Raw genomic sequence first — 140,848 nt, 5'->3', positions numbered from 1 at the left:
GTTTTGCACAGCACAGCAATGCTATGTCGTTTTATTAAGTTATCACTCACATTTTTAGTTTTGGCGAAGGTTTTACACCTATGACGTGATTTAAACCTAATAACCGTGCTTCGGTTTTGTATATGTCAAGCAAAACTTTGTTAATCAAAGTAAAGATGAAAAAGTTAACTTGACTTTTTGCCAAATACATGTTTTTTTAAATGCTCGTTGTCAGGTTGGCCGCCGCATGATCACGGGTTACTTAAGGTCAACTAGTAGGTATTACAAACACAGTTCAGACCTTTCTTTCGTCATAACATAGCGTTTTTTTGACAATCAATTTAGGAGTCAATACTCATGTATAAATTAGGTTAAACAGTATTGTTGAACACCAAGGACGGCGTGCTATTGAAAAGGTCAAACAGTCGTTTGGCGTGTGCATCCTGAGAGGTTACTACAGGTCAATGGTACTTGTTTTGCGAAACAAAGTTAAATGAAAAACAATTTGTTATGTATACACTTGTAGCAAATTGCTTTTTAATTTAAAGTGTCTGTAACACAACTGTTACAGCTTTCTAAAAAAAATTGTGTTCAAAATCTGACCTTGGGCGACAATATCTGGGTCAAAGCAAGAGATTAGATTAAAGTATTTGTTACGTTTTTGTAATTACATTACAATAATAGTGCAAAAAGAATAAGAACAATTTTTTTTTTGTTGGGTTAATGCTTTCTAAAAATTTGTCCTTAAAAATCTAAAAATCACCGCAACATTTGTTTACTGTAAATCTGCACAAACGCGCGTGTGGGGACCCATTTGTTTTTGTTTACAAAAACAATCATATGTGTAGATCAAATGATGTGTATAGTAAATTGGTAAATATCGTATAGAATATATAAAATGGAAGTATATCAGAAAGCCACTCTTCTAGTTTACAATTCAAAATCATATATCACTAAGTTAAAAATACCAAATTTAACCTTTGTGATACATTATTATGGGTCCCCTTCCCTGAAGGGGACACATATTGTTTTTGTCTGTATTTTTTTTTTCTTTTTTTCCGTCTAACGCGGATTTGTTCCCACGTTTTGGTCAAGAAAGAATGGTTCAAACTTTTTCAAATTTACACACATTACAGATATTGGTCTAAAGATGGTCCATGTGAATTTTGGCCCCGTTTGATCCCTCGGTTCACCCACAGCCCCCAAAAACGTGAAATTTTTAGCGCGGATTTGTTCCCACGTTTTGGTCAAGAAAGAATGGTTCAAACTTTTTCAAATTTACACAAATTACAGATATTGGTCTAAAGATGGTCCATGTGAATTTTGACCCCGTTTGATCCCTCGGTTCACCCACAGCCCCCCAAAACGTGAAATTTTTAAATCGGCTATACTTGCTAAAGCAGAAGCCCTATGGTGCAGAAATATTTGAACATTTTAACAATTGTTTAAGCAGGCTATTCGTTTAGTATTTAAAATTTTGCCAGTTACCTTTACAACCCATAATATGCGTATGCTATCAGTCAGATATAAGTCCCAAGGGAGGAATTCACTGGTTTACGATTAAGGTCGCAGAGCGGGAGTGCTCAGCTTGACGTCCGGACAGACGTGTTTTACGAGACAGTCATTTGGGTGATTAGAAATCAGCTGTTTTTGTGTGCAGCAATGCTGTGTCGTTTTATTGAGTTACTACGCGCATTTTCAGTTTTGGCGAAGGTTTTACACCTAAGACGTAATTTAATCTCAATAAACGTACTTCGGTTTCGTTTATGTCGGGCAAAACGTCGTTGATCAACATAAATATGAAAAAATAAACTTAACTTTTTAAAACGCCGCGATAAATGTTCTTTAAATTCTCTTTGTCAGCTTGGCCGTCGCATAACCACGGGTCACTAACGGTCAACTTGTAGGCATTACAACACAGTTACGAATTTTTCGTCATAACGTATCTTCTTTATTTTTGACAAATCAATTCAAGAATCAGTACTTAAGTCATGTATAAATTAGGCTAAACGGTATTGTTGAACACTGAGGACTGCATGCTGTTAAAAACAGTGTCAAAAGGTCATTAAACGGTCGTTTTTGCGAAACAAAGTTAAGTGAAAAACAAGGTGTTATGTATACCTTTGTAGCAAACGACTTTTTTTATATAGTGTCTAATATAACAGTTAAGGCTTTCTAGGAAAATTTATGTTTAAATACTGAACTTGAACGACAATATCAAGGTCAAAGCAAGAGATTAAATTGAAAGTATTTTTCCCGTTCTTTTTTCACCGTTTTTTTGTAACTATATGTCAATAATGATGCAAAAAGAATATGGACAAAAACTTTTAAAGTTAAGTTAATGCTTTTATCTACAAAATCTAAAAATAACCGCCACATATAGGTTTACTGTAAATCCGCATAAACGCGCGTGTGGGGACCCATTCGTTTTTGCTTGCAAAAACAATCATACATATAGATAAATTATGTATAGTGTAGTAAGTTGGTAAATGTCGTATAGAATATATAAAATGGAAGTATATCAGAAAGCCACTTTTCTAGTTATTATTATTGTGATGAAAAGGTGCAATGTTATTCTGATCTTCAAAGCGAAAAGTTAAAATCCGTTAAGTTTTTTGTGTCCACTATTGTTGTATAGCTTAGGGAAAAGGAACTTTTAAATTCATGGAGGCCAACCAACATTTTGTTGACACCTTTGTTGGCCGCATTGACTTTTTCAGATGCCTATAGGCCAGTGGTTTTCAAACCATTTAATTTACATAACAGACGTTTTGTAATCTTCCGCGGTCCACGATGAATTCAATGCTAAAACCAATTAAACAGCTTAAGCTGCCAAAAGTAATTTAAACTTTCACCAATACAGCTTTATGATTTATTTTACCTAAATATTATCAATTGGTTACGCATATCAATGATCTAAGAGCGGGTTGTGACATCACAGACAAAACATAGTTATGGAATTATGCGCAAACAATTGCTTTCTTTGTTGATTTTAAGCATTGTTGAACACGAAAGTAAGATTGTAAAGTCATGAGCTCTTGGAGGTCAACAAAAATAACGCCGTTATCCACTGAGGGACCATGAACTAGAACATTTTAACATGTAAGACTGCATGTGGCCCGCGGCGCCTAGAAAATTTGAAAATTGGCCCGGGACAACCGTTGAGTTGGAGACCCCTGTCCTAAATGAAGTACTTTAGCAAGTATAGCCGTTTTAAAAATTTCACGTTTTGGGGGGCTGTGGGTAAACCGAGGGATCAAACGGGTTCAAAATTCACATAGACCATCTTTAGACCAATATCTATAATGTGTGTAAATTTGAAAAAGTTTGAACCATTTTTTCTTGACCAAAACGTGGGAACAAATCTGCGTTAGAAAGAAGGAAAAAAATATCTAGACAAAAACAATATGTGTCCCCTTCCCGTTCTTATTTACTGTTTTTTGTAATTATATGACAATAATGATGCGAAAAGAATACGGACAAAACACTAAAGTTGGTTAGGTTTTTCCTTGAGAATCTAAAAATAACCAGGACGTTTGTTTACCGTAAATCTGCACAAACACACATGTGGGGACCCATTTGTTTTTGCTTGCAAAAACAATCATATGTGTATATCAGTGCTCTTCAACCTTTTTAGTAGCACGGAACCCTTAAAGTAATTTGTCAAACTTTGCGGAACCCCCTATGAAATAATTTTAATGAATGTAATACAAGAAGGCTACATCAAAGAAAAAAGACACATTTTTACTTCACATCCCAAGTACGTCATAAAGGTTGACGTCAATTAAACAATTCACTGAAACGCATTGCCATGTTATTTGGATCGATCGTTTCTGAACTTATCTTGCAATTTAGCTAGAGTGTATCAAAGTTGTATTTATTACATCACAATTGATCAATGGTGTAATAAGGCTTAACTAGAAGGTATAGGCAAGCATTGCTGTTCGAAACAATGATATTATGAAGTGTTTGAATTGCTACACAAAATCGCTGCAAACCCCCGTGCAACCCTTAAAGTTCACGGAACCCCTGAAAGGGTTGTACGGAACCCCGGTTGAAGAGCTCTGGTGTAGATCAACTGATGTGTATAGTAAATTGGTAAATATTGTATAGAATATCTAAAATGGAAGTACTGTATATCAGAAAGCCACCTTTCTAGTTTTACAGTTTTTTTTTTACTTTTCAGTTTTGATTACAAACATATTTTATGATGTACTGCATTTTAATCAGAAGAATTCCACCAAGGGCTTGTCAGTACCTGCCAATGCCAATATGATTGATTCAGTTTTCTGTCAACCTATGGATTTCATATCTGCAGTGTGTTTGTAGATGAGATTTTGCTAACATAAACAATGTGTTTTTAAATTTGTCACATTAATCACCACATAATCTAATAACTGTAGTGTACTTTACACCACATTGCTTATGCTTTCCCAAGTCTTATGGCTAACAACAAAGATGCTACTTGAATTGTTTTTTGTCTATCAAGCAATACCAAAACTAAATGTACCTTGTCTATGCTTCAGAAGAACATGGCTAAATGTTTAGGAAAAAGTTAAATCATTGTATGTGTTGTTTGCTTTAATCTGCTGCATATCAAGAAATATACAAATATACTGTACATAAAACTGACTCATTGTAATTTTGTTGGCCACAATATGACAAGTGTTTTAAGTTATAATCCATTTATTTGTCTGTGAATGAAAAACAATGTTACACTACATGGTAATGCCAACAAACAAAAGGTAATTGCTTATTTGTTCTTGCAAAACAAATTATACAGTGATTGTGTTCTTGTCTGGTAACATTAACAGTTTTATTACATAACTATATATAGTGGAGCAAAACAATCCTGTTTTTTGTTTGTTCCTTTACACAATTCGCCTAAAAATCTTAATAAATAATGAGAATATGGACATCAAAATGACGAAAAATTACATCTTGTGATGTTCGCTTTTCCTTTGAGCGCCAGAAAAATGAAAGTAGATGCTTGATTATCATGGTGCATTCCAACTGCCCTGTCCCAATAGGATTTACAGTGCAATCATCATTTGACTCAAGTAACAACATTCACTCAAGTATTTGGTTTTATTGCCAAATAACTTTTTGTGTAGGTTTTTACTTGAAACACCTGCTATCAAGCTTAACTACCTGCTGTCTGTCAAGTAACCCTTCATAGGTCAGAGATTACTTGAACATGAGACAGCAGGCAAATTATCCTCAGCATCCAGATTGCTCAATTGAACCGCCTGAACTCTTTGTAACATTGAGTGTTGTAAACATCTAAAATACATACAAACTTTCCACCACTTGTTACAGTTACAGCAAGTTAATACAGTTACAGCCTTGTCTATATGTTACAGTCTTGTCAGATGATTGTGGTGAATTGCCCATCTTAATCAGTAAACATTTTTTATTCAACTAAAAGGGTGGCACATTTTGCCATTGCATAAACAGTGTTCCTTATTTTGAAATATATTCCCTAAACTTAGTATAAAATGGGTCCCATGTTAACCACTGTCTTTTATAACCTTAGTTCAGGGGTGGCCAAACTGCGGCTCCCGAGCAGTTTACCTGATTATAAAACAATGCATTCTATCACATGTTACCAATAGACTGTTTGTCATAACCAATGTAGGCTACATTCCGAAAGCCGAAAAGAACATTATTGTACAGAAGCAAGCTAGTTTGTGCATTGTAGTTAAATATATTGTCAGATTGAAGCTCATTACAAAACTAGTAACTTGAAACGTCATTACTAAGCTAAAACAAAAACTTTCCCATCATATATCAGCCAAATTTTAAACACCTTGCAGCCTAGGTGGAGTCTCACAGTATCACCACACAATAATAAATTATTATTTGATAGTGTACACTTCATTGTGAATAAATAAACTTATTTTTGACTTTATGTGTTGCGGCACTTTTAGAACTTTTGTGATATGCGGCTCAAGCATATGTCTGCATTTTAACATATAACCATGATACTGTTTGGTGTTGTGAGGTAAAACACAGTGATCAGTACTGCACTTAAATATTCACGCTATTAAAAGTAACTATACAAATCTGATTGTATTCAGACATTGTGTGTGTATCCTATTTAAGGTTCTATTTCAAAGGAAAGGAGCGGTAAATAGTGGAAAAATAGAGTGGAACACAACAATCGACAACTATAAATAGCAAATTCTACATGCTGTCCAAATTTGGTTCAATTTGAACATTATTTAGAAACTTCACCCATTTTAGGGGGGTAGGGTGGTAACTAATTGGGTTTTACAACCAAACCTAGTAAAATATAAAACTGTAATGGCCCAATCAACTGCTGTTAAACTTTGTTGACCCCGACAAGGTTTAAAATTTTGACCACTAGAGGTCACTTTTGAGCCAGCGAAGGGTACCCATAATTAACATTAAACATGGATTTTGAATCTATTTTCAATCAAATGAATTATGCAATAAACCAGAACCATCTAAGTTCACTGTGTTGGCTCCGAATATTTAATCTGAGAGGACTTTGCATTAAGTCAGGGGTGGGGAACCTGCGGCCCGCGGGCCGCATGTGGCCCGCGTCACAATTTTGTTAAAGTATACAAAATAGGATCTAAAGAATAAAATTTTGATGTATAGATATATATATATTTGAGCTATTAACTCACTGTGCAAATCGTTGGATCCTTATATTGTTATTTAAAATTTAATCTTGGAAAAAAAGAAAGATCGATGGTGAAGCTAGTGTGTTCCAGAAAGAATGGACAAACTCCCTTTTTTATAGAAATGATGGATAAACCTGTAGGCCTATGCCCTGTTTGCTACAGATGTAGCAGCAAATAAAAATAAAATCAGGAGCGTTGAAATATAAAGCATCTTGAGTGCTCTGGGTATTTGATACGGAATTAAAAATATGGCCCGCCCCAAATGTTGTGCAATTCATGCGGCCCGCAGTGCTAAGTAGGTTCCCCACCCCTGCATTAAGTGCTCAGGATTCAAAACATCTACTCTACTGATAATAAAATGTCTTCGCACCTCAGCATTTGTTGGGTGAATTCCTATCGTTGCATCCAGTTGAGATTTTGTTAAACCACATTTCATTGCTGCTGCAAAACCCTGCATAACTTCTCCAGCATTTGGTCCCAGATAATGTAGTCCTGTGAAAACATTTGATGACTATTGTCCTTTTTTCTGAATAATGCTGGTTTGTTTCACTCGTTTCATTAAGCAAGGTGCTTAAAACTTTTTTAAATTAACACATCTGATAGTAAATTTTCTGGTTTGTCCTCCAAAAAATTTAATCACGAATGACCCAGCATCCACAAGCGCTCAAATGTGAAATTTTTAAACTGGTTTTCTTCAAAAGTGCATGACCTTTTTCAAGTATTTGGAATATTTAGTTGGATTTCATTTTTTTCACCCTTTTACCACAAAATAATGTTTTTTATGTTTGCAACCCAATTCCTAAAGTGTATGGATTTTAACAGATTTGACAGGGTGTTTACTGTTTGTACTTTAGGCCAACAGCCAAGTGATCCTCCCCGGTTATGCACTTAAATGCTTGCCTCAAGAGGCTTTTGCAACCTAACTTTATTAGTGACTATTCTTTATCCATTGTTACAGCAAGCAGAAACAAATAGGTCCACATGTGTGTTTTCGAATTAGTTAAGGTATTAATAGGGCACAATCATGTTTAGAATCTGATAGGCAATTTCATACAAACGATTGTTCATGCAAGTATGCAACTACAGATAGTGCTACAGACAGTAACTAGTTAAATCTGAAGCAACAGCTTAGTGAATTTTGCTTTGGTCGGGATATGAAAGCCAAAAGTTGGTTTCGAAACTGTTGGAACCTTTGTAATGTTGACCCAATGTAACCTCACACCATTCAAGGGTTGTGTCAACAACAACCATTCAATGACCTTTAAAAACAACAGTGGTGCAGTAGCAAGGTCATCTAAAAATAAAGTGTCTGCAGTGTAACTAATGCAAAGTTTAGTTGAATTTTAATAGCAAGATGTTGCCTCGTAGCAAGTGCTTTAATATGTAAAACAGTGGGATATCCAAAGTGACAATCACAAACTTATCCATCACTCTCTATTGCTGCATGTAGCCAAAAGCACTTCACACGTATTGGGGCTGTAAGTCAACTGGACGGATATTTTAAACAACACATAATGAGCATTGCATCTTTGATTGTTAAAAACTACAGCAGAAAAGGAGTTGTATTTCTGACTTATACAACCTGTAAACACAAAAACAAGTATTTGGGGCGGGGGAGTGAACAATGGGTAATTTAAATTGTAAGTTACAAATTACCTTCAAACCCTTTACAATGCACTGGGTCATGCACTTTAGCAAGTATAGCCATTTGAGGGGAACTGTGAGCGAACTCTTATGTCAATCAGGATCAAACATTGAGAGGATCAACTTTACATTGATAACTATTGTATGACACTGATGATGCTTTTTATAGCGAAATGCATTTGTTTTGATAAAACAAATAAAACATAGCGACAGATTTAGTGGTTTTTCACACTGAATTTTCTTCATCTGATTTTAATGACCCTGAATCGTCGCGGTCGTTTTACTTGAAAGGAGATTTCAATAATAAGAAAAGAATTACTACGTTATTGTATGTGTAAATTTGAAAAAGTCCAAACTGATGGTACGAACCAGTGGCAGACAGAAAAAAAACATGGGTCCCCTGAAAACTGTAAACTACATTTTCTACTTATATTTAGTATCTGTTTTATGTTCAAACCAAATCCATTGAACAGTATTTACACCAAAAACAACTAAGACAAATCAAATGGTGCCAATTGGTGCACCGAAAGTATGGAAGGTTATTGAAACAATATATATGACTTACCAACAACTTTCTCATTGTCCAGTTTGTTGGTGATTGCCTTGATATAACATGTGTTCGAGTCATATGCTGGAACTGTCCATTCTAAAGGCCACATTGCACTGTGGTACACCTGCATGATACATTTTACCTTGGTGAAAAATATGGCACAAAAGTGTACAATTATGTTGTTTACCTCCAAATTGTTTTCACCAAACTTTTCCTGTGCACTCTCTTCTGATAAACCACAACAACTGTATTCAAGTGGGGTGAAAACGGTTGTGGGCACTCCATTGTAGTCACACTGTAGTAATTGAAAAAGAGAAATAAATTTTAGGTTACATAATTTATATTTACATTGCAAATACACTAAGGCAGCATTTTTTAAAAGCTGAGCCGCAGTCTGTGTGTTGCAAAATATTTGTTTCTGCAAAAACGTCTATTATCACATGAAGCTCTGACAAAATGCTAATATGTGTGGCAATGCTAGAACCATTTCACATTATTTGTTAGAAAAAGCAAGGGCATCACATTAAAGTTGCAGATAAATATGTCTACAAATATATTAACAGTTCAAACTGCAAAAAATAGTGTATGTGCAATGGTAATATATGCTAAGACAACCTTTTAGTTTTAGCCTGTAAAGTGTGCCACAATCAAATTTTTTTTCATTGTTTTATGTCAAACCTAGTCAAACCTAAAAGAATGAAAAAAACATGTTTTTACTTTCGTAGTAGATCCACCAAACAGTCTATTTGAAAGCAATCTTCCAGCTTGAATTGCAACAGGAGTCAGTTCAGGTTTGTCTTCAGCATTGTCACCAATACAAAAAATATTTAACACATTTGTTTGATCAAACTCATTGACAGGTATTTTTCCATTTCTTAAACAAACATAATAATGTTGGCTATATAGTAATAAAAAGAAAATAAAGGCTATTTTCGAAATCATACTTTGCTGCTGCCACACCCGCATTTTCTAATCCAATAGTCTTTGTGACAGAATCTCGTCCAATAGCAAGAATAACCTGCATCACAGGAACATTTATATGTTTAAAATAGAACTGAAACTGATTTGTTCATGACATACAGTGTTGTACTCTTCAGTAATTTCACTTCCCGTTTCTGTGCTTTTTCCAGTTACTTTTAACGACCCTGGTTCACCTTCAGTTAGCTGTTCTATTTTCACAGGAACATATCTGCAATTGAGTGAATAAATCTGATATTGATGTAGCAATGTTCAGCACTTTATTGTTGGTTTAATCCATATCATATAATTTTTACAGAATACATAATTTTTGTGATCTGAGACCAGTGGTCAGGGTCTCACATAGAATAATCTTTATTATGAGAGTTTATTACATCACAAACAACATAACACTATGATAGCGTACAAACAACCGCCTTCTTCATTATCAGAGTTGGAAACAGGTTTTACTCCTCAGAGATTTGTATACCATGTAAAGTTACACTAGATTTACAAAATTAAAAGTACAAATAGAGTGCAATTTGGGAAGCGATTGCACAAGAGGTGTTAAAGCAAAAGTTTAAAGAAAAGCTTGTTACGGTTGCATTTAAATAGTATGGCCCATAGGCGCCAAGTAGGCGGTGGCAGGGTGGCACCGCCAGCTTGGGTTTGTAAAGCACGGCGGCCATCGTGGAAATTTTGGTTAGTTTATATCAATATCTTATGAAACATCTTAAAATCTGAAGAAAATTAGGAGCATTTTTGTTTTAACAAGCAAGAGTTTAACAAGAGTTTTCACATTTATGGATTGAGTTTAGCTTACAAATGCATATCTATCAAAATCATTGTAAATTTCCAAGCCTAAGCTTTCACACAGAGGACAACTTCTTTTTAATTCAAAAATTTGTGACGTGAAAAACTTTTTCAATTGGCATTTAAGAATTTTGGACACAACTTAAATATGTCAAAAGAATCTTTTAAACCAAGAGTTCAGTGTTTTGACCAAAGATGAAAATTTTTAGTTATAAATCAACAACTTTCACATATATATTATATTCACGTTTACAAATTGTTTTATCTTTGTACCATTTTACAATAAATTGTTAGGCGCAACAGACCGTTGTTAACCATGCTTAGCAATTACTTTGTTTTGACCTGCAGTATTCTACCAGCAGTTTGCCAGAAAGATTTAAAATAAGTACCATTTGACTTTAAGTAACAAGTTCTTTTCAATTCCAGATCATGGACAGTTACCAAATTGGTACTAGAAGTGCATCTTCTGGTTAGGACCAGTGCCAAAAAAATTCAAATATTTTACTTTGTTTATTCATTTTTGAAATCATGATATATATCTTTATGTCACAGGCACTAAAAGCTAAAACACCCACGACCTTGACATTAGTGCAATTTAATTTCTGTATTGCAACAATTATTTTGCTTTAACTATTTATCCCTTTCCTGATGAAAACCTTTTGCGAGTGCAATATAGTAATATAGTCACAACTTACAGGGTTTGGTTATGTGTAAAGCTCCTGTTTTGTATTAAACAGAGCTGGTTAACTAAACTGTCATATCCTCTCTGACCATGCCAGGCGTGATGTCACTGTTGGGTGAAACCAAACATACATTTAACTATTGTTAAGTGGCCTATTGGTAAATCACTACGGCAATAAAATCTGTCGCGTGTTAATTGAAAGACATTTACTGTATTCTTCCTTGACCAAAACATAAAAAGAGAGGTGTTCTTCTGTAGAAAAAACAAAGGAAAACAAGATGTGTCCCTTGATAGAAAGAAACAAAGTTGTTAGCAACAATTAGAAGCATGGGACTAACTTACTAAGTAATTTGGAAGACATCCATGCAAAAATAATAGCCTGCACTTCCTATTCAACAGTCTGGCCTGCCTTCCACAAAACTTTGTGTGTTGGGAATATTTGATTAGCAATAATAATGGTTTAGTTAGAAAAGTTTTGGAACAATAGCATTTCAGGGTAAAGCACAACAAACATACAAATTTCATGGGGCTGGTATTGGGATAACGGGACCATAGGGGAAAAATAAGGATCAAAACATCACAATTGCACATTCACTTTTTACTTATTTGGAACATAGCATAAGTGAAACACAATTATAAAACTTCGCTGTTGGTTAACAGTTTGAACCATTTTAGGGTGGTAGCGAAGAAAGTTTTTCAAAAATTTAATTGGAGAGGTTTCACTGCCAAACAAGTTTTGTAATCAATTAATGGCCTTTTACATAGTCCAACATTTTTTGTGTATGTGTTGGCACACTGTTTGGGGTAAACAGAGTAACCATGAAGGCTTTTGTGTAAACCAAAAAAGATCATACAACTATATGATCATATGTCCTAGCAGTTCAATTTCAAACACACCATTGAACATTTTATGACAAAAGTAAATGGACAAGCTGCAGAGGAATACAGAAAAGAAAAAAAGTGTACTAAAATATTTCACTTTAAGGAAGGGACTCAAAAGCTGTTTTTTTAAGATCTGAGTTACTCAATTAAGCAGATTAAGTAGGATTATTGTATTTACCTTCTTAAGAATTTTATTCCATCTTGCTCCATGTGGGCACCAATCTTTTCAGCAATTTGTTGGTCAAAGCCTAACAAAATAATCAAAATTAAAGATGGCCTGATTATATTGTATTGGCACCAGAAACTTGATAGTATTTGCGGTGTCTGGACCAAATACCAATACGTTTAGAAAAAGATAAAACATGTTGTATGCTGTCACTTGTACCAAAATATTTATAAAATGCTCTGCATGATTGTGATGAGCTGAATAAAAGTTAACTCTTATTGAATAAGAAAATATATTCTTTGCTTTACTATATCACAGTGGTTCTTAACCTTTTTTCCTTGCTGCACCCCTTTCAAATCACCAACCAATTTTCGCACCCCCTTTCAAATCACTAACCAATTTTCGCTCCCCCTTCTGTAATTGCTTGAATAGAATAGACCTAACCAACCTTAATAATTCAGCATCCCCGCACCCCCTAGGAACAGTTCTCGCACCCCTTGGGGGTGCGTGCACCCCAGGTTAAGAACCCCTGCTATATCAGGTAAAGGATTGAAAAATGGGTAACTCCAATTATATTCATTAAATAAATCAAACAAATTTTCATGTTGAATTACCTCTCAGAAAAATTGATCGAACCATCACAGTAACATCCAAGCCAATGCCACCAAGAAAACCAGCACATTCCAGAGCAACATAAGAAGCACCAATAACAAGAGTTTTACCCGGGCAATATGATAAGGAAAACAAATCATCACTAATGCAAGCAAAAAATGAGTATTTAAAAAAGACGGATTCATGTCAATGATAGTAAATCAATGCAGAAACCTTGTAATGCAGAATTCTTTTGCACCTGGAATATCAGGATATCGAGGGCGCTCACCTACAGCAATTATGAACTTGTCAGATGTTATTTGTTGCTCTTTCCCTCTTCGGTTAACAGCCTATCAAAATGTTGTTTTATTTTTAAACAGTTAATTATTTGGAGTCTATAGAGTAATTAATAGTGATGGGATGATACCAGGTTTTGAAGCGAGTACCGATACTGAGTACCAAGTACCACATGTATATACCTTTGATACCGAGTACAATTACTTAAGTGTAGTGTTGTACTTATCACTGGCTAATTTATCTGCCATGGTCGGGGTACAGGTGTGCACACGAACATGCCGAAAAATGTAATCTTCATGTGATAGCGAAAAAGATATATGTAAACTGGCGGAACTTTTTTCCAATTTTGTGCTGTCCGAAGCAAATTTTGGCATAAAGTTCCCAGTATTCTTATGGTGTGAATCGGCCTTCGGTACTCGCACGTTGAAAATTGAGACAAAATATTTCAATACAGAGAACGAGTATCGATACCACTGAAATCGTTCGATACCAAGTACCGAGTACCGGGTACTCATCCCATTACTAGTAATTAATTTGAAATCTATTACCTTTATTGTGTGATCATCTAAAAATGTCCCATATGAATTGATATAAGTAACATTTTTGCTTCTTAGTTGCACACGATAACCCCAGTTGAGTGATCCAATGTAATTTTGAACTGCTTCCACCATTTTTTCCCAAGACAATTTTACTGCAGAATTAGTATGAGAGTTTACAAGAAATGTCAAAAAAATTTCATGTAAGGGGCCAACTGAAAAACTAAGTTTGAATTAAAAGACAATGATTTTAAGCAAGTGGCATTTGACACATTTATAATAGATGTACATACATCATAAAGTTTCAAATGGGTCGCTATCTTTATCTAAAACTTAAGAGAATAATTGTTTCTGCAAAATGAATATAGGAATAAATTACGGTACATGTATTAATATGGTGCAACTATTTTCAAAGAAAAGGAACATTCAAAACAAATTGTAAAAAAGAACAAGAAAAGTGAATGCTCACAATCCCATGAAAAGTTAGTTTTTAGCTTTACATGGGCTATTCGTGTAAAACCTGGTTTGAAACAATTTGTACCTAAGTTTTTGTTTTTAATCATTACCAGTTTCTGCATCCACACCCCAACCAAATGCCTTGGCTTCTTTTACTGCTTTACCAAGTAAAGAGGCTTGGTGCATAAGTTTTTTTGGTATGCAGCCAACATTTACACATGTTCCCCCGAGGCCCCATGATGTTCCCTTTGGCGTGGGTTTAACAAAGTCCAAAACAGCAACCTGGATAATGAAATATTTGTGAAAAATTATTTTACATTTTAACTATAAACACTTTAAGAATACCTTTTTACCATATCCTGCAGCTTGTTTAGATGCTGCCAGTCCCCCTGATCCACCACCAATTACAACCAAATCATAGTCATATGTTTGAGTTGGCTGAGACTGGATCATAGGTAGCAATCGCCCTTCATTATGAGCCTAGAAAATGTAAATTATTTCATTAACCCAGAAAGATATTTTCCTCATAGCAATGGACTTCAAAAAAAATATTTTTAACTCTTACTTTCAAAGTTGCATCGCAGCCACCTATATGTTGTCCATTGACGTACACATTGGGAACAGTTTTTAAACCAGAAATTTTAAACAATTCTTCCTGTATTTCAGCTGTATTGGCTAAAAACAAAACATATTTGATTGCATGTAAATAGATAGATAACCTGAGCAATATCTTACCAACTTGATCAACTTCAAAGACTTGAAAAGGAACTTGCAAAGAACTAAACAAAGCCTTTACCTAAATATAAAATTGTAAACAATAATGGGATACAAAAAATTGGCACAAAATAGGTTTGCACTTGTAGTTTTGTTCAAAAACAATGTTTTCCTCAGTCGTACAAAATGGAAGAATGATGAGTTCTATTTTCTAAGGTAATAAATATAGATGTACCAAAATTTAAAATACCCCAGCTTACCATGGTTACCATGGTAGAGTAACTTTAATTAGAGCTATTAAGTATGAAATAACCTATTGGAGCACTATAAATTACTAACATAGCTTGATTTTAAAGAACAACCACACCGCCATGACGCAGCAGGGTTTCACTGCGCTAATATGGCATTTCTTAGGCAAGTCCTGTGTTGTATGGCATATTGGTTCAGGCCAACTAAGTGTTTTTTTAACACATATTGTTTAGGGTAAATAATGAGTCGATTGGGATTTTTTTAACATATTTTCTATTTTTTCATATTTTCACCAATAAAACTAAAAGTTATCCACCTCAAGAGGTTAAAAAGTTAAAATTATTTTAGCTAGTGATGTATGCTAGGAAGAGAAACCATTTTACACACAAATTTTTAAACTGTGATGTATGTTTGACAGTAAAACCAAACAGATAAAGTTATATAGACTAAATGTTTTTCTTTTATAATAAATCATCACATACACTATAGCTTTTTTGTATGAGCTGTTTTTCCATGATCCCTTTGGAAGAAATTTTTATACCAGACTTGCTAAAATTATTGAAAAAACAGTCAACTTAATGGGTTAAAACATTCTATATATAACTAGGAAGGTGACTTTCAGATATACTTCCATTTTATACATATATTTTATATTCTATATTCTATTTGTAAAGGTAACCATTTGGCCCGCTAGGCAAAATTTTAAATCAGGGGTCAGCAACCTTTCAGACATTGTTATTTCCATGTTTTAATGAGCTCAAGTGCCAACGTTTTTTCTATACAATAGTGGTTCGTGCCAGCAGATATCAATAATAAAAAGAAAGCAGAGCATTTTGTGCATGCAAGGTTGAATTGTAAGAAAATGACATGATAAAAACTAAAAACAAGCAATGTAACAGGTTAAATTGTTACTTCAATATAAACACACAAATCGTCGTGGTGCCATGAAAAACCACCTCACGTGTCAACCTTGGCATGCATGCCAGGGGTTGCCAATCCCTGTTTTAAGTACTAAACAAGCAACCTTCTGCAAAAAATTGTTTACAATTTTACCACATTAGGGCTTGTATTTCTGACCTAAAACTGAAACCGATTAATTTGGGGTTTAAGGGGTTGAAAATTTTACGTCTTGAGGTCCTGTGGATGAACGGCTGGGTCATTTGGGGTCAAACTTTAGGAGGATCAACATTGGATAAATAACTAACATCTGTGTAAATTTTAATAAATTTAAAGCACTCTTTCTTGACCAAACACATTTAAAAACCAGCGTTAGACAAAAAAAAGAACGAAAACAATGTGTGTCTCTACATGGAAGGGGACCCATAATAATACCTGTAATGGCACATTAAATTTACAAAACTGCATTCATTGGCGGAAAAAAATCTATATGGCAATGCTACAATACTCTTTAATGTGGTACTGTTCTCTAACAAATAAACAACAATCATTACCTTGGCACAAAAAGGGCATGTTGTCTTACTGAACACCATCACCACATTTTCTTTGATATAATTTTCCACCAACACAGCAGTGTTTTGGGTTGGTGGCATGTTCAGGTTGTGTTTGACACAATTAGATACACCGAACAAATAATCACACTAAAATTTCAAAAAAATAATAAAATAACGTATTATTGTTAATGTTTCTTAATGAGTAGTTGTAGTTGATAAGCATTACATTTGTTGGTTGTGTTTGTGAGAAGGCAGCAATTCAAGAAGATGCTTATCCCTATTATAGTAAATAATACAAAATAAACAACAAATTTCTAAACAAAAACAAAAAAACCTTGTTTGGTTATACATTCTCAACACCTGACATTGGTTACTGCACGAATAGTGTGTACTTTGGAATATTGCATTAACCTATCAAAGGGTGGCTGTCTGGATGACTATGGTTACCACAAGGCACAAGGTCTTTTGCTGCTGCGAAATTTATGTTTTAAAACTTGTTTCGTTTTTTCTTTGATATAATTGCGAACGTAGTACGTAGACTGGTAGACTTTTCCACAAAAACCAGACAATTGCCGAGTTCTTTTTTTCATTGTCACCCTGCAGTCGCACGTGACAAACTATGACAAAGCAAAATTAGTTGCTGCTTGCTAAATTCGTGATTTAGCAATTTTATTTGACTTAGTCATATTCGCACTTTAGGTCCTTGCTGTTGATAACGAATACGTTCCAGCACGATTGTATCTCTCTTTGGTGAAACTAACAATAAGTATATCTTTAATAAAACAGTACGTAGTGCCTCATTGATATAATACAAAATACTATTACCACGGTTTGATATTCGGGTTGTAGTTGTTTCTCGGTTAAAAACGCTCGTCCAAAAATAAACTATTTTGTTAATTTAAAATACATGGCAAAACTATTATGAATTATACAAAAGGTCACAACTTTAAGTGGAACAGCAAACTTGGTTTAGTTTAAAGCGCAAAAAAGTCACCATAGCAGATATTAAACTGCATGCAGTAGACGACTAGACGTGTACATGAAGTTTGAGTTACACCAAGCTTTGCAGAACCATCATAGTGTACGTTATTTTTAGACGAGTGAACAAAACATTACACAATAAAAAACAAAGTATTAAAAAAATAGCTTACATACATCTTTAAAAAGCTTTTATTTACTGCCCTTTATTTTGAAGCACTTGACAATAGGTGTTTAAAGTTTTGTATTGGTATCGCCACATCAACCAAAATAAGGTCAGGAGGTAGTTTTTCCAAACAGTGAGACATGTCCTTTTTTATGTTAACAACAACTTCATACACAAATTTTACATTTAGTTGTCAGCAATGTATCTGAAGGCTGTAAAATATTTACAAAAAGAGGTTTTTAGTAACAAATTGCCTAAATATAGTCTGCAAGGTCATGGTTAAGGCCCTATGTGTTTATGCTTGCTAGGACCTAATTTTATAATGCCCTAATAGTATTTGAAATAAAATGCGCATCATTGTGTAAGTAAAAAAGCAATACAAACAATACCATCCAAGTAATTTTGTGTTGTTTAAGTTATATAGCAACAGTTGTTGTAAACACACACATATATATACAATACATATTTTTAATTTATTGTTTTTACACCAGCTAAAACTGGAAACATGTCTTATGTTGTGTTATTGTGCATTTAAAGTAACTCTGTTTCAATAATACAAAAACTGCCAATGTCTTTAACCAGGCTAAATTGATATGTCTGAATTAAAAGGTGAAACTGGTGCCCATTGTGAATGTTTTTAAAAGTGTCACAAAACTTTACATTTTTTAGATATGCTGGTGGATATAGCTATTACTATTGGCTTGCTTGTGGGAAGTATTGTTGTATTGATCGTTTTTATTGCAATTCTTTGGTTTATTGCTTGGAAATTGTTTTTGAAGAGATTACGCTTTATACAAGAATTAACAGAGTCAAAGTCAGAAGAAAAACTAGAGTAGGCAAGTAACAACAAAATTGTTTTTACAAACTCTATTTATGCTAATGTGCATTTTTTCTATAATATTTTTATAATACAAACTGTTTCAACACACTATTGTAATTGCAAATAAAATAAAGTGTGACAAACCGAAAAAGCATGTTTAAATAGTTAAGTACGCAAAGTGGAATAGGATAAAAAGCTGGCTTTCTCAGCTAGGTTCATTTTCAAGCCTGTGTTGTAGGTACATTATACATTTTAAATAAAGCAAGTAAACTGTGCAATAACTTTTTCACTGTTGTTTTTGAGTCAGACATGCTGCTTAACAATGTTGGAGAGCATATTTACTTGCCAGGAGATGTTATCAACTCAAAAATACAAACAGTTTGTGATGGTGAAACAGTGCGGTTGGGCCCAGGACTCAGTAAACACAATACCGATGTAACTGTTTCCAAAGCAGGATCTTTATGTTTTGGGCCACCTAACACTTTTTGGATTGATTGCCACCAAAAAAGATACATTCCTTGCAAAGGTGAAAATGTAATTGGAGTGATAAGTGGCAAACAGGGTGATTATTACAAAGTTGACATTGGTTCCAGTGACCAGGTTTGTACTACTTTACAATTTTGCTGTATTTAATGTTTCTATCCATCAGCAAATATTTTGTGTGCATAGGCTCTTTTAAATTTTCTTTCATTTGAGGGAGCATCTAAAAGAAACCGACCCAACCTTTCTCCTGGAGATGTTGTCTTTGGAAAACTTGCTATTGCTAATAAACATATGGAACCAGAAATGACATGTGTGGATGTAAATGGAAAAGCTAATGGAATGGGCCTTGTCGATGACAAATATGGAATATTGTTTCAGACTTCATTGAATCTTGCAAGAAAATTATTGTCACCAGACTGTATACTTTTACCAGAGTTAGGTTCAAGACTGGCATTTGAAGTTATTGTTGGTTTGAATGGAAAGATTGCACTATTTTGCAAATCTTCAGCCCAGACAATTACACTTATGAAATTAATCAATGAGTCAGAGTATTTGTCAAATGAACAAATGTTGGATGTTTTGAAAGGAATGTTTTTGTAACCAACCTTATCTAACAAACAAAACATTATTGCCTTCTATTTTTAATGTTGAACAAGGGTTTATAACTTATGTAACGTGGTATGCCATTATACTTTGGTAAACCTCAACAACAACATGTTCTTGTACAGTTCTAGTGAATGCATATGTGAGGAAGTAAATGTCAGTTTTCATTTTCTTACCATGCACAACATTACATGTAGATTTTTTTTGTTAATGTTACACACTTAATAAAATTAAGGTCAGGTTTTGCTTGGTCAAAAAAACACCATCATGTCGGGTAATTTTGAGAGGAAGTCTGCCCAGCAAAAAAAGATGCAGTATGCAAAAACAATTTGTCTTTGCTTAGGATTTTTAGCTTTGGTATGTATATGCTGAACTGTAAAAAATAAGTCAACTTTTATAGTAATGTTTTGATCCAGGGAGTAGCTATTGCATTACCAGGACCAACATTGCCAACACTTGCCTACAACATGAATTACACTATCATGGGTATATCCTTTGTTCTTCCAGCAAGAGCAGTTGGTTATTTGTTTGGTTCCATCTTAAGTGGAATGGTTTTAAAGTAAGGAGATATTTTTTGTACCCGGCTATACTATGTAATAGTTAATAAATATGATAAACCAAAAAAAAGTAGCTCTAGTGACTTTGTTTATTGTCTGCAGTTGAGTTGATTGTGCTCATTTTATTTGTAATTCTTTGAGTCTTTATTTATGTTAAAAGAGAAACAATAATAATAGTAAGAATAATTAGCCTGAACATCACAAAATAAAACAGTACATGTTTGTTAATAAGTAATTAGATATATTTTACAGCAAATTGAATCAGCAATTAATGATTTTTTCTTCGCTTTTTGTGTCATCCATCGGTTTGGTTTTGGTTCCATGGGTGAAAGCAGTGTTACTTGGTGTTGTAATGTCATCAATTGGAGTATCAATGGGCTTCTTGGACACAGGTGAGTTACAACATACAGGCTCCTAAAGCAGAGAATTTCAAAAAACAGCTATATTTACTAAAATAGGTGATCCAGGTGTCTCATACTATGTTGGTTGTTTTTAGCCATTTGTAACTTTTAGTTAAAATCACCCCTAAAATTTGTTTTCAAGTTTACTGGTCCTTTGGGTTATAAACACAACTCCTAAAATGCTGAAATGTTAAATAGTTGTTCCTTAAAATTTTAGCCTGATCAGTCTAGTGATCACCTTTACAGTCGCAAAAATATGTATACACCGCAAAATATATGTGCTATATATTTAGAGTTTAGAATTTGCTGTATATAGTTGTCATTTGTTGTGTTTTACCATATAGTCCCACTGTTTACCCCTTCTTTGCTTTAAACTAGAATATAAAATAGGACAAATGTCAAACAATGTCTGAATTGAATTAGATTTGGATAGTTAGTACTTTGCATGTTTTTTTAACACTGTACTGATCACTGTTTTTGAACTAACAGTACCAAACTTTCTCATGGTGATTTCTTGAAATGCGTTATTTGCAACTTTGTATGTGAAGTGACTAGTAAGTTTTTGCCCACAGAAACAAACTAAGGTTTTAAAAACAGTTGCTAAAAGAGGACTGAATATAATATACTAGCATTTTAAAATAGGTCGTAGTGTTTGTGCAATGGCTAATGTGCTAAACCACCCTTCTACTTTAACTGTGTGGAGAACTGTTTATTAAAGTATTAGTAATTATGCAACATTAAATAATGAAAACGGAATACTGCATTTGAAGCAGTGTAATTAACTTATGGTTTGTTTGCAGGTGGAAATGTTATGTGCTTGAGAATTTGGGGTGAAAAAAAATCGGAACCTTTCATGCAGATGTTGCACTTTTCATTTGCATTGGGTGCAACAGCTGCTCCACTTATTGCACAACCATTCATACTTGACCTAAGCAATAGCTCACTTGCAAACAATGTGTCAACAACTAGTGAAACACAAATTTCAAATGTGTACTGGGCCTACACTATTGCAGCAGCATTGGCATGTCTTGTTTCTTTGTCTTTCCTCGTACTGTCATGCACAAAAGCAGCTAAAATGGTTTCAAACCAACAGAACACGATAAAAAAAGAAGGCAAAGCATTCAGGTTTTTTTCCAATTAAATATGCCTAATTTTTGTTTTGTCAAAAGATCTGTCTTGCAACTATAATTCTATCTTGTTCATCATTATTAATAGCAAACTAACTTTGTTAAACTTTTTCATTAAAGATGGACTATGCTTGGATTGCTGTTCATTTTTTTTATGGTTTATGTGGGGATGGAAGTGGCTTTTGGACTATACATTTTTACATTTGCAACTGCTGGTGCAACAAATTTTTCAAAAGATCAAGGAACCGCCCTCAATTCTGTTTTCTGGGGTTTCTTTGCATTTGGAAGATTTATTTCGATATTTGTTTCAAAAATTTTGTCCCCAAATGGTAAGTTTAAATGTAGTTTCTGTACATTTCCATTAATTATGGGTCCCCTTCTATGAAGGGGACATGTATTGTTTTTGTCCGTATTTTTTTTTCTTTTTTCTGTCTAACGCTGGTTTGTTAAACGCGTTTGGTCAAGAAAGAGTGCTCCAAATTTAATAAAATGTACACAAATGTTAGTTATTAATCCAAATTTGATCCTCCTGAAGTTTGACCCCAAATGACCCAGCGGTTCACCCACAGGCCCCCAAAACGTATTTTTTTTTAAAACGGCTGTACTGACTAAAGTACAGCATCTCTGAGTGATATGCTGTGTTGTTTGGTGCAATATAAGATATTTCAAAGAATTTTGTATCTTTTTTTTCGATTCACCCATTTTCACCCCTTAAACCCCCAAATATTCATTTCTGTCTAACGCTGGTTTGTTAAATGCGTTTGGTCAAGAAAGAGTGCTTCAAATTTATTCAAATTTGCACAGATGTTAGTTATTGTTCCAAATTTGATCCTCCTGAAGTTTGACCCCAAACGACCCAGTGGTTCACTCACAGCCCGGCCAAATAGTTACTTTTACAGCCCATAATATGTGTACACTGTCAGTCAGATAGAAGTCTCAACTCTCAAGGGAGTAATTCACTTCTTTATGATTAAGGCGGGTGAATGCAGTGGGATTGCTCAGCTTGACGTCCGGACAGACATTTTACGAGACAGTCGTTTCGGTGATTAGAAATCAGCTGTTTTTGCGCAGCTATGCTATGTCGTTTTATTAAGTATCAAGCACATTTTCAGTTGTGGAAAATTGTGTTAAAAACTGATCTTGAACGACAATATCAAGGTCAAAGCATGAAATTAAATTAAAAGTATTTTTCCCGTTCTTATGTACTGTTTTTTTGTAATTATATGACATCAATGATACGTTAAATCCGCACAAATGCGCGTGTGGGGACCCATCTGTTTTTGCTTGCAAAAACAATCATATATGTAGATCAAATGATGTGTATAGTACATTGGTAAATATCGTATAGAATATATAAAATGAAAGTATATCAGAAAGCCACCTTTCTAGTTAATCCAAACTTGATCCTCCAGAAGTTTGACCCCGAATTACCCAGCGGTTCACCCACATGCCCCCGAAACGTAAAAGTGTCTAACGCTCGTTTGGTCAAGAAAGACACTGTAGGCAGAAGTCCCAAGAGAGTAACTCACTGGTTTACGATAGCAGGAGGGCTCAGCTTGACGTCGGACAGACGTTTTACGAGACGTGGTTTCGGTGATTAGAAATCAGCTGTTTTGCACAGCAATGCTATTTCGTTTTATAAAGTTATTACTCACAATTTCAGTTTTGGCAAAGGTTTCACACCTATGACGTGATTTAAACCTAATAAGCGTGCTTCGGTTTCGTACATGTCAAGCAAAACTTTGTTAATCAAAATAAAGATTTAAATGCTCGTTGTCAGGTTGGCCGCCGCATGATCACGGGTTACTTAAAGTCAACTAGTAGGTATTACTAACACAGTTCAGAACTTTCTTTTGTCATAACGTAGCGTTTTTTTGCAATCAATTTAGGAATCAATACTCAAGGCATGTACAACTTGGACGACAATATCTGGGTCAAAGCAAGAGAATCAATTGAAGTTATTTTTTCGTTCTTTTTTAAAGTTTGTGTAATTATATGACAATAATAGTGCAAAAAGAATACGAACAAAAAATTTTTATTGTTGGGGTAATGCTTTCTAAAAATTTGTCCTTAAAAATCTAAAAGTCACCGCAACATTTGTTTACCGTAAATCTCCACAAACACGCGTGTGGGGACCCATTCGTTTTTGTTTACAAAAACAATGATATGTGTAGATCAAATGATATGTATAGTAAATTGGTAAATATCATATAGAATATATAAAATGGAAGTATATCAGAAAGCCACCATTCTAGTTTAATTTGAAATTGCTCTGTTTCAGGTTTGCTGAGAATTGATTTGCTTGGGACAATTTTGTCAACTGCATTGTTATTGTGCTATCCATTGTATTCCACTTCGGCTATTTTCCTGCTTTGGGTGGGAGTTGCCCTATATGGCCTTTCAATTGCAAGCACTTTTCCTACAGGAATTTCCTGGGCAGAACAATACATCACTATAAATGGGAGGTAAAAATTCTTAATTTTCGTTGCAGATGAAACTAGTTAATCACAATGTGGTTGATAGGCAATCCAGAAAAATGTATGTATGGTACTTGTACTATGTTTTCGTGCTTGGAAACACACATGACCGACTTAAAAGAAATGTTTTCTCTCTCAACAGATTAAGTACAATTTATGACAGTATCGGCTTAGGTAAACATACACACGTACTGGGATCAGCCCTGAATGCGTTCATTCTGACCAGCGATCACGGCTACGTCAGACCCGTTGAAAGCGTCGTGCCGAATCAAGTCGGTCAAGCATTCCCATTTGGCAAGGAACAGACTAGACTAGAAAATCTAGCCTGCGTTGGGACTCGAACCCACAACGAGTCTTTCCGTGTCTCGCGCTCCACCAACTGAGCTACACAGTCTCAGTGGTGAACCCGCCCAAATTTGGATCACAATCACCGTTGCTTGTCTTGTATGCTGCACATGTTAGCTATATAGTAGGGAAACACCAGTTCGACCGTATGGTTCATGCTTGTAAGGCAGGCTTGATTCGGCATAACGCCTTCAATGGTCCTGGCGTACTACAATTTATAACAGTATTATATGTTTTGTTTACAAACATCTGAAATGTTGTGTAAAACATAACAATTCAGTTTTGCAACCATATTGTAAAGTACAATCATATAGATTTCTCATAAATAGTTTGGTAAGTTGCAAAAAAAATTCTCAACAATTTCTGAAAGCTTCTCCAGCCAGCTTTCATGTTTGCATTGTGACCCAATCACTAAGATGAAAATAGGTAAAATATGAACATTTAAAACAATGTGATCAGTTCCTGTCACATTTTATGACGTAGATCAGGGGTCGGCAACCCCTGGCACGCGTGCCAAGGTTGGCACGCAAGGTGGATTTTCATGGCACGCCAACCGATTTGTGTTATTATATTGAAGTAACAATATAACCTGTTACACTGCTTGTTTATAGTTTTATCATATCATTGTAGTAAAATTCAGCCTTATATGCACAAAACACTCTGCTTTCTCTTTATGATCGATATATGCTGGCACGAACCACTATTATTTAGAAAAACGTTGGCACGCAAGTCATTAACACATGGAAATAAGCAGAAAATTGGCACGCGTCGCCGAAAAGGTTACCGACCCCTGACGTAGATGTTTTATCAAGGGCTGCAAGTACTTTGGTGGTTGGAGCAGCTCTTGGAGAAATGATCTGTCCACTTGTTGTTGGGAAATTTGTTGAAGAAAATCCGATGACCCTAATGTACTTTACAACAGGCTGTACGGGGATATGCACAGTCACATACATGTTACTTCAATGGCTCGCTTCATCTAAAGGAAAACGCAACAAACGAATTGAGTGGGTGTTTAATTATATATCTGAAAATGTTGTTTTTTTTGTCTCAAGGTAAACTGGGTGCAAACTTTATGCACTCTTGCAAACCACATTCAGTTGTTATAAGCAATACCATCTGTGATGGCTGTATGATACATATTTTTGTTGCGGTTTAATGCAGAGCGGAAGTTCTATATGCTTCACGCCAAAACAGACGTTTTACTCAGCGGGCTTTTTAGTGATTAGAAATCTGCTGTTTTTGCACAGCAATCCCACATGATTTTATTGAGTTAGCTTGCACATTTTCAATTTTGGCGAAGGTTTTATATCTCATACGTGACTAAAACTCGTTAAACGGTATTTCGGTTTCGTAAGTTTATATGTGATGACAAAAAGTTTGGTCCACATAGACTTACTGGAACAGTATTTAAAACCAGTAAATAAACAGCGAAAATGAAACATTGCCATTTGTTATCTTATTTTCCTTCTTTTAGGGCAGGGGTTCCCAACCTTTTTTCGATCTCGTACCACTTCAACGCTTTGTACTGCCACGCGTACCACTTCTTGCAGAACAACTTATTTAATCGAATCATATTTTATTAAGAATAATAATATTGGCCTACTAAAATAACACTAAAGCAAATTTAATGATATTTTTGCTTTTGTTTACTGTCCACCAATTGGCTGAGCAATCATTTGCCGTAATCAACGCCCACTGTCCCACAGCGTTGTACGGCTTTTCAAAGCAACTGTGCTTCTTGTTGGCAATTGACATGACCTGTAGTTTGTAGATCGTAATGATACGAAACAACAGAAATAGTTACGTAACAATAAGAAGAGGCTTGGGGAATTTTTTTTGTAAACAAAACCAGATAAACAAACTAGAAAGTTGTGAATCCAAATTTTTGTGAAAAAAAAACGAAAGCTACTCGCGTACCACTTAAAAAACCTTCGCGTACCACTAGTGGTACGCGTACCACCGGTTGGGAACCCCTGTTTTAGGGCGATAAACATCAAGTAGCTTTAGAATTTATGACGTGATGCTACATCCACCATATGACAGGAAGGAAATTGTTGTCAAAATTATAACTACAGTTGGTATTAGAGCGCTGCATTAAACAAACGGGTGTTCTAACAAGCTATTTTGTGGGATAAGCTCTGTTTTTGGATTAATGATGTACACATGCAATGAAACAAAATTTGTGAATAACTGCGGTTTGCGATTACCCGAAGTCGGCGGAATATATAAGTGTGCATGTTCGCCTGCAATGTAAGTTTAAGTGTTTCCCATGTATGCTTAAGACTACATAGCTTTTTATTAACGATGATTTGAAACGACAAAAAAGCTGATTAAGAGGCTTAAAAGGCCACTACGCATTACACACAGTTAACATAGGAAACTTAATGTACCTGCGCGAAAAATGTAGTTTATATTTGTTAGTCAGTTTTTTGGTTTTCGTACAGATTTAGTTACTGTTTAAAACTTGAAGTGCACAAATATGACCATGTTGTTAATTGTTGTTGGGATTAGTTTCAAAGGTTATGTATGTCAGAAAATACTGCGCTAACCGTTGCAACCCCTTTTGCACAACTTGCCTGGCGTTGGTTGGCCTTCTACTGACTGATCGATTCGCAGTTTTTAAACTAACAGAGATTTAACTATATCATTGGACGTAACGGAACTAAAAAAAACCGTAAACGTACAGTTTAAATTTACGTGGCACTTTAACACATACAGACACATACGATAGAAAATTAAATAACATCAAATTGCTGCGTGCAAAAAAATGCGACAGGTTAATCCCCAACACACGAAAAAACATCACCGGAAAAGCAAGCCGGGTATAATTATGGGAATTAATTCGCATCGCCGTTCTCATCTTTGGGTCTTTAAACTACCAGTCTAAAAACTCAAGATTTCTCAGAGCGTTGTAATTTGTTTCAAAAAGGGCTGTTTTATTTGTATGGACTCTAATAATAACATGTATATGTTACAGAATAGAAGAAAGGGAAACTACTGGTAGCACTGGCACTGAAGAGGCCATTGAATTGTTGAATGATATCGATCAAACGAACAAAAGTACTGCATAGTTTTGTGGTCTGATCTCCGATGATTTCTTGTGCTTTAGTTGTGGTGACTTTACCGCCTGTGCAATGCTATGTAGCTTATTACACCCTTCCTTTTTTGATTCGGTGGTTCCATTGTATGTCATCGCAATGCACTTACATATTTTTATAATTGTAAAATAGCCAAATTTCATGATTTTACTAACGATTACTAACAAAAGAACCTTTCGTGACATACCTATTTTACTTGTATTGACAAAAAACTATTGCATCTTTTTTCTTTAAGAAACAAAATTACACGTTGGTGCTATACTTTACGTTTTGTGGAGGGCTTTCACGTTCAACCGGGGTCTTCAACCTTTTTGGCGCAATCGCCCCCTTTCCAAGGCACTGGCTCAAAATCGCCCCCCAATGAGATTATTATTTGCATAAAAATTTTTGAGCAAATGTGGGCGGTTAGATTCACCTAGCAACATAAAAGCTTCAGTTAACAAATAGTTTAATTGCCACTACAACACGCCAACTCTATAATTCACGCAATTCTTTAAACGCATTTAAGAAAAACCTGTTCAATCACAGACAAAACAATATTACGATTATGTGCAAACAATTGCCTTCTTTTGTTGAAAACAATGGGGTATTACTCAGTAAAGCAGAATCCTAAATGATACAAATACTTCGCAGTTTGGGAAGCGCTTGTGTATACCTATAGGAACTAGGAAGCGTGAAAGCGGAACAAGTGTGAGGTAAAGCTCGTTCCCATTGTATTTAAAAAGTATGGCCTATCACCATACTTAGCCTCAATAGTGTCCTCTGTGGTTAATTAAATGCCCAACCTTGCTTTCGAGATCAAAACCTCAATAAACACAATGTATTCAGTTAACAGCATGTTTAAGCTGATGCGCCCTTTGTCCCTGGTGTTTATAAGACGAATTATATCTGCTTGTAAGTTAAAGTTAGCTGAGTCTCACAGTTCTTGTACATACTTATACAATCAGTAATGTTGAAATCGCCCCCCAACTTCCAAAATTGTCACTATCGCCCCCGTTGAATAACCCTGGTTTATACGGAATAACTCGTCCTGCTAGATCAGCGGTTCCCAACCTATTTTTTTGAACGGCCCCTTCGCAATGTTTTCGAGCACTCGCGGTCCAAGCTAAATATATTCAACAAATGAAAAATACCTTGGCAAAAAAAGCTGTCCAGTTACCAAACTAAAAGTTACTTTATTCCTTTCAAAAGCATTCCACAGCAACATGCAGAATGAATTTAGTTTAGTTTCATAAGATCCCTTTGCGTGGGAATGTTTCAAGGGCAATATTTTACGTCACAAACAAGAATAAAACAATATAAATCTAGTGGGCGAACAATTGCCTCTGTTACTCAAAAATGAAGTAAAGCAGGGGTGTCAAACTCGTGGGGCTCGGGGGCCACATTGCAGTTTGGAAATTATGCTGAGGGCCGCATGTGATTAATAATCTAGTTGTATACACTTAAACAACCTTTTTGCTACCACATCGCATCGCAGATCCTTATTTCACCAACAGTCGCTAATTACCTGTTGGTTTTGATTTTAAAATTACAGATGTAAAGAAATAGGTTTATATCACATATATACCAACTATTGACGCCTCAAAGGCCCAGAATAATTTCCAACTTGATGCACAGAGTGAGCTGCTCAGTGTGAAGATGAGTTTTAAATGTTTATTACGTCATAATCTATATTGTGGCGCTTGTGGAACCCGTTTTTTTCGCATTGTTTGCACACAATAGACGTAAAAAAGTCAGACAACTATGGTTACTGTTTAGAGCAGTTTAAAAATCAACATATTTGACAAGAGTTTTAATTGCGTCAAGGCCGCCAGTACATATATTTTAATGAACATGTTCACGGCCGCACAAATATCTGACAAAATAATACAATTGTTGTTGAGTGTTGGTGGGCCGCATTGGAAGGCTTAGTGGGCCGCATGCGGCCCCCGGGCCGCGAGTTTGACACCCCTGAAGTAAAGAACCACTTCTTGTCACAGAAAACTCGTTTGTCTGACAATTTTCTGCTTATACACCTGCAAGATCTCATGTTACATGAGATTGTAGAAATAATTTAAGCTTCTCGCGGTTCCTTTGAAATCGCGTGGCGGACCTTATAACTAGAGATGTACCGAATATTCGATTTGCCGAATTTATTCGGCCGAATCGGCCACTTTTTTAAAGATTTGGTTTCGGCCGAATCGCAATAAATTATTCGGCCGAAACCGAATCTTTGCAAAAGTGGCCGATTCGGCCGAATAAATTCGGCAAACCGAATATTCGGCACATCTCTACTTTATATCATGTATTTACCATCTAATAGCGGCCAAAAAGCCCAGATGAATTTCTAGCTTGGTCCACACATTGAGCTACACAGCGAGGAGATCAGTCTTAAGTGTTTATAATGTCATAATCTATATTATGATGCTTGTGGTACCTGTTTTGTTCGCATTGTTGGCACACAATAAGCCTAAGTTACCCCTGCCTAAGTTTAACCTTCAGTGTTTTGATATTTGGCAAATACAAATTGCCGTTTTTAGCGACTATAGACCCTAAAGTTTGACAAAAACGAGTATTTGTATTGTACTTCAGAAAGACCTTCGTCGAACCCCTGATTCTGCATTGCCGAACCCCTGGGGTTCGATCGAACCCCGGTTAAGAACCAATGCTATAGCACAGGGGTCACCAAACTACGGCCCGCGGGCCGGATCCGGCCCGCGAGGTCATTTCATCCGGCCCGCGACCACATTTTTTGGTTTGCCAAATCGTATTGATAACTTTGTATCATTCAAAAAATAATCTACTTCTTACGAAAAATGTAATAATATTACCTAGTTTAATAGGATTACAACGCCCAGGATTGATCCAAAGTCAGTTTGTTACGTCACAGACATGACTACTAGTGTCAATTGTGCGCAAACAAATGCCTTTACTTGTGACGTAACATACAAGCATTGCTTGTAAGAGACGACCTATACAATTTAACAGTCGCATCACCAGATTTTAAATGGGATTGTAGCAAGACCAAATCTTGGCGCACCTAGAAAAATCGCCTCGCGGGCTAAGTTTTGAAAGGCGGCGCTAAGACATGTAAACTATGTGGCCCGCGCGAATTATTTTTAGACTTATCCGGCCCGCAGTTAAAAAAGTTTGGTGACCCCTGCTATAGCACCAGACAAAAACAGTTCGGTTATCTCAAACCTTTTGGTGGCAGTAGTGTTACCCAACAATCTATCAAGTTCTCAGGTCCACTACATTGGACAAACCTTAATATCAAGAAAGTACCACGGTCTAAAAGTGCTTTCACATGTTACATAAAGTCACTCTTAATAGAAAATCAAAATACTAGACCAGGGGTGGCCAACCGGTGAAAGCCTAAGAGCCACATTCTTTACTGTGTTTTCACAAAGAGCCACATTATGCACACGGGCACACATGTTCGTTGCTTCGTCCCTTCCTCACACACAGAGACCTGTGCTTAGCCAGATTTATTCTAAATATCGCACACCAACATATTAACGACACAATTTGACTTGTACAGACCACGGCCAGTCATTTTCAACAGTAAATGGTTTGCACTGTCTCTCACACAAAACTCCCATTTCAACGAATCCCACAAGCAAAAACATATGAATTAAAATATGCGCTTTTTTCTCATTCTATCAATAACGCGCGGTGAGATTTATGTGTGGTGAGTGTATTTTCATCTAACGTGCATGCGCCCCAAACTTAGGCGCCAAGGTTTACAAAAATGCCAAGTGGCGAAACTAAATTCATTGCGACGTCACTCATGCATTCACCCCTAACAATCGCTCAATTCAAACCGAAGAGAAACTGCCCGTAAAATATAACGCTCGTCATAACCGAAAAACAACGGATTGAAGCATTATTTACTTTGGAACACATTTGTTGTAAATATTGCTGTTGCTTCGTGTCTCATTCGCATGCGCAATAATGATCAACCATTCATTGTTCAACAATTGAATATATGCCATCATAATCAAGGCATTATTACCACATTAGGTTCCAGTTTTAAGGCATGGTTTGTGGCCATACCGATAATAAGTTTGTTCAAATGCAAAATTGTTAAAGCTTTACTTAAAAACGATTTTGTACCAGATCGCCACAAACTAACCAAAATTAACGGTGGCCCAAAACTTCGACAACAACGTAAGAGCCGCATAAAACCAGGCGAAGAGCCGCGGGTTGGCCACCCCTGTACTAGACGTTTGTGCAACACCCCCATTAGGCCGCTAATTGTTCTCTATGCAGTTTGGCATAAACCTTCACCCAGTAATTTAGTGTATCCGGTTCAATACTTTAACTTTTTACTATTTCACTTGATATGATGTAGGCTAAGGCAAGCCCTGTAATTAAGAATACCCTGTAAACATGACATATTTAACGCATTTCTACTTTTGCACAGGTTATTTTGTTTAAATTTGTAACGCTTTCCTGTTACTATTATTACTATATTTAACCTAAAGTTGTAAAAATCAAAAATCTGCCGTTGAGTTTGTTTTGAAGATAAAAGAACCCACTACATACACATTTACAAACATGGACAACTATTCTTGGAGTGCGGGTGATGCATCATTTGTCATCTTATTCAATGATTGTAGGAAATACCTAAACCTTTTATATGCTTTATGTGTCTAATTAAGATTAGTTTATATCGATAAATACTAATATTAGTAATACATAGTCGCTAAAAACCTCTTGTGTGTACTTTAGTTTCGTTCCTTTTTCTGTCTTTTTATTTCTAATTGTGCTCTTCTCGGCGCGCCCTTTTCTTTTTGAAACAACAACATGGGAAATTAATTGATTCATTGTTTGACTTTTAAATTCTTATAAAATATTTACTAACTACGTTCGGTATTGTCTTGATTTGTGCTGTGTTTTGTTTTTTTATGGCCAAATCAATTAAGATTCCATGGTGTTGGGTAGGGTTTCTTTTTTGGTTGTCGTTGTTTACCTACCTTTAATTATTCAACCGGCTGAGATCCACCCATGTTGTCAAACCCAGTCGCTTTGCCGTTAGCGCCGCGTTTCTCCAACGAGATTCCAACCTCTCAGGCCCGCTTTCTTTTTACCAGGTACAGCTGCTGCGTTTTTCACCGTTGCCCTCCATCTGTTAGTATTATTTTAGCGTATTTTCAACCGCTAGGTTTTCGCAGCGGTGTCCTGTGTTTTTCGTGCCATTGCCTGTGTTTTTCGTGCCGCTGTGCTAGACGTTTTATGAAAATATCGTTGGTTGTTCATGGTTAACTTATTTGTTGCGTTTCACAATGTTTTTTACATCAGAAAAGCTACACAAAGCAGGAATTAGAAATGACGTGGCTCGAAAACGAGTGAAGAAAATTGCTAAAAATTTTATGGTCGGTTTTGCATACAAATGTCAGTTTCTGCATGCTGTATTTTCGACGAAGTTTGGGCGAAAAATGAACCATAGCTATAGGAGCATATTCGATCGAAACGTTTTGGCCATTTGAAATTTTGGTGAATCACTTTTAAGAGTCGGATAGCTGATGGTACCAACCTAATTTTGTTGTTCTGAATGTGCAAACCAACTATGCAGCAGTGCAAGAGCGGCAAAGATTTTGGACTATGTTCGCTTTAACAAACACTTAAGAGCACATGACCAAATAATAAATATTGGTTTGTGATAATTTTTCGCTTGTATTGTTTCAGATTTTCGACTTTGAACTGTGTTTTATCCACTTACACCATGCACTGACCTTTGTAATATAAGTGGTTTTCGGAATTTCGTTGACGCCAATAGAGTTAATAAATAACCACAAATGTAACATATAAAAACGGTCTACGAAAAACAATTTCTTTATCTGTAGCATTTTGTAGGCTACAATCACGAGTTGTTTTGTAATCGTCACGCTTGTGTTTCCGAAAGACTTCCAATAGTTGAGACTTGAAACTCGCCTGATGACACGTGTTTTAAGGTTGTAAAGGTTTTTTTAAGTTTTGTAAAAACAACTTACATCAGCAGTTCAGTGATGTCACAAAATGGAGGTGGTAGATTGACCAGACTAAAAAAATGAAGGAAACTTTGGTCTTAGTTAGAAAATATAGACATTTTTAATTCGTAAAAGTAAAATTATCTCGCTTCATTACTTTTTAGTTGGCGTCTAATTACATACTCGTATAAAAGTGTCATGAAGGTCCTTGCTATATGCTTCTTGTTGGCCAATGTGCTCTTCGTGCAGGTATGTGCTTAATTGAAAGCAGCATAAATCAACAATAAAATCAAATTTTTATATTTAGGCCAAACTCACACCAAAGCATTTCAAAGTTAGCGGAAAAGGAGGACTTACGATCAAAAGTGGTAAAAACATGACAACTCTTGTTAGGCGACGTTGCATTACTATTCGGCTAAGCCAGTGGCTCCCAACCTTTTTTTGACGCGACCCAAATACTTCCCAAAATTTTGTTTTGTGGTCTCTCGCGACCCATGGACATACCTTCTTACTATTTTGGTTGTATTTTTGTCTCTAAATCACAAAAGTTTTTTAAAAATTACTACGCCAGTTTTGAAAAATAAATTATCAAACAAATAATAATCGTTTTATTGACCAAACATTTCCATTTAGCCCGAACTTGAGAACTGGTTCAAAGCGTTATAACTGATAATTATCCGCCAGACAACGCTCAACAGTGATCTAACACATATTTTATGACGTCACAAACAGAATTACCCATTATCACATCATGTTGTCACAAAATTATTATTTGGCAACAATTTAAAGTCTTGGGAAATAAAATAATAACACTACGAAAAAAAGTCAAATAGTAGATGCTTTTGTTAAAAAAACAGGCGACCCAACTTTGGGTCGCGACCCATAGGTTGGGAAACACTGGGCTAAGCAACGTCTTTTTACAGAACTCTTCGTTGAAAAACAAGATATTCTTGATGTTGAAGCTCCTCAAGACAGAGACGTCTTCGAAATAAACACCGGTAGCCTTTGTTGTAACGTTGTCACATAGGTTCCCCACTATGTAGGCCTAACTTACATAAAATTCGATTCTGTATTACAGACGACAGTCTTCGTGATGGTGATATTTTCACCGTTAGCACTTACAACACGTTAGTGGATGAGACAAAACATTGGGACACCAAATCTATACCAGTTACCTACGCACCAGATCTCAACTTGGAAGTAGGATTGTCATAAACATTGCAGTGTTCCTTTGTTTTGCGATCCCCTATCAATATTCTTTGTAGGCAATAGCAACAATCGAAGAAGCACGTCGAGAATATGAAATGCGAACCTGTTTAAGTTTTGTTGATAGGACAACTGAAGAAAACTACATATATTTCGATGCCTTGAGCGGGTAAGTCTGCGAAAATAATATACTAGTCTACATACAAACGACGCTAGGCAGAAGCCTCACACAATTTCCGAGAAAGTATTTAAATGCGAGTAATTTATCGACAGGTGCTACTCGAGCGTGGGTCAGGTCGGTGGACCGCAAACTATATCAATAGGCAATGGTTGTGAAAAAATGTCTGTGGTACAACACGAAATAATGCACGCCCTTGGAATTTATCACGAACAATCCCGAACAGACCGAGATGATTACGTCACAATTGAATTAGATAACGTTGATTCAGGTGGGCTTGTTTTTACGGTCTTTCGGCAAAACTATACATATGAACACTTGTTTCATTCTAAAGTGTATTGCAGGAAAGGAACATAATTTTAACTCATACAGTTACGACGTGGTTGATGACAGACGGGTGCCATATGATTACAACTCAGTGATGCATTATAGCGACACGTCGTTCTCGTAGGTTATTGCACAAATGTTGGTTGATTTGCTTTTGCGTTTAAAAACTATTTCATGCAGGTCAAACGGTGAACCAACGATTGTTACAAAAGACCCTGCATTTCAGGATGTCATTGGACAGCGTAGAACGTTTAGTGTTGGCGATGTGACAAAAATCAGTCGGATGTACCAGTGCAGTAAGAAACGTTTATACGGAATAGGTTAAAAAAACTGATTTTGTTTGAAATATGTAGCGGAGCCCTTAAGGGTTTCATACAGCTGCAATTTTGAGGATGAATCTGTTTGCGGCTATGTGCAAGATACCACCGACGATACCGATTGGCTAAGGTAAGTAGGCCTACGCTTTCTTTGTGTAATTAAGTGCATGTGAATGTATTTTCAAATGTATAATGTCAACGATACCAATTTAACATTGGCAACTCATAATCTCCATTACTCATTAAATGTTAACTAATCAATATCAACACTCAACATCTAAATAGGTATACTATTGGTGAATCCCCTATTGTAACATCAAATGTCCCAGACACGGATGGAACCAGCGGAACTTCCGGATCCGGTTTGTTTGAAAGTATTAATTAATCATTTTTCGGATTGATTGAAATGGTATACATTTCTGTATCTAGGAAGTTATATGCTGTTTGACAGTAATACCGCCTTGAATTCAGCTGCAAACATGCAAACAATGCGCTTAAAATCCAACGTAGCTCAACAGTGTCTCGAGTTTTCCTACTACATGGATCTCACGAGCACCAGTCCAGCTACATTGCGGTACGGAACATTAATGCGGGTATTCAATAAGTTAATGACAACAAAATTAAATGAGATGATGTACTGTATAGTGTGTACGTTGCAACGATTGATTCATCAACTGGAGAAATAACACAACTGGGGTCACCAGTTGCAACACTCTCTGGGGACCATGAAACATACTGGAACGTAGAACGTCTTACTATTTCGGCACCAGCGGAGTACAAACTTGTGTTTGTCGCCAATTCAGGTTGTATATTTACCATTTAGTTTGTTGTGCCAATAATAACACCCAGTGGTGGGATTCAGCCGGTTCGCACCGGTTCTATAGAACCGTCTCACGACATTTTATGAGATCAGCGAACCGGTTAGCATAACTTGTTACTGTCAATGGACTTTTTGTAACAGAACCAGCTGATAAAAAAATTGAATCGCACCACTGGTAACACCTACTACTTTTGTTTGTAGGAGGGCAAGCCGCTGATGCGATAGCTGTCGATGACATCACTGTGTTGGATAAACCCTGTGAGACTGGTTATTTCGTGATCAACAATTATGCAGAGTTAATTGCAAGTTCTTCACCCGGTGATTACTTATATAGTCCTGTAATGTACACTGATGACGGATACGCTTATCAAATAAAGGTAAATAGTGGATCAAATTACAGATGTAAGCAAACATAACCGATTTTTTTAAAAGGTGTACCCTGTTGGATCATCAAGTTCTAACGGCGATTACATGGCGATGTATTACTATGTTGCCTTGGGTGTTAATGATGACAAGTTAAAATGGCCATTTTACGATCGATTTATCAAAATGTCAGTAGTAGATCAAGGAGCTGATGCTCTCACGCGAATGAACCAGTTCAGTAATTACATGACCGGACCCGATGCTGGTTCTTGGGACCAACCGACTTCGGTAGGTATTACTATAGCCTTATGAGGAACATGTTAAAGTTTAGAGACCATACATGTTGTAGGCTCGCAACAGTGGATATGGATACAGCAAATTTATGAAAGTGAGTGACATTGTCGGTACCAGGCACTTTTCTAAGCACAACTCGCTCATGATCTCAGTCGAAGTAACAGGTAAAAAACGATAAGGTTTAAAGAGACTTACAAAAACTTGTGATAATTTTTAAGACATGACCAGCTGGGCTGCGTCTAGAATGGTAGACCAAGAGGTCAAGAGACCTCCCAGTTCAATGATGTTGACGCGAACTGTTAACGAGGATGATCGTCAGCCAATATTTGAACCATGCGTCCACAACGATGACGTCGACACAGTATCCGAGTCCAAGGCGATTGCTCTCGCGGCTATTACTGGATCTATCGTGTTTGTTTTAATGCTTTTTGTTCTAATTGGGTTCCACTTCCAAAACCAAAAGCATTTTTCTCGAGTTGTCAACGCATTAATGTAAGTTAACTTTCTATTAATTTTTTTAGAATATTAAACGAAAGGTTATTTTTCAACAGCCGACGAGAAAAGGCCTCACCTCCGGACTACAAGGGTGCGTGCTACTCGCGTGAGGGCCACGTCAATTTTTCAGTGGACATTGATAAAAAATAGAAGAGCGCGAACCAAAATGAAATGTGGAACTGCGCAATAGAAACATTTAAAGCACTTGACTTAAATTAGCTTTACAGTGCTATCTAACTTGCCCAATAAATTTATGTAAAAATAAAATTAATAAACTGTTCTATTTCAACGATTACCGCATTCTGACAATACAATTTTATGCAATTTGACGCGATGTTTCGGATTCGGCCTTTTCGGTTTTTTTGCTCCAACATCAGTGGCAGGTTTTGTTTACAATTAAATTTGTCAGGATCACGACGCTTTAGTGAGAGACATGGTTTTGTACTGTTCTGATGCATTATGGTGCTCCCACACACAGGTAGTAAAAACGTAACGTAGGCTTACCATTGTGGAGTATCGTGTATTGAAGTTATAGGCCTACATAAGCGCGAATAATATCATACAAGTGACGGTGATTGCATGAACGTTTTATTTAGTCATCGTCACCATTTCAGTACTCGACCTCAATTGTCAGTTGTTGTTTAACACCTTATGCACGATTGTACACTTACGTCATCATCACCTTCATCACTATATATTCACATGTGTTGTAAACACTCTCACTCTTATTAACTCTCTTAACTCACTTACTTAATCAACTAAGTGCAAGATTAAACGCCGTCCACTTTATCGGACTAAATAAGTGCGACGTCAACTCGACCAACCCCTGTCCCATTCCCGACTGGCTGGTAGGCTGCTTGCTGGCCCCTCATTTAGAATGTAATTTATGAGTTAACAACACGGTCACCACTTCTTGATACATATAAAAACAAAATACGACAAATAAAACAGGTTTTGCGTACTATCACATAATCTCAGATTTCGAAGTAATCCGTTATATCTAAATTTGGTCCTGTTTTGCTTGGTTATAGGGAGTTGTGTATTCGTGGAAGTCCAGTTTTCCGTCGCCATCTGTGTCTTGGTATTTTAAAACTTCTTCAACAATAGAGATAAGTTGTTCATCGGTAAAACCTCGTTCCGCCTGGTTCCCTCCATTGGTTTCCATGCTTTGTTGTTCATGATGCAAAATTGACATGATGATTTCATTTCCGTCTGAAAGAGTTGTAAAAAAATATTTTGCGATAGGTTGGATCTGTTGGTAAACTTGGTTTTATGAAGCCTATAGACCAGGGGTTCCCAACCTTTTTACGATCTCGTACCACTTGGACGCTCTGTACTGTCACGCGTACCACTTGCAGAACAACTAATTTAATCGAATCAAACGCTATTTGTTTAAGCTATAAGCAGTAGATCAGGGGTTCTTAACCAGGGGTACATGTACCCCTTGGGGGTACGAAGCACCAAAGCAGGGGGTACGACATGCAGTGTGAAATTATACGCTATTTAGGCATATTTCTGAAGAAGGCGTAACAAGTTACTTTGTTATATGTCTTTGACTGATTGGAACTGACTGATTGTTGGTGTGCTGTAAATTTTGTTGAACTTAGGTTTCAATGCATGCATTCAACACGTAAGCTATAAATACACTGAGTTTAAATTCTATTATTACAATTTTATTTACTTCCCTCGGCCATTGTAGACAGGGGGTACGAGAAAATTTCACGAAAGCTCAAAGGGTACGAGCGCTAAAAAGGTTAAGAAACACTGCAGTAGATGATATCTATCAAGAGCAATCATTTGACAAAATTAACCCACTGTCCCACAGCGTTGCACGGCTTTTCAAAGCAACTGTGCTTTTGACATGACCTGTATTTTGAAGATCATAATGATACGAAACAACAGGAATAGTTACGTAACAATAACAATAGGCATCAGGAAAAAAAATGTAAACAAAACCAGATAAACAAAATATAAAGTTGTGAATCAAGGTTTTTGTGAAAAAACGGAAGCTACTTGCGTACCACCTGAAAAAACTTCGCGTACCACTAGTGGTACGCGTACCACCGGTTGGGAACCCCTGCTATAGACCAATGGTTCTCAAACTGATTGCGTGCCACCTGGCGACTTTTTTATCGCTGTGTACCACCTAAATCTTGTTTGAATTGGTAGACCAAGAGTTCTTCTTGACTAGCCTACACTTGCTAAATTATAAAACCAACATGTTAGCGATTCCAAAAAAGTCCTAGACATTGGTTCTGCAACAAAACTTGAATTAACTGCAGCAGAAAGCTGCATACCACCCGAAAAGCCCTGACGTACCACTAGTGCAGGGGTGCACAACCTGCGGACGTGAACATGTTTATTAAAATATATGCACTGGCGGCCGTGACGTAAAAAAAACTCTTTTGCTAAATATGTTGAATTTCAAAGTGCTTTAAATAGATTTTCTAAGACTGTAAAGAATATTACCAGCCTAGTAACCCTTTGCATCACACTTTACATGCGCCTATTGTGTGCAAACAATGCAAGTAAACAGTCACCTCTTGCGTTACAATATAGATTATGACGTCATAAATATAGCTGAGACTGGTCGTCCGACTGTTTAGCTCAGGGGTAGGGAACCTGCGGCCTAAAGGCCGCATGCAGCCTTTTAGGGCACTAAGTGCGGCCTTCGATGTCAGAATACAATTTAGGATTTTGATAATACACACTGCACCAGGTGCTAAAAACTAGACAGAAACGTATTTTTTTACCTTTATTCCACATTACTATTTGATTGGTTCTAGGGCAGCGGTTTTGAAACTAGAGCCAAATGTTTTGCGTACTGGTACACAAAGCGATATCCGTAGAACTGCCAAGACACCACGGTTCTACAACCTTACTTGTGTTGCAAAAGAACAATTGTTTGCGCATAATCGAATGTCTTTAACTCGTCTGTGATGTTACAAGCTGCTCTTAGATTGACATTGATAAACAAGGGAGTTTCTATGTTAATAAAATCCTGAATGTTGTAGTGAGGGTGGAAATGTAGTGACAAATTTTATTTAGCTTGGACCGTAAGTCCAATAGCACATCAACCATTCTGTATGTCAAAAAGTTTGAACGCCACTGTCCTTGGCCTGAGAATTTAGTCTGTGCGGCCTGAACGAGTGTCGATATACCGTTTGGCGGCCTTCACAAACAAAAAGGTTCCCCACCCCTGATTTAGCTCAATCTGTGGATCAAGTTTCAAATTATCCGGGCTTTTTGGACGCCATTAGATGGTTTATGTATGTGGGACAAATTACCCTATTTTCACATAATCAATTTAAAAACAAAAACAAGTAGGTAGGCTAATTGGCGGCCGTTGGTGAAATAAAGATCTGCGATACGGCCGTCTTAGCGAAAAGGTTGTGCACCCCTGCACTAGTGGCACGTGTAGGCTACCACAATTTGAGAATCACTGCTATAGGCAAAGGCAAGCATAACTTTCATGTCGATAAACGGTTAAAAGTGTGCCACTAAATTATTCGTTTTTACCAAGTGCGCCTCTTATCTTATGTTTTAACTTTTAGGGCTTAAAGCCAAATGCGGGTGTGTTTCACAACTTTAGCTACGAGTCTCATTTTTTTCCTGTTTATGATTAAGAGCAGTTCCACACGTCACGTTGAAATAGCCAATACTTGAATTTTAGCCTGCAAATTTTGCCGCGAACAAGAACCTTGTTTGTTGATGTGTCGCAATTTGCAAGCTAAAAAAAAGTTAGGAATAACCAACATATTAGGCTATGTATCAGGCTCGCTGGACTTAATAGCAAGCTATCCTATCAGTATTATCATGTAATACAAAAAAAAAGTTTTCTTCTTCCTTACTTCCTTGACGCAATAACAGTTCGGTTATCCTATTTTGGTATGTGTGCCCGTTCGTTTTTGTTTCAATTTCTTTGTAACTTAAGAACCTCCAATGTTGTTTCGGCTTAAACGTAAAAACTACGGGGAATCTTGACCATGGTTTAAAAGGGTAAATATTTACTACATTATTTCAGATCATTGATTCTCAATTTTTTTTGGACGTGTCCAAAGTACTATAAAAACTAGAAGAGTGGCTTTCTGATATACTTCCATTTTATATATTCTATACGATATTTACCAATTTACTATACACATCATTTGATCTACACATATGATTGTTTTTGTAAACAAAAACTAATGGGTCCCCACACGCATGTTTGTGCGGATTTACGGTAAACAAATGTTGCGGTGATTTTTACATTCTTAAGGACAAATTTTTAGAAAGCATTAACCCAACAATAAAAAAAATTGTTCGTATTCTTTTTGCACTATTATTGTCATATAATTACAAAAACTTTAAAAAAGAACAAAAAAAATAATTTCAATTGATTCTCTTGCTTTGACCCAGATATTGTGGTCTAAGGTCAGGTTTCAAACACATTTTTTTCTAGAAAGCTGTAACAGTTGTGTTACAGACACTTTAAATTAAAAAGCAATTTGCTACAAGTGTATACATAACAAATTGTCTTTCATTTAACTTTGTTTCGCAAAACGAGTACCATTGACCTGTAGTAACCTCTCAGGGTGCACACGCAAAACGACTGTTTGACCTTTTGACACCGTTTTCAATAGCACGCCGTCATTCGTGTTCAACAATACTGTTAAGCCTAATTTATACATGCCTTGAGTATTGACTCCTAAATTGATTGTTAAAAAAACGCTACGTTATGAAGAAAGTTCTGAGCTGTGTTTGTAATACCGACTAGTTGACCTTAAGTAACCCGTGATCATGCGGCGGCCAACCTGACAGCGAGCATTTAAAAAAACATTTATTTGGCAAAAAAGTCAAGTTAATTTTTTCATCTTAACTTTTATTAACAAAGTTTTTCTTGACAAAACCGAAGCACGGTTATTAGGCTTAAATCACGTCATAGGTGTAAAACCTTCGCCAAAACTAAAAATGTGAGTGATAACTTAATAAAACGACATAGCATTGCTGTGCAAAGTAGCTGATTTCTAATCACTGAAACGATGTCTCGTAAAACGTCTGTCCGACGTCAAGCTGAGCCCTCCCGCTATCGTAAACCAGTGAGTTACTCTCTTGGTACTTCTGCCTACAGTGTCTTTCTTGACCAAACGGGCGTTAGACACATTTACGAAAAAAAAATATATAGACAAAAACAATATGTGTCCCCTTCAGGGAAGGGGACCCATAATTAGTTAGTTTTGTGTTTTTATGCTACCCATATGGATATACCTACATAATTACTATTTTGGTTACATTTTTGTCTGTGAAGCAGAAAAGATTTTCTTTAAGTTGTTTTTGATTAAAATTAATAAGCCAGTTCAAGTATATTTGGTAACAAAAACAAACAAACAGACATTGCTCATTTTTTCGACCAAACATTCCATATTAATCCTAACTTTGAAGCGGGTTTGATGCATTAATAGCCAGACAACACTATAAGCAATTAGCTGCAAATAACGTTTGATGAAACAAATCACTGCCTTTGGAAAAAAAACTGTAATCAGGCCACACATAATTTGGGAACACACTGATTTAAAAACTCTTTAACTTTAAAGACTGTTTGTTTACTTCATGTAGAATTTGATGCATCAGTCCCTACTCCCAACGCATACACTGCTATTCATGCATTTTATGACACAGGCGAGGCAACCCCGAAAGCCGTTTGCAAAAAGCTATCAATTAAAATACCTTGACAGGTTGTTAAAACTGACAAGTGATCCAACTGTCTAATTTGCAAATTCCAGCTATTTTTGTCACGAATATGTTTTAGTTCTCTATAATGACATAAGCTCATTAAGTTCTCTTATTTTTTATACTGGCCTACACACCCTAAAGAGCTAACCAGCAATCTACAGATAAAAAAGATGTGAAATGAAATAAATTTTATGAGTGATTTGATTGTTAGTCAACTGTTTTAAAACTTTAATTAGAAAACCTGCTAATCTTTATATTCACCCATGCTTTTGGCCAGGAAAATTAGACATCGATGAGACATGCACAAAACAATTATCAACCAAAGACATGCATGAGTGCAACAAAAGTACAAAACACCTGTGAAGCTTGTATTGCATTGTGAGGAAATAGCACATAATTGCACATTTGAGCCTTTATAATACCGACTAAAGCAAACAGAATAGAGCATATAATATGTGATTATTTCTTGCAATAGCTTGAACCATATCATAGATTGTTAATGTACATTTTATATTCATGAAAGTCCACATATCCATCACCATTTTGATCTGTCTGTTTCATCAACCCATCAACATGATCAATTATTAACCGATCATCCACCACCAAATCAACATTTTCTGCATTCTTTACATGGAGTTGAATGAAATCAGCAGCAAGTTCATTGCCATCTAGAGGCATGCACTTTGTATATCAGTTGAAGTAAAATATTATGCCATGCAATGATGGTTTTTACAGCAAGTCATAATTAGGATTTGGCATGCCATTAACACTGTAGTTACCAAGTTTTTCATCATTATCATAGTCATGTTGACGAAAGTAATGAAATTGAAGTTCTACAGGATTCATATCTTCTGGATTTTTGTCAATGATTCCACTGAGATCCTCTTTTAAATGACTAAAATCAGGGTAATAATTTTACACTAATTCACACTTTGCACATTTTATAGCAGGCTTGTACTTACGCTTTGTTGTGTTCAGTGCTTGGATCCATTTGGCTTTTAAAATCGTCATTGGCAAATGCCAGGCTGATACTTAACAAAATAAATAAACGACCTTGTTTTTGTGACATGATAAATCAACCTAATAAATTAGCAGCCTAATCAATTAACTAAATCTGCACAAACAAATACAGTCGGTCAATTAGTTTTTAAAAGTGCATTAACTGAGAGTGTAAAAGTTTTCATTTTAAAACAGCAATTTGCAGACCTTACTACCAACCAATCAATGATGTCTGTTTATCTATTTTTGTGCACAGCATATTGAAAACTGTGAATTTTATAGTAGTCTCATTAAATATGAACCAGAAAGGCATCTTTTCAAAATATTTTGTTTACTTGTTGTTTATATGTCATATTAATTGATTTACGAAATGAAATAAAAAAATATTGTAACTCCTCCCTTTTTCTTGGAGTCAAAGTTACAATTCTTCAGTTCCTTTGACATTGGAAAAACAGAGTTAGCCTTATGAGCAATGCTCAACAATGCCAAGGTAAATCGCATCATACATAAAATGAAAAAAATGCCTCAAGTTATTGGCAGGCCAAGCCTCATATATAAGTTTTGTGCTTGCCTTACTTTCCAAAAATCTAACAAACTAAATTGAATTAAACATGGTTGGAACTAGAAGGGTGGCTTAGCACACATTGCCCTTGCATATACACTATAACCTATTTTAAAACGTTGATATATTTCCTATGCTTATTTTATATTGGGTCCCATACCATTCACTGTCTTTTATAACCTTAGTTGTTTCTGCAAGCAGAAACTCATGGGTCCCCACACATGCAAAGATGTAGATAATGCATTCAAGAGATAACCATGTGAAAGTTTAGTGTTGTAAGGTAAAACGCAGTGATCGGGACTGCGCTTAAATATTAATACTATGTAGAGAACAAACTATATAAATTTAGATTTACCCCAGGTATTGTTTGAGGTATGTCCTATTTAATGTTCTTTTTCAAAGAAACGAAGGAGTAAATAGTGGCATAATGGGGTAAAACAAAAAATGAATAGCAAATGCTACAAGCTGTCCAATTTTCATTCAATTCGAACATTGTGAAAAGGGTTACACATTTTAGAGATTAGTTGGTTAAGTTGTGGTGCTACAGGGCAAAACATAACATTTGAGGACTTAGTATGTTTAATAAACTTTGCGAATTTCATATAATTAGGACGTTTTTCAAAAGTTCATTTATTTTAGGGGGCTAGTTAAGTAAATGTTGGGGCTACAAGGTAAAACACATCAATTGAAACCTACAAATAGCATATTCCACATACTACCCAAATTTTATCCAATCCCGACACTGTTTAAAAAACTGACCCTTTTTAGGGGGCTAATGGGGTCCGACACACAAACTAAAAAAATATAAAACCTCAATGACTTAATCAATAGTACTGCAAAATTTTAGCCCAATCCGCCAACGTTTAAAATTTCGACCACTAGAGGTGTTTTGAGCAACAACCGTTAATGTTTCTTACATCATAGGGCTGTTAACAACCCCCTAACTGCCATGGCACAAAAATGTTCACCAAGCAATCCACAAAGTCACAAACGAGTAACATACAACTGCTTGCCTTGCAACACTATCGCGCAACAGAAATCTTTCGTTTGTGGTGCCCAGTAACATACAAATACATTTTACACTTTGGGGGCTTGTGGGGTTAATGTTGGGGCTACAGGGTTGAACACCGAATCGACATCTATAAATGGCATACTCTATAAGCTATCCAACTTTAAGCCAATTCTGACACTGTTTACAAACTCACCCATTTTAGGGGGTAGCGGGGTAAATACTAGGGTTATCTGGACAAACAAAGTGGGATGCACATCTACATAACTTTATCTACCATCTGTATAAGTTTCAGCCACATCCATCAAACATTTGATGGAAAAACGAGTCGGACAAACTTTGGGAAGAAAATAACCCATTTTAGGGGGTAGCGGGGTAAATACTAGGGTTATCTGGACAAACAAAGTGGGATGCACATCTACATAACTATATCTACCATCTGTGTAAATTTCAGCCAAATCCATCTAACATTTGATGGAAAAACGAGTCGGACATACTTTGGGAAGAAAAGAAAATGAAAGAAAAAAAACAAACAATTTGAGTAAAATCAATATGTGTCCCCTTCAGGGAAGGGGACCCATAATTACTGTCAAACAAAGATTCCCAAACCAGTGTGGTGCTTTGGTGCAGTATTTACTTTCTTGAGAACTTTAAGAACAAAATTAATTAAAAAAAACTCTGCCCAACAAAAAATGTTCCTCCTGTTACTGCTAATACTGCATCTTATTTGTTATGTGATCTGCAATGCACAAACCAATAGCTACCGTTGTAATATTTTTTGCTTCTCACTTCACAGTTAAGAAGTAAGAACTTAAGTTGCTGCGCTTGTTACTGGTGGTACTGGTTTACACGCAATCAGATATTACACGCACGCGATTAACACGGATCAGTGATTTTGTTGAATAACATCGTCACTGATCCGAGTCAGACACGTCATCGGCAAACAGACTGGTCAAGTGAACACAACACGCTACCAGACCACCATCGGGCATAGTATTAGCAGATATGTAAAACGTGGCGACCGGAGAATCTTCGGACGGAGCTAAAATAAACAATCCACTTATAATCTATGCAAATTACACAAATTGGGCGATGGGCAAGCAACCGCGAAAGGAAAAAGTAATCCTCATCACTGAAGTACGACTGGCTCAGCAGACTACAGAATAATGTTGCAAATCGGCCTGGTAAGATATAGGTCCCTTGTCTAGCATCCCTGTACTGTAGCTTACTTGTTGAAAGGAATAGTAAAACATATGCAGGACAGTAAATTGAGTCACTTGTGTGGTCTTTGAACGCGAAGCCATGTGCTGTATGTGACTGGTTTGGATTGCGTGGCCAAGGCTGTTGGTTTGTAATTGTATTGTGACACGTAGTTGTAGAACAAGCGACGCGTGTGGTATTTGCAGGTATAAAAGAAGCGACTTGCAGGATTAAGATGCTGAAATATGCTATTTGCTAGTATAAAAGGTACCTGGAGGGAAGCGAATATTATGTCACTTTATACATAATGTACACTGAGATAATCTAGTAGCCTTTTTTGTGTTGGTATTGTTTCAGGAAATTGCAAAAACGCAATAAAATTTTTGAACTAAAATTATTTGCAATTCATTATGAAACGGCACCATTAAAATGTAAAAGGTATAAGCAATTGTTAAAAGATTTTAGACTGCCCTCGACACTTAGTCTGTCTGGAGTCTTGCCTCATTACTCCTGACATATACCAGCCAGCAAATATGTATATCTGTAGACAGCATATATCTATAGATGTTCTCAACCCCCTAAATATGGCCCCCTTCAAGTATATAAGTCCTGTGGCCCCCTTAAAAAAATAAAATGGCAACCTGTGTTGAAATTCGGTACTAATTTCGGCTTTAAACAGGTAAAATAGAGTAAACAAGATCTGTTATCGTGAAAAGCCTCAATATAGACAGTATGTGAAACAGTCGAATAATTTAGGGAATAAAGTTATTTGCAACACATACTTAATTATGCACATTAAAAAAGAAAATGGCTTTTAGTGGGTGTTTCTGGTGAACTTACACCCAGAACACAGCTCCCCTGGGGGGGCATGGGCCCTGGTTGAGAACCACTGAGAAAGAGTCTGATGTACCTGTTTTTGATACAGAATCACACTTTCGTTCATTTGTGCCCCAAAGTTGGCATTTTATGGTAGGCTTGCTATGTAATAATATTAACAAAATGTGATTACTTCTTTAGTGTTTATATGGATTATTTGAAAAAGTACTGATTTGAAATCTTCTTTAACCAGAACTAGGTGTTTAGGATGCAAAATAATACACTATGTACAGTTCTCTTGTTTGTTTGTTTGGTAAGCACCGTAATCTACTGTGAATGCCATGTGGATGAAGATACTGAACAAGCTATCCAGCGTGGTAAAGAAAAATGGTTCAAACAACCACCACCTTCAGATAACGAGATACATGGAAATCACGAGAGACATGGAGATCAAATTGACGGTAGTGAAAATCAGCACCATCACCATACCAAAAACCCTGAGCATGGAACAGTGAAAGCAGAAAGGACAGCTAAAAAGCCAAGAAGCTCTTCAGAAACCATTGATATGTGGGGTCAGGCAATTTTTGCCACTGCTTTAATCAGTGCTGCACCATTTGCCATTCTTTTTTTTGTTCCTTTGGAGAGTAATGCCGCAGAATACCAGCCATTATTAAAAATGTTGTTAAGTTTTGCCTCTGGTGGTCTTCTTGGTGATGCATTTTTGCACCTAATTCCACATGCCATTCATCCTCACACGCATCATGAGACTGAAGGTGCTCATGAGCATACTCATAACCATGAACATTCCCATGATCATGTACACACTCATGATCATTCTTCCTCCACAAAAGTTGGCCTTTGGGTGTTGGCTGGGATCGTGATTTTTTTATGTGTTGAGAAGTTTGTAAGACATGCAAAGGGGGGTCACACACATTGTCATGTGTCAGTAAATAAAGATAAAAACAGTGATGATGAATCTGATGCTAAACCAAACAAGAAAGAAAAGCAAAAGACCTCTAATGAGAAAGGTATGTGCAAATACCATTAGGTGACAATAGCAGTATTAAAGAAAAACAGAATAATCCGGTTAATTACATAACCTATTTGCCAAGCTTTTAATGCATAATGTGGTAGTTCTAAAACCAATACAATTGTCAACAAAAGTGCTTTATTTACACTCCCTAGCTTATGTAACTTGAATGAAAAGCTCAATTACAGTGATAGAGGTTTTACTCTGTTTTTCCTAGATAAAAAGAAGCTAGATAATACCACCAAAAAAGAGCACCAAGGAATGGAAGTTGCTGGATATTTGAACCTTGCTGCAGATTTTACACACAACTTCACTGATGGACTAGCAATTGGTTTGTTCATGATATTATATTCTTTGTTGGTCTGCTCAGGTAGTAGTATAATTAGTGTACTTATTAAGTGACATAAAGAAGTCATTCAAAATTTGTTTTCTTGAAGGTGCATCATTTCTTGGTGGACAATCTCTTGGAATCATAACTACCATTACAATTTTGTTACATGAAGTGCCACATGAAATTGGTGACTTTGCCATTTTGGTCCAGTCTGGCTGTGATAAGACAAGGGCAATGTATCTACAACTCTCCACTGCAACAGGTTATTGTGCGTCCCTTTCTGTGAAGGGGCACATATTGTTTTGGAATGTTTTTTTATGCCCAACACAGGTGTTGTTCTGTGTTAAGAAAAGTGCTTTAAACTAATTTTAATTTTTTCATATCATAGATAACTATCTGAAGTTGTGCATTGTGAATATTGAGCCCGGTTGATTTAGCGTTTCAGCCGAAGGCCCATAAAACATGAAAATAAAATAAAACTACACTTCCAAAAGTACATGACTTGGGATTTTCAGATATTGTTAAATGGTATTGCATGATAATTAACATAATTTTGGAATTTTAGTTCAGAGATTTTGAAACAATAGTAGATGTGATGCTTAGACTCCTTTGACGAAATAGATTAAGCTTAATGAAAAAAATCTTTCATGTGCATTTGGGTTGGTGACCCCCGACCTAGACTCTGCCATAGGAGTGATTGATATGTTTGTCATTGGCGCTTTTGGAAAGATCACTGTTTAACGAGCATACATGTAACTAGACAAGGTCTTGCCAAAGCCTTGGCGTTTAAAATCAATTTATTCACCAGTTATGCTATGACCTTTTTTACATGGCCTTGCTACTTTGCTACTACATTCTAAATTAGGTTATATGTTTTCCAATAACAGTAAGCCCATGTGTTTACAGTTCCAGTATAAGGTTGCAGGTTTTTTTACATACACCCAAAATAAACTCATCAAACAACGAACTGCATTTAGTGGAAGCCATGTTAAAAAGGTCATTAAATGGTAGTTGATACACGGTAGGTTAATGTATGCATAATATCCTGGATATAGCAACTCTATTACTAATATGCTTTTCTAGATATGCCCTAGTGTACTTCACCACCCTACCAATTTGTTTTGATGTGACAACCTTAATGATAATATTTAACAGGAGCTATGGCTGGATGCATTTTGGGACTACTGGCAGAAAATGTTGGAGAAGCTGCAGTATCTTGGATATTACCTTTTACCGCTGGTGGTTTTATTTACATTGCAACAGTTTCTGTTATACCAGAGTTGCTAGTAGACTCAAGCCCAAAACAAACATTAAAAGAGATTTTGTTTATGTTGTTGGGAATTGCAATGATGGTTGTAATATCTGTGTTAGAATAATGCTCTGTTGTGATTTTGTATGTTTTTTTGAATCATGTGCTTTTTCTTGATGAAATATTGGTTATGAACTACTGTACTGATTTTAAGAATGATGCAATTGTGTTTTTTAAAGGAATGCCAGGAACAAATACACACAAATAGAACTTTTGGACATGCAACTGTGTTTAGGTTGAAAAATGTCTGAGTGAACCATTACAATAGACAGATTGTGGATTACATTCCAAGTTTAAGTTGATTTTATTCTGTGAGAAACGTTGACAGTGCACTTGCGCTAAAATATTCACCAAGCTCTGGCAGGTATTTTGTTAAATTTTGCACAAAACCCCTGTGAGTGTTGCACGGAACCCCGGTCGAACAGCCCTGATCTAAATCTGGTTATCCAATAACCAATTGATCAACTTTTTTTTATCCGATTACATGGATAATGTGATAATCCCGGTGTTAAACAGTGCATGTACGTGTTTAAGTTTTGACATTGGTTGCACAAACAGTTTTCCTGAAAAATCTTTTATTTGATTTTGATGAATAAAGTCACGTTTTGATTCTGTCACGTACCGGTTTTCACGGTTACGCAAAAGTTTGGGACTGACTATCGGAAGTTCCTTAACAACTAACGCACGTGTACTCTGATCAGCAGAAAACCGTTTCCTTTACATTTATTCACGTCCAACCACAACCAAAACAACAATCCAGCACTACTTCGCAGTTATCTCTATCTTCTTCTATGTTATGTTATATCGATGGGGGCTCTTATAACGCTGATGCAACAATAATAAGGGTAAAAAGCGCTAACATGCCGTGACCATTTTGAATAGATAAAACAATGGTGACTAGCACTCCGTAACAGCGCGACCTGATAAATTGGCGCATTAAACACATAAACAAAAGAAACGGCCATTCGCAACAAAAGACTTGACCCACACAATAAACCTCCAGCGGTTGCGGGATAACGTCGCTTGAGAACTGGGTCGCAAACTATCCGGTCAAGCACATTTGTGACAGATTCCCGTCGTTTTTTGTCTCCACAACACAATCTTTTCGGTATTATCTATACCGAAGGTCGGCAAGTGTCTACCTGATTTTCAAACCAAAGTGTCTAGCAAGCAAGTTTTTTTAATTCACTGTCGCCAGTACATAAATACTTGTTCCTGCCTTCGCGGCAGACACTACACAGAAAGTATGGCCGACTGGTTTGCGCAACCGCCTTGTTTTGGCAAGGTTGTGGGTTCTAACCCTGTCTTGGCCGCTTGCGTTCCCTTAAGCAAGGAGCTTGAGCGGCATTGCTGTAATTAGTGGAAGCTTTTTGTAGTCACGTTTACCTTGATTGATAGTCCACGACGTTTTTTAGATAAATTTGTAAAACGTATGTGGTTCAATCAAAAAAGTTAGAGCCTCTCTCTTTTCCAGCACGGAACACTACAATTTTCAATTGTGGATCAAATGGTATAATCAGTCACGTGTGTTTTAAAGCCCACCAACACACACTCTACGCCAAGCTACTGATGTTGCACATACTATGTTTTTAAAGTAGGAGCAATACCTATGCATCTTACCCACAGCATGCTGTTTCTATGCTTAAAACAATAACGTTAAACTATGCGACGTTGAAATAAAAATCAACACTCTTATCATCGCGCATTTCATTCAAAATCGATTTAAAAAAAAATTGATATGCGAATAAAAAAAGATGGAATACGATTTGGGTTTCACATAATGATGTAATTAAAATGAACTTGTTTAGCATAGATACATACCAATAATTATGAATTGATGTGCAGAAAAAACGTGCTAATTTAAAGCTATTTTACCTGTGTTAAACGTAGAAACTGACAAGTTTAGAAATTTCCTACATGACATTCCAATGTGGACCATAGGACTCACTTAATGCACATGTATTTCACATTTGTTTGCTGAGATTGTTTATTACAACAACCGATCCACAAGTTCACACAATAAACATGGGTTCTATATTGTAGTGCGAGAATGAAGTGGAGTACCATAAAACAAACTTGTGACCTCTCCATAGACAATTTGGAAATTGTTCATTTCAATCAATTTTTTTGTTTGATGGAGCAGTAAACGGGTTGGTATACACAACAAGATTTATAATCATTTCTTCACAAACAACTAATCCTTTATGTCGGCATTTGCTTTTTTAGATTTTGACACTGGTTTGGCAACAGTTGTTATTCCATGTTTATCTCTCATGTGGTAGCGAAAACTTTGTTGAATGCCATAAGCTTTATTGCAGACTTTGCATTCATAGGGTTTCTGATCAGAATGAAATATCTTAATATGCCTTCTCATGTTTCCCATCTAAAAGACACATTTAACCATTATTTGTGTCCAGTATTTTGGGTAACGTTATATTACCTGAGAAAAACCGCGATGACAAATAGGACACTCATGCTTGTTGCAAGATCTTCGATGTCTTGTATATGCCTGGATAGTGGAAAATGCACGGTCGCATGTGTCACAACGGTGCAAACGTGAGCCAACTATAACATAGTTTATGGATGAAATAGCAATAAATGTGGTTTTCACTTTGCTTATAATCTACCTCTACTTTGAGACATTGGTAAATCATTGTTTGAGGTTCTTCGAAACTCTCCACTAAATACAGGCAAAAGAGCAGGCAATTGAGATGTTCCAGACAATACGAACGGGTTTCCACCTGCTAAATACAACATCACAACATTAAAACTACCTAGTTAATCTAAGTCCAGCTAGAGATTTACCAATACAACTTTTAAGGAATTTACAGCCTCACGGCTAAGGAATTTACAAGCCTGGTTACAGCTAAAATACATACCAGGTACAGATAATGACTCAACAGACAAATCAACTTGTTCTATGCTTGCTACTGTTTGTGGCAACATCACACCACCACAATTTTGATCTGGACTGGAAAGACTTGTAACTGCATTCACACACCCTACAACATCAATCTGGTTAGAACCACAAATCATGTGTGCTTTATATTACTTTACCCGGAAAGGCAGTTGAATCTTTTGCGTGTAAGCTGGAAGGGATTGTGGCATGGGGCTCAGCCTGAAAAAAGATAAGACGAGCAACTGACAAAAAAGTACTGTGTTAAAACCAAAAGTTTGAACAAGTTTGTGCAAAACTAACCTTTACCAATCTTGATTCGGATCCAATAACATTAGTTTCATTTTCCACACCCAACTAAAAATAAGTTTGTTGTCAGTATGAAACAATTAACTGGCTTAAGTATTTAAAAAATATTGGTATTCAACCTTGCTGGTTATGTTTTGGGAGCTGTTGTTTTGAATACTTTCAATTCTTTGGATTGATGGTAGATCTTCGCCGCTCACAGAGGGTTGCAATTCACTTTTGTCTAAAGCAAACAAACAACAACAACAAAAATGTTTAATGTACAAATCAATTTTCATATTGAACCTAACTATACAGTGTTTCTTACCAACATTTTCTAGCATTGAAGCATCTGCCATGTATGATGTGGTGGAAGTTATTGCACTGAAGTCATCTGCAGTACTAAGTTTGCTTAAACGTTTTTCATGAGCTGGTGATTTCTTTGCAGGGCTATGCCGGGTAATTTTCATGGGTAAAATACATCAAACACAAAACAAAAAACGTACAACCTACTGCATGTTTAATTCAGATTGATCTGTTGAGGAAGTAATCAAATGACCAATGCCCTCATACTGCAATGTGGGGTTTGATGAAGAAATTGTGGGGGATGTAACTGATGGTTTTTCAACTTCTGTTTCTTTGCCATGTATGGATCTCATATGGTACTGTAAGGACTGCCGAATTGCGTACCTACATGTAAAACATGATTCTAAAAATTGACAGATCTTCTTTCTTATGTTTTATGATCCCTTAAAAACCAGACTCAAAGCTCAGTTTAGCTTTTCACAGTAAATAAAACATTAGGTTTCTTCAGTATTCAATAGGGATGTGCCAAAACTACTAATGTTCTGTTTAGAACGCTCGGTGCATTGTGACGTCACCAACATACCCTTTTCACACTAGTTTTGTAGCTTTACTCGGTCTCTTACATCACCAGCAGTGTGTTAAGCTGTACAGACCCCAGAAAAACGCAGAATTCCAACATCTGACACATTTAATAAAACAGTCACTTTTGTTCTTGGATACCCTTTTGAACACTAGTTTCGGATACAGGGCATGAATATGCAAATTTAAAGCTCAGGTCAGTTTGTGTAACTGATCGGCCGAGTCCAAGCAAAAAAATAGCCATGCTTGGTACCGAGTACTCAAGTTCTGGCTCAGCTCGGCCCATCCCTAGTATTCAAAGATTCCAATGTAAGAAACCTCCTTTAAGCAACTGTGTGTCAAATAGCAGAATTCTATTTACCCAGAGTTCAATTACATAATGCTGACTGTATTTAAAAACGTTCAAAACAAACACTACTAAATTTAAAGCCAGGTAGTTTTACAGATTATTTTTAACACAGAACATTTGAAACTAAAGTGAACAACATTCTGGTACAAATAGCATACACATTCATTCTTGTTAAGCAAAACTGGGTAGATTAACTGTGTTGTATGTTGTGATTTTACACATATACACTACAAACTAATTAGAAAAAAAACTGTCTGAAAAAATGTGTCTCTTGTGGATGTGTTAAAATAAGCAGAAATATAAAAAAAGGATTTTACCTTCGCCCACAAATACTACATTTAAACCGCTTATCAGTTGTGTGCTTGATAAGTATGTGCCGCTTGAGATTGTTCTTGTTGTTGAACAATCTGCCACAATGAGGACAACTGTGGCTGTTTCTGTCAGGAGCATGAGTTGGTCTAAAAATGTAAAGTTTTTTTTTCCCAAACTGCACTTGTTACAACAGTCAATACAGAGAGTAAATGAACTGAAACAGTGGCTTTTGTACAGTTATTTAATTTAATTTATAAATGCCACACAATATTTAACTATCTACCACTTACACCCTTGCTCTAGCTACCACAAATACACTAAGTTTGATAGAGGTGTAATTTTGGCTAACTTATATACCTTTCCATTTGTATATGTGTGAAAAATAAATTTGTTCGAACCAAACAATCTCAAACAAAATTTAGAAAGAAGCTGGACTAGGCACAAATAACACTTACAAAAAGGATAAAAATGTGTTCTCTTTTAAGACACAGGGCCCCATAATTACCTGCTACTAACTGGTTTCACTGGTGTAGAGCTAACTGGGTGTTCTGAATAGTAGTGATTAACTGCCTCTGTTACATTCGTAAAGTATTTACAGCAATCTTTGCATGTGTAGACTGATGGCTGTAAAACAGATTGGAAAAAACTTTACATTACATCGCACACATTTTATGCCACCATTCAAATTTAAATAATAACAGAAGAATATTTGATCTAGTACACAACCATATTTTAACTTACATTTAGTGTTTCACAATCAGATGTTACAATAGTTGTTGCAGTTGCAGCTATATCAACATCCCCATTGTAATTGTTGGACAAACTATTTGTTTTACTCCCTAAAACAACTTTCGCTGATTGGAGCGATTTAGTCTTTTTGCTAGACGCCACAGTGGGTGATTGGTTATTTGGTAATTTAGGGGACATGGAATAGACAGATTGAACCTAAACATTTCAAAAATATACAATATTAGTTTCAAAACAATGTATTTTTAAAATCCATAAAAGAAAAAAAATATGGTTAACTGTTACTTGTATACCCAAAAGTCAGAAAGTCTTCACCTGAAGTGAGTCGGGATTCTTGTTGGTCGAAGTTTTGGGCGGTGAATTGTTCTTGTCACACAGATTAAAAGAACTTAAACAGAAATATTACTATTTGATACAAAATGAACTAGAAGGGTGGCTTAGCACATATAGCCCTTGCATATACACTATAACCTATTTTAAAACATAAATATATTTCCTATGCTTATTTTGTATTGGGTCCCATATTAGCCATCGTCTTTTATAACCTTAGTCGTTTCTGCAGGCAAAAACTCATGGGTCCCCACACATGCAAAGTTGAAAATAATGCAATTCAAGAGATAACCATGAGAAAGTCCGGTGTTGTAAGGTAAAACACAGTGATCGGCACAGGGCTTAAATAATAATACAGACGAATCCGGTTAATCGCATCATCGATTTGCCACGGGTATTTGATGCGATTAACCGGATTATGCGATAATCCGGTTGCTATGTAAACAGTACACGCCGTTAACGAAAGTGCTCATTTTCACTTCCCCAGCTAAAACAAAGTTGCAGTGACGCTCAACTATGGCAACGGGGCAGTATTTTCTCTCTTTTGTTGCCGAGAATCGAAAAAAGTACTCTCAAGTCAAAACTAGATGTGTGTTGAAGAAACAGTAGAAACACACACACTCTTAGTTGGCGCGCACGCCACAGTTCGCTTGATTGTGCTTTCTCTCGCAGTAAGGTTTATTTGAAAAGATATGTTACATCGCATCGTAGCCAAGGGGCCCAACATTTAAAAACTTCCCTATGAAGACGGTTTATGACATTTTAGTCTTGTTTTGGGTAATTTCCCTTATAAATGTGCCAGGCGTCTCGCTTCATATACACGTAAAATGGCCTGTTGTTTCTAACCTATTTCGTTTTCTAGTTCAAACCAGCGCGTTAAGCAGCAAAGTGCTAGGTGCATATTTGTAAGCAAGTCCAAACCCGTACACGACCGAAACCTAGTCAAACTTACAACTTTGGCACATTTTACAGCGCAAGGGCGCTAAGGCGAGCTGCATCAGTTTCTATTATAACCCGTTTGCCAATTGACAAAAAGAAGAATTGATTTTAGCAAAACTTTAAAGACTCAGATGTGGCGCTACTTTCTAGCTTACTCAGCTAAAACTGCAGCTGCAAGACTAGTTGACTGTCACGTGATCAACGTGTGGTCGTTGCTTCAAAAATTTAAAGCAGCAACAAGTACTAGAGGAATAACTGCCTTTTTTAATCGGTGTTCTTCCTGATAAGTTGCGCAAGGTCACGAATAGAAGACATAAAATATGTCAGTCGTTGGCACATTACCAATTACGTGAATCTAAACAACATCGTGTGATTACTTGCGATCTAACATTTTTTACAACCATTACGTGTTTGGCGGGTCATGAACAATATAACAGAAAGCATTTTTAAACATTTGTTTTACATTTTACATTGTTTAAATTTCAATACAGTTTAACACTTCGAATTTGGTGCAGTTCGCACTTAGTAAGAAATTACAATCAGCGTCTTTGCCGGAACACCAGTTTCGTAATTTTGACACGTTGAACTCTTCATTTAAATTTTAAACGCCTGTTATATCACTATTGGCGATTAGATAAGCCAATAAAAAAAAGGATCAATGTGCACGGCTTTGAGATAACGACTCCTTGTTATCGCACAGCGGTACACTGAACTCCGTTTTAATCTCCTAATGACTTTTCCAAAATATTTTATAGTCGAGACGTGTCATTTTCAACGTTGAAATTGGATGAGTTATTTGGTGTAGAATGCAACCATGCATCCAAGTCTTTTCGTGTACATTACCTCCGGAGGATTTTACTATCATATCGTCGTTTTTTATTCGAAAAACTCGGTCTGTTCGACTTTCACATAGAGATCATCAATCCGGTTAATCGCATATTTCGTTGAAAATCGATGCGAATATCCGGTTTATGCGATAAACCGGAATGCGATTAACCGGACGATTTTCTTAACAAGCGATGGGCGACGGTTTGGGATTTTTAATTGTGATGCAATTAAACGGATTATGCGATTAACCGGTATGCGATTAACCGGATTCGTCTGTACTATGTAGAATACAAACTATAAAATTAGATTCACCCCAAATATTGTATGAAGTATGTCCTATTTAACGTTTTAAAAAACTGACCCATTTTAGGGGGCTAGTAGGGCAACTAATTGGGTTCGACACACAAACTAAAAAATATATAAAAACCACAATGACTCAATCAATAGTACTGCAAAATTTCAGCCCAATCCGCCAAGGTTTAAAATTTCGACCACTAGTGGTGTTTTGAGCAACAACCGTTCATGTTTCTGACGTCATAGGGCTGTTAACAAGTCCCTAACTGCCATGGTGCAAAAACGACCACCAAACAACCCACCAACGAGCAACATACAACTGGTTGCCCTTGTAACACTATTGCGCCAAAGAAATCTTTCATTTGTGGTGCCCAGTAACATACAAATATGTTTTACACTTTAGGGCAGTGTTTCTCAACCTGGGGGTCGCCAAGCACTTTTGAGGGGGTCGCGGAGACGCAACCGAACACGGAATTATTTTATCTGTATCAAAAAAACTTTCCCTGTGACTTTTGTTTAGCATATAGTAACTCACACGACCGTTTGATTTAGAACGGGCGCAACAATATTTGCGATTGTATACTTCTATAATTGCGGGTTTTGGTTTTTCTTAACATACAAAAAACACGAAATAGTGAAATAGTTGAAAATAGGCGTTTTCCGGAATACAGCAAAACGCCGAACTATCGGAGCCACGTTAGATTGCAAATGTGTGATGAACACAATCAACACATGCTGGTAGTTAAACTTCCTGTGTGTGTGCGTGTGTAAAGGGGTCGCGTGGTGTTAGAAAATCTCTAAAGGGGGTCGCATAGTAAAAAAGGTTGAGAACCACTGCTTTAGGGGCTTGTGGGGTAAATGTTAGGACTTGAACACAACAATCGACACCTATAAATGGCATACTATACAAGAAATCCAAATTTCAGCCAATTCTGACACTGTTTAAAAACTCACCCATTTTAGGGGGCTAGCGGGGTAAATACTGGGGTTATCAACAAAAACAAAGTGGGATGCACATCTACATAACTATATCGACCATCTGTGTAAATTTCAGCCAAATCCATCAAACATTTGATGGAAAAACAAGTCGGACAAACTTTGGGAAAAAGCACCCATTTTAGGGGGCTAGCGGCGTAAATACTGGGGTTATGAACAAAAACAAAGTGGGATGCACATCTACATAACTATATCGACTATCTGTGTAAATTTCAGCCAAATCCATCAAACATTTGATGGAAAAACGAGTCGGACAAACTTCGGGGGAAAAACACCCATTTTAGGGGGCTAGCGGGGTAAATACTGGGGATTTCAACAAAAACAAAGTGGGATGCACATCTACATAACTATATCTACCATCTGTGTAAATTTCAGCCAAATCCATCAAAAATTTGATGGAAAAACGAGTCGGACAAACTTTGGGTGAAAATATCCATTTTAGGGGGCTTGCGGGGTCAATACTGGGGTTATCAACAAAAACAAAGTGGGATGCACATCTACCATCTGTATAAGTTTCAGCCACATCCATCAAGCATTTGATGGCAAAACGAGTCAGACAAACTTCGGGGGACAAAAACCATTTTAGGGGGGTAGCGGAGTAAATACTGGGGTTATCAACAAAAACAAAGTGGGATGCACATCTACATAACTACATCTACCATCTGTGTAAATTTCAGCTGAATCCATCAAACATTTGATAGAAAAACAAGTCGGACAAACTTCTGGGGAAAATACCCATTTTAGGGGGCTAGCGGGGTAAATACTGGGGTTATCAACAAAAACAAAGTGGGATGCACATCTACATAACTACATCTACCATCTGTATAAATTTCATCCAAATCCATCAAGGATTTGATGGAAAAACGAGTCGGACAAACTTTGGGGAGAAGAAAAAAAAACAAACATTTTGAGTAAAATCAATATGTGTCCCCTCTTTAGGGAAGGGGACCCATAACAAGTATTGTTTTTCGAGTTCATTTGTCAAAAATAAAAAAAGCTTTGATGTGAAAAATCACATTTGAGGTATGAACATTTGCCAAAACTGAGCATGAAACTCCTAGATCATGTACTTTAGTCAGTAGTAGGGTTCCTCTATTTCTCGACTTTTTCATTTCTCGAGAAACAAGAAATTAAAAATTCATTTCTCGAGAATCTCAAAACTCGAAATTTTTATTTAAGCCGATTTTCTAACAAAAACAAACAAAAAAATTCCGATTGTACGTTTTTTCGCTTTTAGTAGCGATCGCAAGTAGTGATTCACTAGTGAACCAGCAAAAAACGAAGCAACTGTTCGCTGTTTCGGAAGAAAAATCAGAAAGTTTTGTTCCCAGTCCGCTCTAGAGGCGAGTTGAAACGAAAAATACACGTAATAAGAGGTGTCGCATTTACTTTTTGTTTAAGATACATGACGTAGTTTTTCTCGAGAATTTTTTATTTATATCTCGAGAATCGAGACTCGAATTTTTTGAGATTTCTCGAGAAGGAACTCTAGTAAGTACAGTCGTTTCAAAAAATTTACGTTTTGGGGGCCTGTGGGTGAACCCATGGGTCATTTGGGGTAAAACTTCAGGAGGATCAAATATGGGCAAATAACTAACAAGTGTCTAAATTTGAAGGACTCTTTCTTGACCAACCGCGTTTAACAAACCATTGTTAGACAGAAACGAACATGTTGGGGTTAAGGGATGAAAATTGGTAAATCCTTTTTAAGAGTACAAAATTCTTTAAAATACCTTACATTGCACCAAACAACAAAGCATGAAGCTCCTTGATCATGTACTTTGGTCAGTACAGCCTTTTTTTTAAAAAAAGTACGTTTCGGGGGCCTGTGGGTGAACCCTTGGGTGATTTGGGGTCAAACTTGAGGAGGATCAAATATAGATAAATAAATTATATCTGTGTAAATTGGAAGCACTGTTTCTTGACCAAACACGTATAACAAACCAGCATTAGACAGAAAAAAAAACGGACAAAAACAATATGTGTCCCCTCCATGGAAGGGGACCCATAAATATTTCACGATTAAGGGGTTGATCTAACTAAAAGTTACAAAATCATTTAAAATACTGTGCAATGCACCAACCAACGAAGTAAGAAATTCCTGGATCAAGAATAGCTGTTTTTAAAATTTTACCGACATGTGTGTAAATTTGATTAGTTTTAAGCACTCTTTTTTGACCAAACGTATCAGCATTACACAGAAAAAAATACAGACAAAAACAATGAGTCCTCTTCAAGGAAGAAGACCCATAATAACAAAAATTAAACATGCATGCATCACACCTTTCAACAGTCTGAAAACTATCCATCATTAGGTTAGCAGACTCATTTGCAAAAACATTTCCCAAAGATTCCAGATTATTTGCAAAAGAAAGACTTTCAGTTGAAAAAGGATTTGTAAAAGAGGGTTTCGAAGCGCTATTTTCTGTTGATGTGATAGAAAACATTGGGGAAAGTGGCAATCGGCTACGACTTGCTTGCGTTCTTCCAAATATTGATGCAGGAGCAATTGTTGCTGGGATTAAAAAAATGTTGTTTTATTGTTTTGCAAACATTGCACATAATAAACAGTCACCAACATATATTTTGAACGGAGGGCAGATTCATAGAGATAGATCCTGAGGTTGACATTGGTTGTTGAATCTTTTTGGGAAAACCTTTCTTGTGTGTTCTTCCACCACGAACCTTGGTTTCTGCAAAATTAAAAACTAGAAAGGTGGTTTTATATACATTTCCAATTTATATGCTATCAATCCTATTTAATTATTTAATGTCCCGGGCCTTGACCTTTGTATAACATCAAAATCGCATCTTTGTTCAAGTTATGTCAGTTTTAAAATTTGAGATTCCAGCCAAATACGTGCAGTCATGTTATTGATCAAACCAAACAAATGAGATTTTATTGCAACATAAGCATGATTTACAATGTTTTAGTTCGAACATGGGTGCACAAACTTTTCGCATTGCAGATCCTTATTTCACCAACAGACGCCTACTGCCTGGTTATTTTGTTTCAAACTAATAAAGAACTACAAAAGTGGCTTTCTGATATACTTCCATTTTATATGTTCTATATCCTATTTACCAGTTTACTGTACACATAATTTGATCTACACATATGATTGTTTTTGCAAGCAAAAACGAATGGGTCCCCACACGCGTGTTTATACAGATATACGGTAAACAAATGTTGCTGTTATTTTTAGATTCTTAAAAAAAAATTTCACAAAGCATTAACTCAACTTAACAGTTTTTGTCCGTATTCTTTTTGCATCATTATTGATATACAATTACAATAAAACAGTAAAAAAGAAAAAAATACTTTCAATTTAATCTCTTGCTTTGAACTTGAACGACAATTTTTCCTAGAAAGCCTTAACCATTGTAGTAGACATTATAAATTAAAAAGTCATTTGCAGCAAAGGTATACATAACAACTTGTTTTTCACTTAACTTTGTTTTGTCAAATGAATACCATTGACCTGTAGTAACCCCCCACAGTGCAGACGCCAAAAGACCGTTTAATGACCTTTTGTTCAACAATACCGTTTTTCCTAATTTATACATGACTTAAGTATTCTGGAATTGATTTGTCAAAAATAAAGAAGCTATGTCATGACGATAAATTCATAACTATGTTGTAATGCCTACAAGTTGACCTTTAGTGACCCGTGGTTACGCGACGGCTAAGCTGACAACGAGAATTTAAAGACTATTTATCGCAGCCTTCGAAAAAGTCAAGTTAATTTTTCACTTTTATGTTGATCAGCAACATTTTGCCTGACATAAACGAAACTAAAGCACGTTTGTAGAAATTACGTCTTAGGTGTAAAACCTTGGCCAAGCTACACAAAAAACAGCTGATTTCTGATCACCGAAACGACTGTCTCGTAAAACGTCTGTCCCGATGTCAAGCTGAGCACTCCCGCTCTGCATTAAACTGCCTTAATGGTAAACTAGTGAATTACTCCCTTGTGATTTATATCTGACTTGGGGTATATTTCTGCACCATACGGCTTGTATTTCTGGCCTAAAACTAAAACCGATTATTTCGTGGTTTAAAGGGTGCAAAAATGGGTGAATCAATACCAACATCTGTCCAACTTTAAATAAATTTGAAGCACTCTTTCTTGACCAAACGCGTATATCAAACCAGCGTTAGACAGAAAAAAGAAAAAAAATATGGACAAAAACAATATGCGTCCCTTTCAGGGCAGAGAACCCATAACTAAACCACAACACAGTCCGTTATATCTGTAAAATGAATTATTACTCTTATTCCCCGCCTTAACAAATTACGTAAAACTGAATCGTTGTTAAAGTTTATAAAGTTCGAAAATCATCAAATATACTTTACAATGCCCCAACCAACAAAGTTTGAGTGCTCCACTATTTTCAGGGTTCCCGCGCATTTTTTGTTTATAAATTCCATGACTTTTCCAAAACTTAAAAAAAAAAAGAATTTCCATAACCTTAATAGAAAAAATTGAGCAATTCCCATAGTTAAGAGACTTTGGTATATGTAGCCAATGTACCGTACTTGCAATGAATATACAAACATTGCGTAATTTGAAATTCTATCTGGCATTTTCAGGTGCCAAATTCCATACTTTTTCAAGGACTCGGTAGATGGGGTGCTACTGGCAAAAGTTGGCTTTTTTCAAAACTTTTCTAGGCCTTAAAAATAAAAATTTAAATTTCATAACCTTTCCAGGTTTTCCATACCCGCGGGAACCCTGTATTTTGCGTTCCATAACGTTTTAACATTGCGCAGCTATTTCCGGCTTGGTGATTATTCGGTATAATTGTCTCACTATGTGTTCTTCCATCAAGCAAAATAAACTCTCATGTAACCATAACTCAAGGACAGCCAACTGACTTTAGGTTAAACCAAGAAACTTTTTGCAGTTCAATGATAAATACTTAGATTGCCTTACCATTGGATTCATCAGACAAAAAGGGAAGGGCCGCTGTAGGGTCTTGGAAATCAGAATGCAACTCCAACAAATTCCGTCCTGATGAAGCAACATTAAAATCATCATCATCCTCTGATTTAAGATCAACATACAAGACACTTTGTGTTTGTTGGTCAGAAACGGAGGTTAGGTCTTTTGGAACACAGTGCCTTACTTCACTTACGCTTGGCAATGTTACATTTTCAGCCATAAGATGCTCACAGGCCTAAAAACAATTATATAAAGTGATATTTTTTTATAAATAATGTATAGATTGTCTATTGAGCGTACTTAATTCTATAAAAATAAAATTTTCGATGTTACCATGACCAATGTCTTTTTTTACATTTCAGAGCTAAATCAGGGCATGATAGTGGTCTTGCTACCAATGTACCGAAGCTTGGTTTGCCTAATTTATTCCACCAAACCCGCTTTTTTACAAAAAATCAGTGGCCAAAACAGAAAATTTTATGAACATGACTTTAAAGTGGAAAATGTGTCCTAATTACATACCAAAGAATCTTTCAAACTGCACAACAACTAACATTGCATTAACTAGCATAATTTTCAAAACATAGTTTTGTGCTTTTGAGCGGCCCAGGCAACCTTAAAACACTGTTTGTCTGGCAGCTCAATTTTTGTGTTTAGGTCAAAAGCACATAGGATTGGCATTGAGCTGAATACGATTCAAATTTATTCATATTCATTTTTATACCACACATAATTTAGTCAATTGAGTACATCCCTAGTTCTTACATCAATATATAGCTCACCTGAACAATTGACGATATCTGCAATTTTCGAGCTGTTCTCAGCAAATCTCTAACATTTTCACAAAACACATGAAGACGGGAAGTATACAAGAAGTGCAAAATAGGTATGAATGTATTGGCACTGATGGAAGATAGGTGAATGGTGGTAACATTGCATGCCTAAATTGAAAAAATTGCAAACCAATGATAATATTTTACATGGACAAATGTTTTTTGATACTTTAAATTAGGTGAGGTAAGGTCTATGACATTTTTGTGTTTTTTCTGTTTATTTTACCAACCTTTGATCCAGCATCATCATTTAGTTTACCTCGATCAAACAAGGCTTGAAAATATGAGCTGTGAGCTGCTAAAACAGCTTTGTGAGCAGGAAATGAGACATTTTCAACAACCAAGGAAACGTCACATAACTGTGACTTTTTTTGCTGATCATACAATGCCTGAATAAACAAAACAACAAAAAACATAAATAACACCACATATTTCATGTTTGTTAGGAATTGAATGATGTAAAATACAATATGGATTCATCATGTTTACCTTTAAAAGTTTGTCTCCGTGGTCCTCAAACACAAGTGGAATACTTTTTAGGTAGATACTATTTTCCATTTTAAAAAATAGTTCACCTTTAAAACAAGTTTGTATAATTAGGGCAGAGGTTAACAAACTGTGCTTTTATTACAATGTCATGGTGCGGCAATTAAACTTTCCAAGGATGTCACACAACAATTTTTATTTTGTGGCTGAAAATCTAAACGAAAATTCCAGAACATTTTCTTAAGATTGATAAAAAACAATATATACTTTTTTTTTATCATAGAACATTATAGCCAAATAACAAGCAAATGCAGAGCAGTGTTATTAGGCATTATAAAAGAAATGTTTGTTATTCAAAAGTACATGGGGTGCTACTTATCACCATTTTTTACAGGAAAGATGAGCGACATTTTCATAAGCTAGTAAATTAAAGTTGGTATTGGTTTTAGGGTGCAAATTTCAACATGTTACTCAAAAAATCATAGCAATAATCAACATCAACTCATAACAATTCCAAACCTAAATGTTTTTGACATTGCAACATTAATTAGGCATTGTATCCAATTTAGGCAGGGATGTTGGAGTGCACAGGGACAATAAAGAAGCAATAGCAGTTTCCTCATCTGGGCAGGTTGGTTTTCGATCTAAGTCACTGTTTGAAAATGGTGGCTTAATTTCTTTTTCTTTGACACTCACTGAAAGCTGATCCATTGGTCTTGTAGTTGGTTCAAAAACAGTGTTTTTGACCTTACTCTCATTTTTAAAACAAATACTAGTATTTCCACCTACGGGTGCTAAAGCAGGCATATCAAGTAGCTGATTGTCCTGTGAGCAAACTTTTTTCTCTACAGGTGGTATGAATGTCTGTTTTGACTCATAGACAACACCAGATGATGCAACATGATGGCTTACTGACAAAAGTGACCCCTTGTGTGTTACTTCAACAACAGCTGGCTTAACTCCAGGTTGGGTTTGGGGGTCTAAATTCAGCTGTACTGACTGGTTGTCATTTGAATGTAAATTGCCCAACTTCACAGTCTGCTCAGTATTTGTTTTAACAACAAGGTATTGACCAAGCTTTGGGTTACCACTGGAATTGATACCAGTGAGTTCTTGCAAATGTAAAGAGTGGTCATCTTTTTTGATGCAGCTATTTAACAAATAACACTGGCTTGGCTGAAGATCATCTAAAGCACATGCTGTTGTATTGGCCCTAGTTGGTAACTCTGAAGATGCAACTGAAGGTAAACCTTTAATGTTCAATGGTATATTGGATTTCAAAGTTGGTTTATTCTCATTACTTTGATTGTCAGTTATTAAGTATTCTGGACAACTATTTGTAAGTAGTTTATGGCCAGAAACTATATTTTTCCCATCACAATTAGTTTCCACTTTGACAACATCCACATCAAGGGATAGAGAATCCTCTTTTACCACACTTATGTCACATTCCTTTTCTGACGCAACCAGACAGACATCTTGTAAATCTAATGGTTTTGCCAGTTCGTTAGTCAAAGTGTGCAAATCCTCCTGCATGTCAGACATATGTACATGTAAAGCACAAAAATTAGACTTTTTAACTGAGACATTCGGTTTGATTGTACTGCTGTTTAGCAAACATACTGGCTCTTCACAACCTATGTAAAAACATGGCTTGTACAAAACCTGCAAAGGATCATTAAGTATATGCATTGTGCAAAATTTTGTGTAAGGTAAGCATGATAATTTACATCGTACATGATTACTAACATGACAACATCTTGATTTTGCTGAATGATAATCAGTTCTAGCCAGAGTTTGGTCCATATTTGAAATTGATTGTCGTTTCTCATTTTTTTGTTTGGAAAGTAGTGCTTCAGGGCCACTGCAACATCTAAAGTTTGACAAAGACTGAAGGTCTTTTTGTGAACCACTTGGTTCCATGTATTCTGACGATAAATATTGTAACCGATTTGCAACCAATTCTTGGTGTAGATGCTTAAACTGATCAATATACATGGCTTGCAAACGGACCAAATTATCCCTAGACAGACTTACTACTTCCTCAGGCGTAAATATATCGGCATGCAATAGGGCACTGTCATTTTCATCCAGTAGTTGCAAATCAATATCTGGTTCACCAGCCCTCCAGCTAGATGACTGATGAACTTGCCACTTCTCATTACTTTGTGCATGGTCTTCATCACTAGAATCAGTTTCACTCAGTGGCCTGGTTTTTGGCAAAAAAACTGAAACTTCATGAATAGCAGCTTTTTGTTTAGTCTCATAATTTGTTGTATCATTTATAAGGAAGTTTCTCCTCATTTTGCCTTTGTGTTTGTAGTTTTTTGCTTTCATGTGTCTGTGATGATCACACAATACCATGTTGGTGATCGAATTCCTATCAGGTTTCAAAGCTGGAGTAAGGCATCGTCTTTTGGTTATTTTAGAAATATGTTGACATTTGACAAAAGGAGCAGACTGATCTTCCAAAATATGCCGTAGGCAATATTTGTATTCTTTAAATCTTGATCTTTTGCAAACATGTGCTGAATAGCAGCATGTGGTTGTCAGTTTAGATTCCATTATAAAATTACAGCAAATTCTGCAAATGGTTTTACATAAATATATATTAAATACAATATATATGTTGTGTCCTGAATAAATTTTATGACAACATTATTTTTTAAACACTACATCAGTTTCTATGCTCTATTTATCAAAGGATGATAAATATAAGTTGGTTTTATGTATCTTTTACATGAGGACATTAAGCCAATAATCACTAGAAAAGTGGCTTTCTGATATACGTCCATGTTATATATTGTATGTCCTATTTACCAGTTTACTATACACATAATATGATCAACACATATGATTGTTTTTGCAAGCAAAAACGAACACACGTGTTTATGCGGATTGACGGTAATCAAATGTTGCGGTTATTTTTAGATTCTTAAGGACAAATTTTTCGCAAAGCATTAACTCAACCTTGAAAGTTTTTGTCCGTAATCTTTTTGCATCATTATTGTCATATAATTACAAAAAAAACAGTAAAAAAGAACAGGAAAAATACTTTCAATTTAATCTCTTGCTTTGACCGTTCAAAGTCAGTTTTTAAACACAATTTTTTATGGAAAGCCTTAACTGTTGTTTTAGACACTATAAATTAAAAAGTTGTTTGTTACAAAGGTATACATAACAACTTGTTTTTCACTTAAGTTTATTTTCGTAAAAAAAATCGTTTAATCACCTTTTGACACCATTTTTAACACCATGCAGTCCTTAGTGTTCAACAAAGCCGTTTTACCTAATTTATACCTGACTTAAGTATTGATTCTTGAATTGATTTGTAAAAAATAAAGAAGCTACGTTATGACAAAAAATTCTATGTTGTAATGCCTACAAGTTGACCTTGAGTGACCCATGGTTATGCGGTGGCCAAGCTGACAACGAGAATTTAAAGACCATAATTGCGACTTTCGAAAAAGTTAAGTTTACACCTTTATGTTGCTTGACATATACGAAACCAAAACAAGTTTATCGAATTTAAATCACATCAGAGGTGTGAAACCTTCAACAAAACTGAAAATGTGCATGATTACTTAATAAAACGACACCTCATTGCTGCACAAAGAGTTGGAGCACTCCCACTCTGCCACCTTAATCGTAAAACCATGAATTACTTATATCTGACTGATAGTATACACATATTATGGGCTGTAAAGGTAACTGGCAAAAATTTGAATTTATACTAAACTAGAAGGGTGGCTTTCTGATATACTTCCATTTTATATATTCTATACGATATTCACCAATTTACTATACACATCATTTGATCCACACATATGATTGTTTTTGTAAACAAAAACTAATGGGTCCCCACACGCGTTTTTGTGCGGATTTACGGTAAAACAAATGTTGCAGTGACTTTTAGATTTTCAAGGACAAATTTTTAGAAAGCATTAACCCAACAATAAAATTTTTTTGTTCGTATTCTTTTTGCACTGTTATTGTCATATAATTACAAAAACATTAAAAAAGAACGAAACAAATACTTTATATTATTAAAATATTTTCAATTTAATGTCTTGCTTTGACCCAGATATTGTCGTCCAAGGTCGGGTTTTAAACACAATATTTTCTAGAAAGCTGTAACAGTTGTGCTACAGACACTTTAAATTAAAAAGCAATTTGCTACAAGTGTACACATAACAAATTGTTTTTCATTTAACTTTGTTTCGCAAAACCATTGACCTGTTGTAACCTCTCAGGGTGCACACGCCAAACGACTGTTTGGCCCTCGTTTGGCCTATTGACACCGTTTTCAATAGCATGCCGTCCTTACTGTTCAACAACACCGTTTAACCTAATTTATACATGCCTTGAGTGTTGATTCCTAAATTTATTGCAAAAAACGCTACGTTATGACGAAAAAAAGTTCTGAACTTTGTTAGTAATACCTACTAGTTGACCTTAAGTAACCCATGGTCATGCGGCGGCCGACCTCACAACGAGCATTTAAAAAAACACATTTATCTTGCAAAAATGTCAAGTTTGATTTTTCAACTTTATTTTGATCAACAAGTTTTGCTTGACATATACGAAACCGACGCATGCTTATTAGGTTTAAATCACGTCACAGGTGTGAAACCTTTGCCAAAACTGAAAATGTGAGTGATAACTTAATAAAACGAAATAGCATTGCTGTGAAAAACAGCTGACTTCTAATCACCGAAACAACGTCTCGTAAAACGTCTGTCCGACGTCAAGCTGAGCCCTCCTGCTATCGTAAACCAGTGTTACTCTCTTGGGACTTCTGCCTACAGTGTCTTTCTTGACCAAACGAGCATTAGACACATTTACGATTCGGGGGCTTGTGGGTGAACCCCTGGGTAATTCGGGGTCAAACTTCTGGAGGATCAAGTTTGGATTAATAACTAACATATGTCCAAATTTGAATAAATTTGAAGCACTCTTTCTTTACCAAACGAGCGTTACAAACCAGCGTTAAAAATTTTACGTTTCGGGGGCCTGTGGGTGAACCCCTGGGTCATTCAGGGTCAAACTTCAGGGGGATCAAATTTTGGTTAATAACTAACATCTGACAAAATTTAAACAAATTTGAAGCACTCTTTCTTGACCAAACGCATATAACAAACCATGTTTTAAAAATTTTGCATTTTGGGGGCCTGTGGGTGAACCGCTGGGTAATTCGGGGTCAAACTTCAGGAGGATCAAATTTAGATTAATAACTAACATCTGTCCAAATTTGAATAAATTTGAAGCACTCTTTCTTGACCAAATGCGTTTAACAAACCAGCGTTAGACAGAAAAAAGAAAAAAAAAAATACGGACAAAAACAATATGTGTCCCCTTCAGGGAAGGGGACCCATAATGAATACCCTGCTCAAACGATTGTTAACATTTTCGAAATTTTCAACACCATAGGGCTTGTATTTCTGGCCTAAAACTAAATCTGAATATTTCGGGGTTTAAAGGGTAAAAAATGGTTGAATCCAATAAAAAGTTACAAAATTCTTTAAAATACCTTACATCAGTGCTTTTCAACCGGGTGTATTGTACACCCCAGGGTGTACTATAATTTTCAAAGGGTGTACCACTTTGATGGGGTGTACTGGGGTGTACCAGATACAAAATATAACTAGAAAGGTGACTTTCTAATATACTTCCATTTTATATATTCTATATCATATTTACCAATTTACTTACACATCATTTGATCCACACATATGATTGCTTTTGCAAGCAAAAACAAATGGGTCCCCACACGCGTGTTTGTGCGGATTTGCGGTAAACAAATGTTATTTTTAGATTTTTAGGGAAAAACTTTCAAAAGGCATTAACTATCCCTAGTGCCAAAACGGCAAATGTTCTGTTTGGCTGAGCACCGAGCATCTCATTTTAATGCTCGGTGCTCGGTGCATTATGACGTCACAAAAATCCCCTTTTTACGTTTTATCTCTACAAGGTCTCTTACGTCACCAGCAGTGTTTTATTAAGCTGTACATGCCCATAAAGTACATGTTTTTCCACCATCTAATACATTTGAAAAATCATTCGTTTTTGTTCATAGGCACCCTTTAGAACGCTAGTTACGTATGTTAGCAGAGCATGAATATGCAAATTTAATGCTCGGGTCAGTTTGTGCAACTGCTCGGACGAGCACCGAGCATCAAAAACAGCAATGCTCGGTACCGAGTACTCGGGTTCTGGCTCGGCGCGGCCCATCCCTAGCATTAACCCAACTTTAAGTTTTGTTCGTATTCTTTTGCATCATTATTGTCATATAATTACAAAAACACAGTAAATAAGAACGGGAAAAATATTTTCAATTTAATCTCATGCTTTGACCCAGATATTGTCGTTCAAGGTCAGTTTTTGAAAACAATTTTCAAAACTAAAAATGTGCGTGATAGCTTAATAAAACATAGCATAGCTGCGAAAAAACAGGTGATTTCTAATCACCGAAACGACTGTCTCATAAAACGCCCATCTGGACGTCAAGCTGAATAAATTAAAACCAATAAATTACTCCCTTGAGATTTGAGACTTCTATCTGACTGACAGTGTACATATATTATGGACTGTAAAAGTAACTATTTGGCCGTTTAAGGCAAAAATTTTAATACTAAACGAATAACCTACTGCACATAATTGTTTAACATTTTAGCACATTAGGGATTGTGTTTCTGGCCTAAAACTAAAACCGATTATTTTGACGTTTAAAGGGTGAAAATTGGTAAATCCAATAAAAAGTTACAAAATTCTTTAGAATACCTTACATTGCACCAACCAACAAAGCATGAAACTCTCAGATTATGTACTTCAGTCAGTACAGCCAGTTCAAAAAAAAATTCGTTTTGTGGGCCTGTGGATGAACCGCTGGGTCATTCGGGGTCAAACTTCAGAAGAATCAAATCTGGAATATTAACTAACAAAATTTGAATAAATTTGAAGCAATCTTTCTTGACCAAATGCATTTAACAAACCAGCGTTAGACAGAAACGAATATTTTGGGGTTTAAGGGGTGAAAATGGGTAATTTTTTTAAAGGTACAAAATTCTTTAAAATACCTTACATTGCACCAAACAACAAAGCATGAAACTCTTAGCTCATGCACTTTGGTCAGTACAGCCGTTTTTTTTTAAATACGTTTTGGGGGCCTGTGGGTGAACCGCTGGGTCATTCGAGGTCAAACTTGAGGAGGAAATATAGATAAATAACTAACATCTGTCCAAATTTGCACCCTTGCTTGACCAAACACGTATAACAAACCAGTGTTAGACAGAAAAAAGAAAAACAAACAAGTAATGATGGAAAATGTCCTGCACAAATTAGCAAATCCACAATTGAGTCGGCAGATGTTGTGCCCTGTGTATAATTTCCCTTTGCTGGTACAGAACGAAGTTCACTGATAGGGTAACCAATTTCAGCATAGGGCGAGGATAAGTCAATTGAAAAATCCACACACAACCATATGGATCCATTTTCACAGCCCAGAGCAATTTGTGTTAACCTTAAAATAGATTTTTTTCCATTCACGCAGCAGGTTTGTCTATGAAATGTTTTTTACATAGTCACAATGCACATAAATTAGTGCATATCAAGCTGCTAGGCAGTATTTCAAAACATCTTTGAAAAAGGTAAATAATTGCAAACAACCATTGATGCCAAAAAAGAACTGAAAAATGCACACAATTAGGGCTATTGGGGTTGGGGTGAGGGTATTTAAAACTAGAAGGGTGGCTTAGCACATTTTGTTGTTGCATTTACACTATAACCTATTTTAAAACATTAATATATTTCCTATGCTTATTTTGTATTGGGTCCCATATTAGCCATCGTCTTTTATAACCTTAGTCGTTTCTGCAGGCAAAAACTCATGGGTCCCCACACATGCAAAGTTGAAAATAATGCGATTCAAGAGATAACCATGAGAAAGTCCGGTGTTGTAAGGTAAAACACAGTGATCGGCACAGGGCTTAAATAATAATACTATGTAGAATACAAACTACAAAATTAGATTCACCCCAGATATTGTTTAAGTATGTCATATTTAACGTTTTAAGAAACTGACCCATTTTAGGGGGCTAGTAGGGTAACTAATTGGGTTCGACACACAAACTAAAAAATATGTAAAAACCACAATGACTCAATCAATAGTTCTGCAAAATTTCAGCCCAATCGGCCAATGTTTAAAATTTCGACCACTAGAGGTGTTTTGAGCAACAACCGTTAATGTTTCTGACGTCATAGGGCTGTTAACAAGCCCCTAACTGCCATGGCTCAAAAACGTCCACCAAGCAACCCACCAACGAGCAACATACAACTGGTTGCCCTTGTAACACTATTACGCCAAAGAAATCTTTCGTTTGTGGTGCCCAGTAACATACAAATACGTTTTACACTTTAGGGGCTTGTGGGGTAAATGTTAGGACTACAGGGTTGAACACAACAATCGACACCTATAAATGGCACACTATACAAGAAATCCAAATTTCAGCCAATTCTGACACTGTTTAAAAACTCACCCAGTTTAGGGGGCTAGCGGGGTAAATACTAGGGTTATCAACAAAAACAAAGTGGGATGCACATCTACATGAATATATCTACCATCTGTGTAAATTTCAGCCAAATCCATCAAACATTTAATGGAAAAACGAGTCAGACAAACTTTGGGAAAAAACACCCATTATAGGGGGCTAGCGGGGTAAATACTGGGGTTATCAACAAAAACAAAGTGGGATGCACATCTACATAACTATATCTACCATCTGTGTAAATTTCAGCCAAATCCATCAAGCATTTGATGGAAAACGAGTCGGACAAACTTTGGGAAGAAAAAAAACAAACAATTTGAGTAAAATCAATATGTGTCCCCTTCAGGGAAGGGGACCCATAATACAGACAAAAACAATGTGTCCCCTTCAGGGAAGGGGACCCATAATAATAGTGATGGTCCTGTCAAGTAAATAGACCCATTTTCCAAGTAACACCCAAACTACAAAAGGTCCTAATGTACTTGCATTTTACATGTTCTATACCAGTGGTTCTTAACCGGTGGGAAATTTCCCACTAGTGGGAAATTTAATGTTTTTAGAGGGAAATTATCTAAGTCAGGTAACCAAACTCGGGCCCGAGGGTCAAACCCGGCTTTGAATTATTCGTTGAAAGGTACTTAACTAACATTTTTTCGCAAAAACATGTAAGATTAATTTCAGCAAGGCTTGCAAGACACATATAAATCCAAAGGCCGTTTGTTACATTACAGACAAGGCTAAAAGTATCAATGACTTTGCTATTGTGCGCGAATAAAAGCCTTTCCTTTGTTGATTGTGATGCAATAAATGACTATTGCAAGTAGAGGAGACTCTTCAATATTCCAAAAACTCAATCTCTTACAGAAGCACTATTTAAACTAAATAAGATTGCAGTATACCTTTGGAGTTACAGACCAAATCGCTTCACAAAATTATTTCATTAAAAGAATAATTTTTTGTTAACGTAGGGCACAAATCATCATTATGAAAATAACAGAGGGGGAAATTTGAAGTCGAAGTTGACTTTAGTGGAAAACTTCACCAAAAAGGTTAAGACCCACTGTTCTATACCATGTTTACCAATTTACTATACACATCATTTAATCTACACATATGATTGCTTTTGCAAACAAAAACGAATGGCCCTACACAAGTGTTTGTGTGGATTTATGGTAAACAAATGTTGCAGCTAATTTTTTCATCGTTATAGTGATAAACAAAGTTTTGCTTGACATATATGAAACCGAAGCATGTATATGGAGTTTAAATCACATCTTAAGTGTGAAACCTTCGCCAAAACTAAAAATGAGCGTGAGAACTTAATAAACTTGGCCGAATGGCCTGGCGCGCCTGACCCATATACAAAACCTGATCGGGATTCGTCACTCACAGGGAGTGTCCTGGGTTCGAACCCCGTGAACGACAAAGGGCAATTTTCAGTTCTCGGACTGTCGCCTGATTGTCGGTAAATACAATAAAATAAAAAAACTTATTAAAATTACATAGCATTGCTGCGCAAATACAGCTGATTTCTAACCATCAAGCTGAGATCTCTCGCTTTGCATTAAACCGCCATAATCATAAACCATACCCCCTTAAGACTTCTATCTGACTGAAATTGTAGTTTACACATATTTTGGGCTGTAAAGTAACTATTTGGCAGATTAAGGCAAAATTTTAGATCCTAAGCAAGTAACCTACTGCAAACATTTTTTTTAAAAATTTCAGCACATTAGGGCATGAATTTCTGGCCAAAAACTAAAACCGATTATTTCAGGGTTTTAGGGCTGAAGGTTTTAGGGCTACCCCCTTCATGGAAGGGGACCCAAATCCATAATAATAAAAACAACTTTAAATTGGTTAATTTGAAAAAGCTACTAACTCAAAAGCAGGTTTAATTAACACACATAACAAACCAAATAATGATTTGGAAGACAAGCATTAAGAAAACGTTTTTTTTCTTTATTATTGTTCCACAACCAAGAAAAGTGAGCCAACAACCACATTATCTCAAAAACGAAAAAGTTACAATTCATGAATTTAAAATAAATATTAAAAAACATAAGTACCCTAATTTAAATTTCACAGACTGTTATACAAACTGTTCTTTTTTACATAAAAAAGTTTCCGATTCGAACACCAAGATGCAAGAACTATCGGTTGATATCACTGACCGGTTGAGATCTTTGGCGCTGTTTATGAAGACATTTTTGACCATGTAGTACCGTATTTACTCGATTGTAAGCTGCGGCTAATATTGTTTTTTACTTGCCATTTGTGCGACTTATAATCAGGGTTGGCTTACTATCGAGGGCGGCTTACATTTTACTTCATACTGATACTATTTCTACATTTCAACTTTCTAATTGATTTGGGGTTCAAAATTCGTGTGCATATATAGATTATGCGTCGAACGTCGATATAGGCTACGTTCTGTTGGGTGCAGTTATCAACGTATCTAGCAAATATGGGCAAATAGTTTTGCTGTGTTGCCTGTGTAACAACAAAAAGATCACAAAGATGTACTATGAAACAATAGTATCTAAAATTCCAGCGTGAGCCTTACAATCGAGTGCGGCTTACATTATTTTTTTTAACACCTCAACATGCGGCTTACAATCGAGGGCGGCTTATAAACGAGGCCCGCGGCTTACAATCGAGCACATACGGTAGGCCAGCCAGAGCCGCCAGACTACAATCTGGTACATATATGTACCCCAGATTGGAAAGAATGGCCTGCGCGGAGGATTTATCCGCGCAATATTTTGGATTTCCCCTTGCAATCCGCGCAAATTTAGGCTTTTTACGTGTAATCCGCGCAAAAAATGTTGTCCGCGCAACTTAGCACAGCTTTCGTAGGTAACTATAATAAACTTTCTTTAAAATTTATATTTTCGTTTTACAATGAAGTTCTACGTCGTCACAAGCCTTATTTCGCGGACAATCCACGTAAATCAGTCAAGCGCATCGAAACTTACCGATCGTCACGCTTGAAATAACATGTCTATTTCGCTACCGTAGTCGTTAAAAGTACATTTATCTGTATTTTTAGGACGTAGTTTGACAATTAAAGTGACTTTTGCGTAGGCAAGTTAAATGAAATAATGTATTCTGTATGACAAATAATTAAAAACAGTTAGGAGCAATTTGGCAATCATAAATTATCCCCACAAAACAAATCAGCAAAATGTTTGAATCGTTATGAAAATGAAAAATTGTAGAATCTAGCAGAACAGCTGCGTGCGCAATAGAGCAAAACTGAAGATTCGTCGTGTTTATTACTTTATTTAGTTGTTCATTTTGTCGGCTGGATTGTCGTGCAAGCGTTACATACAAATTGCGTTAATCGTTAAATCCACCTGTCAATCAAAAGTCTATCAATCCGCGCAAAAATCCGCGCAATTATTTTGACGAAAAAAATATCCTCCGCGCAAAAATAAAACTTTCCAATCTGGTATGTACCAACTCCCAACTGTTTGTCCGCGGCACACTTAGACTAAAAAAATGAAACGATCTCACTAGTAAGTTATCTATGATCATTTGTTATTGTAATATCATAAGTAGGACTCGGATGTTGTGCAAAATCTACCAACACCATACCTCACGACTCACGTTCCAGCGGAAATACTCAACTCAAATCATGTCAACCGCACATTTAGCCAAATTTTGATAGGTGACGCAAAGAGCAAAAATCCATGTTGTTCAGGATATCTCAAAATATGCTGACGGTTAAGTTATTAGGGTTTGGGTATTATGATTAAAAATTAAATGAAACTAACTCTAAAGTTTAGTTCCTAATGTATTTTTTTTTAAAACTCACAACCAAAGCCTACCCCTCTTTAGCCGCTAAAAAAATAATCCAGCTCAAATCAAAACATGCAAAGGCACCCGATTCGTCTGGAAGTCCCCGATTAAACAAAATAATACGTTTGTTATCGAGCGGGATTAGAATCTTTAGAACCTGTGTTATAACACAGCCCGATTGCGGCCGGTTTTATCGGTAATGGCAGTAAAGCATCAAATGCAAAGGCAAGAAAAAAAATCAGCCAGCGAAATCGAAAATCGGAGATGAATAGACAACCAGCCAGTTGTAGGCTACTACAATTTGTACAGAAGAAACAAAGAAAAGGGCACTGAACGAAAAAAGGTGATTGTGGTAGGAAACCCAGAATGCGATTTGGATAATAATACTAATAATAAATATGACAAAAACCGGTAATGAATGAAAATAAATACGTATAGGAAGGAACAAAACAGTGAATGAACAAGGCGTGATCATGCGAAGAAATACAGGGGAAAGTGGATGGATAAATGGTAAACAAATCGAAAACGCGTAAGGAAATAAAATAGGAAAACAGATGACGAGAGAACCGATGAAAAAATAATTAAAAAATATTAACCGTAACTTTAAAAGCGGACTGAAAACAACATTGCAGCAGCGGAACTGAAATAAACGAAATGTAAGATAAGGCCATGAGTTCGCACCTAGATTTTTCTGTCGCATTGGATTTTTACAAAACAACATGTGTTGGGACAATGGCGTATTTGTCAACGGGTTTATTGTGATACTGCGATTTACGTAGGAGACGAATTTGGAGTAGCTAAGTGTTCTTACGGAATTTGGAACTTGGGCCCAAAGGTTAATTGCAAAGTATTGCAGGCTTTTCATACCTGAGTTTGTTTGTAGGCCTACATGCGGATGATGGTAGTTCAAATTTAGTTTGCCGGGTGTTGTGATCGTGGACTTGGGTTTGTATAAAATACGGGTTGAACACCAAAGGCGGAAGGTGTTTGTCGAACTTGTACATAAATTTATAGGTTTGCTATTGAAGCTTGTCATTAATTTGAAGTATGCGAATGTCTTTGTATATTGGCTATTAAGGCGTGTTCTGATGTTAGTGTTACATATGAGTCTTATTGCCTTAGTTTGCAACACTTGAATGTGGGCCAAATTGGTGAAGTAAGCACGTCCCCACAGCGGTGGGATTCAAATTTTTTGTCAGCCGGTTCTATCACGAAAGTCATATTTTTCAGCCGGTTCTGTTACAAAAAGTTCATTGACAGTAACCACTAATGCTAACCGGTTCGCTAATATCATAAAATTTCGTGAGACGGTTGTATAGAACCGGTGCGAACCGGGTGAATCCCACCACTGCGTCCCCAGTTTAACACACAGGATTAAAGGTGTGGGTAAACCAATGCATAGAAAAGAGTTAAAAGTGTAGGCTAGGTTTTTCGAAAATGATCTAAATGTGCGGCTGACCTGAGTTATGGGTAGAGCTTTCAGAATTTACAGTGAGACTGGGGTAAGGTTGGGGACTAAATTTAACATAAAGAACTGGGGTTTTTAGGTTGATTTTTTGGTTATTATCTTTACGGAACCTCAGGCCCAACCCTAATAGCCCTAACCGTTGGCAGTATTTACACAAATTGCATTTAAAATATTTGCGTCGCTACCTACCGGAAGTTAGCCAACCTGTCAGTGTGAGTTCCTGTGTTAGTAGCTCTACCAAGTTATGGTGTTAGTAGCTTTACCCACGTCAGCCGCACATTTAGCTACATTATTTATTCGATTAAAGCCGCGACTGCTAAAAGTTTTTTTTTTTTTTTAAATAAATAGAGGACGGCTTACATTTAAATACTACACCGATATTATCTCCACACCACTGCTTTTTATTTTATTTCGCGTTCAAAATTCTTTTGCATCTTGGCTTTACAGGTCAATATTCGCTCTAAACTAGGTTCAATTATTTGACTGACTAAAATTGTTGACAAATAGTTGTGCTGTGCAACATAAAAAAGTGTTATTAACAAAAGGGGTTCGAGGAAGGTCCTTTGAATGACGTGCAGTAAACGTTTCCTGTTTGGGAAAGAGGAAATCATGTGGCGCTTATTTTTATCTTACAAGTGAACAAATGACCTGAAGCAAGATACCTGTTTTGCACTGCGGACCATTGTAAAACTGATTTCATAATACAAAATAACCAAATCGAAAACCGAACAACCGAAAAATAACGTCATGAACTTATTTCGGCCACTCGAAGTAAACGGATCAAAACCGTTAATTATTTTATTTGCACACTTTTTTGCTAAAAGAAACGGACAGTAGCCTATAGACCCCTAACACTTCCAAAGTTGAAACTTTTAGTGTTACCCTTTTTCACCGCGCGGTGGCTGTTGCGATAGAGTTACTGCATCGAAAAAGGACTAAATTAGACGCTGCTTCCGAATGCACTTTATTGATCGTAGGGAGTGTTATCGATTCTAGTTGTTGGTGTACTTATTTACCGAGACATGCTGCTCAAGAATGTGGTCTTTGTTGTTAGCAGTGAGTTTCTTTTTTTGTTCTGGTGCGTATACAAATTAATTATGATTAATAAAACTTGTGGTTTGCTTCAAATCTGATGACTTTTAAGGTACGGCTGAAATGCAACAAGAAGAGAAGTTATTTAGCTATGTATTTGGGAACGAAAGTGGATACAACAAACTGATTCGACCCGTCAAACATTACCAGGATCGTGTAACTGTTCAGTTTCAACTTGTGGTTCGACAATTACTTGATGTGGACGAAAAGCATCAGCTAATGAGTACAAATGTTTGGTTAAAGCAGGTGAGTTTATAATCTTATGTATGTCTCGTACATACATGACATGGGTCACACCTGAGATGGAAATCGTACGACTAAACGTGTGAGTGTTAAGGTGTGGTGCAGCGGCTGCTGCAGCAGTAAGAAAAAATATTCGTTCACCAAAAGTCAAATTAATTGTTGTATAGCTTTCTATACAAATCAAATTAAACAGGCTATGATAATATTTTTTTACATTGGCCAACACATTTTAGAGTTGGCATGACTTTAACTTACAGTGGAACCCCCAAAACTTTGAAAATCTTACCTATTTGAAAGTGCCTGCGGAGTACATATGGATTCCCGATATCGTGCTAATAGGAAAGTAAGGTTTTAATGTAATATTTTCACTAAAGATTGTCTTTTGATTTTCTATTACCGTTTCTATTAGTACTGATGGAAACTTTAGCGCAAGTCACATGACAAGAGCTGTGATCCGATACGACGGTCAAGTTTTGTGGGAACCACCTGCTTCTTTCAAAAGCTGGTGTAAAATTGACGTAACATATTTTCCTTTTGATGTCCAAAATTGTTCGATGAAGTTTGGTAAGATATATTGTTTGATAAAACCGTTTCGAACAAAAGACAGTGATTAAAACTGAATTTGTTTTTAATGCCTATTATTAACTTAAAGATTATTATATTTTTAAGCTTCCTGGACTTACGACGAGTCCCAAGTAGTGCTTGATCCTGTGATAGAAAAGGTTTGTTTAGCGTTATGATCGGCCCTTTTTCGACAGTTTTATTGGTTACAAATATAACTTGATGCATTTTAGGTGGATCTGACATATTTATTAAACAACGGAGAATGGGAAATAGTTAGAACTTATGTCGACAAACATTACGACGCCGAGAAAACGTAACTATTGTTTGTTAACCAAGGGGTGCACAACCTTTTCGTAATCGATGGCCTTATCACAGGTGATTACTTCACCAACGCTCGCCATATAGTCTCCATGATCCTTGTTTATCACTTATTATAACTTGTATTTAAAAAAAATACCCCATACTACTTTGTTTATCAATAATACCAGATTGTCCAACTTTTTGTTTTTGTTTTATTAGTCAATTTGCCAATCAACTGTTTATATAACGTCACTATCGATATTATTACGCTTTGTGTGATAGAGCTACTAACGTAAGAACTCACAGTATAGCTAGGTTTGCTAATTTCCTGTCGGTGGCGCAAGCAAATAAGTTATTTTAAATGCAATTTGTGTAAAAATGCTGACCCTGTGAAAAAATGCCGACGGTTAGAGCTTTAAGGGTTGGTCTTAGGTTTTATAATAATAATATGCCTAGCTATAAAATCAACCTACCGCTTTGTGTTGCCTGTTTATTTTTCGACATGCAAACAATGAAAGCCCAAACAGTTTGTCTACTAGGCCTGTAAACCTTTACAGATTAAAAAAAATCTTTTACAGTAGTTTTAAAAGCCAAATATGTGGAAAATGCGACTGCAGGTTGTGCACTCCTGGTTGAACCGCAAACCCAGAGAAATTAACTCAATTATACAGTGCTTTTTAGGTATTTTGTTCTTGTGTTAGAGCAGCGGTTCCCAAACTTTTCTAAAAATTTTGCCTGGTGGACCCTTTGCAATTATTTTAATATTTCGCGGCCCTACAAAAATCAAACAATGCTACAGGAAAAATGCAAAACCATTGTTTCTTATAGTACACTAGTGCAGTCACGATTCTTTTTAATGTAACAACTTTCAAACTTAGTGGTTTTCAAACTTTTTCATTGTTTTTTCAAAACGGTCACTTTGCCATTATAGCCTGAAGGTGTATTTTAGCAATACGAAAGTTGATTTACAGAATTTTAGCTTATTAGGTATGCAAAATTACACATAACAACGATCCAAAGACGGTTTGTGACATCACAGACAAGACAGAAAACATTACGATAGTGCGCAAACAATTGCATTCTTGATAGTTGTTATGCAATAAAGGCTATCTATTGTATAGTAATGGAGGCAGTGGATCTCTAATTGTACTTTGATTTAAACCTATTCAGTGACACAAATTGACGCCAAATAAGACTATAGAGGCACGTCAACCTTTTCGCGGACCCCGTAAAATTGCTTCACGGACCTCTAAAGGTCCGCGGACCCCAGTTTGGGAACCGCTGTGTTAGAGGCAGTTTTTTTGCACTTAGTTTCAAAAATGTCGTAATGGGTAAAATGTATGTTTTCAAAAGCATTTTACTGGTCTTGAATACCTTAATTTTCCAACATTGTTTACTACGTCTTCAGGCACGTGGAAGATCAATCAGTCGATGTTGTGTTTGGCAAACATGGGCTTACATATTGTTTTATAATGAGACGTTTGCCGCTATTTTATACTGTTTTTCTTATCACTCCTTGCTTGGGAATATCTTTTCTTACGGGTAGGAAAGAAACAGTTTGTATTATTGCATTATCCGAGTTAAACAATTTTTATGAGCACTATTGCACAAGCACTGTTGGTGACAACTGTTTTTTTTTTTCAGCTCTTGTTTTCTATTTACCATCGGACTCACAGGAGAAGATTACCTTGTGCATTTCCGTGCTGCTTGCACACACTTTTTATCTTTTGGTCATCACCGAGATTATTCCGTCTACATCCAATGCCATACCACTAATTGGGGAATATTTACTTTTTACGATGATTTTTATAACGCTGTCTATTATAATTACGACCGCTGTCATCAACGTACATTATCGAACAAATACAACTCACAGGTAAATATGCCGAAGGACATGCCCTGTTCGTTGTCTGTTGTACACTTGTTACCGAAAATAAGTGTAGGTAATGTTTGTTATTGTGGATTTCGTGTGAATAGTGTGAGGCTCACCAAAATGTTTGTTGCAGGCCGCTGCCAGTTAGGTTGCGTTACATTTTACTGACAGCGGCTCCACGTATTCTTTGTCTTCGTGAGTTTTCCGGACGTATTCAATGGAATTTGCCACTGGTTAATCTCAACGCTGCTAAGATACAAAACGACCTTGACAAGTGCGACCGTTTAGGGTAGACAAAAGTTATTTTTTTTCTTGTTATTGATATAGTCTATTTGTTGTTTTGTTAAATTACTTTGTAATGAACAATAATGCTAATGATGTCAAACATTCTAACGTGCTTGCCGAAATATCAACATAACAAATCATGCAGCATTATTTATATATCGAACAGTTCACATGCTCACTCTCGATGTTAACTCGATAGTCGATGCATTACTTTTTAGACCAACATCTCCTGATCCCTATCTTGCAACTGCTTTAAAATGTGTGCGTTTCTTTGTAAAGCGCATCAAGCAAAACATCAGGCGAAGACGGGTGAGTTTATTTTATTTTTACAGTTTAAGTCGTGCCGCTTGTTATATGCGTTGAGGTTCGGTTCGGGTTCACTTTTACTGTTTTGAAGGGTTCGGGTTCGGTTCAGGTTTTTAAAAATGTATGTTTCGGGTTTGAGTTTTGTTTCGTTTTTTTGATACGCCATGTAGCTGTTATCTCGCGTGTTTCTTCACAGTTGAAGTTAATAATTTTGTGGTGATCACTAAAAAACTTACGGAATGCATTTTTACTTGTTCTGTTCAGGTTCGTGTTCAACGCCAAACAAAATATAGGGGTTTAATTCCGGTTTAAGAAAATTTTTATTTACAGTGTGGCTCCAACCGGTTCGCGAGTTCGTATTCAGTTCCGGTTCGACTCCCTGGTTTTAAGTTGTTGTTTTTTTAAAAGTCAATAAACATAAACAGGACCACAACAATCGATCCGGCACTTTAATTGACAGGAGCGGCTACGTGCCATAGAACTCGGCTATGTGCCATGTTTACTTAGACTAGAAACTACGCAAAGACGTATTGGCCAAACTGTGCAATATCTGAAATATGAAAGCGCAGTTGATGATTTTGGTACCAGCTAATTTTACCCAACGAAATACTAAACAAATTGTTTGATTTTTAAGCCCTGCTCTGGAACGGTTTTATTTATTTATTTCATGTTTGTTTTGTCTTTTAATGCGTCTTGAGTTTTTAACACTTCTTATTTTTCAATCCAAAAATACCAAGTGGGTCCTTTGCAGGAAATGGAAGAGTGGATGTACGCTGCTATGGTCATGGATCGTATATTTCTGACACTATTTATTTTCGTGTCGTTTGTCGGAACAATTGTCTTGTTTTTTCCTGCTTGGGCAGATTATTCGAACCAAGTAACAAACTCATAATAGCAAAGCGTGGTTACAGTTGACGCAATTTCGATCAGAACATTAACTAAAAACCCAAGCGTTGTTTCGGATAATTTTGTGTACATCAAATATGCCAGGAATCAAGCCTGTTTCATTGAAACCAGCGGTTCTCAAACTTTTTTTTTGTTTTTGTTTTAACGGTCCCTTCGTAATTTTTACGATGAATTTATGTAGATTCCTTTTTCTTTTTTTTTGCGTGGGAATGTTTCAAGGGCAATTTATTACGTCACAAACAAGACTAAAACAACATTTATATAGTGCGCGAACAATTGCCTCTGTTTGTTACTTAAAAAAATGAAGCAATAGACCACTTTATGTCACAGAAAACTTATTTGTCTGACTAATTTTTGCTATACACTTGCAAGATCTGATGTTACATAAGATTGTAGAAGACTATAAGCTCTTCGCGGTCCTTCTGAAATCGCGTGGCGAAACCCAAAGGGACTGCGGACCCCTGTTTGAGAACCGCTGATTTGAACAAATATGCTCGGATCCGACCCAAAATCCCAGCCCGATTTTACTTACAGCTCTGAATTCGACTAGTGTAAAACTATTTGAGCAGAAAAAAACAGAACCAGTATATTTGTGTTGTAAAACATAACGACGTTTCGAAAAGTGGTATTGTCATCATCAGGTCATAAGAATTAAAAGCGACAGAAGGCATGCAACTAGGTGCCACACAAAGGTAAAAAAGGGCGACACAAAGTATAAGGTAAAAGCAATTAAACGGAAATAAAATAAAACGCACACGTTTGCATACAGGTGTACCCGAGGCAAGGCGCGACCGCTAGATATTAAACAAGTAGAGTGGTGTTGATTCCTGATCTTTATTTAATTCCGGGTTATGTTTTACACGAAAATATACTGGCTCTGATTTTTCTGCTCAGATTATTCAAAACCGTGAGTAGTGTACCTAAAACTATTTGTTTTCTGATTTTTTGCCAACACAACATTGGTCGTGATTCTCATGAAGTAACAATCAGCACTGCATGGCTCCCTGCTCTGCGATAAACTTGTAGATTGTAGAATGTAGATGGTAAATTCGCGAAATATGACACTGGGGTCAAGAATGAAGACTCTTCGTCGACTAAACCTTGCGTAATTTAACACGGACACACAAATTTATGCCACATGACAGTGGAACGATTATTATCAATCAGTAACGGCAAATCTGCTCCAGGAGTCGTTCAAATATTTCACCTTGGTTGGCTTTTTGTCTCAAGCGTCATTAAGTAAAAAGGAATGGAGTAAACGAATATTGTTTTTTTTACGGCAACTTCAGTGTCGACGCAGATCTCAAGCGGAAAATAGTGAATAAATTAGACAGACTATTACCAAAGGTGTATCAGCTCGTGATAAAAACAAATATATATGACCCATACTCTTATAGTTCGGTATAGGCATATTACTAAGAAAAAGGGGACACAACCAAAGGGCATGGACTAACTTAATAACACTATGTGCCAAAGGTAGGTTCATTTTAACAACGTGTAGGTGGCGTTCGTCGCTCGTGTTTTTTTTTTCACGGGGTTCGAACCCAGGACTCTCCCGGGGATGAATCCCGATCAGGTTTTTTATGTCTGTATGTGGGTCAGGTGCGCCAGACCGTTCGGCCAAGTCGCTCGTGTGTTTTAGCCGTTGATTCACTTGTTGCGCCCCGGACAACACCTGGTGGCTCGATTCTCAGGGGATCATGTGCTCCGCGCGGTTGAGAACCGCTGATTAAGAATGTTGCACCGAAATTTTAAAATGTACGTTACCACAAAAAAAAAAAAATAATAATCAACCACATTTTTCAAAGAAAAACGTCATTTTTAAACTTTTTTACACAAACACTACAAAAACCCGCCAAAATGCACTGTTTGTTGACAAGATAGAAATCCAAGATGGCTACCTAGAAACAGATTTGGCGCATGGTGGCGCAAGTAGGTAGTAAAAAACGCCAACTTCATTTTACCCCACCACCTCATTTTACCCGCTCTCTCCTACAACTATAAAAATTGACTTATCCTTCACGAAATATTTTTTCAACATCATTTAGGCTAACGTGTGGGTCATACCCTAGGTCGGTAGAGCTATTGACGCGGTGCCTCCTAGGAGATCCAAAAGTGCCTAATTTTCGATAAGTGGCGTAAAGAGCTGAATTGTTTATTTAGCGGCTAAAGAGGGTTGGTTTAGGATGCAAATGTTTAAAAATTGTACATTAATAACTAATTTTTTGGGTTAGTTTTATTGAATTTTAAATGCTAATACCTTACCCCGACCCTAATAGCCCTAACCGTTTTTTTTTTAGATATACCGTTTTAAAAATTAAGCACTTTTGGATCTCCTAGGAGGCACCGCGTCAGTAGCTCTAGCCTACCCCCTAGATCCACAGCCACGCCATTAGGGGTTTTTAAAAATAAAACTTTGAACTTGTATTTTTTATCGCTTAATTCTGCCTGTAGGCTACAGTTTTCTTTAGAAATATAATAATATGTTTGGAAAATGAAATCTCAAAATCTAATGCTTTTACTTCACTAAATAATACAATTTGTACTTGATCTATTCCAAAAAGCTCAATTACCTTTTTATTTTTCCACCATCCCTTTTTCAGCACTGCTGGAACACAAGTGTTGTTTTTTCTTTGCTATGCCAACGCGGCCGTTCTATCCATATTTTTTCAAACAAATAGTTTAATATACTAAGCCAAGTATATATGTCCAGTTAAAACCAAAACAGTAAATTTGCAAAGAAGTTTATGTTTCGTTTCCTGCAATAATCAAGTGTTTGCATTGATTAGAAGGATGTAGCCTACCCTGTCAATACATGTCAAAGTGCTTTAAAAAGTGCCTTTGCTTGCGCGAAAAGGCTTTATTGGGAGTGTCAGGAATTTCGCCCATTTAAATATGGTTGTGCTACAACGTTACATACGGTACAGGCAGTGGCACATGGAGATTTTTTTTGTTACGTACCAAATGATGGTAGAGCTACTAACACCATACGTTTCAGATGATCCAAAAGTGCTTAATTTTCGATAGGTGGCGTAAAGAGCTGAATTATTTATTTAGCGGCTATAAATGGGTTGGGTTGGGAAATATTTACATAAAATTTTTACATTAGTAACTAATTTTTTGGGTTAGTTTTATTGAATTTTAAATGCTTATACCTTACCCCGACCCTAATAGCCCTAACCGTTAGCATTTTTTGAGATATACCGTTTTAAAAATTAGGCACTTTTGGATCATCTGAAACGTGTGGTGTTAGTAGCTCTACCCCAAATGATTATGTTTCAAAATATCCACATCTTTAGAATCGATTTCCCTTGCCAGTCAGTTGAAACTGGCTTTATGTCTTTTAACGTGTACATATAACATGTTTATATTGGTTAATCTTTAAAAAATAATATACTTTTCTTGCTGTATTATTTGTTCGAATCGTTTGGAAAAAACTACCTTGTCGCGTATATGTGTTTAAGTGACGCCAAATGACGTCAATAGGGTCAAAGGGCAAAATGAAAATGAGATCTCTTCTGTAAAATTGGGAACTATGGGAAGTGAAGTGGTCTGACTCTGCTAAGTCTGAGCAGGACAGACTTGTAATTTGTAACGTATATTTTTGGCAAAGTAAAAATGTATATATTCAAATGCAAAAAAATGCCTTTTGATATGTTTATAATGACCTTGTAGGCGTGTCGACTTTTTTTGATAAGAGGGGAATGAAAGTTTTAATTAAAGGTAAATGCTTGCAATGCATCCAAACATTCACCAGTTCAATTGTTTAGTGATTTATAAAACCTATGAAGTAATGTATTTCAAACTTTCTAAGCATGTGGTGTATTAGCAAACTATATCTTATTTTTGTGGCGCACTTTGGGTTTGCCAATAACATAACTATGATATTTCATGAATGCAAATATTTTGTCATTAAGTCCTAAAACACCCAAGAATGGTTGCATTTTACAAAAGCAAATGTATTTTGTGGCACAATTGGAAATCTGTTACCGTGCACTAGTGTCCTATGAGTTCAAAAGTCACTGAAGTAGCACAACAACTCAGCTGTTTATCTGAAGTTTTAGAATATGTAAAAAGTTGTCTTACACTAGAGCCACATATATTTTTAGTGGACACAAGTATAAAATATATGAGGTTATTAAGGTTAAATTGCCTTAATCATTTATGATGTTTTCTTGTTCTAATTGTCTTGTAACTCTTTAACTAATGTCCTTCAAATTATTGTTTTGGGAGTTTATAGCTACTAGTTGCGGACAGCTCTCTGTCAGATCTTATGATTGGGCTGATTAGTTGCAGTTCAATACAAGCACAATCTCAGGTTTAGGTTTTCATTCTTGTCAATTTTTGGGGGACAATAGGTAGATGGGTTTAGGTAGGAATTTTTGTGTATTTGATGACCAATCTCTTATGTGGTTAACATCAAACATTGCCTAAAAAGTTTTTTATTAAACACCAATTTTTGCAATCTGTACCTGGATTTAGCAACCTGATGTAGGTTAAGTTTGTAGACATAGACATTTTAGACGAAGTGGATGTCTGTGAACAACCTGGTTTTTAATACACATCAAAAAACAACATTTTAGCTGTTGCAATGGGATGATGCATTTCATAGTGTGTTTTTGATTGTATAACCCCCCCAAACCAGTGTCAAACATGCCATTTAATTGCATTTTCAGTTGTGTTACACTAATTTGTGTATGTGCAGCAGGAGTGCACCATCATCATTTGTCAACTAAATACTAGGTAAATCACAAAACATATAAGAGTAATACAAAAAGAAAATTAATGATTTGTGCTGAGAAAATTAATGATCTGCAATATGTCTTTCCAATTGTGGAGATGCAGTTTACAAGAGAACAAATATTACTTTTTTTAATATAGCAACAAATGGATATGTGTTGTTTGTATTCTATTCTGTTTGCAAACCCATGTGATTAATTTCATCATGCATGCAAAAGTTTTAAAGTGTGACATTTGTATCATGCACTTTGATGTTAGCATGAGTATATGTTGCTCATGTTGGGTTAAAAATGAAACTTGACGTTAAGAAATTCTATACTTGGAAACAGCTTAAGACATAAGACCAGTTCAACCCTATATTGCCTAAAAACAAAGTTTTACAAAAAACAAAAAAAATTCAGAACTTGCAAATTGTCTCTGCTACAGAGGTATTTTTGATGCAAAAATACAAAAATTTATGGAAAATTATAAATGTTGAGTTCAGTAAAAAAAACGTTTTTATCAAATTGTCCAAAACTTCACTACTGTACAAGGAAACAGTTTGTATGTGCAAACATTAATCTCAACAAATTACAGCTCTTTTTTTGCTTGAAAGGTGTTAAAATATAACAACCTATGGTTAATAAAGGATGCATGTGTTGTGCTCTGCTATAAGCGACTCAACTGCAGTGCACCAAATTTCTTTATTGGTTAGTGGGAATTGGTATGGGATGCTCTACAAGCTTACTCATGTGTGGATGTAATTTCTGTGTAAAGAAAAAGCCTGAAAAATCTAAAAAGGTATGTAGAAAATTGCTTGTAATCTTGTAATAGTGCAAAGTGTGTCTGAACCTGGGGGTTGTGACCCCCAAATGGGTCCAAAAGCACTTTTGAGGGAGTCGCGAGGTCACAACTCATCTCAGAATAATTATGGGTCCCCTTCCCTGAAGAGGACACATATTGTTTTTGTCCGTATTTTCTTTTTCTTTTTTCTGTCTAACGCTGGTTTGTGAGACGCGTTTGGTCAAGAAAGAGTGCTTTAAATTCATTCAAATTTACAGAGATGTTAGTTAATAATCCAAATTTGATCCTAAAGTTTGACCCCGATTGACCCAGCGGTTCACCCACAGACCCCCAAAACGTAAAATTTTTAAAACGGCTGTACTAACTAAAGTACAGCATCTTGGAGTTTCATGCTTTGTTGTTTGGTGCAATGTTTTTTAAAGAATTTTGTATCTTTCTTTCAGATTCACCCATTTTTCACCATTTAAACCCCGAAATATTCGGTTTTAGTTTTAGGCAAGAAATACAAGCCCTATGTTTCAGAAATTTTAAAAAATTTTAACAATTGTTTGAGCAGGGTATTCGTTTAGTATTTAAAATTTTGCCAGTTACCTTTATAACCCATAATATGTGTACGCTAGTCAGATATAAGTCCCAAGGGAGGAATTCACTGGTTTACGATTAAGGCGGCAGAGCATGAGTGCTCGGCTTGACGTCCGGACAGACGTTTTACGAGACGGTCATTTGGGTGATTAGAAATCAGCTATTTTTTGTACAGCAATGCTGTGTCGTTTTATGGAGTTATCATGCGCATTTTCAGTTTTGCCGAAGGTTTTTCACCTAAAACATAATTTAAACTCGATAAACGTAGTTCGGTTTTGTTTATGTCAGGCAAAACGTCGTTGATCAACATAAATATGAAAAAAAAAACTTAACTTTTTCGAACGCCGTGATAAATGCTCTTTAAATTCTCGTTGTCAGCTTGGCCGTCGCATAACCACTAGTCACTATAGGTCAACTTGTAGGCATTACAACACAGTTAAGAATTTTTCGTCATAACATATCTTCTTTATTTTTGACAAATCAATTCAAGAATTAGTACTAACGTCATGTATAAATTAGGCTAAACGGTATTGTTGAACACTAAGGACTGCATGCTGTTAAAAAAAGTGTCAAAAGGTCATTAAACGGTCGTTTTTGTGAAACAAAGTTTAGTGAAAAACAAGTTGTTATGTATACCTTTGTAGCAAACGACTTTTTTTATATAGTGTCTAATGTAACAGTTAGGGCTTTCTAGTAAAACTTGTGTTTAAATACTGAACTTGAACGACAATATCAAAGTTAAAACAAGAGATTAAATTGAAAGTATTTTTATGACAATAATGACGCAAAAAGAATACGGACAAAAACATTTAAAGTTAAGTTAATGCTTTGTGAAAAATTTTGTACTTAAGAATCTAAAAATAACCGCACATAGGTTTACCATGAATCCACACAAACACGCATGTGGGGACCCATTCGTTTTTGCTTGCAAAAACAATCATATATGTAGATACAATTGTGTATAGTATAGTAAATTGATAAATATCGTATACAATATATGAAATGGAAGTATATCAGAAAGCCACTTTTCTAGTTTTATCTGAATCATTCCAAGTGTCTTCTGTAGTGATGGGACAAGTACCCGGTACTCAGTATCGATGGTATCGAACGATTTCAGTGGTATCGATACCCGGTATCGAAATATTTTGTCTCAGATTTCGATACCAACATGTGAGTACCGAAGGCCGATTTACACCTTAAGAATACAGGCAACTTTATGCCAATATATGCTGCGGACGGTACAAAATTGGAAAAAAGTTCCGCCAGTTTACGTATATCTTTTTCGCTATTACATGGAGATTACATTTTTCTGCATGTGCGTGTGCATGCCTGTACCCCGACCATGCCAGATAAATTAGCCAGTGATATACAACTAAGTACAACACTACACTTAAGTACTCGGTAGCGAAGGTATGTATCGGTACTTGCTTTAAAACCTGGTATCGTCCCATCACTAGTCTTCTGTTTAGCACAGTGACTCACACGACAGTTTGGTTTAGAATTGGCACAACAGCATTATGTTTATGTGACCGGAGCCATGACTACAATTTTAAGGGTATTCTGATGAGCAAAAAGCCGAACTGTTACAGTAACATACTGTAAAAAAAACTTTTCCATGTCTGAAAGGGATTGCGTTTTGTTAGGTAACCTCTAAAATGGTGTCGCAAAGTAAAAAAGGTTGAAAACCACTGCCATAAGAGTGTAAAATTCCAACAAATTAACTAGAGTTCTTTTGAAAATGTTTACAATGGAATTAAAGCTAATATTTTTGATCGCAATTGTGTTAGTTTTTATTTTATTTTTAGATTGATTTATTGCTGTTGGCAAAAACATTTCATAACCAATGTTTACTAAAACTGTTTTTGCAACAAAGAAAATTTGGTCGAGATTTGTGCTCAAGATAATTTGTTATATTAAGTAGTTTTGTGTGGTTTTAGAACATTTAACATAATTGTACGATAACAAGTTTTAATGCAACCTTGTTGTTCAGATTGTTGTTGACACTACAGAAAAGAACGGGAACATTGTTTTTTCCAAACACCCTGACTGTAAAACTAAAAATTGCACCAGTGAAAACAATAACACTGTGCAGTCTAAACATTATTTGTCGTGTAAGGGTAAAACTGAGGTTGCCGACCCATGGTTACAAGACATGGCTTCTCTTGAAGATGGGTCATCATTTGACATGGTTTGTTATGAAAACTTTTTGGCAGAGATAGAAGTTTATTTTCTGTTCCCTTAAACATATTTTTGTGTTGGCACCATGACCTGTGAGATTTTTCATAATGATGTACTTCAAACCAGTAATTTTGTTTTTGTCTGTTTTAATTTCTGCAAAGTTTTTACCCATATCACACTTGAAATCAGACTTTATTATAGTCCCATCTTAATTCCATTCAAAGTTTCTTAGTTGGTACATATAGCCCAAGTGGTGTGTATTCTATTTCATTTGGCTCAACACCTACAGTTCCAACCTTAATACGTCCAAAAAAAGTAAAAGTTTCAACACATGATTTCCGAACTAACTTGATAAGTTATGTGAAAATTTGGATGAAGTCAACTACATGTGATAATTAATTACATATTATGGAACATTTGGACTTTTGTGCATTTCTGCATTCACAATAATCCTACCTTAACAACCTTAGTGTGCAGACCCAATGTAAAATCAATGAGTGTTAATAAATTTGTTTTCAAAAATAAGCACTAGTTTACATGAAATGACAGCATGGTGTAACTTGATGTTTTTCCCTTTTTTGTGCATTTAAGAACATGTTAACACATCAGTAATTTTTAAATTTTTGTTGTTGCTTTTAATTGCAAACATCTGCGATCATTTACATGATCTTATTGATAATTTTTTGTCTGTTTTAATTTGCAACACATTTTAACTGAGATAACCCCATTGTTTAGCCTGTGCATTTATTTTGCATGTGCTGTTATACAAATTGGTATTTGTTCAGATCAAAGACTTGCAAATGGGATCGATGAAAATTAGCAAGCCTAAGCTCAAAGTAAGTTTTAAACAATTTTAGGAAGGCTGGGTTTTCCTTAAGATTGACATCCATTTAATTATTTTATTACTTATAGAATAGTTTTGTGATTGTCATGTACCCTTGTTACCAGTAAAGTGTTTTGCAAAATTGAAATCACTGCTCATAGAGTTTGTAAAAAGTATAGGATTGTTTAAACCTGATGCCTTCTTTAGTTAGACATAAGGCACACCTTAACTTATCAGTGACTAGTTCTGATGATTGTTTTTACTAAATACAAATGGCTTAACAAAACTAAATGAAATCATAGAAGATAGGAACGGAGCTTACTTTTGTTGCTATTTATAAAACTAATTATTAATTGATAAAATAGTTGGGTAATGCTGAGTCAGTTAGTAGTCAGTTATGTTCAGAGTAGAATTTTGATATTAGAATCCAGTCAGATTAAAAATCCAAAATTGCCTGTTATATCAGGTAATTGAAACTGATATATGTTAGCGCTCTGAACGTTAAATGCATACATATCGTTAAATACATACAGTTTGTTGTTTTCTGATTTTAACAACAAAAAAACAATCACCTGTTGTTTTGTTGGGCAGTAATTACAAAGTTCGATTGTCTGTAAATATCAGAAAACATCTGTTGTTTGGGAAGTTTAACACCAAAGAAGCGTAACAATGTAGTGTGTAAACCCTGCAAAATTTAACTTGTGAACTGCAGAAGTGCAGGCAGTTAACTGCTCATATAAAAATTAACTAAGTTTCCCTACTTTAATTAACAAATAAAAATCTGTAAGGTAAGTTTATTTGTGTTTAGTTTTATTGTGGCAGTTGTTTTAAGTTATCAATAACATTTGTGAACTGGCCAAGCAAACAAACCAAATTACCACATTTGCGTATTTTTATACAACTTCTTTTATTGCAGTTGTACAAATTCTTCCCAGTGTTTTTGCATTTGTGATGTATTTACCAGTTTTGATTTTGTCTGTGTTCTGACTTAATGCTACATAATAGAAAAATATTATCAATTGGATTTGATATCCAGGATTCGAAACAATTATACCACTATACCCATTCATTCTAGTTTCAATATCTCCATCAGTTAGGGTCTGTAGTGCAACTGTACATATTGTACTTTGCAGGCACTCATCATTTTTTCTAAAGAAGATGATCAGTCAAGGGCTATTCAAACCATCCTCACAAGACATGGATATCGATATAATGTTGAGTGCAAAGCTGAAGATGCTGTGGACTGCTTTAGTCAGCATCAACATCTCCTTGTTTTTATTGATTGTCGTGATAAAAATATGGATGGAAATGCAATTTGTAGGTATACAAAGAAAAGTGCCTAAACTCTGGTTGTGTCAGTTAATACTTATATCTGTGCTAAAGGCATCTTTTCCATGCAGATCAATACGTGGAAAGTACTTAGGCAATTTTTCGACTATTGTTGGTGTCATAAGGAGAAGGTACAGGAATGTTCATTCATCTTCTTTGAAGCTTCCTTGCTTTTTAAATTGTGATTTTTACAAAAGGTATACTGTGCATGCAACCCAAACGCAACACCATTCGATTTACTTCTTTTCATATATTTTGTTTGGACATTTACCCAGAGTTAGCTTTTTTTGCCCAGTGAATGCTATTTTTAAAACATCTGCGAATGATGTGACAGATTTTAAAATGCATTGTGACATTGTTGTGCAGTTGTATGCATGTTGGCTACATTTTAAGCTGTCAAAAATCTTCATTCTAAAATAGTCTTTATGTCACTTAAATGCAGGCATATATTGTAACTGCATTGTAACACTTTTGTGCGTATGGGTGCAGCAAGTTCGTTGACAAATACAGTAGGTCCATCTTCTGCAAAGTTTTTACCCATATCACACTTGAAATCACACTTTATTAGAGTCCCATCTTAATTCCATTCAAAGTTTCTTAGTTGGTACATATAGCCCAGGTGGTATGTCTTCTGTTTCATTTGGCTCAACACCTACAGTGCCAACCTTAATACGTCCAAAAAAAGTAAAGTTTCAACACATGATTTCCGAACTAACTTGATAAGTTATGTGAAAATTTGGATGAAGTCAACTACATGTGATAATTAATTACATATTATGGAACATTTGGACTTTTGTGCATTTCTGCATTCACAATAATCCTACCTTAACAACCTTAGTGTACACAAGACCCAATGTAAAATCAATGAGTGTTAATAAATTTGTTTTCAAAAATAAACAATAGTTTACGCGGAATGACAGCATGGTGTAACTTGATGTTTTCCTTTTTTTTTGTGCATTTAAGAACATGTTAACACATCAGTTATTTTTAAATTTTTGTTGTTGCTTTTTATGCAAACATCTACATGAAAAGAATTCAATCAGTAATGTGTTGCTTGGCATGCACTTGTATACCTTTATTTGCATGAATTTTGCTGCTTTCTTGTTGGCTTAACAGTAAATTCCTTATTTTTACTGCTTTTACTGCAGAAATCAAATTGAGTCAGTTTCCAATATCCGAGAATCACTCAAAAGTGGATTTAGTCGGGTAAGTAATATTCTCAGAAAGTAACTGCATGTTTAACTACAGCTGTTGCTACTTAGATTATTAATGAAACTGTCAAATTGGATGAGTTGGAAGATGAGATTCTGCAACTTGAAACTGGTCATTTGAGTTATCAGATTAAATTTAGGTAATAAGCCTACCTACATGCTTCTGCTTACGTGCTAGACTATTCTCAAAATGAATTTTTGACATTATTTCAGTTTATATTATTTATTTTTAGTGCCCTTTAAACAAGTATTTTATGTTTTATATCTGCATAAGTTGGGCAAGTTTCAAAAACAATTGCAAGACAAGATCATGTTGTGTTAAGCAATAACTGATTAAAGTGGTTCTATCAAGCTCCTTATAATTCATGTTCATGACAAATTGAAAAGACTTGTTTTATCAAGGTCCTGTCAGGCCATTTTTACTGCATTAGAAAGATCAAGAGATTCTGTTCAAATCACTGATGAGAACCATCAAATTCAGGTTTTTGTAATTAGTGAACATTATTTTTGTTGGTTTATCACTTTCATGCAGATTATTTTACTGATGTCCTGTTTTGTAAGGAATAATTTACTTACTTGGCTGAAATATTAAGTTAATAGTTTTGAGGTGATTTAAAAGCAGGTGTCTGAAGCTGATAAATGATGTGTTGGCTTGTTATTGTTTGTGATTGCAGTATTTGATGTGTTTACTTATGCTTCAATTACTAGGGAGAAACATTGTTGAAAATGAAAAAAACAACATTGTCCTTGAATGGTAGATATTCAGCAATTGCTGTTTTTCTGTAGTATGTCAACCGAATGTATGAGCGGATGACTGGCTTTGCAGCAAAACAAGTTTTAGGAAGGAACTTGTCAGAATACATTGAAAATGAAAAAAATGAAGAGGATACATGGGAAAGAATTGTTGAAGAAGTCCAAAATGGCAAGGTAACAACCTGGAAGTGTAATAAATGCACAGTTATTTTACAAAGTTGCTTTTGTGTTAATCTTTAATGTATGCTACTGACTCAAGCACCTTGTTAATTTTCAAAATAACTTTTGGCAATAACACTGTAACAGCCTAAATATTGCATTTAAAGGAATGGGAGGGATTTCTTTACACAAAAAGTAAAACTGGTGAAGATATTCAGCTTCATGTCATTGTTCTTCCTCTTACCATACAGAATGGGTAAGTGTAAATACTTTTTTCACTTTTAGTTTTGCCAAACTACTAATTCTATTTATGTTAATATTTTTAGTTGTCCGTCCCAGTATGTTGTGATCAGCAGAATTCCATCACACACTTCAACAATGCAGGCATGCTTTATAGAAACTTGTAGAAAAATAACTCTGTATAGGTCATTTTGCTACTGAATATTGGATAATTATTTTTTTAGGATTTGACCCAGTTTGTGGGAGTAAAAAGGAAAAACTCGTATGAATGGCATCGAAGAGCATCAGGTGCTGCAGAACAGTTGCTAAGTAGAAGGCTTTCAGCTTCCTCATCGTATGAAGGTAAGTAAAATTGTGACAATTCAACACATAAAGAAAACGTAAACCAAGTTTAATGTAATATAGGCGAAGCAGCACATAAGCGAACTAACTCACTGGCAAAGATCCACTCGATGGCTATTGAGGCGCCAATCACGCAGGTTGGGTTTGCTGATTGATTTTTTCTAGTGTTGCTTCAAGTGATTTTGACATTCGATACGCAATCTGCGACAGATTATAAATCTCATCAACGTGGTGAAAGAGAACAGCCACTCGTCAGTAACCGAAGTTCTCGATCAAATCCTCGAAATTCTTCGCAACTCGGAACTTTATTCACCTGCCGATCTTCAAAACCGAACTCGGGACCCAATGCTTACTGATTTCGTGGAGGGTTTAGTGACTGTAAGTCGCCTTTTTTATCATTTGTGCGAACTTCTGAACTTTTTTTACGTATTGCGTTCATGTTGTTGCAGGTTAATGGTTGGTATATAAGCTATTGCTGCCAGGCATAATATCAAGTTTGTAGAGCTCTTCTGGCAAATGTAATTTTATTCCGACGTTTTGACGTCCTGTACAGGCCGTCTTCATCAGGGTCGTCGGAATAAAAATACATTTGCCAGAAGAGCTCTACAAACTTAATGGTTGGTATATTGGTTTGTCTTTTTAACTTTACATTTGTACGGCAATCGCCTAGCAAACGTGCCGTCTCGATGTACTTGTTTCGGGTTTTACTACCTTCTAGTTTGTCGTTTCTTTTTTCACTGTGATGCGATTTTGCGCTCATTCTCCATGAATCTTTCATGTGATGAAATGGTAGGGTGTAAGTCCTGCTTGTACTGTTCGTTGTCTTCACTTTGTCCTAGAATAATTTGTTTGTGCTTTTTAATATTTTATACTTTGCGCCTAGGGCACTGGCTTTAGCCACCGACGTTCATCCGGAGGTGAAAATCTGCTGGGACGAAGTGAGTAGCGTAATTGTCCTGTGATTGATTTTGCACTACGGAGCTAAAACCGAAATCTAAAACCTATCATTGGATTTCAGCCCCTCCCAGCAGTGGATCTTCGACCAAAACTACGCCTTCCAACATTACAAGTGCCACTGCCGTTGATCCAAAGATCGCTGTTTTTCTTGAGAATATCGATTCGTGGGATTACGACATACTGGCTTTGGAACGGGTGACACTCAAAAAGTGCGTGACCCAAATATGGACCTTGTAGTCCTGGCTTTTCACCAAGTGTTTAAAAATTTGACTGCTGTTAAAGTTTATTGAAACATTTTGATAGGAAAGGTGCCCATGACATTGGTAACACTCACATTTTATTATTACTCAGGCCCTTGGTGCACCTTGGCATGCACACACTTAACCAATTTAATGCGTGCGAAGTTCTTAGCTGCAGCCAGACCACCTTGCACACGTGGCTGGTCGCCATTGAATCCAAATATCACTCGTCCAACACCTACCACAATTCTACACACGCTGCCGACGTTTTGCACGCTACAGCTTTTTTTCTAAAGAAAGAACGACTAAAGGTTTGAAAGTACTTCTATCGTTTGCCATGTTGTCATATCGATAATATTTTGTTTTTATTAACAACTAAACCAACGGAGTTCTGTCATTTTGTTTTGGTTTAACTTGACAGAATTGGATGGATCCTGCTGACGAAATCGCAGCCTTGCTTGCTGCTATAATTCATGACGTAGATCATCCAGGACGAACCAACGCTTTTCTTATTAACTCCAACAATCCCCTTGCATTACTGTACAACGACACGTAAGACCAAACCACATATGTTTTTGTGGGTTGTTGCTGTGTGACAAAAACTTATTATAACTTTGATTACAGCGCTGTTCTGGAGAGTCACCACGCTGCGTTTGCCTTTAAATTCACTGTGAACAACGAAAAGTGTAACATTTTCAAAAATATGACAAGGTAAATATTTGGTCGACCCGGGCACGGCTTGTCTACCTTGTGGTTCGTTAAACGATCTCTCCATTTCGTTAAGGAAACTTCGTTGCTGTCGTCAGATAATTGCCCAATGTTTGAGTTACTAAAGTGATATCGATAGTTTATCGTTGATTGACGTCTCTCTGTCTGATATGCTCTCCATGTCAAATGAGTTCCCATGTTTCTGAAGACAACTAACTGGCTACATTGTCTTGTTCCAGAGACAGTTTTATGGGGATCAGGCAGTCCATCGTCGACATGGTGTTGGCCACCGAACTATCGAAACACTTCGAACACGTCAACAAGTTTATCAGCATTGTTACTAAAAATAACAACAGTTCAACATCACCTCTTGACCATGTAAGAAACTCATTTAAGTCGAAAAAATGCTAAAAGTTAGTTATTTTTAAGTTTATGATTTCATTTTTTGCAATGTTTGGGCATAGCCTTTAAACTGCTGAGCACATTCTATATGTTCTGTGTGTAACCTGGTCAGTGGACGCAGCATTAACTGTTGTTGCCACGCAGGATGGCGTGGTTAGCAATCGGTCATCGGCGGGACAAAACACGACTGTCACACACGAGCTGAGAACCTTAATTAAAAGGGTTATGATCAAGGTTGCTGACGTGATAAATCCGGCTCGAAAAACTCCACTGTGTGTTGAATGGGCCCGAAGAATATCCGAAGAATATTTCGCACAGGTATCAGAGTATTTTGGCACACTATTTTGGCATTAGTTTCCGAAAACGTTGCATTTTCGTTCCAGACCGATGAGGAAAAGCGTCTTGGCTTGCCAGTGGTGATGCCACACTTTGACAGAAACACTTGCAGCATGCCAAAATCACAGTTGACTTTTATCGATTATTTTCTGACTGATATGTGTGATGCATGGCATGGTTAGTAGGCAGCACTGGTTTTGTTACCTTGTTCGAAAATGTTCTTTAACCTTTCCACAATTTGACAGAGTTTTGTGGCATGGATGACGTGATGGCGAATCTGAATGATAATTACAACTATTGGAAAAAACTTCAAGATCGCGGAATAATGCGACTTGCCGAGTTGGAGGACGAGAAGTACAGCGAACTTGACTTTACCACTTACGAAGCAAGTCGGAGAAACAGTGGAGTTTCCCGGAGCGATGCGGAATCCAGCCAAGTGTCGAGGGATCACGATGTCCAGGTTTCGGTTGACCAACAACCAGTGGAAAACCATCTGTCAAGCTAAAGTTTAAACTCTCACTAAATTGTTGTTGTATACGAGTTGGTTGTAGAAATACTTGTGGAGCACTGCCCATGGGAGCACTGTTTTTTTTACCTTGCGACGTGTAAGGCAAGTGGAAGTCGCCTGTATCAAAGGTTACGTATGTCACGTGACTTGTACTTTGCATCACATTGGCAATGTTTTACAGAGTTTCACTGCGTTTTTTGAAGACCCTAAAAGCTCTTACTCTAACCAACATTTGTTGTTTGACTGATTTTTGTTAGTTTTATTGAACGTGGCAAATCGACCTATTACTTCAAGTCGCTGTGCAGATCAGACGCTTTTACGCAACACTTTTAACCCTTGTTGTGGTGTCTAGGTTTTAGTGGCAAGCACCTCAATGATTTGCAAATTTTTACTTGCTTGGTTTTGTGGATTTTAAAATCGGCGCAAAATTGTGATGCGGCACTTAACGCAGGGATGCTGAAGTTTAATGCCAACGTCATAGCTCGGACCCCTTGCACTTGGCTGTAACACTTGCGCATATGATGCTACTACACTGTGTTTGGAGTAACTATACTAACAACTGTTTCAAATTTATGTTAATGTGGGTGAAGTTTTTATGCTCACTTTTCGCTCAACCGATTAGAAGGCAGCTTGGATGGCGGAAGTTTAACCCATAACACTAGAAATACTTTCTTTTGCCACAAAAGATCAATATTTTCTTGCTCTTTGTCGTATACTTTTGTCTTGCGAACATGTGTCTATTGCATTAAATTTGTGCGCATTGCTCCCGTTTCTCCCAATAACTTTTTTCCTCAACTTACTGAGCTTCGCGTGTCAAAATTCCTGGGCCGTCGGTAACGAGCTATACAGTTACTGAAAAAAGGCCACAATGCGTAATTGTGCCAACGGCTTTTCCATAATATCTTAGAATGCTATTTCATTGCTAGTACACCAATCAGCCTTTGTGTTTCATTGTTTGTTTTTTACAGATTCTAGCTTAATGCTTCTTAAAATTATCATTTTCTTCCTGTGGTTTAGTGCCATTACAGTTTTAAGACAATGAAAGAACACAACACGCACCACAAGATCTTGGCCTTTAGCTATGAGTAGTTTGCGTTCATTGTTATGTACAAATTATTATCATTGTTTGTGTGACCGCCGAATTGTGAGATGTTTTTCATGTTCTTCTATTTGTAATAAACGTTTTTGAAAATGACCATTCTTAAAATACTACGTCATCGTGGTCTAACTGCAGGCCCGCGAAAATCGGACGACGACGTCAATTTTTGTTTGACCTACAATGTAAAGCTGAAATAACACAAAATCTTGTAAAATATCCCACTGTGTCGCACGCCGAGGCAGTGTTATGTGTAATAATAAGGAGTTTCTGCGTCAACTAACGACTTGGTTATGTTTGTGCCATAGAATAGAAGTTTGTCAACGGCCGCTACTTGAATAAGGTTGGTGTACAAACTAAAAAACATGAGAAGAAAACCGATAGAAAGAGCGGGTTTAAGATGCGGAAAAATATTAAAATCGGTCGATAGACACTCTGTTAAGTATATCAGAAAACAGTTTTAGCAGCAAAAATGCAACTAAAGCGCCTTTATGAGATGCTTAATGAACATAAGTTTATTTCCTTATGAATGACATAAAAACGAAAAATCGAACCATACTTAAAAACAATCTTTTGCACGACTGCCTTCGCATAACCACAGCCAACATTTCCTTCGATATAACCGCATTTGTAATGGAAGAACCTGTCACAGATGTCCCATTAATGTTGAAGTATAGCCTAGGACAGTGTTTCCCAACCTATGGGTCGCGACCCAAAGTTGGGTCGCCTGACAATTCTGTTGGGTCGCCTGTTTTTGTGGCAATAAAAGCATCTACTCCTTGACTTCGTTTCGTAGCGTTATTTTATTATTTCCCAAGGCTATAAATTGTTGCCCAATAATAATTTCATGACAATTTGGCGTGGTAGTGATTAATTCTGATTGTGACGTCATAATGTTTGTGTGAGATCACTGTTAAGCCTTGTCTGGCTGAAAATGCTTTGAGCTAGCTCTAAGTTGGTTAAAAATAAACGAATATTATTTGTTTGATTTTTCAAATTGGCGCAGAAATTTTCGAAAAGCTTTCCTGATTTACAAACAAAAATCAACCCAAAATAGTAAGAATGTATGTTTATGGGTCGCAAGAATCCACAAAACCAAATTTTGGGAAGTATTTGGGTCGCGACAAAAAAGGTTGGGAACCACTGCCACGACAAACGCGAACACCTTTCCGTATTTTATTTGTCCCGTTTTTTTGCACACAAATGGCTTATTCTGACATAAACGCTTGTTACTTAAAACAACGGGTTGTGTAATACTTGCTACGCTGGTGCCAAATTAGGACGGTATAGTAACTTTTGTGAACCAAATCTTTTGTCTTGAATTGTTTCTTCATAACTATACAAAAACGGTAAACTAGTTTCCTCGCCAATAAACTAGTTTTCAGGGAATTGAGGTGTACTGCAAGTGACAGAAATCGTTTTTTAGCGGTACGGGTTCGGGTTTAATGAAATTAACCGCTTCGCGGGTTCGGGTTCAGTTCCGGTTCGACTCCCTGGTTAACAGCCTCAGATAACAACATAATCAGGATTTTAATACATTATAAAATATTTGAATTTTATTGAATTAATTTAAAAATAGGATAAAAAATTAAAATAAAAGAAATCCTGAAGATAAAAAGGCCATAAATGGAATCACTGAGATAGCATCACTAATAAAAGAAAGAGAGAAATGAAAGAAAAAAACTCGAAGAACACTGCTACAGCACCATGGCAAATTGAAGCAACAATTGGTAAAGCAAAACACAATGAATGTAAATCCTGCATTAAGCTTGGTCCATCAGTACTCCTAAATGAATGTTTTTGTTATAAAAAAACAGAAGAATTAAAGGACTTTTTTCCTGAATCCATTTAGACATAATCTGCTTAGTCGTAATCTAAGCCAAACTTCTTTGAAAACTGTCAGAAACCTTCCCGAATGATGTATGAATGGTAGCTTTATTTCAGCTACCTGGTCCAAATTATACACACCTTCACACGCAATTCTTACCCACTTTTTTATTTTGTTGGGAAGTGTTAGCGGATTGTTCTTTATGTGCTCAAAGGCCAAAGCATTAACAATTGTACCTCACAAAAAAATCACACCCACTGAGATTTACACTAAACAGTAGGCTAGTAAAGAAACGCAAAAAGTTTGATCCCTAAAAAAATTATCAAATTTTGTTTTTCTTCCCATAACAAACGGAAAGTATAGCATTAAGTTTGGGCTTTGTAAAAAGTTTAAAAACTTATTTCCCAACCATACCTCACGGAAGACCCACTTTCACAAGGCAGCGTAAAGAGCTGAATTATTTATTTATCGGCTAAATTTAGCCTCTTAAGAGGGGTTGGGTTGGGAAGTAAGTTTTTACTTTTTTTACATTAATATCTTAGTTATTTTGCTAGTTTTAATAAATTTTAAATGCTAATACCTTACCCCGACCCTAATACTCTAACCGTGAGCATTTTTGGAGATATATCGTTTTAAAGTGTTCTTTGCGCCACCTATCAAAAATTAGCTTAACGTGGGTCTCCCGTGAGATATGGTGTTAGTAGATTTTCCCAAGTTTGGAGCTAGGCGGCCGTAAGCCTTATATCAAGTATTCTTTCAAGCTGTAGGTACAAAAGATATTCTGCCACCTTGCGTAGCCTATATTCCGAAATATGAGCCAGTTCCAAACTACACGCAGGGTCCAAATTACACGACTTTCCCTATATATTATCGACACTCTTACCCAAAGAAATAAAATGAACTCCGGCCCGACTCCTGCTCCGGCTGATCTAATATAACGTAGGCTAAACTTCTGCTCCGGTTGGAATCCGGCAAATATTGTCAAACTCTGGCTTCGGACACCCCGGTGTTTCGGTTCGAGTACAGAGCCTGTATTTTTAGTGCGATTCCAAATTTTGTGCTGGTTTATCAGTTTGATTTGGGTAATTCACGCAGTTTTTTAAATCTCAGTAGTTACGTGTTTGTCATACAGACCATTTTTTCGTTATTTCGATATTTTATAATATTGCATGTACAATATGCATGATCACTTGGATCGCTCGGTACATTATAACCAGGGAGTCGAACTGGAACTGAACCCGAACCCGCGAACCGGTTTGAGCGGTTAATTTCATTAAACCCGAACCGCTAATTACGATTTTCTAACAACCCGAACCGGAGTTGAACCGTATATTTGTTTGGCGTTGGACCGGAACCGAACCAGTAAAAAAATGCAGTCTGTTTTATATTTGGTGGTTATTTTTCAAAACAGCGTACTAAAGAATACACGAGCCAGGCAGATGGGTAGAATTATATTAAAACAAACAAAAAATTGAAGCGGTTTTAAACCCGCAAACCGGTTCGGACCGGATAATTTGCCCGAACCGAAACAAAACCCGAACCCGAAAATATACACTTTTAAAAACCTGAACCGAACCCTTAAAAACAAAACCAAGTGAACCCGAACCGAACCTGAACCCATATGACAAGCGGTTCGACTCCCTGATTATAACAGCACTTGTACCTTCAAGTCACGTGTAATTGCACCTTTACATCACTTGGTGCACCTTTACGTAGCTTGGGAGATCTTAACATCACGTGTAGTAGTGCACTAAGCATAGATACTACATATGTAGTATCTATGCACTAAGCCAGGGGTTCCCAACCTTTTTACGATCTCGTACCACTTGGGCGTTCTGTACTGCCACGCGTACCACTTCTTGCAGAACGACTAATTTGATCGAATCATATTTAATGGAAAAGAACAAAATTATCTAAAACAACACTAAAGCACCACACCTAAATTTAATGAAATTTTTGTTGCATGCATTTTCGCTGCTTGAGATAATTAACGCCTACTATGTCCAACAGCGTTGAACGGTTTTTCAAAGCAACTGTGCTTCTTGTTGACAATTTACATGACCTGTACTTTGAAGATCGTAATGATACGAAACAACAGGCGTAGTTACGTAACAATGAGAACAGGCTTAGGGAAATATTTTTTGTAAACAAAACCAGATAAACAGAATATAAAGTTGTAAATCCAGGTTTTTGTGAAAAAAGCGGAAGCTACTCGCGTACCACCTGAAAAACCTTCGCGAACCACTAGTGCAGGGGTGGCCAACCCGCGGCTCGCGAGCCGCATGCGGCTCTTTGCCTGGTTTCATGCGGTTCTTAGGTTGTTGTCGAAGTTTGGGGCCACTGCGGATATCTTGGTTAGTTTGAGGCGATCTGGTACGGAAATCGTTAAATTTGAAGTAAAGCTGTGACAATTTTGCTTGCCTTGAAACTGCAACCTTATGTAGCAAATGGCTTGATTATGATGACAAATATTCAATTGTTGAACAATGAATGATTGCTCATTGTTGCGTACAATGCGAATGAGACACAAAGCAACAGCAATATTGCAACGTGTTCCAAAATAAATAACAATCCATTGTTTTTCGGGTTATGATGAACTTACAAGTCACTATTATGTTGGTGTGCGTTTTAGAATAAATCTAGCTAAGCACAGGTCTCTGTGTGTAAGGAAATGAACATGTGTACCCAAGTGTATAATGCGGCTCTTTGTGGTAACACAGTAAAAAATTTGGCTCTTAGGCTTTGACTGGTTGGCCACCTCTGCACTAGTGGTACGCGTACCACAGGTTGGGAACCCCTGCACTAAGCCAGTGCTCCGCAACCTTTTTTCACGCAAGTCGCACCATACAAGCTTTAAATGTTCGGCGGCACACCCGAACCAAAAAATGCGATTTGAATTTTTGAAAGCCTAAAAAAGCATTAAGCCAGGGGTCTTAAACTTCTTTGAGGGCCAAAAACATTTTTTACGTTTGGAAAAGGCCGTACTATTGGAACTTTTTTTGTAAAAGTAATATGAACAAAAAATAGTATGTCCTTGAAAATGTTTTGCGTTTATGCCATATAATGTACATAAAACATTTGTAATGCAATACACAAGAAACAAATATACGGTGTAGCAAAGTAAAAAGTGCAATAAACTACTATGTATGAAAACAATGGCATACAATGCCGAAACAATTGGAAAATTTGACGCAACAATTGGAATTGTTGATTTACAACGGTAAGAACTATTTTCATTTCTAGCCATTACTAACAAAAAATGATTGTTTCTTAAAATCAGTGGTCTGACTGAGTATTCCACCTGAGGTAAATACCTAAAATTTAAAAGTTAGTTCGCGGGCGGCACAAAAACCCTCTTGGGGCAACACCAGGCCGCGTGTTTTGAGACCCCTGCATTGAGCCATTGTAAAATATATTATGACGTAATAAAATACGAACGTGTAGTGAGTAGTGTAGCTTCAGTTTGGTGTTGTGAACTGTATCATTTGCTATAATATTTAAATACACAAAAACAAATTTGAAACAAAAAGTTACTGTTTTGCGGCGGCACACCCAGCATCGTCTTGCGGCACACCGGTTGCGGAGCACTGCACTAAGCGATCCAAAGGATCTTGTATTTTTTTAGATTTTTAGATACATTTTTTTAATGTTCACGTTTGTGCTTCGGAAATGTTCTTTCAGGCGTGACGTTTGATACACCATGATGCGCTTGACCGCTTTTTGTTGATTTATTTGCGAAATGGTGCTCCTGCTTGCTCTTGCTGCTGCTATATACTAGTGATAGTAGTAGATACTAGATAGTACCATAAAAAAGTTTACCTGAAAATGTATTGCAAAGAGCTGCTTGAAATTGCGCGGTTTACAAGGGTAAATTCAAAATATTGAAGTTGACCTAAAATTTCTCGTCTCCAAATATTTACGTATCTTAGCATAAGCATTGTCAGGTATACTAATACTACAGCCGGCCACACAACATTCGTGATTTCGTGTCCTTCTCTTCACCAATGAAAATATTTTTATCCTAAGTCTTTTACTAAGATAACAGCCAATTTCGGTAGTTTAACCTTTTGTGGCACTGAATTAAGGTCTGTTACTCTTCTTGTATTGATTACACTTACACAGACGTTCTTGGGTGATCATATCCCATGGGGATTGTGCATATGGTCTTATTGTTTTACTTTATCTACAGTATTCAAATTACTTTGTTACAGCTGTTGAGCTGCCGAAATGATTTACCACAGGCGTCACAAAACTTTTTTCAAAGCTATATTAGCTCAGTATGTATCTCTAACATAGCCCTTATGAACCACCAATAGCATATGGTCTTTCTACAATCTTATTTGAAGTCAAATGGTTTGGATACGTAGTTATCAAGTATGCTGTCTGGGCTGGACAAAATGGGCTATTGACGGATGACAAAATGTCTATGCGAGACGCAATTAAGTTTCTGCTGTATCATGAACAACTATAAAATTACCCTTTTATTTCTATCAACCCTTCAAGTTTTGTTTGCATTCTGGTTGTGTTAAAAACATACTTAGGTAGATCTGCCAATGTATTCTGTTTGCTTGCTATCACAACACGACTTTGCTTGAGAAACCCAGTGATTTTTGCTTTAGATCTTTCATATCAAGCTTATAGACATAAACATGTATGATTAAATGTTTGAAGCAGATACACATTAACTTTAATCATTGGAATGATATAACAACACAAGAAATATCAAATTATTTTGTTAGGGTCCATGGATTCCCTGGGAAATATTTTTTTATTTCAAAAATAGAGGAGGCTCAATGCACCCCTGGGGTTTGGCAAGTCACTTGTGTTTTTCGAACAACAATAAAAATACCTTCATAAATCGAAAAAAGTATATATATATAGTGTAATGCCAAACATTCCAGAGGTTTTGATTTTTGATATTCTGTCAACCTATTTTTTCAATGCAGTTCTGACAGAACAAAGTTTTAATGGTTCTCCAAATAGGCTTAAAAAATACAACTATTGGATATTGTTATAAAAACATTGAATTTAGCAACTCATAAATTATTTACTGCATTAATATGCACCTTGTGGCAAGTTATTGTATTGTGTAGTGAAAAATATGTTTTTACATAGGATTTAAGTAACTTTGTTAACTATGGATGCCCTTATTCCTGTCATCAACAAGCTTCAAGATATCTTTAACATTATTGGTACAGACACAATACAACTACCTCAAATAGCAGTGGTTGGGGTGCAGGTATTCAATTTTTATTAGTGCAGACATGTCCATTTAGAGTATATCATTGAAATGCAATTTTGTTTGCAGAGCAGTGGAAAAAGCTCAGTTCTTGAAAATCTTGTGGGAAGAGATTTTTTACCACGGGGCACTGGAATTGTCACACGCCGACCACTTGTCCTACAATTAGTGCATGTAGATGAAAAGTCTGGATCAGATACTGTGCAAGAAAATGGAATCACTGATGGTAATTATGGGTCCCCTACCCTGAATCCCCTTTCCCTAGCTTGTAGAGCAGGGGTCTGCAACCTTTTAAGCAACGCCTGCCAATTTTGTTATTTCCATGTGTTAGTGACCTCGCGCTCCAATGTTTTTCTAAATATTAGTAGTGCGTGCCAGCAGATATATGTAATAAAGAGAATCAGAGTGTTTTGTGCATGTAAGGCTGAACTTTAAAACAATGACATGATAAACTATAAACAAGCAATGTAACAGGTTAAATTGCTACTTCAATATAAACACGCAAATCGGTTGGCGTGTCATGAAAAACACTCTCGCGCGCCAACCTTGGCACACATGCCAGGAGTTGCCAACCCTTGTTGTAGAGTATGCCATTTATAGGTGTCGATTGTTGTGTTCAACCCCAACATTTACACCACTAGCCCCCAAAGTGTAAGACAAACAAAATATTTCTGTGGTGCAATAGTGTTACAAGGGCAACCAGTCGTATGTTACATGTGTTTGTGGATTGCTTGGTGGACGTGTTTGCACCATGGCAGTTCGGTGGGATATTAACAGCTCTATGACGTCAGAAGCATTCACGGTTGTTGCTCTAAACACCTCCAGTGGTCAAAATATTAAACATTAGCTGATTGGACTGAAATTTTGCAGTACTTTGATTTTTTTACTTTTGATTTAGTCATTGTGGATATTTTTTAGTTTGTGTGTCCAACCCCATTAGTTACCCTACTAGCCCTGTAAAATAGGTGAGTTTTTTTAAACCGTGTCAGAATTGGCTGAAATTTGGACAGCTTGTAGAATTTACCATTCATAGGAGCTGATTGTTGTGTTTAACCTTGTAGCCCCAATTTCACCCCACTAGCCCCTCTAAACTGGGCGAGTTTATTAAACAGGTTCGGAATTGGCTAAATTTGAATAGCATGTGCCATTTGTGAACTTCGATTGATGTGTTTTACCTTGTAGCCCTAACATTTACCCCCCTAGCTCTTTAAAATGAGTGAATTTCCTAAACAACATTTAAATTGAATGAAATTTTTAAATTTGTTAAAGTGTAACATGACCAGACATGGGGTCGAATACACGTGTCCTGTATTCGAATACTTAACGAATACTGTATTCAAATGCATGAATACTTTAGTAATTTTTGAGTGTGAATAATTCGAATGGTATTCGAATAAAACAAGTCAAGTGTTTGTATTCATGAATTGTTGGTCAAAATACGACGACATGTAATTCGAATACTATTCGAATAAACCCTAGCATGTATTCATATTCATGAATACTTACGCACTTTTTGAAGTCCAGCAATTCGAATTGTATTCGAATAATGCGAGTCAAGTATCCGTATTCACGAATTGTTTCGTAATGTTTAAGTGTCAGCAATTCGAATTGTATTTGAATAAAACGTGTAAAGTATATATTTGTATTCGTGAATACTTGACCAAAAAACAACAACGTGTAATTCGAATAAACTCCCAAGCGTGTATTTGTATTCATTTATACTTACGTACTTTTCAAAATGTATCAATTCGAATTGTATTTGAATGAACAGTTTCAGTTATTTGTATTCATGAATTGTTTAGTTGTTGTAAGAACAATTCGAATGCACCGATTCCGGTAATTATGGGTCCCCTTCCCTGAAGGGGACACATATTGATTTTACTCAAATTGTTTTTGTTTTTTTTCTTTCATTTTTTTTTCTCCCCAAAGTTTGTCCGACTCGTTTTTCCATCAAATGTTTCATGGATTTGGCTGAAATTTACACAGATGGTTGATGTAGTTATGCAGATGTGCATCCCACTTTGTTTTCATTGATAACCCCGGTATTTACCCCGCTAGCCCCCTAAAATGGGTATTTTTTGCCCGAAGTTTGTCCGACTTGTTTTTCTATCAAATGTTTGATGGATTTGGCTGAAATTTACACAAATGGTTGATGTAGTTATGCAGATGTGCATCCCACTTTGTTTTCATTGATAACCCCGGTATTTACCCCGCTAGCCCCCTAAAATGGGTATTTTTTCCCCAAAGTTTGTCTGACTCGTTTTGCCATCAAATGTTTGATGGATGTGGCTGAAACTTATACAGATGGTAGATATAGTTTAATCATAAACATTACTGCCAAGGTAGTGGTGTATATAGAATACATCGTGTAGACGTTTCGACAATCTCTGTTGTCATCATCAGTACATGTTTTCAATCAAGCTGTAGAACACGCAAACCAAGACCGCGTGAGACTGTTGTTTCTCGAATCGCTTTTTATTCAAAGGCATGAACCCGAGCTCAACATCGACACAGTTTCCATGCCCTTGCGTCTGTTCAACACCTGACCCATATCTCCGGTTCTTATCTTTTCGTCTACGCTACCGTTCTAAACGTCGTTCCCTGTTATCGTCTGTGACGTCACTTCACACATCTGGCTTCCCCTTTTTTTTCCTTAGTGCTTTATATACCGTGTTCTACAGCTTGATTGAAAACATGTACTGATGATGACAACAGAGATTGTCGAAACGTCTACACGATGTATTCTATATACACCACTACCTTGGCAGTAATGTTTATAATTAAACTACTTTTCAAGTCCGTGCATAGTGTTCCTAAGTATATTGGTAGATATAGTTATATAGATGTGCATCCCACTTTGTTTTTGTTGATAACCCTAGTATTTACCCCGCTACCCCCTAAATGGATGAGTTTGTAAACAAATGTCAGAATTGGCTAAAATTTGGATAGCTTGTATGCCATTTATAGGTGTCGATTGTTCTGTTCAACCCCGTAGATCTAACATTTACCCCACAAGCCCCCAAAGTGTAAACGTATTTGTATGTTACTGGGCACCACAAACGAAAGATTTCTGTTGCACAATAGTGTTACAATTGCAACCAGTTGTATGTTACTTGTTTGTGACTTTGTGGGTTGCTTGGTGGACATTTTTGTGCCATGGCAGTTCGGGGGTTGTTAACAGCCCTTTGATGTCAGAAACATTAACGGTTGTTGCTCAAAACACCTCTAGTGGTTGAAATTTTTAAACGTTGGCAGATTGGACTGAAATTTTGCGGTACTGTTGATTAAGTCATTGTGGTTTCCTACTTTTTAAGTTTGTGTGTGTTGAACCTCCATTAGTTACCCTACTAGCCCCCTAAAATGAGTTTTTTAATTTAAACAGTTTGTACTCCATATAGCATATTTAAATGTGCACCGTACCAATCACTGTGTTTGTCTTAACAATATCAAACTTACTCATTGTTATCTATTGAAATGCAGTATCTACAACTTTGCATGTGTGGGGACCCATGAGTTTTTGCTCGCAGAAACAACCAACGTTATAAAAGACAGTGGATGATATGGGATCCAGTGTAAAATATATAAAGGAAGTATATTAATCTTTTAAAATAGGGTATAGTGTATGTGCAAGGGCAATATGTGCTAAGCCACCCTTCTAGTTGTAGTTGCGTTTAGAAGGTATTTGAACAAAAAGCAACATTTGGGTTTATGCATTGCAAATATCGGTAAAAATGTAAACCAACGAGCTTTGTTTTGCCACATTAGCTTGACTGATTTAAATCTCCGTTACATATTAAATTTCCCCAAATTTACATGAGATGTTTGCTTCACAAACACGCCACACCTATCATGTGCTGAGAACAACCTATAATACTGCAAGCTTTGTAACACAATTGCATTTATGTTACTTTATAATCAAAGTTCTATATGTCATTGTTTCGTAACATATACAAAAACTTGTCAAATCAGGTCACAGTCACTGCCAAATCGAATTGTATTCGAATCTATTTGGCAAAAATATGTGGCAACATATTCTCGACTACTCCCGGTCTGGAGATATTCGACAATTCGAATTGTATTCGTAAAAATGTAGTCATGTATTCGATTTTACTGATCTTACGTTGCTAAAGGCTGACAACAATTCGAATTGTATTCGTAAAAAAATACAGTGTATTTGAATTTGCAAATTCTTAGGTTGGCAGAAACCTACAACAATTCAAATTGTATTCCTATTGTTACGTTCTCAAAGGACGACAACAATTAAAATTGTATTCGTAAAAAAATTACTGTGTATTCGAATTTGCGAATTCTTAGGTTGGCAAAGACCAGCAACAATCCGAATTGTATTCGAATGAATTTACTCAAGCTTTTGTATTCATGAGTTGTTGATTCAAAAGTTTACATAACCCATTCGAATTATATTCATGCACTATCGAACGAAAGCCAAAATCATTCGAATACAGCACAAAGGTGGTAAAACCTGTATTTGAATGCATTAGAATACGAAAGACGAATACAAATTGCCCCATGTCTGAACATGACAACAAAAAACATTGCACGATTAAAAAGTAAAATGTTCATTAATGCATTTAACTACATTAAAAAACAGTATTGTAATGAATATCAAACATATATACAGCGTAGCAGAGTAAAAGAACCAACTGAGCTTTATTGCTTTGTGTGTAAACAATGGCATACAATGACCCAACAATCGCAATTGCTGATTCTAAAGATGGGCTATTTCGATCATCCTATTAAAACCACTAGTAGAGAATGATTGTATTATTTAAACTCACTGGTCTGACAGGGTATTCAGCCTAAGACATAACTTCTAAAAGTTACTTCGCGGGTCGCATAAAAACTCCTAAAGAGCCGCATGTTTGACACCCCTGCTGTATAGGACGTCAAATGCTGGAACAAAAATACTTGCCAGAAGAGCTCTTTAGACTTGATATTATGCCTGGCAGCAATAGCTTATATATTGCAACATATACACAAGCCAGTTATGGCGTTCTTTCTAGTTGTAGTTTAATTGTGTGTGTAATGCAGAAGATTTTCATCAATCACTTGACGTACAACAAAACAGAGGTAATGAATATGGGAAGTTTCTGCATACCAAGGACAAAATCTTTCGAGACTTTAATGAAATCAAGCATGAAATTCAACAAGAAACTGATAGGTTGGGAGGCACTAACAAGGGAATTTGCACTGATCCGATTCGTCTCAAGATATTTAGTCCCAATGTTTTGAACTTGACTCTGGTTGATTTGCCTGGAATCATCAAGGTACATTGTAATTTTCTAATAACAATGCTTATCTTCAAAAACTTATAACCCAAAGTATATATAAAACACAAGTAGTCCAACCCATTGTTACGCGATAGAGCCGCATGGACGCTATTTTGAGTCCAAATTAATACAGCAGGTATAGGGAAAAACACTAAAATTGTCTGATTTTTACAAACTGGTGGGCTTTAACACGAATTTGATAGGCCAAATCGAATAAAGCTTTTTGAACATTTGAGCGTGATAATGTTCGCTGAACGTAAATATTTAAAGTTCACATGAAAATTAAGCAGCCAAATTTACATGAAAAACAGCAATTTAGCTTTTAATATTGCGTTGAAATGTTAGAACCCGAAATTTTCATTCAATTGAAAATTTGAAGGCTTTATTGCATAACAATAGGTTGGACAACTTGTGTTTTATATAGAGTTTTCTGATACACTTACAGCTTTTTTGTACTTTTATTTGGTATTGCAGGTAGTGGCTCTAAATTAGTTTGTTTTTGATGCACTTAATTTGAAGAAAATTGATTGTTAGCCTAATGTTAGCTATGACATGAAATGACAACACCATCAAATAAATTACCAACACATGCAGATGAAAACTATTTGACATTTGACAGGTACCAGTTGGCGACCAACCAGATGATATAGAACAACAAGTGAGAGATCTTATTCTGCAATACATTTCAAATCCAAACTCAATCATACTTGCACTTACCCCTGCCAATGTGGACTTTGCAACATCTGAAGCATTAAAGGTTGGAAACTTTTTTGTACTTACTGGTATTGTTGAATTTTTTATCAGGTAGACCAGCATGGTCCAACTGCAGGCCCGCAGGCCACAATTGGTAATTTGTTGGCCATGAAAGTCCAACATTTTAATGACAACTCTAATTTTTGTTTTTAATGTTTTAGAATGTGAGGATTAAAAGACACAAAATACTGCAAAATCTCATATTGTATCTGTAACAAAGAGTTCTGTGTCAACAAACTGTTCGGGCATTTTTGTGTCAGAGTGGACCTTAATGTTTTTAATGGCTGCTTGGTATATAGCTATGAGAGAAAAACAGAAAATTATGTGTTGATTGAAAACAGTGTATAGTCACCCTGATGTTTGTGCCAGAAAAAGTTTTACCTGCACAAATTTGAAAAATACACGCTTGCATGATTATTGTATCATTGATTACTATATGAAGTGATTTAAACACATGGCATAAAATCTATGCAGTAGATTTGTGTCGATGAAAAATCCTCCCCCATTTTGTCCATTCAAAAGCATAAACATGGCTGAGGCTATGGAAACAACACCAGATACGTAAGCAAAGCAGACATCGTTGAAACCGCTGGTTTAAACATTTGCTTAGAGCATTATCCTTTTTCAGTCATCAAGTTTTTTGAGAAAGTATTTAATTATGGGTCCTCTTCCCTGAAGGGGGCACATATTGATTTTACTCAAATTGTTTTCCTTTTTTCCTTTTTTTTCCCCAAAGTTTGTCCGACTTGTTTTGCCATCAAATGTTTGTTTAATTTGGCTGAAACTTACACAGATGGTACATATAGGTATGTAGATTTGCATCCCACTTTGTTTTTGTTGATAACCCCAGTATTTATCCTGCTAGCCCCCTAAAATGGGTGAGTTTGTAAACAGTGTCAGAATTGGCTGAAATTTGGATAGCTTGTAGAGTATGCCATTTATAGGTGTTGATTGTTGTGTTCAGCCCTGTAGCCCGAACATTTACCCCACAAGCCCCCAAAGTGTAAAATGTATTTGTATGTTACTGGGCACCACAAACGAAAGATTTCTGTGGCGCAATAATGTTACAAGGGCAAGCAGTTGTATGTTCCTCGTTTGTTACTTTGTGGATTGCTTGGTGAACGTTTTTGCGCCATGGCAGTTAGGGGGTTGTTAACAGCCCTATGACGTCAGAAGCATTAACGGTTATTGCTCAAAACACCTCTAGTGGTCAAAATTTTAAACACAGGCAGATTGGGCTGAAGTTTTGCGGTACTATTGATCGAGTCATTGAGGTTTCATATTTTTTTAGTTCAGTGTAAAGCCCCATTAGTTACCCTACTAGCCCCCTAAAATGGGTAAGTTTATAAAACAGTGTCGGAATTGGCTAAAATTTGGGTAGCATGTGGACTATGGTTATCTCTTGAAATGCACTATTTTTAACTTTACATGTGTGGGGACCCATGAGTTTCTGCCTGCAGAAACAACTAAGGTTATAATAGACCAGAGATGGCGAACCACTGACCCGCAGGTCACGAAGTGACCCACCATGTGAGTTCCAGTGACCCACTTGTAGTTTCAAAAATTTGTACTGATTGCTATAGGCAGGGTTACCAGATTTCCAAGATTAAAAAGCAACACAACAGTTAAATTTTGCCAGATTGACCATTGTCTTAAAATACAGATTGTTGAGTCAATTGAGAGGCAACAGACATCTTTATTTAAAAGACAACTTGAAACGATTTGTTGTAACTTTGTTGACGCTGTTCGGTTCCACATATTCATGCGAATCCTTGTTTTCACACATGGATTTCATAAAATTAAGGTCCAGGAATAGTCTTAGCTCAGATATGACTGCTGCGTGTATTAAACTGAAAACTACCTAGGATTGCAAGACTTGCAGAGAAGATGCAGCAACAAGCTTCTCAGCATTGACATTGACATACAATAAAATATGTGACCCACTTTGTTTTCTTTCCGAATTCTGAAAAAGGTTTGCCATCCCTGTAATAGACGATAACTAATATGGGACCCAATACAAAATAAGCATAGGAAATATATTTATGTTTTAAAATAAATGTGCTAAGCCACCCTTCTAGTTTTAGGGTACTTTTGACATTCCAAGGAGTGGCAAGTGCTCCCTCTTGCCTTTAAATGCCGGCGCCCATAGATCTTGGCCCACGGAGTAAAATAAAAATTGGTCCGTAACAAAATACAATTGGACTACACTAAAAAACGGCCCGTAACAAAATACAATTGGACTACACTGAGGCAAACTATCTGCCAATAGTTAGATATAGGCAGTGGTGGGATTCAGCCAGTTCGCACAGGTTCTATAGAACGGTGTCACGAAATTTTATGAGACCAGCGAACCGGTTAGCATTGCTGGTTACTGTCAATGGACTTTTTGCAACAGAACCGGCTGGAAAGTATGACTTTTGTGATAGAACCGGCTGACAAAAAATTTTAATCCCTCTTAAAGATGGTTAAGTTTTTCCTTAAGAATCTAAAAAAAACAGGATGTTTGTTTACCATAAATCCACACAAACGCGCGTGTGGGGACACCATTGTTTTTGCTTGCAAAAACAATCATATGTGTAGATCAAATGATGTGTATAGTAAATTGGTAAATATCTAACAATGATTGTGCCCTATTTTTACTGTTACCAAATCGCATATGCATATGTGTGGGGAACCATTAGATTATGCTTGCAGAAACAATTATGTTATAAAGTGCCAGGAAAAAGATAGGGACCCAATGGAATGTAGGTGCCAAATATATATCCATTATAAATATAGTAAATGGTATATGTGATACATCGTTAAATATGGCAATATATAGGAAAACCACTATTCTAGTTTCAGGTTGAACCTGCATTGGTTAGGAGCCTCCCCTAGGGGGGCGTCCCCCCACCCCCAGTTTAAGAACCCCTGCTCTAGATATTAAACTTTAAATTAACCACATGGCAATACTGAAACATCACACAAGGCAGTGGAGATAATTTTAAGATATTTGTTGTTGATATAAGGGTTGGGTTACTTGATAATCTCACATTAAAGGTTTTTTTTTTTAAGTATGGTGAAAAGTGTCCAATTTTTATTTTGTTTGTTTGCAGATGGCAAAAAGAGTTGACCCTGATGGCAGACGAACATTGGCTGTTGTAACCAAACTCGATTTGATGGATGCTGGAACAGATGCAATTGACGTTTTGTGTGGGAGAATCATTCCTGTCAAGTTGGGAATAATTGGTGCTGATGTGTTAAAATTTTGTTGCTGTTTAAGCTGATTTATAGCGACAATTTCATTAGACCTTGTTAACGCTTTGTTCGGGAATGTAGAAAGTTGATACCCATAAAGCTTGGTGGTGATATTAACTTTAGAAAATTACTTAAAAAATACTTGATGGTCACATGTTAGTGTTCTAAATTATCAAGCATTGTGGTAGTTTAACAAATCAAATTTTTGTCCATGTATCCGTCAAATATTAGTTGCTGTGTTTCATCACACAACTTTAAACTAAGCCTAGTGCACTAAACACTAAAACACATGTTAATGATATATATGTAAACAAATGTTTTGCAGGTGTGATAAACAGAAGTCAGCTCGACATTAACAAAAGTAAAAACATACGAAATGCTGTCAAAGATGAACAGGAATTTCTTCAGAGAAGGTATCCGTCGATTGCAAGTCGCAATGGAACACGATATCTTGCCAAAACACTCAATAGGTATATAAAATTTAAATTGCAATGTGTGCAGTTTTGTTTGTTACTGTAAGCATCACATCCTGCATGTCATAAACACTGTTTTGGGTTAAAGTAAGGCTATGACAAATTCTCTTTTGTTGTTGTCTTTATAGACTTTTAATGCACCACATACGAGATTGCTTACCTGATTTAAAGTCAAGAGTGAATGTGTTAACATCACAATTTCAAACACTTCTGATGTCATACGGTGAAGCAGTTGGTGATAAAAGTGCCACACTTCTTCAAATCATTACCACATTTGCCTCAGAATATTGTAATACAGTCGAAGGGACATCAAAGAATATTGAAACAACTGAACTGTGAGTTAAACGTTTCAAACACTCAAAAATGTAGATGGAGGTTGTAAACATGGTGGCAGCAGTGATGCTTTAGCAAAGGCTCCTGTATTGTAGCAAAAGTTAGGTTTGCAAGTAACGTAACAGCTAAGCTGACGAAGTTGACATTTATAAGTCGGTAATAGCTCTGAAAAAGTTTTATTAAAGCTGCTTCTGACAATTCTTGTTTGTACTTCTCATTGGGAAGTAGTTATGTCATTAACTTACTCTGTTAAATATACCTCAAGTGTATGTCAAAACAAATCAAGTATGTCTTGCATGGGATTGCTCTGTGGCAAATTTGTCCAAAAAGTATAGGAGACCTAAAAAGTTGTCTTCTGAGGATAGGAACTTGGAAAGATTAAAATAGTTTTTTGGACTGCAAAAATACCCTTTGGACTGCGTGCAGTAAGAAACAAGTTCTGAATTATTGCAATGAATATTTAAATTAAAACATTTTGTTGTGTTTAACAAAATGTAAAAAAATTAAAACATTTTTTACGTGTGTTATATGGGTCACGTATTGTTTTTGTCCGTATTTTTTTCTGTTTTCTTTTTCTGTCTAATGCTGGTTTGTAACGCTTGTTTGGTCAAGAAAGACTGCTTTAAATTTAATGAAATTTGGACATGTGTTAGTTATTAATCTGAACTTGATCCTTCAGAAGTTTGACCCCAAATGACCCAGCGGTTGACCCACAGGCCCCCGAAACGTAGAATTTTTAAGGCTGGTTTGTAACGCTTGTTTGGTAAAGAAAGAGTGCTTCAAATTTATTCAAATTTTGACAGATGTTAGTTATTAATCCGGAATTGATCCTTCTGAAAAACGCCCCCAAAACGTAAACTTTTTAAATCGGCTTTAATGACTAAAGTATATCACCTAGGAGTTTCAAAATCCAGGAGACATGCTTTGTTGGTTGGTGCAATGTAAGGTGTTGTAAAGAGTTTTCTAACTTTTATTGAATTCACCCCTTAAACCCCAAAATAATCGGTTTTGGTTTTAAGCCAGAAATGTACTGAAATGTTGAATAGTGGGTTACTTGTATGTTGTTTGAAATGTTAGCCAAATCTATCAAGTGGTAATCCATACAAGCCCCAAACATGTGTTAAAACGTTTACTAAATCTTCTGATGGAATTTAACCGCTGTATTACTCTGGTCCCAGGGGAGTGATTTACTGATTTTCAGCTCAATGCACAGCGGGTAATAAACAAGCTGACTTTACAGCATACAATTGTAGGCTTTTCGTTGGTCAGAATTAGTTGATACTTAAATAATTTTTTTAACTCAGTCTGTTGATCATGATAGTATAACTTTTTTTGTGTGTGTGTGTTGTGCCGCCATATATTTACCTTTTTGCGGTTTATGTCTGTGGTGATGAGCTTGTAACATACATTGACACTATGTAACACTCTGACGGAAACAAAACCGTGAAATTGCGGACAACCTCGTTTTTGTTTCACGCTTTGTTTTCACTATGATGCTTTAGGTGTTATCGATTTATACATTTTCCACACAAGTTTGCTTGAGTAGTTTATTTGCAATGGCAAAAAATAGCAAAAAGTACAGATTGAAATGGAAAGTATGTTTACCGCAAATCTGCACAAACACGCATGTGGGGACCCATTCGTTTTTGCTTGACCATCTGTGTAGATCAAATTATGTGTATAGTAAATTGGTAAATAGGATATAAAATATATATTATGGAAGTATATTAGAAAGCCACTTTCTAGTTTTTAGATGAATGTACAACCAAACTTTGCATAAGCTAATAAGTTGATTAGCCCTGTAGCAAAATTGTCATGATGTTTTTTCATTTACAGATGTGGTGGGGCCCGAATATGTTACATATTTCATGAAACATTCGGACGAACTCTTGAATCTGTAGATCCTCTTGGTGGACTTTCTGATCTTGACATTCTTACAGCCATAAAAAATGCCAATGTACAGTGTACTTTCCCAAGAATAAATATACATTTAAATTACCACCAGATCGTATCCTGTTTAGGGCTCAAGACCGTCATGGTTTGTTCCCGAACTGTCATTTGAATTGCTTGTTAAACGACAAATAAAACGCCTGGAAGAACCTTCGCTGAGATGTGTTGAACTTGTGCATGAAGAATTACAACGAATTGTTCAACATTGCGATGCCCAAGTAAGTTAATGATGTTGTTGACAGTTTCAGTAAGCATCAAATAATAGTTATATATGGTCATTTTAGGACATAGTACGCTTTCCACACCTCCGTGACTGCCTTGTGGAAGTTATTACACAACTTCTTCGAAAGAGACTGCCTATCACAAATGAAATGGTAAGATCTCCATTCAGAGAATTCTTTGAGAAAAAAAATGTTTTGTTTGTTTTTCCTGCCTTGCATGGATTTGTTACTCCTTTCAGACTGTTTTTGGTTATAGACCTTTTCACGGCCTTGTAATGTCACCAGAAACCTTCTTTCAGAAGGCAAATCATCTGGAAAATAGAGACTGCATAAAGTCACTATCCACCCACCATTATGATGGGGTAAATGACAAGCGAAATCATGTTTTGTTAGTAGTTATATTGCTGAGTATTTGAAAGCATCATGTAACTTTTTATTAGATTTACATCACATTGGTTATTGCTTATTTCCACTTACTGTCTCCCTAATAACAATAATTGTTAACTTTCTATGTAGATAATTGATGACTTTCCTAATTCTGCTGTCATTGAAAACATAATTCAACAATATACCAGAACAAGTTACCTTGTTTTACAGTAATACGCTTAGAGTAAGGGTTTGGTGATATTTTGTTTGTTATGGTAAGAGAAACTATGTTGGTTGTATAGCGAAGTGCAAAAAAAGACAGAAGCAATGTTATTCTTTACATTTTAAGCAGAAGGGCAGCATAAAGAAACCCACCTCTGGTCTGAAAGAATTAATGTTTGTTCTCAGATATTTTCTTTGTATGTTTTTCTGTGTAATGTCCAATGTGAGTTTAAGATGTTTAAACTTGCCAGCACTTTTTATCTGAGAACCATTTCTGAATCAAGTTTCATTTTCAGGTTTCCAACCTTGTTGCAATTGAACTTTCATACATCAACACCAAACATCCTGATTTTACTGAATCTAACGTGGTATCTGAAATTCTGATGGCTAATCTCCAGTTAACTCATGTAAGTTTAACCTATGTCCATTGTTGAATTTTTTCAGATTGATACTGTTAGTAGAAAATCTTTTTAATAGCAGGAGGCTGGAAAAAGAGGCAAAGCAATACAGATATCAGATGAGCAAATGAAGCAAAGAATGAAGGTTTGTGGAAGTAGTATGTGTACATAGTATATTTTTACGGTTTTCATAATACTTTACAAACTCACAGGGTAAAACTCTTTCTCACACATGTAATAGATAGTTGAAAGATGTCAATGTAAATTTTGATCCTGGTTGATCAACAAGTCCCCTAAGCATAAAAATTTAAAAACAGCCATACTTTCCAAAGTAAGAAACCCTGGAGTCTCGTACTTTGTTGGCACATTGCAATTTTGTAACTTTTAACTTTTTTACCCCCAATTATTATGGGTCCCCTTCCCTAAGGGGACACATATTGATTTTACTTGAATTGTTTGTTATTTTCTTCTTTTTTTTCCTCCCAAAGTTTGTCCGACTCTTTTTTCCATCAAATTTTTAAAGGATTTGGATGAAATTTATACGGATGGTAGATATAGTTATGTAGATGTGCATCCCACTTTGTTTTTGTTGATAACCCCAGTATTTACCCTGCTAGCCCACTAAAATGGGTATTTTTCTTTCCAAAGTTTGTCCGACTTGTTTTGCCATCAAATGTTTGATGGATTTGGCTGAAACTTATACAGATGGTAGATATAGTTATGTAGATGTGCATCCCACTTTGTTTGTCCTAAAACCCCCAGTATTTACCCCGCTAGCCCCCTAAAATGGGTGAGTTTGTAAACAGTGTCGGAATTGCCCGAAATTCAGATAGCTTGTAGAGTAGGCCATTTATAGGTGTTGATTGTTGTGTTCAACCCTGTAGCTCCAACATTTACCCCACAAGCCCCCAAAGTGTAAAACATATTTGTATGTTACTGGGCACCACAAACGAAAGATTAATGTGGCACAATAGTGTTACAAGGGCAACCAGTTGTATGTTACTCATTTGTGGGTTGCCTGGTGGGTGTTTTTGTGTCATGGCAGTTGAGGGGTTGGTAACAGCCCGAAGACGTCAGAAATATTAAAGGTTGTTACTCAAAACACATCTAGTGGTCGAAATTTTATACATTGGTTGATTGGGCTGAAATTTTGCAGTACTATTGATTGAGTCATTGAGGTTTCATTTTTTTTAGTTTGTGTGTCGAACCCCATTGGTTACCCTACTAGCCCGCTAAAATAAGTGAATTTTTTTTAAAGTCTCAGTTATATGAAATTGGCAAGTTTATTGAACTTACTATTTAAAGTCTTTTACCCCATTATGTCACTATTTACTTTAAAAAAGAACGTTAAATAGGACATACTTCAAACAATATCTGGGGTAAATCTGATTTTTTAGTTTGTACTCATCATAGGCGCTGAGTTTTACAAAAATGCAAGGTGGCGGATAAAACTTTGTGTGACGTCACAGATGCGTACAACCACAATAAATCAAAGCCCAACAAACTTTCCATATAATGCAACGGTCGTCAAAATCAGAAAAAAACAAACAATATGTTTAAAATAGTTTTTAGCTGGCAATTGCAACACGTCGCTGTAGGGTTTTTATTGGTTTATCAACGTAAAAAAAGTTTCGTGTTCAAAAAAAAAGTTTCGCCTTATAAAAAAAGTTTCGTTTTTGCTGCCTTATATAACCTTAGATAACAATTTTGCAATACATTTGCATTGTACACAACAATGGCCGACATTCACTGACAGACAATTGTGTGTTTGACGTCACAAACAAGGCACTAACCACAAGTTGCAGTTCCAAGCCACGTTTTGTTGCTAACATTCTTCATACTTTACGATATTTTGTACGATACCATTATAAACTAACCAAAATTTCCATGGTGTGCTTTATAAACCCAAGGTGGCGGCGCCACCGCCTACGCGGCACCTATGCTCTACATAGTATTATTATTTAAGCCCAGTGCCGATCACTGTGTTTTACCTTACAACACCCGACTTTTCATGGTTATCTCTTGAAATGCATTATTTTCAACGTTGCATGTGTGGGGACCCATGAGTTTTTGCCTGCAGAAACAAATATGGGACCCAATACAAATTAAGCGTAGGAAATATATTAATGTTTTAGAATAGGTTATGGTGTAAATCAGGGGTCTCAAACACGCGGCCCGCGGGCCGCATGCGGCCCTCCAAGGGTCTCCAAGGGTATTTGTGCGGCCCGCGAAGGAACTTTTAGAAGTTATGTGTTTTACTCAGGCGGAATACCCTGTAAAACCAGTAAGTTTACATGATATAATCATTCTCTGATAGTGGTATTTGCAACGTTTAAATGGCATGATCGAAATAGTCCATCTTTAGAATCAGTAATTGCGATTGTTGCGTCATTTTTTTCATTGTTGTGTCACTGTATGCCATTGTTTCCACACAAAGCAACAGGGCAGAGTTAGTTTTTTCACTTTGCTACTCTGTATATTTGTTTGTTATTTATTACAATATTGTTTTTAAATAAAGATAATGGGATTAGTGAACATTTCCCTCTTTAATAACGCAATATGTTTGTTGTCATGTTACACTGTAACAAATGATTCGATAGTGCGGCCCTCGACTTACTTAAAAGTTTGTATTTGGCCCTCAAAGCAGTTTGAGTTTGAGACACCTGGTGTAAATGCAACGACAGCATGTGCTAAGCCACCCTTTTAGTTCTTTTTATGTTTACAGGCTCTTTAGGTTAAAAACATAAACTTTAAGGTCCTAAAATTTGAATTGTGTAAAGTGGGTCATTCTTGTTTCATTGGTTAAAAAGCCTAATCAGCTTATTTGATGATGCTTACAGCCCAAAATAGGTGTTAAAATACTGATAAGCCTTGCCATGACGTTACACAACACAAGATATACCTTGTATCTAGATTCTAAACACAGTAACACAAGTGGTTAAGCTTCGATATGTTTATGATTTGTGGGAGTAAATTAAAGACCACTGCTTCACACATAAACATGTGTATAACTGTGCAGTATTTTCGTTGTTTGAAATTAAGCTGTACGTTCATTAAATGCTGCATTAAATGCTAAAAAGGGTTATATTCTGTTTTTATGGGTCCCTTTCCCTGAAGCGGACACATATGGTTTTTGTCCGTATCTTTTTTCTTTTCATTTTTTTTGTCAAACGCTGGTTTGTTCCATGCATTTGGTCAAGAAAGAGTGCTTCAAATTTACACAGATGTTAGTTATTGATCAAATTTCATCCTTGTGAATTTTGACCCCAAATGACCCAGCAGTTCACCCACAGGCCCCACTTTTACCCCATTAACCCCTAAAATGTGTGTAATTTGTAAACATTGACTGAATGTGATTTTGACAGTTGATGTAATATGTCATTTTTAGAGGTCACTTGTTAAGTTATGCCCTGCAGCCAGATTAGTTACCCCTGGCATGGGTGAATGTTTATTCTATGTAAGAATTGGATGAAATTTGATCAGTTTGCAGAGTATGCCTTTTTTTTAAGTTTTACCATAGAGACCATTTACCCCACTAACCCCTAACTTTTTACAACCAGTGGCCGAATTGAATGTGATTTGGATAGTTTGTAGCTCATATAGCAGGATAACCTTTGCAGAATTTTGCATTGCCATGTTTAAACTCATACCACCAAAACTATGATGGTTATCTCATAAAATGATGTGTGTGTGCGTTGGGGACCCATGAGTTTCGGTTTGCAGAAACAAACAAAGTGAAATTTTGTTGGCTGTTATGTGACCCATAATAAAATAAGTACAGATGAATCCGGTTAATCGCATCATCGATTTGGCAAAGGCATTTGATGCGATTAACCGGATTGCTATGTAAACAGTACACGCCGTTAACATAAGTGCTCATTTTCACTTCCAAAGCTAAAACAAAGTTGCAGTGACGCTCAACTATGGCAACGGAGCAGTATTTTCTTTTTTTGTTGCCGAGAATTGAAAAAAGTACTCTCAAGTCAAAACAATATTTGTTACTCCCAGCGCAATACATGACGTCTTGCTTTATAACTGTGGTGATCCACTTGCTAAGTTGCACAAGGTCACGAATAGAAGACATAAAATATGGCAATCATTGGTACGTTACCAATTACGTGAATCTAAATGACATACTGTGATTACTTGCAATCTAACATGAACAATATTACAACATTTTTAACCATTTGTTTTACATTTAACATTGTTCAAATTTCAATACAGTTTAATACTTTATGTGTAGTTAGCACTTAGCAAGAAATTACAATCAGGGACTTTGCCGGAATACCAGTTTCGTAATTTTAACACGTTGAACTCTTTATTAAAACGCTTGTTATATCACTATTGGCGATTAGATAAGCCAACAAAATAGGGATCAATGTACACGGCTTTGAGATAACGACGCCTTGTTATCGCACAGCGGTAAACTGAACGCCGATTTAATCTCCTTATTACTTACCAAAAATATTTTATGGTCGAGGCGTGTCATTTTCAACATTGAAATTAGATGCGTTATTTGGTGTAGAATGCAAACATGTATCTCATCGTTTTTTTATTCGAAAAACTCGGTCTGTTCGACTTTAACATAGAGATCATCAATCTGGTTAATCGCGTATTTCATTGAAAATCGATGCAAATATCCGGTTTATGTGATAAACCGGTATGCGATTAACTGGATGATTTTCTTAACAAACGATGGGTGACATTTTGGGATTTTTAATTCTAATGCAATTAAACAGATTATGCGATTAACCGGTATGCAATTAACTGGATTCGTCTGTATACAAAAAATTTATATGTTTTGGCCATAGTGTATGTTCAATTGCAATATGTGTTAGTATTTAAGCAGCAATGCCATGCGTTTTATTAAGTTATCACACACATTTTCAGTTTTGACGAAGGTTTCACACCTTAGATGTGATTTAAACTGGATAAACAGACTTCGGTTTCGTATATGTTAGGCAGAACGTTGCTGATCAATATAAAGGTTAGAAAATGAACTTCACATCTCTAAATGCTGCGATAAATGGTCATTAAATAGTTGTTGTCAGCTTGGCCGCCACATGATGAGAGGTCAATTGTATGTATTGCAAACGCAAACAATTTTTTTGATATTTGATGAGGAAGTGGGACGCAAAATATCACGAAAAAACGGGCTTAGGCTTTTTCCGTCATTGCGATTCAGAACATTAGAATTTGAATTTATAAGGCAACTTTCAAACACTAACCTTTTAGACCAATTGGTTTCTTGTTTTAAAAGTTGGGCATCGTTCCAATTAATGCGGTGGTCGCATTCCAAAATACCTGGTGGACGAAACGCCTGTTCAGTATTTTCAAAGTTTGGTTTAATGCTTTCTAATAATTTTTCTTTAAATTTATAGTAAATTGGTAAATAGGATACATAAAATGAAAGTATATGAGAAAGCCAACTTTCTAGTTCAAATTGCGATGTTTGGTCAATTTTTTGCATTAAAAATTGCCCATAGCTATATTTAATTCACTACTACTAATGTTGTGTACTATCTATCTTTTTTACTTAACCAATCACATCCTCCGAAGGAAAGTAATTCTGGAAAAAGACTTTCTTCAAGTGTTCCTTCACTGGATGCTGCACTTCCAGTTGGCAATGGAGTTGGTGGGAACTTTTTAGGTGCGGTTTCATAGAATAGTTGGTATACAATCCAACTTTTAATCTTTTCTGTTTAACATGACTGTTGTTTGTTATTTATTTGCAGGAATGAAATGGGGCAGTAGTGGTGATTCAGATCTTCACAGAAATAATTCAAATGCTGGAAAACCTCCATTGCCAAGAGACAGGGATTTGCAACCTACAGAAGGAGTGTCACCTTATGGTAGTCCTGCCAGACATTCACAGGGTGTTAATTTACTTGATATTGTAAGCAACTATTTGTGTGAATAAATTTGACTATGGGTTTAAATCCCGAATTTTGTATGTTTTAAGGCTATGCCTGTGTCAAGGAACCTTTCCGCCCGCGAAAAGCGTGATGTTGACATTATTCGCCGTCTGATCAATTCATATTTTCTTATTGTACGCAAGAGCATTCAAGACAGGTTGGTGTGTTGTTGGGCTGAAATGTGCACATTTAGTTTGACATGTTTTGCTGTGTACATGCCTGCTCAAATGTCATACTGAACAGTAACATTGAAGTTTACTTTATTGTGTACTTACAGTGTTCCCAAGGCTGTGATGCATTTTCTTGTAAACTATGTCAAAAACCATCTGCAGAGTGAGTTAGTGGGACAATTATATAAACATGATCAAATTGACCGACTTCTTACTGAAGCGGATTCTGTTACACAAAGAAGGGAGGAAGCTTCAAAAATGCTTAAAGTATGTGTGTATATCATGGTTATTTGACTATAGTGACATAACTTTGGACATGGAAAAATTCCTTGATAGTTTATTTATGAAGTAACAATGTCTATTGTGATGTCATAATATATTCTGGTTGTTATTAGACAGTGTTTTATGTATGTTTTATTGTAACATGCAGTACTCCATGTGTCAGAAACAGCAAAATTGCTTTATGGCGAACATCCCCCCTTATGGGTAAATTACCTGACGAAATTTTAATGGCGATTCATTGCTTTCGCAAAATTAAACGTTTACAGTTAATTTCTAGATTAAAGTATTAGAAGCCACACTTTCACTTTGTGCATATATATTATAATTATTATGCCCTTCCCTGAAGGGGACGCATCTTGATTTTACTCAGTTTTTCTTTTTTTCCACCAAAGTTTGTCCATGCACTTTTGGCATGAAATCTTTAGTGGATTTGGATGAAACTTTCACAGATGCTAGATATGGTCATGTAGATGTGCCTTCTGCTTCCTTTGACTTGATAACCCCAGTATTTACCCCGCTAGCCCCAAAAATGTAAAACGTTTTTGTATGTTTCTGCGCACCGAATGCTGCTAAAAACACCTCTTGTGGTCAGAATTTTAAACATTGGCCGATTTGGATAACATTTTACATGACTGTTGATTGGGTCATGTGATTTCGTATTTTATACTTTTGGGTGTAGAACCCTATAAGTTTTTTGGACAACTTGTAAAAATTTGTTATTTATACTCCATATAGCATATGTATTGACGCTTAGTAACGATCACTGTGTTTGACGTTACAATACCAAACTTTCTCATAGTTATCTCCTGAAATGCATTATTTACAACTTTGCATGTGTAGGGTACCCATGCGTTTCTGCTTGCAGAAACAACCAAGGTTATGAAATACAATGGATGATATGGGACCCAATATAAAAATAGAAGGGTGGCTTAGCACATATTGCCCTTGCACATACACTATGATCTATTTTAAAACAAATATATTTCCTATGCTTATTTTGTATTGGGTCCCATATTAGCCATCATCTTTTATAACCTTGGTTGTTTCTGCAAGCAAAAACTCATGGGTCCCCACACATGCAAAGTTGTAGATAAAATGCATTTCAATAGATAACAATGAGTAAGTTTGGTATTGTCAAGACAAACACAGTGATTGGTACTGTGCATATCTAAATATGCTATATGGAGTAAAAACTATTTAAATTAAAAAACTCATTTTAGGGGGCTAGTAGGATAACTAATTGAGGTTCAACACACATAAACTTAAAAGTAGGAAACCACAATGACTCAATCAACAGTACTGCAAAATTTCAGTCCAATCTGCCAATGTTTAAAATTTCAGCCACTAGAGGTGTTTTGAGCAACAACCGTTAATGTTTCTGACGTCAAAGGGCTGTTAACAACCCCCGAACTGTAATGGCGCAATAACGATAATTGGCATACTTTACAAGCTATCCAAATTTTAGCCAATTCTGACATTGTTTACAAACTCACCCCTTTTAGGGGGCTAGTGGGGTAAATACTAGGGTTATCCGGACAAACAAAGTGGGATGCACATCTACATAACTATATCTACCATCTGTATAAGTTTCAGCCACATCCATCAAGCATTTGATGGCAAAACGAGTCAGACAAACTTCGGGGGAAAAAAACATTTTAGGGGGCTAGCAGGGTAAATACTGGGGTTATCAACAAACACAAAATGGGATGCACATCTACATAACTACATCTACCATCTGTGTAAATTTCAGCAACATTTGATAGAAAAACGAGTCGGACAAACTTCGGGGGAAAATACCCATTTTAGGGGGCTAGCGGGGTAAATACTGGGGTTATCGAAAAAAACAAAGTGGGATGCACATCTACATAACTACATCTACCATCTGTATAAGTTTCAGCCACATCCATCAAGCATTTGATGGCAAAACGAGTCAGACAAACTTCGGGGGAAAAAACATTTTAGGGGGCTAGCGGGGTAAATACTGGGGTTTTCAACAAAAACAAAGTGGGATGCACATCTACATAACTACATCTACCATCTGTATAAGTTTCAGCCACATCCATCAAGCATTTGATGGCAAAACGAGTCAGACAAACTTCGGGGGAAAAACCATTTTAGGGGGCTAGCGGGGTAAATACTGGGGTTTTCAACAAAAACAAAGTGGGATGCACATCTACATAACTACATCTACCATCTGTGTAAATTTCATCCAAATCCATCAAGGATTTGATGGAAAAACGAGTCGGACAAACTTTGGGGAGAAGAAAAAAAGAAAAGAAAAAGAAAAAAAACAAAAACATTTTGAGTAAAATCAATATGTGTCCCCTTCAGGGAAGGGGACCCATAATAAGTGAAGGAAATATATTAATGTTTTTTTGAAACAGTATATATTGTATATGCAAGGGCAATATGTGGTAAGTCACTTTTCTAGTTTTTTATAATAAAGATATAATGTGGCAAAAATATAAACAATGAGAACCTATCACTTTAAAATTATTTTCCAGGCTCTGCATGCTGCTAGTCAAGTAATTGGAGAAATACGGGATACTCATTTATGGTGATACGGAACTTGCAGTACAAGTTTATTTTAGGACCTGTTGGAGGTCTTTAATGTGATAAAGGTTACTTGCATCCAGATATAGTATATCAACTGCGGTGCACACTCGTCAATTGTGGGCTATGCTATGCTTATTTTTATCAATAAAATAGAGTGATTAAGTAATCTTTTGAACAGATTGTTTGTTACAAATTTATTCATTAAAATGAAAAATGTCAACATGCAGTTTATGCACACAAACAAAAAAATTTGCACAGTCAATAGTAGTATATTTGGCTTTCCTTTTCTTGTAGTACTACATCTCTAATAGATATAATTGTGTCATGTTGAAAATGTGGCTCTTGTTTCACCCACAATTTGGTTAATAAACACTGTGCATTACAATGGGTCATTTCTGGATTTAACACTTCAGTAATGTGTTACTGCTGACACTGGAAGATGTTTCATGTGGATATTTGTTTTAACTAATATCAACTACAATGTGTTGTTCTTTTATGTAATGTAATGTTGTCTTGGTTTTCCTTGTTGCTTGCTCATGATCAAAATGGTCGATTGTCTTGTACCCCTATTTATACTGCAAATTACTCCTTGCCTTGTTGAATGACATATACATGAAAAACATGTTGAGCTATTCGTAGCTACTGGTTATCTTTGGCTATTTTAAGACAATTATTTTGAGTAAACATTTTACTTCTTAATATTGTTTCTCTATCAACTTGCAATCTTGAAGGTTATTTGTTGTATTTTTTTCACTGTGTGCTTGTTTATTGATTGTAACATTTGTGAAGGTTGGTAAGGCCAATCCAATAACATTTAACTTCAGGTTCCTCTTCATATTTTTAGGAGACAATTAATAATTATAAGCTACATAAAATAGTTGAAAAAGCTTGCAATGAAAATGTGACTCCACTTTTTACCTTTGGAAGTTCTAAAATAGCACACAGTTACACCTTAGACCAGTGGCTCACAACCTTCTTAACTATGCGACCCCCTTTAGAGATTTTCGAACACCATGCAACCCCTTTGCACACGCACACAAGAAGTTTAACTGCCAGAATGTGTTGATTGTGTTCATCACACATTTGCAATCTAACGTGGTTGCAATAGTTCAGCGTTTTGCTGTACTCTACTTCAGAAAGCCTTAATTTTGTGTTTGTGGCTCATTTTCACTAACCATTTCACTATTTGGTGTTTTTTATGTTAGGAATAGCCAAAAACCGCCATTATAGAAGTATAGGCTACAATCGCAAATATTTTTGTGCCTGTTCTAAATCAAACGGTCGTGTCAGCTACTATGCTCAACAGAAGTCACAGGGAAAGTTTTATATGATACGGATGAGTTGGGTTGCGTCTTCGCGACCCCCTCGAAAGTGCCCTTTGGTGGCTGCGACCCCAGGTTGAGAAACACTGCCTTAGACTAAACATCAGCATGTGCCATTCAGGCGTAATTACAATAGGAATGGTTTATTTTTCCTGCATGTAAAACCAGCAGTCAAAAATGTTCTGATTGCAAATAAAAAACACATCACGGTAGCGAAAGAGTTTAGTGTCATACCTCTGCAATAATTTATTTCCTAACCTTAATCGTTGCTGAAACGGATAACAGAAAAGTTTTATGGGTAAAACATGGCGAAAGAAACTTTCACAATAAAATACAGTAATCAAACTGCAAGTAAAGTACAGTATTAAACAAGTAATGCTTTTAGGAAGAAATGCAGCAATGTGATTAATTTGTTTTTTTTTTGGGGGGGGGGGGGGGCAATCCTCGTAAATTTTGGATTCCACGCAATGCACATTGGTTGTGTACCGTGCTAACAGAAACACATTGTTGATAAACAATCAACGTTGGACCATCCCAATTTATGCAAGGTCTGATTGGCTGTTTTACATCACATGCTAAACGTGTAAATCAATCACGCGTAACGGTGAAAAGGGTCATTTTGTACGTTCGCAGCTGCCACTTTCATTTGTAAAAAGCTTTGTATTACTTGGTGAGTCTTTGGACAGTAAAGCTTTGTTTAGACGAACACGGTCGCCCTGTTAAAATGTGAGTGCAATTAAATGAAAAGAGTTGTGCTAGTCAATGATTTCAATTTATTGTGAACAAAACTTTTGACTTGCGTGCTTTGCTGTTTGGGAACGCCCACCTAACACCCCCCGCCATATTTGTTGTTAGCAAGTGTTCGATTTTAAAAATTTGGATATATTGACGGAATAAAACCAAATAGCTTCTGTCGCGTGTTTACGTTTTTTAGTTTATATACTTTATCTATACTCTTACAATTTTGTTTGTGTAAACTTTACATCTTGTTTTAATGACAGGAATAGTTTTGACTACAAAACACAGTTACGAGATGCAGTGTGCGTGTCAGATAAAGTCTGTATTTTGTTTCAATTATCAAAGCCAGCTATAATAAAATAAGTGCATATCTGGGTTATTTGTGGAATTGATTTGTACACACAGATTAATTTTAAAACTTAAACCTTCTTTAGGTCTCGATGACCTATATGGTCCCTTCGCCATCCACCAGTTGCTTGCCTATTATATTTCATTTGCATGCAATTACCGCGTACGCAACTGAAAATAAAATATGATATGATATATGATAGGTAACAAATGTGTGTCTTTGAAAAAATTTATGGCTAAAAGTTTTGGAAATGGTGAACAGACAATTGAAGGGAGTCTGCACAATCCCACATCAAGAAATACAATTCATGACAATGATGATGCGCTTCTTGACATTCTTTTGGGGACTGATCAATCTTTACATACAACTCAACAAGTAGTCACTCACAATCAAGAGTTATTTAGTGATAGCAGTCCAAGGTTTTCCTCATTTTCTCAGGGAGTGAGTCTTAAACAAGATCACCTTCTTCAGTTTGCTAATACAAAACAGTTAGACAACAAGCAATCTTCTCTTGAAATTTCTGGAGTTGCTCCATCATCAAAGGCCAGGTTTTCCGTCTTACAGAATGTTCCATCAACCCCATCACCGGCGAAGACACCACCATCACCATCAATCTATTTGACCCAGTCATTTCAAAGCAGAGTTGAAGCAAATTTTGAGGATGTCCTTTCAGGAACTCCTTTTCAACACAGAGTTCCAGTTACTATAACTTCTGTTGTGACTCCTTCAATAGGGAACATAAATAAAATGCATATGTCCCAAAATGCTCTTACAAAAACTGGTTCAAAAGAAAGCATTTTTCCTTGGTCTTTTCACACAGCAGAACATGGAATCGATGAATTAATTGCAGAAGGTCCAGCATTGTCTTTAATGAGGGATAATAAAGAAGCTGGGATTACAGCATCAAACCAATCCTTCTTCGGTACTCTTAATCAATCGCTGTCATCAATACCCAGGAATAGCAGTTTAGCAAATGCGCTGAATGATTTTGACAAAACATTGGATCAAGTAAAGCGAAAAAATCAAGAAACATACAATTTCAGCAACAAGAAACCACAGTTTGATCTGGGAAGTCCAGAGAATGAAAAAACAAGTCTTCCAGTGGATGACACAAAACAGTTTATGGTAGACTTGTCTGAAAAAAGAAATTCTAATAGTGTGGATTTTTACATGTCACCAAGTACAGAATCAAGTTCCACTGATTTTCTAAGTAATACACAGCATTGTTCCACATCTTTTCAAACCCTTTTAAGTACCAGCAGTAGTGAAGCAACAGTGAATTCGGGAAATTCATCTGGAACAATTGATTTTGTTCTCCATGATCAAGCACAAGCTTCTAGTAAACTAGTAAGCAGTTATTCAAACTATGCCTCTTCAGTTGTCCAAGACAAATTTTCTGGGGATTCGAAAATAAAACAAGGTGGTTTAAGTGACTTAAATCCAACCAATGTTTCCAACCTAACACATAGCAACAATTCACAAGATAATAAAGTAGAGCTATTGCATCATCTATTAAATAATACAGGTCATCAAAATCTGCAGTTATCATCAGCCATTTGCCCTAGCAGCACGGTCAGAAAAGTAGAAGTGGATGTATGTGCTGCTTGCAAAGTTCGCGAATGTTCTCAAACTTTTTCTGAATCTGCATTAAAACTATGTTCTAAGTGTGCATACGACTTAGATAATTCATTTAAATATGAAAAGAAGTCATTTAACAAACAAAAGTTGGAAGTGGGCACTGAAGCAGGTAGCCAAATCTGGTCTGAAGACAGTAAAACTGCAGTGGGCAACAAAGGAGAAATGATGGCGCAACTTATTGCACTAAACCCCCCAGTTGGTAATGGATCAATTGCCAAAACCACTCCACTGTATATTGTCATACAAGATAAAGTAATACCCTTGTCTATTGCACAAGTACAACAAGATACCATGGCTGGGTCTTTGAACAAAGCAGAAGTTCAGTCTACTTCTGCTTGTGAGGTAAAAACATCTGCACATGGCAGTGGCCGAGAACCATCAACTGCTCCTATCACCAGTACAAGTGGAATTCAAAGCAATAATGCAAATTCCCCAAAAAATTTGATTAAAATTGCTCCCCTTCCTATCATATCTGCACAGCCAGGAAGCTGCATTATGATAGCTGGCATTGCTCCTGTACCCAGCACCCTCCAAACCAATTCCAGTAATGCTGCAACACAAAAAAAGAATGTGAAGGTGTCTGATGATGCTCTTCGTATTCACGTTTGCAACTATGTTGGATGTGACAAAAAGTACACCAAAAGCTCCCACCTGAAAGCACATATCAGGTAAGTTAGGATATCTAAATTAGTGACATACTTGGCTTGGAACAATTTGATAAGAACTGTTTTTTTGTTCATGTGTACTAAACATTTCCTAAACTATTTTGGGATGCATATTCTTAAGCATGTTTAAAAATTTGTGTGAATGAATTTTTAGTTTGTCTTTTTGTAATAAATCATCAATTATATTTTCAATGGGTTTCATAATTATGGATCCCCTTCCCTGAACACATATTGTTTTTGTCTATATTTTTTTTCCATCTAACGCAGATTTTTCCCCACGTTTTGGTCAAGAAAGATTGGTTCAAACTTTTTCAAATTTACACACATTATAGATATTGGTCTAAAGATGGTCCATGTAAATTTTGACCCCGTTTGATCCCTCGGCTCATCCACAGCCCCCCAAAACGTGAAATTTTTAAAACAGCTATACTTACTAAAGCAGATGATTCTGGAGTTTCATACTTTTTTGATTGGTACATTGCAGCGTATTTTAAAGTATTTTGTAACTTGAAGTTGTATATATCCATTTTCACCCCTTAAACCCCAAATATTTGTTTGTTTGTTCACATGTTAATGAGGTCAGAAATACAAGACATAACCTGCTGAAATTTTAAACAGCTGTGGATAGGGTGCTCCTTGTTGGCTGTTAAAAAATTCAGTGCAATCGGCTCAGTAATTACTCTTACAGCCCCAAATATGTTTTTACATGCTGTCTTTTGTCAAATTTGTGCTTGCTCAGTGCACAGCTGACGCAATGGGAGTGATTGACGATAGTGGTGCATGGAAAAAAATGCCTCTGCTTCACGCATGAACGCAGTCGTCACTTGACCATTTTCTCACTGGTTGGAATTAAGATGGTATGATGTTAGTTATGTTGCGCTGTAAACGTTATTGTAGGTCGACTTATTCATGCAGAGCGTGACTTCTCAAACTGAAAGCGTTAATAAAACTGTTTCAGAACAGGTTTTGGACATAAAAAGCCCAGCTAAGCAATCATATTGTTGGTATGTAGAAACTTAACGGCGCCAGGGAACGCTATGTGAGGATTAAAAATCCTAATTCAATAAACAAAGGACTATTAAGGAAAAAAATGTTGAAACCTAAAAGTTTAAATAGTTGGACTCATCCATTTTCCACCTCGTGAAAACAACGTGCAACTCCATTTCGGAAAAAGCCCAATTGGGCGCGAAAAGCGCAAACCTGCCCACTGAAAAGCGAATATCTCGGCCTCGCGCATAAAGGCAGTCTTTTTGCACTGTGCAATTAAGATATGTTGTAGATCATTTAAAACGTAAGTTATGCAATTGTTGTATCACACAGTTTTGCGTCTTATGGCGGTTAACGACAGGCCCCTCCTGCCGCGATCGGCACCATATCTTTATCTAACAACATTCGCATGCCGCAAGACAATGATCGCTGACGGAAATGAAACCGTGAAAAATCAACGCTAACCTCTGTTGTCTGGAGCTTTGCATTGACCCCAAATTCTTACCTACCATATGCATGCGCCATTCGTCCTGTTACGAATTCAAAATATATGTGTGTGGGACCCATTGGTTTTTGCTTGCAAAAAACAATTATGTTATAACAGGCCACAAAAATATTGGTACCATACTAAATGTATCCATCAAATATATATCCCTTACAATTATGGATGGTGCGTAAATATGACACAGTTTCGGTAAAATGGAATATATAGGAAAACCACTATTTCAGTTTAACAATGATTGTGCCCTATTTTTACTGTTACCAAATCGCATATGCATATGTGTGGGGACCCATTAGATTATGCTTGCAGAAACAATTATGTTATAAGGTGCCAGGAAAAAGATAGGGACCCAATAAAATGTAGGTGCCAAATATATATCCATTATAAATATAGTAAATGGTATATGTGATACATCATTAAATATGATGTAGTATAAATAAACTGGCAATATATAGGAAAACCACTATTCTAGTGTTATAGGTGTAGTGATTTGTATTTATGTAGGCAATGATTGCGCATATGTATACTTCTCGATGATGTAATAAAACACACAACTTCAATTGTTTTGGTAACAAGTTGAGCCTGATTTTTTTCCTTTTGCAAATATATGTTAGTTGCCCAAAGGTTTGTAAAATTAGGTTCAAAATTGTGCAGTTATGCAAAAACTATATATACCTTGGATTCTATGAACCTAAAATCAACATTTTTTTCAGTTGAAAAAAGTGTTTATGTGTATTTTCTATGAATAGGAGGCACACGGGGGAAAAACCATTTGTGTGTCAGTGGGCTGGTTGTGGGTGGAAGTTTTCAAGATCAGATGAGCTGGCTCGCCACAAGAGATCACACGAAGGTATCAAGCCCTATGCCTGTCCAGTCTGCAAAAAGAAGTTTTCTAGATCTGATCATCTAGCAAAGCATGTTAAAATTCACAAGTATGTTTGTTAGTTTTGTTTTCACTAATATGACTGTTTATTTCACAACATGTATACAATGTTGTAGTTGTACTTGTACATGTATCCTTTTTCGAAGTACCTCAAAATTTGAATTTTACAAAAAACAATATTTATCACAGTAAATGACCTTGGAGTTCTATTTTTTTAGTTGAAACATAACTAGCTTCTTTACATTTACTTTATGCATTCTTTTTTTTCCAAATTATTTTTTTCCATTTTTTGATGTGTTTGTTAAAATGTATTTTTTCAACATTTGAATTTATAAGGTTAAGTACTTTACAATTTTTTAGAAATAAAAGCAAAGGAAGGTCAGACGTAAAGGTTTCAATATCTTCTTCTTCAACAGCCGATTCCATATACAAACCTTTTGTAATTCCTGGGACGGTAAGCGTACCTGTGTTAATGACAACAGTACACACTTCCAATACTTCTGTTTCTGATGATACCTCCTCATGTCAAAAACAGATGGATGTGTAAAAGCTTGTTGTTTTCATGTTTGCCCATCTTCTGGCAATAAACATGGTTTATACCTAAATCAATTGTAGTAATACTCTCTTTTTAATTTGAATTTAGAACTGCCAATAATATGTAACAATATATTGTCTGAAAATGTGTAATGTGACAATGAGACATGCAAGTGTGGTACTTAATAATGCTTAAGCCAAATTACTTGAGTGGGACTGTAATGATGATGATGTTAAAAAATTTCAAAATCATGACTTGCACTGTCTGGATTTGATGTGTTTATAATGCTGTACCTTATTTGGTAAACAAACTGTCACATAATGAGTGGCACATTTTATCATAATTAATGAGAGGGATGTCAGGGTGCAATTACTACTACATTGTTATTGTTGTGAAACCAAATATTATCCACAATCTTGGGTGCTCTACTAAGATTTCAAAACAGCGGCCTTATAACCTATGTCACTTTGTACTTACACAAAGAACCACCCACACTAAGATTTTTCTCCAAATGGGTCTTTGTTCCAAATATACATTGGGTGACGAAAGAGTGACGCATTGCACAGACAAAAACAGTCGTTGTTGTGCAACTACTGGTGTCTGGCCGAAACGTAACAACGCCCCCCACGTCACAAGGTTGTATGACTGATGACATCACAGCCTTGTCTTGTCACTGTTCGTTGCTAGGGTGGCCGTGACGCAACAATACGAAGGTTTCGGGTTACACGTGTTTGCTTGAGACCTCCATGCGCTGTTATTGTGTTTTTATGTAAAAGGTAGCATGATATTACATGGTACGGATCCAGTGTTGCAAAGGTCGCCCCATGACTTTTGATGGCTTTTTTTGGTGTTACTTTGGGCCAAGTGCGCTAATGGTCTTCCAGCTTTAACTGGAAAGTGGATTTACGTTGAAACATGGAGTTTTAGTGTTCCATTTCTTTGCGTGCTTTTGGAGAAATGCACTTGTTTATTTGTAAGTACCACGCAATTGATCGTTTATTTTTTGGTTTTCTCTATTTTGTTTAGCAGGTTTTAAACTCTTGTCTATGTGCCTACGTGTTTGGATTGTGTGCTATTTCAGTGTGTATACGTTTTATTTATTTGTATATATCTCCCACAGTTCCTCCGCAAGATGTTCTTTACATATTTGTGCATTTAATATAAAACACGATCAATCCTGGTCCATAATATCCTAAGCCAAAGTTCCATTGCATGCACTCAGGGCCCTCGAGAGAAGAAAAATATGCTGGTGCAAGTCAATTTCTAGGCCCCCCTTGAACACTATAGTAATTTCTAGAATAGTTTGTTAAGTTGCACTACTATAGTTTATGCGCAGATGATCAAGCATTTTATACGTCCATTCGTCAATCAGAACAAACAAAAGCATGTTGGCCAGTGGATAATTGACACTCATTAAACAGCTTGGACAAGAACGTCAAACCTTCAGAGTTTTAAAAACCGAAAATTCCTGTATTTTACTGCATGCGCTAGACCAGTGGTTCTCAACC

General features: G+C 36.3%; 13 protein-coding genes across 27 annotated transcripts in view; 9 read left to right on the top strand and 4 right to left on the bottom strand.

Moving 5' to 3' along the window:
- The window catches only part of LOC145224587 (actin-related protein 2/3 complex subunit 4-like), a 6,354-nt gene extending 1,743 nt beyond the window's left edge, over positions 1-4,611 (top strand). The window contains exon 4 of the mRNA XM_080091128.1: positions 4,166-4,611. Coding sequence (XP_079947254.1) covers positions 4,166-4,171 — 6 coding nt within the window. The 3' untranslated portion in view covers positions 4,172-4,611. The remainder of the gene's footprint in view (positions 1-4,165) is intronic.
- A 36-nt stretch (positions 4,612-4,647) lies between these two features.
- LOC145224586 (thioredoxin reductase 1, cytoplasmic-like) lies at positions 4,648-16,945 on the bottom strand. The gene is made up of 17 exons (XM_080091127.1): positions 16,847-16,945; positions 16,621-16,767; positions 14,942-15,002; positions 14,772-14,881; positions 14,552-14,686; positions 14,317-14,488; positions 13,763-13,905; positions 13,152-13,267; positions 12,941-13,080; positions 12,339-12,408; positions 9,907-10,015; positions 9,771-9,844; positions 9,544-9,700; positions 9,014-9,121; positions 8,842-8,950; positions 7,003-7,124; positions 4,648-5,262 (listed from the first exon to the last, which is right to left on the bottom strand). Exons 2-17 carry the CDS (start codon positions 16,717-16,719, stop codon positions 5,200-5,202), a joined length of 1,788 nt encoding a protein of 595 aa, XP_079947253.1. The 5' UTR covers positions 16,720-16,767; positions 16,847-16,945; the 3' UTR covers positions 4,648-5,199.
- Positions 16,946-18,243: 1,298 nt separating this feature from the next.
- LOC145224585 (exosome complex component RRP40-like) lies at positions 18,244-19,868 on the top strand. Its single transcript, XM_080091126.1, has 3 exons — positions 18,244-18,373; positions 18,434-19,184; positions 19,254-19,868. The coding sequence occupies exons 2-3, from the start codon at positions 18,894-18,896 to the stop codon at positions 19,665-19,667; spliced, it is 705 nt and encodes a 234-aa protein (XP_079947252.1). The 5' UTR covers positions 18,244-18,373; positions 18,434-18,893; the 3' UTR covers positions 19,668-19,868.
- A 69-nt stretch (positions 19,869-19,937) lies between these two features.
- On the top strand, positions 19,938-27,941 carry LOC145224584 (solute carrier family 60 member 1-like). 2 transcript variants are annotated; one of them, XM_080091123.1, is made up of 8 exons: positions 19,938-20,027; positions 20,087-20,229; positions 20,480-20,619; positions 21,429-21,753; positions 21,876-22,084; positions 24,037-24,220; positions 25,390-25,581; positions 27,555-27,941. In XM_080091123.1, exons 1-8 carry the CDS (start codon positions 19,938-19,940, stop codon positions 27,646-27,648), a joined length of 1,377 nt encoding a protein of 458 aa, XP_079947249.1. In that variant the 3' UTR covers positions 27,649-27,941. The 2 variants fall into 2 exon arrangements, with proteins under 2 accessions (XP_079947249.1, XP_079947250.1); XM_080091124.1 differs by lacking the exon at positions 27,555-27,941 and having other exon boundaries at positions 25,289-25,485.
- A 5,883-nt stretch (positions 27,942-33,824) lies between these two features.
- On the top strand, positions 33,825-37,968 carry LOC145223464 (meprin A subunit alpha-like). Its single transcript, XM_080089886.1, has 17 exons — positions 33,825-33,875; positions 33,934-33,994; positions 34,550-34,624; positions 34,705-34,826; positions 34,892-35,001; positions 35,106-35,281; positions 35,355-35,457; positions 35,518-35,633; positions 35,691-35,784; positions 35,940-36,016; positions 36,084-36,228; positions 36,300-36,457; positions 36,676-36,851; positions 36,907-37,125; positions 37,187-37,295; positions 37,350-37,623; positions 37,683-37,968. Exons 1-17 carry the CDS (start codon positions 33,825-33,827, stop codon positions 37,774-37,776), a joined length of 2,160 nt encoding a protein of 719 aa, XP_079946012.1. The 3' UTR covers positions 37,777-37,968.
- Positions 37,969-38,489: 521 nt separating this feature from the next.
- On the bottom strand, positions 38,490-44,478 carry LOC145224525 (multiple coagulation factor deficiency protein 2 homolog). 3 transcript variants are annotated; one of them, XM_080091044.1, is made up of 4 exons: positions 44,301-44,478; positions 44,118-44,233; positions 43,844-44,006; positions 38,771-38,838 (listed from the first exon to the last, which is right to left on the bottom strand). In XM_080091044.1, the coding sequence occupies exons 1-4, from the start codon at positions 44,405-44,407 to the stop codon at positions 38,829-38,831; spliced, it is 396 nt and encodes a 131-aa protein (XP_079947170.1). In that variant the 5' UTR covers positions 44,408-44,478; the 3' UTR covers positions 38,771-38,828. The 3 variants fall into 3 exon arrangements, with proteins under 3 accessions (XP_079947168.1, XP_079947170.1, XP_079947169.1); XM_080091042.1 differs by lacking the exon at positions 43,844-44,006 and having other exon boundaries at positions 38,490-38,838; positions 44,301-44,471; XM_080091043.1 differs by lacking the exon at positions 38,771-38,838 and having other exon boundaries at positions 43,686-44,006.
- Positions 44,479-48,155: 3,677 nt separating this feature from the next.
- LOC145224524 (zinc transporter Slc39a7-like) lies at positions 48,156-50,812 on the top strand. 2 transcript variants are annotated; one of them, XM_080091041.1, is made up of 4 exons: positions 48,156-48,952; positions 49,172-49,285; positions 49,392-49,547; positions 50,441-50,812. In XM_080091041.1, exons 1-4 carry the CDS (start codon positions 48,193-48,195, stop codon positions 50,659-50,661), a joined length of 1,251 nt encoding a protein of 416 aa, XP_079947167.1. In that variant the 5' UTR covers positions 48,156-48,192; the 3' UTR covers positions 50,662-50,812. The 2 variants fall into 2 exon arrangements, with proteins under 2 accessions (XP_079947167.1, XP_079947166.1); XM_080091040.1 differs by having other exon boundaries at positions 49,172-49,324.
- Positions 50,813-51,302: 490 nt separating this feature from the next.
- Positions 51,303-65,804, bottom strand: LOC145224521 (uncharacterized). Of its 4 annotated transcripts, none has more exons than XM_080091035.1 (19): positions 65,724-65,804; positions 65,465-65,623; positions 65,184-65,342; positions 64,393-64,636; positions 62,035-62,163; positions 61,739-61,970; positions 56,384-56,456; positions 56,063-56,266; positions 55,827-55,945; positions 55,327-55,467; positions 54,289-54,465; positions 54,104-54,225; positions 53,919-54,019; positions 53,794-53,847; positions 53,652-53,712; positions 53,474-53,596; positions 53,222-53,338; positions 53,035-53,159; positions 51,303-52,977 (listed from the first exon to the last, which is right to left on the bottom strand). In XM_080091035.1, the coding sequence occupies exons 1-19, from the start codon at positions 65,790-65,792 to the stop codon at positions 52,789-52,791; spliced, it is 2,598 nt and encodes an 865-aa protein (XP_079947161.1). In that variant the 5' UTR covers positions 65,793-65,804; the 3' UTR covers positions 51,303-52,788. The 4 variants fall into 4 exon arrangements, with proteins under 4 accessions (XP_079947161.1, XP_079947162.1, XP_079947163.1 ...); XM_080091036.1 differs by having other exon boundaries at positions 53,222-53,335; XM_080091037.1 differs by having other exon boundaries at positions 62,035-62,148.
- A 5-nt stretch (positions 65,805-65,809) lies between these two features.
- On the bottom strand, positions 65,810-68,353 carry LOC145224522 (KAT8 regulatory NSL complex subunit 2-like). Its single transcript, XM_080091039.1, has one exon. It carries the CDS (start codon positions 68,283-68,285, stop codon positions 66,264-66,266), a length of 2,022 nt encoding a protein of 673 aa, XP_079947165.1. The 5' UTR covers positions 68,286-68,353; the 3' UTR covers positions 65,810-66,263.
- Positions 68,354-80,505: 12,152 nt separating this feature from the next.
- On the top strand, positions 80,506-86,417 carry LOC145224873 (neuronal acetylcholine receptor subunit non-alpha-2-like). 2 transcript variants are annotated; one of them, XM_080091477.1, is made up of 11 exons: positions 80,506-80,613; positions 80,680-80,873; positions 81,128-81,213; positions 81,280-81,434; positions 81,540-81,592; positions 81,665-81,747; positions 83,143-83,276; positions 83,379-83,610; positions 83,741-83,896; positions 84,111-84,201; positions 84,950-86,417. In XM_080091477.1, the coding sequence occupies exons 1-11, from the start codon at positions 80,571-80,573 to the stop codon at positions 85,088-85,090; spliced, it is 1,368 nt and encodes a 455-aa protein (XP_079947603.1). In that variant the 5' UTR covers positions 80,506-80,570; the 3' UTR covers positions 85,091-86,417. The 2 variants fall into 2 exon arrangements, with proteins under 2 accessions (XP_079947603.1, XP_079947602.1); XM_080091476.1 differs by having other exon boundaries at positions 80,507-80,613; positions 81,104-81,213; positions 84,950-86,416.
- Positions 86,418-90,416: 3,999 nt separating this feature from the next.
- LOC145223063 (high affinity cAMP-specific and IBMX-insensitive 3',5'-cyclic phosphodiesterase 8A-like) lies at positions 90,417-102,589 on the top strand. Of its 3 annotated transcripts, none has more exons than XM_080089364.1 (23): positions 90,417-90,624; positions 93,200-93,397; positions 94,173-94,223; positions 95,344-95,531; positions 95,611-95,736; positions 96,688-96,745; positions 96,802-96,890; positions 97,153-97,231; positions 97,537-97,677; positions 97,830-97,918; positions 97,989-98,046; positions 98,127-98,244; positions 98,308-98,381; positions 98,455-98,622; positions 99,128-99,182; positions 99,263-99,410; positions 99,553-99,751; positions 99,862-99,992; positions 100,065-100,151; positions 100,388-100,526; positions 100,695-100,868; positions 100,934-101,063; positions 101,132-102,589. In XM_080089364.1, exons 1-23 carry the CDS (start codon positions 90,550-90,552, stop codon positions 101,389-101,391), a joined length of 2,835 nt encoding a protein of 944 aa, XP_079945490.1. In that variant the 5' UTR covers positions 90,417-90,549; the 3' UTR covers positions 101,392-102,589. The 3 variants fall into 3 exon arrangements, with proteins under 3 accessions (XP_079945490.1, XP_079945493.1, XP_079945491.1); XM_080089365.1 differs by having other exon boundaries at positions 90,418-90,624; positions 95,611-95,670; XM_080089367.1 differs by lacking the exon at positions 100,934-101,063 and having other exon boundaries at positions 101,132-101,224.
- A 6,823-nt stretch (positions 102,590-109,412) lies between these two features.
- Positions 109,413-132,544, top strand: LOC145223072 (dynamin-1-like protein). Of its 4 annotated transcripts, none has more exons than XM_080089381.1 (17): positions 109,413-109,557; positions 109,627-109,783; positions 114,610-114,842; positions 115,465-115,602; positions 118,694-118,826; positions 119,161-119,305; positions 119,437-119,643; positions 121,478-121,598; positions 121,663-121,809; positions 121,876-121,965; positions 122,697-122,807; positions 122,878-122,943; positions 128,358-128,448; positions 128,534-128,694; positions 128,761-128,870; positions 128,991-129,150; positions 131,670-132,544. In XM_080089381.1, exons 1-17 carry the CDS (start codon positions 109,456-109,458, stop codon positions 131,724-131,726), a joined length of 2,229 nt encoding a protein of 742 aa, XP_079945507.1. In that variant the 5' UTR covers positions 109,413-109,455; the 3' UTR covers positions 131,727-132,544. The 4 variants fall into 4 exon arrangements, with proteins under 4 accessions (XP_079945507.1, XP_079945506.1, XP_079945505.1 ...); XM_080089380.1 differs by having other exon boundaries at positions 114,607-114,842; positions 122,881-122,943; XM_080089379.1 differs by having other exon boundaries at positions 114,607-114,842.
- Positions 132,545-133,464: 920 nt separating this feature from the next.
- Positions 133,465-140,515, top strand: LOC145223071 (uncharacterized). Of its 2 annotated transcripts, none has more exons than XR_013859407.1 (3): positions 133,465-136,436; positions 137,173-137,290; positions 138,672-138,731. XR_013859407.1 is itself a non-coding variant. In XM_080089378.1 (3 exons), the coding sequence occupies exons 1-3, from the start codon at positions 134,326-134,328 to the stop codon at positions 139,350-139,352; spliced, it is 2,481 nt and encodes an 826-aa protein (XP_079945504.1). In that variant the 5' UTR covers positions 133,465-134,325; the 3' UTR covers positions 139,353-140,515. The 2 variants fall into 2 exon arrangements, 1 of the variants encoding a protein (XP_079945504.1); XM_080089378.1 differs by lacking the exon at positions 137,173-137,290 and adding an exon at positions 139,166-140,515 and having other exon boundaries at positions 138,672-138,854.
- Positions 140,516-140,848: the final 333 nt, after the last annotated feature.

This window comes from Phallusia mammillata, chromosome 4, assembly GCF_965637545.1.
Source record: "Phallusia mammillata chromosome 4, kaPhaMamm4.hap1.1, whole genome shotgun sequence".
NCBI lineage: Eukaryota > Metazoa > Chordata > Ascidiacea > Phlebobranchia > Ascidiidae > Phallusia > Phallusia mammillata.
The sequence above is the reverse complement of the archived record's forward strand: the minus strand, read 5'-3'. Positions and strand labels throughout refer to the sequence as shown.

What these genes read in the sequence shown, in the direction of transcription:
- LOC145224586 (XM_080091127.1), bottom strand. Translation starts at nt 16,719, where the DNA reads ATGCCACCAACCCAAAACACTGCTGTGTTGGTGGAAAATTATATCAAA. An exon ending in CTTTGAAGTTGATCAAGTTG is followed by an intron (nt 14,882 to 14,941) that starts GTAAGATATTGC and finishes TTTTGTTTTTAG; the next exon opens with CCAATACAGCTGAAATACAG. An exon ending in TAGATGATCACACAATAAAG is followed by an intron (nt 13,268 to 13,762) that starts GTAATAGATTTC and finishes ACATTTTGATAG; the next exon opens with GCTGTTAACCGAAGAGGGAA.
- LOC145224585 (XM_080091126.1), top strand. Translation starts at nt 18,894, where the DNA reads ATGCTGCTTAACAATGTTGGAGAGCATATTTACTTGCCAGGAGATGTT. An exon ending in ACATTGGTTCCAGTGACCAG is followed by an intron (nt 19,185 to 19,253) that starts GTTTGTACTACT and finishes TTGTGTGCATAG; the next exon opens with GCTCTTTTAAATTTTCTTTC.
- LOC145224584 (XM_080091123.1), top strand. Translation starts at nt 19,938, where the DNA reads ATGTCGGGTAATTTTGAGAGGAAGTCTGCCCAGCAAAAAAAGATGCAG. An exon ending in TACATCACTATAAATGGGAG is followed by an intron (nt 24,221 to 25,389) that starts GTAAAAATTCTT and finishes TGTTTTATCAAG; the next exon opens with GGCTGCAAGTACTTTGGTGG. An exon ending in AAACGCAACAAACGAATTGA is followed by an intron (nt 25,582 to 27,554) that starts GTGGGTGTTTAA and finishes TATATGTTACAG; the next exon opens with AATAGAAGAAAGGGAAACTA.
- LOC145223464 (XM_080089886.1), top strand. Translation starts at nt 33,825, where the DNA reads ATGAAGGTCCTTGCTATATGCTTCTTGTTGGCCAATGTGCTCTTCGTG. An exon ending in ATTAGATAACGTTGATTCAG is followed by an intron (nt 35,282 to 35,354) that starts GTGGGCTTGTTT and finishes AGTGTATTGCAG; the next exon opens with GAAAGGAACATAATTTTAAC. An exon ending in CAGTCGGATGTACCAGTGCA is followed by an intron (nt 35,634 to 35,690) that starts GTAAGAAACGTT and finishes TGAAATATGTAG; the next exon opens with CGGAGCCCTTAAGGGTTTCA.
- LOC145224525 (XM_080091042.1), bottom strand. Translation starts at nt 44,407, where the DNA reads ATGTCACAAAAACAAGGTCGTTTATTTATTTTGTTAAGTATCAGCCTG. An exon ending in AGCACTGAACACAACAAAGC is followed by an intron (nt 44,234 to 44,300) that starts GTAAGTACAAGC and finishes CCCTGATTTTAG; the next exon opens with TCATTTAAAAGAGGATCTCA. An exon ending in TGATAATGATGAAAAACTTG is followed by an intron (nt 38,839 to 44,117) that starts GTAACTACAGTG and finishes CAACTCTTTCAG; the next exon opens with ACGGAAATGAAATCATCATG.
- LOC145224524 (XM_080091040.1), top strand. Translation starts at nt 48,193, where the DNA reads ATGCAAAATAATACACTATGTACAGTTCTCTTGTTTGTTTGTTTGGTA. An exon ending in TTCTTTGTTGGTCTGCTCAG is followed by an intron (nt 49,325 to 49,391) that starts GTAGTAGTATAA and finishes GTTTTCTTGAAG; the next exon opens with GTGCATCATTTCTTGGTGGA. An exon ending in ACAACTCTCCACTGCAACAG is followed by an intron (nt 49,548 to 50,440) that starts GTTATTGTGCGT and finishes AATATTTAACAG; the next exon opens with GAGCTATGGCTGGATGCATT.
- LOC145224521 (XM_080091035.1), bottom strand. Translation starts at nt 65,792, where the DNA reads ATGGAAAATAGTATCTACCTAAAAAGTATTCCACTTGTGTTTGAGGAC. An exon ending in TTCAATGCTAGAAAATGTTG is followed by an intron (nt 54,020 to 54,103) that starts GTAAGAAACACT and finishes TGTTTGCTTTAG; the next exon opens with ACAAAAGTGAATTGCAACCC. An exon ending in ACCAATGTCTCAAAGTAGAG is followed by an intron (nt 53,160 to 53,221) that starts GTAGATTATAAG and finishes ACTATGTTATAG; the next exon opens with TTGGCTCACGTTTGCACCGT.
- LOC145224522 (XM_080091039.1), bottom strand. Translation starts at nt 68,285, where the DNA reads ATGGAATCTAAACTGACAACCACATGCTGCTATTCAGCACATGTTTGC.
- LOC145224873 (XM_080091476.1), top strand. Translation starts at nt 80,571, where the DNA reads ATGTGGTCTTTGTTGTTAGCAGTGAGTTTCTTTTTTTGTTCTG. An exon ending in CAAATGTTTGGTTAAAGCAG is followed by an intron (nt 80,874 to 81,103) that starts GTGAGTTTATAA and finishes AACACATTTTAG; the next exon opens with AGTTGGCATGACTTTAACTT. An exon ending in AAAACATCAGGCGAAGACGG is followed by an intron (nt 84,202 to 84,949) that starts GTGAGTTTATTT and finishes GGTCCTTTGCAG; the next exon opens with GAAATGGAAGAGTGGATGTA.
- LOC145223063 (XM_080089364.1), top strand. Translation starts at nt 90,550, where the DNA reads ATGGGATGCTCTACAAGCTTACTCATGTGTGGATGTAATTTCTGTGTA. An exon ending in AGTTATCAGATTAAATTTAG is followed by an intron (nt 96,891 to 97,152) that starts GTAATAAGCCTA and finishes TGTTTTATCAAG; the next exon opens with GTCCTGTCAGGCCATTTTTA. An exon ending in ATTTTCAAAAATATGACAAG is followed by an intron (nt 100,152 to 100,387) that starts GTAAATATTTGG and finishes GTCTTGTTCCAG; the next exon opens with AGACAGTTTTATGGGGATCA.
- LOC145223072 (XM_080089379.1), top strand. Translation starts at nt 109,456, where the DNA reads ATGGATGCCCTTATTCCTGTCATCAACAAGCTTCAAGATATCTTTAAC. An exon ending in TTCAACATTGCGATGCCCAA is followed by an intron (nt 121,810 to 121,875) that starts GTAAGTTAATGA and finishes TGGTCATTTTAG; the next exon opens with GACATAGTACGCTTTCCACA. An exon ending in CGCAAGAGCATTCAAGACAG is followed by an intron (nt 128,871 to 128,990) that starts GTTGGTGTGTTG and finishes GTGTACTTACAG; the next exon opens with TGTTCCCAAGGCTGTGATGC.
- LOC145223071 (XM_080089378.1), top strand. Translation starts at nt 134,326, where the DNA reads ATGATAGGTAACAAATGTGTGTCTTTGAAAAAATTTATGGCTAAAAGT. An exon ending in CACCTGAAAGCACATATCAG is followed by an intron (nt 136,437 to 138,671) that starts GTAAGTTAGGAT and finishes TTCTATGAATAG; the next exon opens with GAGGCACACGGGGGAAAAAC. An exon ending in AAGCATGTTAAAATTCACAA is followed by an intron (nt 138,855 to 139,165) that starts GTATGTTTGTTA and finishes ACAATTTTTTAG; the next exon opens with AAATAAAAGCAAAGGAAGGT.